General features: G+C 33.8%; 6 protein-coding genes across 7 annotated transcripts; 4 read left to right on the top strand and 2 right to left on the bottom strand.

Annotated features, from left to right (window-relative positions):
* Positions 1–11985: 11985 nt before the first annotated feature.
* On the top strand, positions 11986–16294 carry LOC109792074 (agamous-like MADS-box protein AGL18). Its single transcript, XM_020351462.3, has 8 exons — positions 11986–12471; positions 13647–13728; positions 13855–13916; positions 14117–14216; positions 14827–14868; positions 15255–15296; positions 15404–15546; positions 15862–16294. The coding sequence occupies exons 1-8, from the start codon at positions 12290–12292 to the stop codon at positions 15944–15946; spliced, it is 738 nt and encodes a 245-aa protein (XP_020207051.1). The 5' UTR covers positions 11986–12289; the 3' UTR covers positions 15947–16294.
* Positions 16295–31259: 14965 nt separating this feature from the next.
* MIZ1 (MIZU-KUSSEI-like protein (Protein of unknown function, DUF617)) lies at positions 31260–32799 on the top strand. Its single transcript, XM_020353796.3, has one exon. It carries the CDS (start codon positions 31585–31587, stop codon positions 32473–32475), a length of 891 nt encoding a protein of 296 aa, XP_020209385.2. The 5' UTR covers positions 31260–31584; the 3' UTR covers positions 32476–32799.
* A 3623-nt stretch (positions 32800–36422) lies between these two features.
* Positions 36423–42510, top strand: LOC145950141 (E3 ubiquitin-protein ligase KEG-like). 2 transcript variants are annotated; one of them, XR_014428240.1, is made up of 5 exons: positions 36423–38381; positions 38519–39165; positions 39272–40049; positions 40551–40686; positions 40832–42510. XR_014428240.1 is itself a non-coding variant. In XM_083061112.1 (5 exons), the coding sequence occupies exons 1-3, from the start codon at positions 39122–39124 to the stop codon at positions 39979–39981; spliced, it is 336 nt and encodes a 111-aa protein (XP_082917238.1). In that variant the 5' UTR covers positions 36432–39121; the 3' UTR covers positions 39982–40049; positions 40551–40686; positions 40832–42510. The 2 variants fall into 2 exon arrangements, 1 of the variants encoding a protein (XP_082917238.1); XM_083061112.1 differs by having other exon boundaries at positions 36432–39165; positions 39272–39505; positions 39924–40049.
* Positions 42511–61786: 19276 nt separating this feature from the next.
* On the bottom strand, positions 61787–81670 carry NTRC (NADPH-dependent thioredoxin reductase C). The gene is made up of 10 exons (XM_020349256.3): positions 81408–81670; positions 80150–80357; positions 79954–80059; positions 79258–79523; positions 77408–77687; positions 76927–77034; positions 75108–75194; positions 74861–74965; positions 62358–62488; positions 61787–62046 (listed from the first exon to the last, which is right to left on the bottom strand). Exons 1-10 carry the CDS (start codon positions 81619–81621, stop codon positions 61986–61988), a joined length of 1566 nt encoding a protein of 521 aa, XP_020204845.2. The 5' UTR covers positions 81622–81670; the 3' UTR covers positions 61787–61985.
* Positions 81671–98038: 16368 nt separating this feature from the next.
* Positions 98039–99649, top strand: LOC109794767 (HXXXD-type acyl-transferase family protein). The gene has a single exon (XM_020354210.3). The coding sequence runs from the start codon at positions 98108–98110 to the stop codon at positions 99473–99475; it is 1368 nt and encodes a 455-aa protein (XP_020209799.1). The 5' UTR covers positions 98039–98107; the 3' UTR covers positions 99476–99649.
* A 19627-nt stretch (positions 99650–119276) lies between these two features.
* LOC109817233 (ARM repeat superfamily protein) lies at positions 119277–138655 on the bottom strand. Its single transcript, XM_083060567.1, has 18 exons — positions 138060–138655; positions 136984–137530; positions 136046–136291; positions 133225–133316; positions 131284–131494; positions 129233–129414; positions 128909–129130; positions 128404–128576; positions 127372–127465; positions 127203–127259; positions 126948–127082; positions 122237–122308; positions 122000–122113; positions 121580–121741; positions 121368–121496; positions 121126–121227; positions 120275–120348; positions 119277–120186 (listed from the first exon to the last, which is right to left on the bottom strand). The coding sequence occupies exons 1-18, from the start codon at positions 138543–138545 to the stop codon at positions 119823–119825; spliced, it is 3462 nt and encodes a 1153-aa protein (XP_082916693.1). The 5' UTR covers positions 138546–138655; the 3' UTR covers positions 119277–119822.
* Positions 138656–144179: the final 5524 nt, after the last annotated feature.

The following is a 144179-nucleotide window of genomic DNA, read 5'->3' as shown; positions in this document are numbered from 1 at the left end:
TTTTTATGTTACTCCATGGTTCACTACTTGTTCATGAACCTCCTTTTGTGCTTTAGGATTTTTCTTGAGTCTTAGGTTCTTGTGTGCCATTTTTTTTGTTTTCTATTCTTGTTGTTGGAAAAATATATTATGAACATCAAGAACATGTCATGCATCTCTTTTTGATCCTTTTTACCTTTAAGTTTTGTCAAAATTGTGTTTCTCTCACCCACCTCAAAAAAAGACAAAAATCTATATGTATGATGCACCCATTTGATGTATGAGAAAAATGAAAATATTTGATGTATGTGCTTTTCCATGAGGTGGCTGAAAATTTACTGCACCATTTAGAAGTCATTCATACATGTTGATTAGTCCTTGGCATGCTCCAAATTTGTGTTGAAATCTATGTGTTATTTCCTTCCTACACATACATGATTGGCCACCTTTCCATGCACATCATTGCATGATTATTCTTTTGTCCTTTTATGCACATGTGTGAGTGATAAGTTTTGTGTGTGAGTGTTGGAATCTTTGCAAAAAACCTGCACCAAAAAGAAAATAGTACAAGACACACTCCACTCACAAAATGCTTCTATACCCACTCATGTGTTGCCACTTGTCTCTCTATTTTTGACTCCTTATATGTGTTAAATTTTTAATCACCCACAAGTGTAAAAACCAAGCAACATTTAAAAAGAAAATAGAAGAAAAATCTGGACAGAAAAATTAAAAAAAAAATGTGACCAAAAAAAGACTAAAAGAAAAGAAAGAAAAACAAAAAGGACTTGTTGCTAGACTTGTGGACATTGACCTAATTACCCTTGCACATTGGAGTTGGACTTGGACTGAACTTTTGGACCTTATTGGACCCTATTTGAGACACAAAACCGTGGCGGGACCTTTACCAAAAAGGACTTAAGTTTACAATTGCAAAACCTTTAAAGACTTATTCCATTCTAGTGCCATTCTAGGATTTTCTCTTTTGATTGCTAGCCTTTTTAATGTGTCTTAATTTTTGCTTGTCTTCCTTGAAATTCTTATGTTTGCCTCATTAATCTCTCTTTGAGTTTAGCTTTTTAATTGAGCTTTTTCAGTTTTTATTCCTTTGGTCTCCTTCTTGTTCTTGGTTGGTTTGTTGTCTTTGAGTGTAGGTGAAGTACTATCTCCAAGATACCCTTAGCAAAATTTCTTTGGGGGATGGAGTGGAGACTAAATCCGTGAGGTCCCGAGTGCTTTGGAGAAGGATATCATATCTCAAAGAGTGCAAACATCAAAGGAGAGGACTAACTTTGTTTGTTCCTTGTGAAGGGGAGCCAAATTGGAGGAGTTGAAGACCTTTAATTTCTTTTCTTTCTTACTTATTCATTTTGCTCAATTTTTGGCCTCTTGTAATTTGGGCCTTGTTTCTTTATTTTGGTTTGTAATTGGTCATTTTAAACCTCTTCATTTTGGTGGTAGTTTCGTGTAGTTGAAGGTGATTTGAAAACCTTCACCTAGGCATTCGACTAGTATATGCTTTAAGTGCTTTCTTTTTGCATGTTTTAAAGCTTTTAGTAGTATAATTGCTTAGGTCTTTATTTTGCCTCAATTTTCATTTAGAAGGCTTACAATTGCCTACTAAGGGTCCATGCACACACCCACCTTAGTCTTGTGAAAATTATTTTGTGAGAAAAGTGTGAAAAGGCTTAGTGATTTTTACTTGATAAGGCTTGGTTATTAAGTGATTCCTAGTAGTCCACCTCCCTTTGATAGTTCACTTTGTACACTTATGCTTTTTCTACCTATCTTGTACCTTGAAAACCATTTGTGAAAACCTTTTTATCACTCATTCTTTGTGAAAACCTTTTTCAAACCTTTTTGAAAACAACTTTGTGAAAACCTTTTTGATCAAAGATGAGTGATCATTCTAGTGTACATGGTCATAACTCATGTAGTTATAGGTCTAGTGTTAGGGATGAACTTAGGCAATTAAAGGAGTACCTAAGAAAAAAAGAAGAGGAAAATATAAAAAGAGAGGAAGAATTAAGAAAAAGAGAAAAATAATTTGAGAAAAATAATGAAGAAATAAAAAGGTTGCTTACTAGGCTAGTTGTGGGAGGAGAGGCTAGTGGTTCAAGACCAAGAGTCACTTCTCCTAAATCCTCAAAAGGTAAGGGGCATATGATACCCTCAAGTGTTCATGAGGAGGAAGGGCATCATACCCAACCTCCAAGTGATATCTTCTATAGTAGTCATCACAATGATGATTACTATCAAAGACCCCTAAGGCAACATAGACATAGGGAGTCCTCCAATAAGGAACCTAACATCAATCTTCCCCCATTTCATGGCAAGGATAATGTTGAAAATTATTTGGATTGGGAAATGAAAGTTGAACAACTTTTCTCTTGCCATGGAGTGAGTGAAGATATGAAGGTTTCTTTAGCAACCCTTAGCTTCCAAGGGCATGCTATGTATTGGTGGACCTCCTTAGAAAAATAAAGGAGAATAAACCATGAGCCCCCAATCCAATGTTGGAATGAGCTCCGTAGTGCCTTAAGAAGGAGGCATATTCCTCCATACTATGATCGAGAGCTTATGGACAAGCTTCAAAGGTTGAAACAAGGATCCTCTAGTGTGGAAGAATATAGGCAATCTATGGAGTTGCTAATGATGAGGGCTGGGATTAGGGAGGAAGAGAGGACCACAATCTCTAGATTTCAAAGTGGTCTAAACCTTGAGATAAGAGACAAAGTTGAACTTTTTCCATATAGAGATTTGAATGAACTTGTTCAACTTTGCTCAAGGGTGGAGCATCAACTTAAAAGAAAATATTTTCGAAAAGACTCTAGTCCCTCTTATCCCAAGAGTTTTAAGAAGGAGGGCTACTCGTCCCAACCTTCTCCCAAGGAAGAAAAAGAAAAAGAAAAAGAAAAATCATCTTTTAAGGCATCTTCCAAAGACACTAAAACAAGTGACATCAAGTGTTTCAAGTGTCTTGCCCGTGGGCACATTGCTTCACAATGTCCCACCAAGAAAACCATGCTTTTAAAGGGCCAAGATCACTATAGTAGCCTTGATGAAGCTACTTCCTCATCGTCAAGTGATGAAGAAGAAGTTTTAGAATCCGAGGAAGAAATCTTACCTTGTGAAAGAGACTTATTGTTGGTTAGAAGGCTCTTTAACAATCAATCTAGTGAAATTGACCGATCACAAAGAGAGAACTTGTTTCAAACAAAATGCAAGGTCTTAGAAATCACTTGTTCTCTCATTGTAGATAGTGGGTCTACTTCTAATTGTTGTAGTACTAGATTGGTTGATAAGCTAGCCTTAACTACAAAATCTCATCCTAAACCTTACAAAATGCAATGGATCAATGAGGAAAAAGGTGTTGTAGTTAACCAACAAGCAAGCATACCAATCTCTATTGGCAAGTATAAAGAAGACGTTTTATGTGACATAGTGCCATTAGAGGTTAGTCATGTCTTGCTTGGGAGGCCATGGCAATTTGACAAGAAAATAATCCATGATGGCCTCACCAATAAAATAAGTTTCCAACACTTGGGAAAGAAATTTGTGTGGTGTCCTCTATCACCTTCTCAAGTGAATGAGGACCAACTCAAATTAAAATCTAAGAAAGATGAGGAGAAAAGCAAAAACAAAAACAAAAAAGAAAAGAAAAGAAAAAAAGAATTTTTCCTTTGAAGAAAAAGGGCTAGGTTATAGAGAACCTTAACCCTTGTGCCATCCTCATTCTTTTTGGTGCCAAAGAAAGATGGCAATGGAGGATGAACACCTTTTTTTAAAAAAAGCCATCATTGAATAAAAGGAACCCAATCCCTAATATAGATGATTTAGTGAATGAATTACATAGGGTCAATAACTTTTTCAAAAATAGTGATGCCTTTTTGGCTCTCTCCTTCCCCTAGTACTTTCATTCAAAAAATTGTGTACTTAAGGAGTGCATAGCTAAGTTTTAAGTAGTTTATTTCCCTAATTGTGGTCTCACATCTCTTGAAGGTACCAATGGAATGATTGAACTTGAATATTTGTGGTCAAATCCTTCTCAAGAAGGAGGGGATGATGGAGGACCATCCATGGAGCTTCATGTGAGACCCATCACTAAGCCAATGGCTAAGAGAGTGGAAGAGGATAGGGAAGTCAAAACCTTAGAAGACATGCTTCTCAAGATTAAAATACACTAATCATTCTCCTAAGCTTTGATAGCCTAGAATTTATCTTTATGCCTATTTTGCCCTTGTCTTTGATTTTCCATTTTTACCCTTGCATTTTGGGGTATCTTAGACATAGGATCTATTTTACTTGTATTTCCAATTTTACCCTTGTATTTTGGGGTATTTTAGTCATAGGATTTATTTTCTTTTATATTTTCCATTTTACCCTTGTATTATGGGGTGCTTTAGATCATAGGTTTTTATTTTTGGGCTAAGGTATTTGATTAGGGTGGGAACAAAACCTAGACATATTTTTTGTGGCTCTTGGACCTATTTTTGGAGTTAGAAAGGCTTAAGCCCAAGTGGTGGGCAAAGGTTGCATGGTCTTATCATGCACCTAGATGTAGCCTAACTAATCCCAAAGATTTCATCCTTGGCCACCAAGTTGCATCTAGGGTTCATTTGCATTTCATTTGGTGTGCATTTGGCTTGTGAATTCCGTTCATGCACTCTCCAAATGCAACCCTAGATGCCTCCCACTCCTATAAATATCCTAGGCTATGCATCATGTAAATACTTTGGATATTGAATATAAAGAGAGCATTTTTGCCTTTATATCATCCTTAGTCTCCCTTGGCTAAATTCAGCCAACACCATACCTATCTCCACCTTGAGAGCAAACCCTAGAAGTGGCCTTCAACTACGTTGGAGTGAGCCAAACCCTAAAGTGCCCTCTCACACATTTCATCAAACACCTCCTCCACATCTTCCATTTTCGTCCATTCTCTCACAATCCCTCCTAAAATCACTCCCCACCTTGAAGAACATGATCCTTGGAGTAGGCGTCCTCCTCCTTGCTCACCATCTCATGTTCATGCAAGCTAGGATGCCATCAACCTAACAATAACATCCTACAGAGGTTTATCCTACACTACAAGAGACCATTGACTTTAGTTGATGTTACTAGAATTTATGCTAGCCAACAATTTAAACCTCCTTAACAATAACAAAAATATGATCCTTACTCTTAGAGATACAACTGTGGCTGGAAAGATCATCCCAATTTGAGATGGGGACCACAACAACAAACAAACATGCAACCACAACAATAGCAACAAAGACCTTTATTCCAACCTCCTACTCAGAATAAATCCAAACAATAACAACTTGTCAAACAACCTAAGTAGTAACAACAACCTTCATTATAGGATTTGATGAAGTAGATGGCCATAAATAACATGCAATTTCAAAAAAATGTCAATGCTTGCATCCAAGATTTATAGTCACAGGTTGGATAACTAGCCACCACCATCAACAACATGCAGACACAAGGATCCAACAACCTTCCTTCACAAATAGTCATTAATCCTAAGGGAAATGTGAGTGCCATAACTTTGAAGAGTGGCAAGGAATTAGATGTTGCAATAGAAAAAGAAAAAAAAAATACAACTATGGTAGAAGAAAATAAAATAGCAGAAAAAATACAATAGACGGAGAAAAATAGATTCCTTTGCCATTCCCAACTAGAGTACCTCCAAGGAGATATGAACTAGATCAAGAGTTACTGGATACATTTAGAAAAGTGGAGGTGAATATCCCTCTCCTGAATGAAATTAAATAGATTCCAAAGCATGCAAAGTTTCTTAATTAAGGAATTATGCACACACAAGAGGAAATTGTAAGGAGATGAGAAAGTGAAGCTAGGCAAAAATGGTTCAGCCATGATTAATAGTAAAACTTTAAATGTTTATGCCATTATGCCTTTTGATTTTGATTTATCATCTAAGCTTCCTGAAAAATGTAAAGATCCTAGAGCTTTTACTATTCCTTGCACCATAGAAGAATATATTTTTATTGATGTTATGTTAGACCTAGGCGTTTATACTAATGTTATGTCTATAGTTATTTTTAGACAATTGCAAATTGGAGAGTTGATGCCTAACATGTGTGGTCATTCAATTGGCTAATAGGAGTTTTATGCAACCACTTGGAGTGGTGGAAGATGTCTTAGTCAAAGTTGAAGATTTACTTTTCCCTGCAGATTCTTACATTTTTGATATGTAGACTGAGTCTAGGCACGCTGCCTTGATTTTAGGAAGATCATTCTTGAGGACAGCCAAGAAAAAAATAGATGTGCATGCAGGGACTCTCTCCATGGTGTTTGGAGATAACATTATGCAGTTTAACATTTTTTAGGCCATGAAAAATCTACCAGAAAATCATTCTATTTTCTGTTTGGATGTGATTGATGCACTTATTGATGATTGCACTAGTTTATGCTCTAATTTTGATGACTTTTTTGATTTTGGTGTTGTTAACATGCATTATGACAGTGATGATACATTTACATGTGCTATATGTGTAGAGATTGATGCTACTATTCCAGGTGTAGATATAGAGATTGATGTTGCTCCTGCAGATGTAGCCATAGTAGATGTTTCACCACCTGTTTAGGTTCCAGAGATTACACCACCATCACCTCACTTACGTTCCGTTGTGCAGCCACCTACCTTGGAGCTGGAACCATGCCTACCTATATGAAATTTGCTTATCTAGAGGACCAGCAGAGGCTTCCAATCATTATATCTCTGCTTCCAATCATTATATCCAATAGTCTTCTACTTGACTAGGAGGACAAACTATTGTAGGTTTTGAGAGACCATAAGAGAACCATTGGCTAGACTTTAGTTGACCTTCTAGGGATTAGTCCAGCAATTTGTATGCACCGAATTTTACATGTGGTGAAGAAGTAGGTCATGAAGCTACTTGTACTTGGCATCATATATCCTATCTCTAATATCCAATGGTGAGCCTTGTGCAAGTGGTTCCTAAAAAGATTGGGATCACTATAGTAAAGAATTAGCAGGATGAGTTGGTTCCAACTAGAGTGCAAAATAGTTGGCGAGTTTGCATAGATTATAGGAGATTAAATCGAGCAACTCGCAAGGACCACTTCCACTACCATTCATTGACCAGATGCTAGAAAGGTTGGCACGTAAATCTCACTACTACTTTCTAGATGGATTCTCAAGATATATGTAGATTCACATTGCACTAGAGAACCAACACAAAACCACATTCACCTATCCATTTGGCACGTTTATTTATTCTAGGATGTCATTTGATCTATGCAATGCTTCGACCACCTTTTAGGGGTGTATGATTAGTATTTTTTCAAACTTATTGGAGCATTGCATAGAGGTGTTTATGGATTATTTTACTGTTTATGGTCTATCATTTGATGCATGCTTAGAGAGTTTGTCTAGGGTGTTGGTAGGTACATCCAAACTAACCTTGTGCTGAATTTTGAAAAGTCATTTTATGGTAGTAGAAGGTAAAGTTTTAGGGCACTTAATTTCTAGTAGGGGGATAAAGCAAAAATAGATGTCCTTATTTCTCTACCTTACCCCACTTCTGTGCGGGATGTTCGTTCTTTTCTAAGACATGCAAGTTTCTATAGGAGGTTCATCTAGGGCTTTAGCAAGATAGCACTACCATTGTCCAAGCTTCTGCAAAAAAGGTGGAGTTTGTCTTTGACCAGCCATGCTAGGAGGCATTCCAAGAGTTGAAAAAGAGGCTGACCACTGCTCCCATCATTCAGTCACCAAATTGGGAGTTTCCTTTTAAGTTGATGTGCGATGCATCCAACTTTGCACTTAGAGCTATTTTAGCTCAGCGAGTTGGGAGACTTTTTCATGTCATAGCCTATGCCTCTTGCACACTAGACTTAGCTCAAGTTAATTATACCACCATGAAAAGAGCTTTTAGCAATTGTATTTGCATTAGATAAATTTTATTCTTATTTGCTTGGCTCTAGTATTTTTGGGTTCTATAACCATCCAACTTTGAAATTCTTGTTGAAGAAGCTAGATGCTAAACCCAGATTAATCAGGTGGATGCTATTTTTGCAGTAGTTTGACATTCATATTAGAGATAGGAATGACCATTTGAGAAAGATAGAGGGGAGGGTTGTTGATCCTCTCCCTATTAGAGATGATTTTCCTAATGAGCAGTTGATGCTTGTACATGATACTGCTGCTTGGTTTACTAACATTGTTAATTATTTGGTTACTTCTATTTTACCTCCAAATGCTTCTAGGTCCCAAATAGATAAATTGAAAAGTGATTCTAAATATTATGTTTGGGATGACCCTTATTTGTGGAGGTTTTGTAGTGATAAAGTTATTCCCAGGTGTATTCTGAATCATGAGATTCAGTTAGTGCTCCAGTTTTGTCATGCTTCAGTTGTAGGAAGGCAATATGGACCATATTGGACTACCAGGAAGGTGTTGGACAATAGGTTTTACTGGCCCACCATCTTCAAATATGCACACAATGTCTTCAACACCTGTGAGCAATGTGAGAGATTAGGATCTGCTATCATTAGGAGACATGAGATGCCCCGACAACCTATTCTATTCTGTGAGGTATTTTATGTTTGGGGTATTTATTTCATGGGTCCCTTTCATATCTCTTGTAATCTAGCTTCAATTACAGAAACTAAAGGAGTTTCACTTGGTGGCTTATGAGAACTCCAAATTTTACAAAGAAAAAGTAAAAAAATTTCATGATAATATGATTTTGGGAAAAGAGTTCAAAGTAGGCCAAAAAGTGCTTTTATTTAACTCTTGCCTAAAGCTCATAGCCGATAAGCTTAGATCTAGATGGGACGGTCCTTTTGTTATAACTAATGTGTTTTCCCATGTTGCAATAGAAATTTAGGATGTGACTACTGGAAAAATCTTTCAAGGTAAATGGACACCAACTCAAGGAGTTTCATGAGTTCGAAGGTGGAGGAGGTTGAGGAGGACATCTTTTTGGCCAAACTTACATTCCCGGATGTCCAATTTATTGGACCTTGAGGGAGTTCTAAACTCTTCTTTTCCCTTGTTATTGATTGGAATTGTCTTTAGTGATGCATGTTTTGTTTCATTGAGGAAAATTGTGATTTTAATGTGCAAGGAGTTGAGTTGAGTTGCATTAAAAAAAAAAAAAAAAATTTATTTTTGTATACTATTTTCTATTTTCAATATTCTATATATTCAGTATTTTGTTGGCTGTTTTTGTTTTCTGTACGTGTTTTCTATTGTTGTATTTGTTGTATTGTATTTGCTATTTTTTGTTTTCAGGATTCTTTGTATTCTATATTTTATTTTCTGTTCATGTTTTTCTATATTTGTATACTATATGTTTTCTGCTTACTGTATTATTGTTTCAGATTTCTATATTTCGTTTCAGATTTTTGTTTCTGTTTTTGTATTCTATTTTATTTTTTATTTCATATTTTTATTTGTGTTTCTGTATCTGTTTTTGTTTATTTTGTTTATGTATTTTTCTATATATTTTTCTACTGTATGAATTTTCTATTTTTTATTTCTGTTTAGCTTTGTATTTTATTGCTTTGTTCTGTTTTACTGTATCTTTTTGCTGTTTTAATATTTTTGTGCTCTATTTTTGAATTTTTTTTAAAAAAATTGTGAAAAGTTTTCTTGCTTTTCTTTAGATTTGTAGGTGTATGGATTTAGAAAGGGTGCACCAATTTTTTGTTGATTGGTTGAACATCATGAAGTAACTCATTTGTACATTTTGGGTTTTGAAAGTTGATTAGGAAAATTAGAGTTTGAAACATTGATGGTAGAACTATATACCTTGTGAGATTTTGAGTCTTAATTGTTGGATGAACATCTTTTCCATGCCATATTTTTTCTTGGGTGATTGCACTCATCATGCTAGTTACTCTAGGTTTTGCCTTGACTCTCTTTGATATTTCTTGTCTCATATGCGTTAATGATATGATTTAGACATTCTTTCTTATGAAGCTTCTAGCCAAATAACCCTACCTTACACATTTATGCAATTGTTCCCTCTTTAAGCCTATTTACCCTTCTTTGATATAGCTCATTATATGCCTTAAAGTGTAAAACCATGATTCACCCTAACCTTAAGGATTAAAGGAGCCTTGGAATTGTTTTGGCAATGGGTTCTAAATAAGTGTGGGGGTGTAACTTTAATGTGTTGTGTATTGGTTGGTTGCTCATATTTTGGCATAGCTTGTTCATTGATTACTCTTACCAGCGCTTCATCTATTGTATATACATTATTCAATCCTCTTTTAGTGTGTATATTTCATCCTTACTTACTTTAACTGTAATTCTAACAAAACGAAGGAAATAAAAATATAGAATTACAGAAATGTGTATGAACTATAAAGTATCAATCGATTAAAGTGTTATAATATTAAGAATAACTGGAAAGTTTAGTTAGGATTTTAACCCAAACTCTAAACCTTTTTTTTATTGTAAATGTTTAAATATTTTTTAAAAATATAAAAATAACAATTGATCAATTGGATGAAATTGGGTTGGATTTCCCACACCAAATCCATAATCTAATCCAAACTTATTAAATTTGCATTTTTTCAATTCAATTCGAATCAATGATTGAAACTTATATGAATTTTTCGATTGGATTAATTTTGACTTATCTTTATTTGGATCGATCCAAACCCATGTTCACTCCTATTAAAAATACTTTCATGCAAAAAAAAAAACTATATTCATATTCATATATATATATATATATATATTTTTTTTTTTTTTTTTTGCATGAAAAAAAATCAATAACTTTGTTATGAGTCCAATAAATAATCTGAAAACACTTTCATGCAAATCATAAATTAAATATATAAAATATAAACACAATGAAATATTAATGTTTACAATTTGTTTAATTTTTCTGGTATTTCACTTTTACTGATACAAATATTCAGAAATCTAATCGAAATATGTAGGTAAAAAAGTATCCGAAAATATATGAAATCCAACACAGCATGTATCGCATGCTAATACCAAATTTTTTTAAAATATCAGTGCTTCCTAATTAATCACTCACCTTTGACATTTTAAAAGCAAGAATAGTTGAATAATCTCTAGAAACATACCGAATTATTTATCTTTTCTACAACATAAAAACTAATCGTTCAAATAAAAAGATAGCATTCGCGTTTTGATATTCAATATTGGAAATAGACTCTATTTATTCACCAATTTTAAAATCTAAAAGAATACGATCGATGATCCACCAGTATCTTTTTTTAGGAAAAAGAACTCTGGAAATAGAAAATTTTCCTTAATTAACTAGGAAAAAAATAAAATAAAATAAAGTTGTGATGTCTTCCTATTTGAAATAGAATGGTAAGAGCATGAGTCATTGTCACATAATTTTCAAATATGATCACGTTTTCTATTTGGGAAGCCACTTTTTGAATTTAAAAAAGAAGCTAAAATTACTAAAACTACCAATCCAAGTAAATTCAAAAATGGTAAACGGGTATATAATTTATTTTACAAGCGTATAACCAGAGATTTATCCTTAAATACCTTAAAAATAGATAAAGAAAGTTTATTTTAATCCGCTTCTAGTGCACACTCCTTTCTTAAAAAAAATTTAGTACTTAATTAAACAAGTCATCAAAAATACTTTTTAAGCAATATATTTAACTACCTTTTTTGAAAACTTTCCGCAAATAGTGAACTATTTATATAAAACATCCATAAAATATACTAAACATTAGCGTATTTTGTTCATTTCAAAGACGAACATTATTAGAAAATAGAAATTTAAATCAAAACAATATCAAAGATAAAATCCGGGATCTCATCTTAGAATAGATTTTACCTAACCCCTAATTTGGTTGAGAAAATATACTATTGTTAAAAGAGAAATTTTGATGAGGAAAGAAACATGAGCATGGTTGGTTGAAATTGAAATTCCTAGTACCATCCAAACATAAAGTAACATTGTATGAGAAAAACGTTCCTAGAAGTGGCGATTACCTACTCCCCAAGCAAATAGTATCCCATAATAGGATCATTGCCACACATAGTAATCCATCTGTCACCTTTCCCTCAATACTCTAATTTTGGTCACTCTTTCCATACTTGGGGGTCTCTGCAGAATCTCAATCCATTCCAACAACAAAATAGTTGTGTTTTTTTTTTTTTTTTGTGTGCTGTGCCTATTGTATATAAATAAAGACCCTCTTCTGGGGTCCTTTTTTTCATGCCCATCTTTCCCCTCTTGTGGTGGGTTCAGTGTTTGGTGAATAAGTTGAAATAAAGGAAGGAGCTTTGTGAGAGGGAAGAGGAAAAGGCATGGGGAGGGGGAAGATTGAGATTAAGAAAATTGAGAATTTGAACAGCAGACAGGTTACCTTCTCCAAGAGAAGAAATGGGTTGCTCAAGAAGGCCAAAGAGTTGTCTGTTCTATGTGATGCAGAGGTTGCTGTCATCATATTCTCTAGCACTGGCAAGCTTTATGAGTTTTCAAACACAAGGTGCTTGCTTGATCCCTTTGAAGCCTTTTCTTTAAATTTGAAACCTGAGCATGACCCTTTGAGGATTTTGTTGGTTTGAGATGTGGGTTAGTCTTGTAGAAAAATAGTTCTTTTTTTATTTAGTTTTTTGGTGTGGTGATGCATTATAGTCCTGTTTCCCTGGACAGGAAATCTTGTGGACCAAGTAAACAGAATTACTGTTCTTTGTTTTTGGACCACTGTTTAAGTATTAATAAAGGGGAACAATGGTTTGTTTAAAAAGGGAAAATAATGTGGAGAGTTTTCGCATGCAAATCTTTGATTGGGATTTTTGTAGGGTTTGTGTTAAGAGTGTAATTCTGGTGAATTATCTTTTGTTGTAAAAAGAGCCCCCTGGATGCCAATGGTGAGATTATTAAGAAACTTATGAGAGGAAATTGACCCTTATACTAAGAGAGATTTTTTGTGTAGCCATAGAATTACACTCTACATGCATTTTTTGCGTATGAAATCAGTAAAAGAGTATGCATTTGGGTTGATGAGTTGAAGAATCTCATCATGTTCTATTCTAGATTCTTACTGCCAAAAAAAAAACCCTATACTAGTAACCATCACATTAGGGCTTATATTTTCTGATGCTTTCTTTTCTTGTCCTAAATTCTGGCTTAATGAGTTATTGACAATTAACCGTGTTTAGACTAATTTATTTTGAGAGCTTCCTAAGAGTATTTTTATAATTAGTAATTATTTTTTTTAAAATTTAGCTTAACGAAATAAGGCTAAAATAAAACCTATCTTTTTGTTTTATCTTTCAAAATTTTGTTCTCATTTTTTAAATGCAGAGATATGAACTTAAAGTGTTAGCGTTAGACACTTTGTATACACATTTTGGAGACGTTTTATTTATGTTGTGTTAAATCTCGCCATGTGTGAAAACCCTTCAAGACCGCTATCATGAGTGAAATTAGTCTATGATCTACTGGGTTGAAATATGGGTGACGGCAAAAGAAAATACAAAGATAGGATTGTGATAGAGGATTTGATTCCATTAGATTCAATGTTAATTTGCAAGTCAAAGCTCATTACGGTTATTTTAGTAACTATCAAATGCTTCTACTCTTATTGTAATTGCTAATTTGATTCATTTGAGGCTTTCACTTTCTTATGATCAAATGAATTTTATTTTATTTATGTAGCATGGAGCATATCCTTTCAAGGTACAGTAAAGGCGTGGAATCGGATTGTGCAGAGCAACCTCTTGGTGTGCCCCCAACACATGTATTTGAAACTGTCTCTCCAATATCTTAAAAGCATTACCTTTTTTTAATAACTCCAACCCTTTTAAATTCATTTTTTTTTTTCAGTATATAGTTTGAAGTGTTATTATTACGTACTTTTAATCAGGATATGGAGGGTGATACTAACCTTCTGAAGGACGAAATAACAAAGCTCCGTTCCGCGTACATGTAAGTTTTGCTGACACTTTACATCATGATCGGTAATGCTATTGTAAATAACAGAAGCAATTGTTACTGTACTAGGATGAATGGCCCCAGAAAATAACTACCTCAATGAATTTCACGTATTTTCTATTTATCTTGTGTTGTTATTTTTCATCAAAATCTGAGTCCAGATTTTGTACTGATAATATTTTCAAATCATGTAGAAGGATGATGGGTAAGGAGCTTGATGGATTGAGCCTTAAAGAACTGCAGCACCTAGAAAATCAACTAAGTGAAGGGATACAAGCTGTCAAAAACAAGAAGGTATCGAGAGAAAACTAATACTAACAGTGGTGTAATTGATTGTATTATTTTGAAATGCCATTTCCTTTCAAGATTTTTTATTCCTTTCCAGTTAATATGATCAGATTTAGACATTATTGTGGCGCATATTCAAGCATTTGGATTTTTGGTATTAAAAATATAACCTTTGTATCTGGAGAAAAATAAGAGCCCAAGATCATATTAATTTGAACAACTGCGTAGCAAGAGTTTGATCTTTTTAAGTGCAAATTGACCAGATTTACAAAAGCCAATTTTTGTCCCTGAAACAACATTGACTTCATTAACATTACTATATTCTCATTGTTCCTAGATTAATGGTGATCGTATGTGTAACTGTAAACTGTAGCTAGTTGTTTATCATGATTCTTTTTTCAGTTATATTTTTCCCCTGTTTTGATTATGTGTAGTATAATTATAAATTGTTTAGTATGTATTATATACTGGATTGATAATTAGATTGTAAATAGGTTAATTATTTTTTGTTTCTTTTCGTCTGTATCAGTTACAAAATTCACAACTTCTTCAGTTCAAGATTTGCTAATTATGAATATGCTGTCATTAACCTTATTCACTCACTACAATGTTTCAGGAACAAGTACTTGTGGAACAGCTTAGGAGGTCCAGGATACAGGTACATGGTTGCACTTGTAGTTTTCATCTCAATTTTCATTTGGCAATAAAATAGATGTAAGGAGTAATAGAGATACAAAATGCATAGATAGTTTTGGCCTTAAAGCTTTTTTGTAATATACCTTGTGTCATAAAATGTAATAATGGATAGATTTTAGAAGTGTGCATGGCCCAACTTGCTAAAGATTAGCTAGTGAAGAGACAATATTTATGGTATTTTTGTTCCCATATAATCATAGGAGATTAATTTACATTCTTCTTCAATCTTCTTTCTTCATGGTTGATGAGAAATAAAGGGTTATACTATAGTGGAAGAGAATTTCAAATACACCTTTCTTTTTTATAATTGATCATTTAATAAGTTTTTCAAATATATTCACCCTGCAGGAGCAAAAGGCAATGCTGGAGAATGAAGTTCTGCGCAAACAAGTAAGAATCAAACCTGACTCAAAAGTCAACTATAATTATGTCAAATTAACTTTTCACCATAAACAGTCTATCTTTTTGTTCATCTTTAATCTTTTAATTGTAAACAGCTTGAGGAGATGCAAAATAAAACAAAGACACAGTTCCTTGAATTCAGTTCTTTGGATAGGACATTTTCCAAGAATGGTTCAAAATCCCTTTTCAATTGTACTTCAGAGGAAAATGACCTTTCAGATACTTCCTTGCAGTTAGGGTATGTCATCATAACTCCATTTTTGCTTTGAAATCTATGTTTTAAACTGTTATGTGAATTTCATTTATATGGGGTCTAATACTTAGAAGCTGAAATATAGCTACTATGTATAGTATTAGTGCTTCTATTTTTTTGGCTATAAATTTTGTGTTGATATTTATTTTTAACATTTTAATTAAGTAGCTTAGAACCATGACCTAAGAAATGATTGTGATTTTTCACAAGGTGTAGAAGTTGAGATTACTTTGACCATGTGACAAAAGGGTTTCTGTTCAAAGTCATTTTAAATGCTCATGAATTTTCTTCTTGTTTTAGGTTGTCAACAGATTATGGTCGCCAGAGGAAAGCATTGAAGATAGAACCTTGCAATGATTCAGGGAGTCAAGTGGCTTCACAGTGACATCATTTTTGTACTGAAAACTTACCTTTCAAGAACCTGGGAAACATGGCCTGGTTTTTTAGTTTAGGTTATAGAAATAGTTTTAGCCTTTAGGCTAAATTAAATAAATTTATATTTAGTTCGTAATAAATTTTTGGCTTTCACCAGCGTTTGATTACGAAACTAGTTTAAGTTTACATACTAAATGACGCACCATGTTGAAATACTTTAGTCATTCAGTTCAACCAAACAGTTTTCAGTAAGGATACGCTTGGTTGACTGGATAAAATTATAAAAAAAAAACACTTAAATCTGTATATCTATATTTATTTATCTATATATATGCGTGCATGAGTGCAATTGTGATAATTGTTTTGGAAAATTTTAGGTCAATGATAAGTATACTTTTATTAATTTGTAAATTGTTGATAATATTTTTATTTTTATTTTATCTAACATGCAAAAAATTTGATCTAAGCAACAAGCATACTGCAAGAATATAAGAACAACTAGACAAGAGAATAATCTTTAGAGAAAACCTCCATGGAAGAACCAAAGTTCATGATACCAAATATGATGAAACTAACTTGGAGAAGATGGATGATTCTCTTCAACTAGCTCCATTATGTTCCCTTTCTTCTTCCATGGATTCCAAAGCTTCAAAGAGATTGAAAATAATGGATAAGGAGAAGAGATGAACCTACCACTTCAAGGTAGAGATTGGCAAGAAATGAAGAACTTTCCACAAGGAGGAATTTCTTAATAAAAGTTCATAAGGAGAGAATTTTTTCAAGAAAGAGAACTAAGACTTTTTAAAAAGAAAACTCAAAAGTTTATTTCTCACAATATTCAAAAGTGTATCGTATTCAAGAGACACTTATTTATAAGTTTGGTAGCTTGTGGTGCAAGTTAAGATAATTCAGGTTAGGTTAACTTGAACTCAAAACTACTAACATTAGTTATGATTCAAAATTAAAAATTTCCTTATGAATATGTCACTATCTTAGATTTAGAAGAGTTAATAAGAACTTGTCACATTGCAAGGTAAGGAAAGTGTGACTCATGTCTCCATCATAAATCTAGAAGAGCCTATAGGAGGTTGCCACATGGTATAGTGTGTAAAGTGTGATTAAACAAGGGCATGTGACATGTTGGCTACTTAGATAGCTTATGTGACATCCTTGTTCCCTCCATGTTGGACATCCAACACACTTGCATAAGCAAGTGGATGTCGACTTGGAGCCAAGAGACGATGTTCATGGGCCAATTAAGCCCAATAAGTTCAACTAGCCTTTACTAGTTACACCATTCCTAATATACGATTTACGTCCTTAAAATAAAAGTACAAGGACATAAATTTCTACACTACTTGACCATAAATGTAAGGTCAAAAATAAAGAAAAATATTTATAAAGAAAATTATACACAAAGAGAAAATGGACTAAGTAATTAATTTATCACTCAAAAGGAGTTTAGGTCTTCTACTTTCACCACGAGTCCATTCCTCTTCATCCTCCTTGACATTGTCTTTGTGATAGGTCTTTTGGTAGACAATATGTCATCAGGTAACAAGAAACAATGTTTTGCCAATGGAAGGAACATGAGAACAATAGTTTAGTTCCAAAAATAACCCAAATGAAAAGGTCTATATAGCTAATGTAGCAACCTTTGCTTCATTTCAAGCTTGAAGGTCCACTTTACCCTTTTGTCAACTTTCTACTCTTATGCAATTACTTCACATTATTATAAATGTGAGAATCATATTGGTATCCAATACCCATGATGTTGAAGTAGATGAATTGACTTTTATAACATAAATACCTAAAGTTGAAGTCTCACTTCCCTTCTTCTTTATCCACTTCTAGGTATATTTGAGCAATTTCTTCTTTCAAAGTTTGGTCCAACTATAATAGAAGCATGAAGCATCTTCTAATCACACCACTTCTAGGTATGGACACTCAATGTTTCCAACCACCTGAAGCATCCCTCCCAAGATATTCATTATATGGGTCTTTCTCACTAAATACAAGGAAGTCTATCCTAGATGGAATCAAATGAAAGCTTTATCTTCATTTCTTACACCACTAGAAGATGATTTTTCCCAAAAGCAACTAGCATTGTTCATTATTATCAATGTAGGCTCCCTTTTAAACATATGTATGCCAATTTGAATTAAATATGTTAGTCCTAGACTTGAGATGTCTAGTTTTAGACTTGAAGAATGTTGAAAATCTTATATTAACTAATAATATAATCAAATTAGAGTATATAAGAGAGTTGAAGTTGATTCATATTCTTAAACATATCAAAATATTGACGATGCATATGAACCACATATAAATGGTGGGTCCTTTTCTGATTTAGTTGCAATTTTATTTTATTCTTTTACTTTCTTTTGATAACAAACAATTATATTCATCTAACCTGCCCTTGTCAAATTGTGAGGGGGAACTATAGGTGATAGTAATGGTGTAATTAAAAAAAAAAGAAAGACGTATATAATATTTTTATACATTTTCAGAAGAAGAAGAAAAAAGTAAGATTTTCTAACTGGTGGTGCCGATTCTGCCCCATGGATGAAATGACAAACATTATTCCGTCATTCTTGTATTAAAATGGTTAGTTAACCAATCCAATGAACTTTGGCGGCAAAATCCTGGGTTTGAAGCCGTCCAAACTGATAATTAATTAAAATTGTATTTTTTATAGGCCAATGATGACGACTATGGATGAATGAGTAGCATAATTTATTTAGCTTAGACATATGATTAATTGAAGTGTTAATTTGTTTGTTTTTATTTTTTTTTATTTTTTATAATTAATCATGGTTTCCAAAAGGATGGGGACAAAGTGGCTTCTCAAACAGCATAATTCTCCATTGACCTCCCTTATCATGCTCGTCACCCTCGTGTCATGCAACTTTGCCATATATTCCCCACTTTCTAGGGTGGCAGCAGCACGCGCCTCCATATCATATACATTTTTCATTCGTCTTTATCAATACTCATGTCCTTTCGTTCCTCACTCCCCCACATTAATATACTATACCATCAACAATCCCATTTTATTTCTAAATTAACAATTTATGTTCTTTCATGTTATAATACGCGTGTTGTTTTCCATATCTTGGAGAGTTATAAGTCATAATAATGGTGTGAGTTTTTTTTTTTTTAAAAAAAAAAGATCGTATGACTTTTTTTTCCTCGACTCATTTTTTTTAGTCATTTAAGATATGTTTCCATCCATCTCTTCTAGGGAAAAAAAAAAAAGATATGTTAAATTCTTACGCTCAATTTATTAAATGGTATAGTTCATTTCATGCTTACATTTATTAAGTTTAAAATTAAGTCTTTCGTGTTGAAGTATCCAAACTTTGGTCAAACTCAAGCACTACCTCCACATGTTTAGCTTTATAAACTTGCATGACCTAACGATTTTGTAAATATAAAAGGTATAGCTTTATAATGCATAGCCTTTTTCTTTTATAACTACGAAACTATAATTTCTTTCTACATGATCGGTTCATTTTAAGAATAAAATATATATCTTTCCAACACAACTCTCTATGCTTAAATTGGAAATCATACTTTAATTCCTAGTTAATTAAAAAACACAAGTGTTGGATTAATTGTACAAATGATTTTGTTTTTTTTGTACATCACCCATTTTTTTAAGATATATTTTGTGAGAAAAACGTACAAATTTAATATCATTGCGTAAAGGAAAAATGATTATAAAATAGTGTACTACTACTTGTGTGTGCCATTAATTCTATAAGCTAGACTAACTAAAGAAGAATCTAGGATTTTGAGATCTGGGTAGTTGTTAGTTCACACGAATGTGCATGTAGGCACTCAAATGTTTATAGATAGCATAATACTAGCTTATTATTGGACTTGAAGATGTGCAATAAAGTTCATTAATTAATAGACAAAATCCCTTCTTAATCAAGGGTTATGGTTTGTTTGGGATATTTGCCACTGTTTGGGGTCCTTGGTTGGGCGTGTTTGCAGATATATAATAACATCAAATCAATGTGCATGTCTCACGAATGTGTCTCAGTTTTCCTAGTATTTATTTATTCACTTTTGGACTTCAGCAGCAGGTCCCCCTCACGCATGTTTCAACAATAATTATCATATCTCTTAATGATTTTAATCCAACGGTCAATATAAAATCGTAGAAACAAACTAAACTTGAATGACCTAGTGAATGCCGAATATTAAATGGGTATCAAAACCAGATAAATTTTAAGATTTTATCTCCGCATTCCCCGATTAATATTTTTTACTAGGTGAAATATTAAAATTGTTTACTCTCTGCATTTTACATTTTAAATTTTTATTATATACAATTAAAATTTATAATAAATTATGTATATAAATAAATGTTATAGTTGAATATAGGTTATATTTGAAATTCTTATAAATAGATATTTGAAAATATCAATTATATTTAAATTAAAAAATAATTTATATCGTGATTTAATATTATTTTTATTAATTATTGATAATTTATTTTAAAAATATTAAAATTTAATTTATAAATAAATATGATAAATAAATAATAAAAAAATTATGTTAAATTAGAAGTTAAAAGAATCTCTAAAATTTTCTTTGTTGAAGAATATCCCCTAAAAATGTTCTTACGTGAGAAAATCTTTCACATTTAATATATAGGAGTTAATTTGTCCCTATTCAATATCTTGTTACATGTTGATCTTAAGATTTGACAACTTTTATTTTTACTTTCCACAAAAGTTGCAATTGGAAATACAATTTATTAGAAAAAGTTATACCCCTTGGGTTCTTAATATAAGTAAAATAGAATAGAAACATTGCTACATCATTTAATTTTGTTAATCTCACCTAAAAAATACTTTATACTTCTAAATTATCCTTCCTTGAAATGTAATAAAGAATAAAAAAGAGATATTGAAAATACAATCCCAATTAAATGAATAAATATTTTGGGATGACAACATCAATTAAGACTAACAAACATAAATATTTTTTTTTTGCTTATATTCAGAATTGAAGGAGAGTACTTATTTATTAAAAAAAATTTGATAAACAACTTGGAAGGACCGAATGGAGTCCTCATCGAGCAATCTATGATACTTGAATTCAATACTAGCAACAATCAGGTCAAGTATGAGGCTCTGTTGATAAGGATGGATGATCTTACCTCATGAAATGGGCATTTAGAATTTGGTGGCACGTAGTGACTCACAATTTGTAATCGGTCAAGTGATCCACAATTTCCAAAACTAAGGATTAATTTCCAATTAGCTAAATATTTGGAAAAAGTTAAGTTGACTTCGGTATGCCAACTTTTCACATTCCCATGTGTCGAGAGATCATAATTATTGGACTAATTGATAAACTAATTTTTGTATATCTTTTTATGTATTGTTTTTGTTTATTTGACTTTTATTAGTATTATATTGTGATATATTAGTTTTGATTTGTTCTAGTAAGTCATTTCGATTTTAGTTGCAAATTTTAGTTAATTTTCATAATTTTTTTCTGTTTTGACATTGTTTCTTGTGTTGGCTATATCTAGAGCTCCTAACATCATATTTGGACGTTCATAGTGTCCTTGGAAAGATAAGAGAAAGTTCTACAACTTCTTTGTTGGTAGAAAAGGCCAATTCAAACGTTAAGTGACCCAAAATTGCGTTGCAAAGTTGCGGTCCTACACAATATTTTCCCTTTCTTTTTAGATTGCAATATTAGGATTTATTTAATGATGAAATTAGTTGATTTAGTGGGTTGGTCCTTTAATTACTCAGATTACTAGGCTCATTAGTGTAGTCTGTAAATAAGTGTAGCACATGTACACTTGAGATAATATTCCTCATTTTTCAAATTTTAGAATTACCTTCTCTATAAGTTTCTCTAAATTCTCTCTCTCACACACACCCTCTCTTTCTCTCTCTCTCTCTCTCAGATTTTCTCTCTTGCTTACACAAATTGGATTGTTACAACATGATTATAATGTGTGGCTAGTTCATTAATCGATTCTAGATTTCAAGAACCACAGTACAATTCAAATTTATGATCTTTTTATTGAACAAATTCTCTGTTTCTCTTCTCTATTCTAGGTTTTTCTTTCATTTTTCATGATTATGAATTTCATTTTGGATCTAGAATAGAGATTGAAGATTAAATTTAGATCTAAATTTATATTTAGATTTAGACTTAAAATAACCTAAATCGCCTAATTTAACTGCGCGTTCACTATTCTTGAATTTTATTAAAATTATGAGATTACAATTGTGTTTCATGTTTTGATGGAATTTATAGATCTAGATTTAGGTCTATGTTTTTTTTATTAAGTTCGTGCTGAATTAGGTTGATTGAGAATTCAGATTTATTGTTCAACTATGAAAGTTTTACTCTACGAATTGAAACCTTGAACTGATATTTCTCTGATTGAATTTTCGAATCTTAATTCTTTGTTTTGTTGATTAAATACTGTGTTAAAATATTAAAAATCCCCTTACTAATTACATGATAAAATACGAATTAAATGTTTTTGTGTCTTCATGAAGAATGACCTAGGTTGTTCTCTATATTGCAAATTTTTAGGGGAAATCTAGTTTGTTTTTTATAGTCTCGACAACACTATCACTATTTTATTATCAAAGTTGGCCAACATAAAGAAGCTCGAGTGCAACTAGTCGATGATGTAGGAAATGCTTAAAGTACCAAGCATAAGCTACAAAATACTGGATGTGCTATTCTTGCAAGAGGAATGACAATCTTGGATGGGACTTCTTATCTCTTGAGGAAGAACGAATTACCTCCAGGACCTGATGCTGCAAAGAAGATGATCAAGGAATTTGCAATGTATACTATAGTGGGAGGGAGGCTATATCAATGAGGTTTCAACATGTCAATACTACGTTGCTTAGTCCCAACACAATAGAGTCATTTTATGACCCAGGTTCATGAAGGAGTTTGTGGAATTCACATCAATGGATGATCTTTGGCTAAGGAAATTCTAAGATCTGGATATTTTTTGATAACCCTTAGATTCAAATATCTTGCCTTTGTAAAAAAATGTGATAGTTGTCAATGACATTTTTATGGAGGACCATCCATGGGAAGTTCACGCTTGAAAACCATTGGACATTTAACTAGGTCCATGATTAGGAGGCTTGAAGAGACTTCTACAAATGAGGTGTTTCTTAGACCTATTCTCTATATGAGTATTGAGTATGATTCCTATATATAGTTTCATAGTCTCTATTGTATATATCTTGTATAGTTTGAGTTCTTTTTCCTTGTACATAGTAGATACATGTATAGGCTTATTTTTGCCGTTATATTTGTAAGGTACCTTTATCTTTCTTTATAGGTCATACCCTTAGGATTTTAGGGTACATTGCTTGGAGACTTTTACTTCATTTGACCTTATATTAAAGGTCATAGATTTTTATATTTTTAGTTTTAGTAGTGGGGTAGCAAGTAGCAATTGTATAAGTGAAGCTAGCAATTGGGCCTTTAGTAGGCCTAGGCCAAATTTTACATATTAAGCTTGTTTTCCTTCATTTAATCCAAGGAATTGATTTAGCTAGGTCTCATCATCATTTGGTGAACCTAACTAAACCAATTCCTAAGTTTTTGGATTGGATTAAGTGAAGGAAATCAAACTTGGCCGCCCCTCCCTTCTCCTTGGTTGAATTGCTCTAGCTTCTCCAACACACCTTGCCACTTGGCTTGCTAAGGGGACAAGGTGACACTTGACACTCTATGATTGACTCTTCTAGATCTAAGTGTCTCATTCTTGTCTCCTAGGAGACAAGGTGACACTTGGCACTCTATGATTGACTTTTCTAGATCTAAGAGTTCCTACCTTGTCTCTATTTTTTCTAGCTTGCACTACAAGCTTCTCCACCACTATATATAGGTTCCATTACATGTAAAACTCACTTTTGGATGATATATTCATATTTTTGCCGAGAATTCCCTCTAGTTCTCTCTCTCAAAAGTCTAAATTCTCTCTTTGATTTGCTTTCAATTCTCTTATCCTTTTCCTAAGAGTGTGGTGAGAGTTGAAATGATTTATCTTCTACCTTGAAGTGGCACCATTTGAAGAGAGTTTTTCACCATTAAATGTGAGTCCAGAGGTTTCCTCCTCCGTTGAAGACCTTGAAGAAGCTTAAGGAGTGACAAGAAGGAAAAGATCTAGGAAGAAACTTAAAGGAGACGCTACAACAATCAAATTCCTCCTTGAGGTTTCCATCACATTCAACTTTGCACATGGCCCTAGTTGAAATATTGCACTTAATAGAAAAATCATGGCCTTTCAATAGCTGGGGTTTCGATTTGCTCAAACAATTTTTGAAGGTAGTTAGGCAATTGAAATTCCTCATTGATGTTATTGACTACTTCACAAAATGGATAGAGACAGAGTCCATCGTCGTGATCTCAACAGATAAGGTAAAGTTGTCCATTTGGAAGTCGCCTGTATGTCAATATGGAGTCCCTTGCATAATTTTTTTGCTAACAATGACACTCAATTTGCTAGCAACATAATGCAACATTTTTTGTTGAGACATTAGTATCCACTTAGTATTTTCATTAGTTGAACATCGACAATCAAATGGCCAAGTTGAGGCAATAAACAATTAAAGTTAGCCTATTTGGATTGAAGAAACGACTAGATGAAGTCAACACAAAATGGGCGGATTGATAGGATTGTGGAGTTACTATCAAAAGTAAACTAGATTTCCCCTAAAAATTTGCAATACAAGGAATAACCTAGGTCATTCTTCACGAAGACACAAGCACATTTAATTCGTATTTTATCACATAAAATTATTATGTGGATTTTTAATATATCGAACAATATTAAATCAACAAAATATAATTAAAAATTAAAAATTCAATCAAAGAAGTATCAACAGGTTTCAATCCATACAATAAAATTTTCATAGTTCAACAAGAAATCTGAATTCTTAATCAACCCAAATCAACAGGAGCTTAATAAAAAACATAGATCTAGATCTAGATATATGAATTCCATCAAAATATGAAACACATTCGCGATCTCACAATTTTAATAAAATTCAAGAACAGTGAACGACTAAATTAGGCAATTTAGGTTATTTTAGGTCTAAATCTAAATTTAAATTTAGATTTAATTTAATCTTCAATCTCTATTCTAGATCCAAAACGAAATTCATGATCATGAAAAATGAAAGATAAACCTAAAATAGAGAATAAGATAAGTAGAGAATTTGTTCAATAAAAAGATCAAGAAGTCAAATTTTACTGCAGTTCTTGAAACCTAGAATTGATTAATGAACTAGTCATGCATTATAATAATTTTGCAGCAATCCAATTCATGTAAGCAAGAGAGGAAATCTGAGAGAGAGAGAAAGTGAGAGTGAGAGAGAGAAAGCATTTTGAAAGACTTCTAAGAGAAGAAACCTAGTCTAAAAAATGAGGTATATGATGTCAAGTGTACATGTGTTTCACTTATTTATAGACTACACTAATGCGCCTAATCAGAGTAATTAAAGGTTTAGTCCTCTAAATCAACTAATTAGATCACTAAAAAAATCCTAACATTACATTCTAAAAATAAAAAGAATACTATACAAGGCTATAACTTTGCAATGCATTTTTGGGTCACTTAACATCCAAACTGGCCTTTGCTCCTAATAAAGAAGTTGTAAAAATCTCTCTTATCTTTCCAAGACCACCAAGAACGTCCAAATCTAATGTCAGGAGCTCTAGATATGGTCTGCACAAGAAACAATGTCAAAATAGGGAAAACAATTATGAAAATTAACTAAAATTTACAACTAAGACCAAAATGATTCACTAGAATAAATCAAAGTTAATATATCACAATATAATACTAATAAAATTCAAATAAACCCAAAAAACAATACATATAAAGATATACACAAATTGGTCTATCATGGATCATATTTGTCAAGTTTTATGGTCGTACCATACTACCCCACACTCTTCCACTCATTAAACTCTTTTTCATTTAGTATATGGAACAAATGTAGTGATTTTGATTGAGATAGCCAAATCTAACATCCAAGTGTCATCATTTTTTATAGAAACGTTGAAAGAAGGACATCAAGTAGATTGGATACTATGGAAGAGGTTCGGGAAATGGCTCACATCAAAGAGGTAATAGTAAAGGCCTGTGCCAAGAAAAAGTACAACTCAAAGGCCTTATTAATATTTTGTTTTGAATATAGCATTTTTTATTAACAACCTCTGCCCATAAGTGTTTTGGAAATGAATTTTCACAAAGAAAAGTTCAAGCCATTTCTTGTAATGTTCGGTTCTTTCTTTCAACTATCCCGTTTTACTGAGGTGTTCTCGATGAAGAGAAGTTTTGAAAGATACCAACCTTTTCATAAAACATTTAAAAACTAGAAATTTCAAATTCAATTACATGATCACTTCTAATGGTAGATATGGAAAAATTGTTTTCATTTTTAACTTTTTTACGGAATATCTCAAAGAATTTGCAAGACTCATGTTTGTGGGTTAGGAAGTATACCCATGTGTATCTAGAATAATCATCTACAATGACAAATCCATACTTTTTTACAACCCAAACTCAAGGTTCTAGTAGGTACTAACATATCCATATGTAATAGTTCCAAAGGTTGTGGAGGGGAAGAAAACTAAACATATCATACTTTCATCCCTTTGGGTGTTATGTCTTAAACACAAAGGATCAACTTGGAAAGTCTATCTCCAAAGTGGATAAAGGCATCTTCCTTGGATACTCAAACACCTCAAAGGCATATAAAGCTTTTAACTCTAGAACCTCTGTGGTTGAAGAATCTATGCATATGAAGTTTAATAATAGATTAATGATAGATAGGAAACTATTAGATCTAGAGGAAGATTTTGTAGACTTTTTGATTAATTTAGAGAAGACAAAGGATCCAGATGCAAGAAATTAAATGATAGTCATGCCTAGAGGGCAAACAAATCAGTTAGACAAACCTACTAGAACTCACAAAGATTAGAAGTTTGTCAACTATCATCCATGGGATAAGATTCTTAGAGATAGGACTAAAGGTGTCAAAACAAGGTTTGCTCTCAAAGATAATGCTTCCTATACTTTGGTGTCAAACATTTAACCAAAGAACATAGACAAAACTCTTAGTGATAATGATTGGATTCTAACTATAGAAGAAGAACTCCATCAGTTTGAAAGATATGATGTATGGACTCTAGTTCTAAAGAGAAATCATCAAAACATCATTATAACAAGATGGGTCTTCAAAAACAAGTTAGATGAGCAAGGTAAGGTGGTAAGAAATAAAGCTAGATTGGTAGTACAAGGCTACAATCAATAGGAAGGTATAAATATCATTAAAACCTTTATACCTGTTGCCAAACTTGATGCTATAAGAATTATGTTAGCTTTTGCAACTCACAAAAATATTAAACCATTTCAAATGGATATAAAGAGAACTTTTCTGAATGGAATAAATGAAGAGGAAGTTTATGTTAAACAACCTCTTAGTTTTGAAAGCCCAAATCTCAAAGAACATGTTTTAAAATTGAAAAAATGCTCTTTATTGTCTCAAACAAGCCCCAAGAGCTTGGTACAAAAGTCTAAGTAGCTTTCTTTTAAACAATGATTTTGTGAGAGGTAAAGTTAACACAACTCCTTTTAGAAAAAGTCTAGAAACTATTTCATTGTAGTATAAATTTATGTTGATGATATTATTTTTAGTGCTTAAACATATAAAGTCCAGAGGGTTGTGTACCCTACGATCACTATAGGACTGACCCTCCTTACAATCGTCCCATTATTGAGTTTTATGGGTCGACTTACGTAAGGATTCTTTGGTGACCATCTACATATATCGGAACACCCCCTAATAATATTCTTTAAGGGGACATTTGGTAAGAAAAGTTTTTCATATCCAAGAATCATGATTTCTAGAAATTACAAATTATGAGAATCATGATTCATGGAAATAGTTAAAATATGTTTGGTTACACATAAAGGTTCTTGGGAATAGTCATATAGGATTCCTAAGAATTAAATATTTTCATGTTTGATTATACTACTATATCCCTAGAAATATAAATATTTTTTTACAAAAATATATTTTATTAAAAATAAGCTTATTATATATATTTATATACTTTAATCTTATTACTAAAAATATGACATTAATCTATTTTTAAAAAATTGAAAACTTATAGTTAAAATTATTTAATACAAATTTAACAAAATTTAAATAAACAAAGAAAAATGGTACAAAATAATTAAAAGGATAAAAATATATATTTCATTTCATTCAAAAAAAATAAATTAAATTTTTTTAACAAATTCCATTAAACTACAGAATCAAAATTGATTTTAATAATATTATTAAAATTGACAAGGTCAAGAAATAATGAAATATAAGAAAAAGAGAGAGAGAGAGAGAGAGAGAGAGAGAGAGAGAGAGAAACAAAGATATTGGAGGGAGAGAGGGGGGGGGGGGAGTGAAAGTGATAGTGAGAAAGAGAGGGGGAGAAAGAGAAATAGAAGGGGAGAGAGAGAGGACAGGGAGAGAGGAAGAGAGGGGAGTGAGAGTGAAAGAGAGATAGAGAGAGAAAGAGAAATAAAAACAAAGAAAGGATATTGTGGTTTTTTTATATGCATTAAACTTTTTCCTTAACTCAGGAAAATTAGACTCCCACCCCTCTCATGGAAATGTTTTTGTAGGAAAGTGGGATAAAAATGGTTCTTAGGAAACTACATTCTTGGGAATCTCTTTTTTTCTTATTAAAAAAAAGCTACCAAATATAGGAAACTAAGATTCCCAATTTAAGATTCCTTAAAATGTAAAAACATTTTGCATATCAAACTTCCTCTAAGATTAATTAAATGCATTTTTGGTCTTTAAGTATTGCAATATTGTGATTTTAGTTTCCAAAATTTAATTGAGCAATTTTAAATCCTCAAGTATTGCAATTATGCAATTTCGGTCCTTAAATTTTTAATTGAGCAATTTTAGTCTCTCAAGTACTATAATTGTGCAAATTTAGTTTCTTTCATTAAAAATTTAATAAGTTTGGTTAATGTGACGTTAACAGGTGACATGATATATAAATATACTAGTAATATCACTAATATTAATATATCACTAATATTATAATATCAATAATATGTATAAATTTTATTTATTTAGTAATAATAATTGTATATCATTTGAATGTGTATGAAAATCATAATATTTAACTTAAGTATGTCAACAGTTGTGTATATATATATATATATATATATATATCATATAATTTTAAAATTCTTAGATTTTTATTGGGAGGAACTAAAGTTGTATAATTGTAATACTTGAAGGAATTAAAATTACTCAATTAAAAATTGTTAGACCAACATCATATAGAGGGATTAAAATTGTTTAATTAAATTTTTAAGACTAAAATCGCACAATCAAACTTGAGGAGCCAAAATCACATTTAGTCCTATTATTTAGAAAATGACTATTTTGTTGCATAGTTTTTAGTAAATAAAGTTAATCTTAAGGCTAATTTTGTCAAATCACTCTTCCCTTTTATCTATTTAATTGACTTTTCTTAGCCTGTGTAAAACAATCCTAGAACCACTCTTATTATGGAAGGGGAGAGTATCTTCTTACTATCAACCCTTTATATTAAATATAAACAACTTTCTTGCACAAGAGCATTTTTAGGAAGTTTTCTTTCATGAGAAAAGTTTTAGAATTTTTTTTAACTATTCTTATCTAATTCAGTTTTTTTATTTATCTTAATTATTTATAATTAAATTATAATATTTTTAAAATAAATTATCGATAAATAAAATAATCTTGTATTACAATATAAATTATTTATTATAATAAAAAATATGATGTATATATTTAAAAATATTTATTTATACAAACTTTTAATATAATTTATATACCCAAACTTAATATGTATTTGTATATATAATTTATTATAAAGTTTAGTTATATATAATAATTATTTAACCTATGTATTGCACATGTTGAAATATTAGTTTAATTAATTTATAAAACAAATATAGTTTATATATTCATATGTCCATAAATATTTAGAGATTAATTTTTTAAATTAATTATCAATAATTAAAAATAATGTTATGTCGTAATATAAATTATTTATTTTAAATTAAAATTATAATTTATGTTTAAAATATTTATTTATATAAATTTTAACTACAACTTATATGTTTAAAAATATCTATTTATATAAATTTTAAATATAATTTATATATTATTCATATGTAGCATTAATTTGTATATATATTTTAGTATAAAATTTTGTTATACATAAAAAAAATACATTTAGCTTGTGAAATATGCAAGCTAAAATATTAATATTATAAATTATATAAAATGATAAAAGGTGAATAAAAAAATGTGGTCATGAATTGAATATATACTTATATAAGGAAAAGAATGTGATCATCAATTTAATATACGTACTTAAAATGATAAAAGGTAAAAAGTTAAAGTGGAAATGTTAACGAAATAATTTTAATACATTTTTTATTATTAACTAATTTTTTTTAAAAAATGTAAAGTGACTTTTATTCTTTATTTAATATTTTTTTGTCTTATAATTTTTTTAATAAATTTTAATTAAATATTTGTTAAAAAATACTAAATTTGCTTATGAATAAAATCAAAAAAGAAATTAACTCACATTAATTAAGAGAGCTAGTTTTGTAGTGAAGTCCAATGGTTAAGATGTATTCGGACTCATTACTAGACAATGTCAAGATGTAGTCTATTAACGAACAATAATCTTAAGACATTTAATGACCAAATCCTAAACGTTAGTATTCTCTCCATTATAAAATACACTTGTATCGGATATTTTTAAGCTACGTAACATACATAACACTTAATCACTCCTATAACTTACCGACTTTGACATTAAAGTTCTTTTTATAAATACGAATCACTTAATATTTGGAAGTCAAGGATTGAAGATCGCTAGTTCATGACTTTTTGCACTCATTTTCTAGCATGAACAAGTTTAAATCATTTAATTTTTTAAAATTTTCATAAAAAAACTAATTACTTTTTCAAAATTATCTTTCCCTAAAATTTGATATTAAAAATAAAATCTGAATTAAATGAAGAATATTTTTTATGATGATTATATTAAATAGTAAAAATTAATTTATATAAAAAATAAAACATAAAAAAGAGATTCAGTAACCCACTCTTCTATTTGTATATCATCACTATTCCCAAAATAGTAAAAAAACAAGTTTTAAAGTATTGATGTGTGTTAAACTAGGCAAAGTGGACCCACACCTTGCGATGGAGATGGAGGGGGAGGGGGAGGGTGAGTGAGATGCAATGAAGTCAATGACTCTGGCCTCGGGTGAATGAAGCAGTAAACAAACAAAGATGATGGTTGTTGTTAGCATTGTAGGACCATTCCCAAAACAAAAGTCCAACAAATTATGATCATCATAACGCACAAGCTTCCACACCCTCCCTTTATATTCCTCCCCTCTCCCAACACCATAATCACCCTTGTCGGTTCTCTCTCTCTCTCTCTCTCATCTTCCAACCTTGAATCACAATCTCCCTCATTCACTCCAACCCCATCAAACCCACCTTCACTCTGTTTCGTTTCCAACACAGCATGAAACACCAACACCAACACCAACAACAACAACAAATCTTCCAAAGAAGCTCCAGCGCATGCACCGCCGCAACAAGAAACACCCGAAGAATCCTCCCTTCAAACCTAACCCACTCACGCTCCCTACTCGAATCCGAAGATGTCTCCGACAAACTCCTCATACGACGAGGATCCTCGCCTTCGGTCTCAAACGTGTGCCAAAACCAAACGAGGAATAATAAACTAACCCCACAGAACAGGTTATCTTCCCTCATACGCTCCTTCCTCAACATCTTCACGTTCCCAACGATGATCCCAACATGCAAGTGGCTCACCATCCCTTCCAACCTCTCCATCACCCCCTCCCTCGGCCGCAAGGTCACCGGCACCCTCTTCGGCCACCGCCGCGGCCACATCTCCTTCGCCGTCCAGCTCCACCCCCGCGCCGAGCCCCTCCTCCTCCTCGAACTCGCCATGTCCACCTCCTCCCTCGTCAAGGAGATGTCCTCTGGACTCGTGCGCATCGCGCTCGAGTGCCAGAAGTTGTCGTCGACCGCTGCTGACGTGAACAGCAGCGGTCGACATCATTCTAGGAGGCTCTTCCAAGAGCCTGCCTGGACCATGTACTGCAACGGGAGGAACTGCGGGTATGCCGTGTCCCGCACGTGCGGGGACCTCGACTGGCACGTGCTGAGCACGGTCCAGAGCGTGTCGGTCGGTGCTGGAGTGATCCCGCTTCTGGAGGACGGCGCCGGCGGGAGGAAAGACGGCGGCGGGTCGGAGGGCGAGTTGATGTACATGAGGGCGAGGTTTGAGCGAGTCGTTGGGAGCCGTGACTCGGAGGCGTTTTACATGTTGAACCCTGATGGTAACGGGGGACCAGAACTTAGTATTTTTCTATTGAGAATATGATATTGTTGAAAAAAGAAAGAAATCGTCATAAGACTTTGTCTTTGTGGTTTGAAATTAATAGTTTTTAGGAGAAGAAAAAAAAGATAGGAGATTCAAATCAAGATTGATGTATTGTTTAGAGATGATCACTTGTTTGCTTTTTTTTTTTTTTTTTTCAATAATTGTGTCCATATTATATATATAAGGATGAAAGGAGATATGTGATGTATTTTCAGATCAGATATTTGGATATACTTTTTCTGCTGATGGTTAAGGCAGTTTGCGTGGATTGTAAGTCTAAAGAAGCGGATGAAATAGAAAGGATTAACTTTGACTTTAGATTAATTTTTGTGCTGGTATAGTGTAACATCAAGAGTAAAGACTACCCCACTTTAGATTAGAAAAAATATTGTGCTGCGATAGCGTGTATAGGTAAAATTTAGTAGAAGAATTTTAGGATAACATTTAAATAAATTCAGAAAATACCTTAATACGAATTTTATTAATATTTTAATATATCCATATCTTTAAGTTTTTATTAGATCACAATGCTTAATTATACAGAAGTTTTGGGTAAATGTTGCGATGACAGGGATTTGAATTTCAACAGATTATGAATCTTAATATATGCTCTATATTGATAGTTGTGTTGGTGCCGTTACCGAGATATAGCTTTTCGGTTATGTTAGTTGTGACTTGTGAGAGGTAGTGATATTATATAGCTTCGGCTCCCCTGTACTTTGTAAATAAGTTAAGACATTTTTTTTTTCTTCATTCAGTTTTATTATTGATTTTTTTTCTTTGTTAGCGTCATGCTCTATCACTAAAGTGAAGGAGAAAAAATAAATAAATAAATTAGATGAAATTATGTGTGTAGGAGTGTATGTTTGTAATCGTGCAGGCAATGTTGTGCATTTAAATTAATAAGAGCAGAAGTTACAGACTTGCTGGCAATTATGCACACTTGTAATCTAATCAGCAAGATTCGTAAATATAAATATATAGTTCACTAATTTTTTTTTTAATAAAATATATAGTTCACTTGGTATGGGACGGTATACCTATATTCTTTAATTATATGACAGAGAAATTGGTTTCCGAATTTTTATATATGGATGAAATGATATTTATTGAGATTTTTTCTTTTTAAATTTGTTTGTCATTTTGAATTTTTTTTAAAAAAAAAAATAGATATGCTAAGACATCATAATATAAGGAAGAGATCTTAATTAGATTAACATCCCAATCATTTTTAACATATCAAAAGGTTATATAACACTAAACAAATATGAAAGATAAGTATAAAAAGTTATGCACTCCTGCCTTATGAGAACTTAAAGTGTGAAAGACCACACCTTTCTCTAGAATAAGAAGTAACAATACAAGAGAGAATATTGGTCCACCAAGAAGAACCGGGGTGTGTAATTAAGACCAAATCCGGCTAAGCTATCAACACAACTATTCTCCTTCCTATATTAATATATGTACAATTGTGCTTCTTTTGTTCATCCACGTTGTCCATCATTATAAAACAAAATTTTATGTAATTTGTTCTTAATATATAGTTAATATATGGAATATCTTCACATGATTATCTTTTAAAGATTTCATATTATCATACTTTGGTACATTATTTTTGTTTAATCAATAAGATATCATTTCATTCAAATAATCAAACCTTCATCATAAAGATAGGACTTAAGTATCTATTTAAGGGATACTAAGTATCTATTTAATACTCATGTATGATGTTAGGTCAAAAGATAATCTTCGATCTCTTAGACTATTAGTTTTAAGGATAACAAACTTAAACATTTTTCAAGACAAAAGTTTTTTGTATCATACTATAAGATGAATAACAATAAAACAATTGGTTATTATGACATTAAGTTTCTCAAATGGATCACTTTGTCTATAAGACAAAAGACTTTCATTTGTATTATTTGTGAAGTTTGATAACTAAATCATCTTATCTATGTTATTCCTTAACAAATCAAAAGGAATAAAAAGCTTATTCGATAATCACACTTCACAAAGGAACATAAACATGTTTTGCATTAGAAAAAAGACTAGCATATCCCTCGAAGTACGCGAAATCTCAGAGAAAGTTGTTTCTGACTAACACATGCATAGTTTCCCCCATTTGGTACCTAAAAAGTGATAAGTAACTTCCTTGATAAGATAATAAGTGACAATTTGGTGAAAGATATTTAATGTCACTTCTTTCCACAAGGAATAAAGATGAAGATAGATAAAACAAACTTGTGAGAGACGCTTAAGGATTTACAATAGTCATATTCACGAAGTACCTATATATAAAGAAACTTGAAAACTCGAAATGAATAAAAGATACTCACGAAGAGAGAATAATCACTATAAAAATATATTCATTCTTTTTGTAGAAAACTTTGTACTTAATTATGTTGTATCACGTCTTGATAGTAAGATGAAATAACATAGTGATTTTCCAACTTTAACTTTGTGTTATTGTTTTGAGCTTGAAAAGTATGGAATATAAAAGAATACTTGGTTATTGTAGCATGAAGAGGATTTATGTTCAAAGCATAGTCAAGTAGTTACTAAAAGAGGCAAGTCCAAAAACACCTAGGTTGAGCCAGAAGTGGCTTGTGAAAAAATAGTTGTATCTTTAATGAAACTCGACCAAGTTGATCAAGAACTGGACATAGTCTCACTAGTTGAGACGAACTAGTATAAAAATATTGTATGTTCTTTTTACATAACTCTTCGTCTACACTTAAAAGGTCTTGATACTATTTCACTGTTTCAAAAAGTGTTGAATTTTTTTATTGACACTATTTAACCCCCTCTTTTAGTTCTTTTTCCTCCATATACAATTATAAAATATTTTATACACGTGATACATGTTACATATACAAGGTTTTATACATAATTTTATCTCATAGACTTATCACATAATCATGCCATTCACATAGCACATCGTCTTCATGTTAATATCATGCATGGACATCATCATCATGTCAATCTCATGCATAAACATCATCATCATGTCAATCTCATATCACACATTATCATCTTCTATAATATTCTTGGCTCAATTAACAAACATCTCAAAAACACATAATAACTCATAGCATAATAGTTTATCACACAACATCTCAAACACCTAACTTTAGCCCTTAACATTTCTCATATCTCTTATGGACACAAATTCCCAACCATAAGGTCTTACAAACATAATTTCATACTCATAACCCATCAGATACTCATGTCATTCACATTACATATATATTACAGAACTCTTATACATACTTGGTTCAATAACTCCCAAGCATAAACATCTCAAGTCACATCACTCACGACCCTTTCATATCAAATCATCTATAATCATCGCCTATCATATATGAATTCCTCATGCCACATATAAACATTTCATATTATGCACATCACGTAGGAACATCCCATATCACATACAAACACAAAGCCCCATGCACAAGTTCTGACAACATAATTTTGTATCTTCATTATAACTCATTCACAAATATCCCCTCTTATTTTTTTCTCTTCCTTAACCATTGATATAACTTACTCAAAACATTTCTAAGATTAAAAACTTAAAGGGTAAAGTAACTTCACAAACTACATTTTCAAAACTTATTCTTCAATGACCTCAAGTGGTCTAAACATGATATATAGAGCTATACATATGCTATCAAGTTAATCTTAGTTTTTTTTGGAAAGCTAAGACAATTATCTATAACTTTTATGTTAATATCGAGAGTTAATTTTGTCATCTATTACTTTTAGAAATTACAAAACAACAACATTTCATCCTAAATTTGACAGCGTGACCTCCACTTACTAGTTTTACCATAACTTGAGTTCTAGACCTCCTTTTAGGTAATTCCAACAAAATTTGAAAGTTAACATCCAAGGCTACAACTCTTATGAAGAAATTAAAAGCTAATTGGGTCATTTAGAATGTTTGCATGGGCATGCAAGTGAGTGCACGAGTGTTCCATTTGCCGCCTTGGGGAGAAATTCACTATAGACAAGTGTGAAAATCACACAACTCAATTCTCTCAATTGAATCAATACAAGTAATATTAACACTCAAAATATTCATTCATAACTCAAAAATTCACTCATTCATACAAAATATTTCAATTATCCCTTGTTAACCCATTATATTCATTCCTTAGAGTTCCCCCAATAACCCATGGGCAATCCAAGATTCATAATGTTGGTCCCTGTTTACTAGAATCTAGAAAAGGGGGGTTGAATAAATTCTATCCTAAGATGACTCTATTTTTGAAATTTCTTGATTTTAACCTACCAATATATTCAATACTCAACCTTTAATCAATTTGATTTAACAAATTATAGTACAAGGTACAATACCAATATATCAAAATTTTAATGTTAATGCAGCGAATCAGTCACTTGTGATCAAGGTTGGTTTTATATTACCATCTTCTTAGTCAATTTCAATTACAAGAATAGTATTCAGAGTACATGTGTAATTGAAATAACATATCTCATAAATCTTTGAATTCTTTAATCAAATTTATAAAAAGATTGTTCAAGAGATATAGGATAAGAAGATAATGAACACAAAAATTTATACTGGTTCAGCCATCCACTTGGCTCACATCCAGTTTCCTCTAATTTAGCACCCCACTAAATCAAAGATCATTCATTATAATATTATTTACAAACACTATGCACACACAATATTACAAGAATGCTAACACACATCAATCTTGACACTACAAGATTGAAAATCAAACAAATTTTTGTACCCCACAAAAATTACTTGAGAAATTCCACTCAAGATTTTAATATCTCTTATTGAGACACCCTATCTTAAGAAATTCACCATAAAAATAAAATGAATAGGTTAAAAGTTCATAAAGATATCACCTATTTTGTGTAGTTATTGATCTTTAACAATTGCATTCACTTCTTGAATTTCTTCTTTCAAGAACACATGTTCAATCTTTGCACTTCTAATATTTTAGAAAAAATTTCTTTGATCAACCTTTGATTCTTGTTTTTGAAAGTATTCTTTTCTCTGATGTTATTTTTCAAAAATGTTCTCTTTTAATTTCATAAAAGATAGTTATTAAAAATGCAAGACATAATTTATTTATAAAAAGTGATAACAGAAGTAATATGTTACCTGATATGGTAATCTGTTACCAACTCTTTAAAACTGAACTAAGAACATAAAAGAGTCAGGGTAATCGATTACGAGACATGTTAATCGATTATCCCAAGGTTTTTAGAAGCCAAAAATGTATTTTATTCTGTGGTAATCGATTACTGATCGTGGTAATCGATTAACACAATGAAATTCTTGATTCTTCAACCTTTTCTCAAACAAGAGGTTTTATTTTAATCTATTACCAGCTCTGGTAATCGATTAACATAGAGGATGTTTGAATATCCCACTACAAGAAATGATATTTTTAACTGAGGTTATTTAACTGGGGTTACTATAACTCCTGGAAATGTTAACACTTACGGGGGTTTTAATAACCCTAGTTAAATTATAGGGGTTTGATTTCAAACCCCGGGAAAGTGCCAAGTGTTTTTTAGAAACCCCGGGTAATATTATTTTAATTAATTAAAATATTATTTTTATAATTTCCCTCCAATTGTTTCGTTTCCCTCTTTCTAATAAAGTCAAGTTTTTATTTTTCTTTTTCCTTTTGAGAAGCACAAAATAAAAAAACAATTAAATAAAAAACAAATCTGAAAACACGAACTTATATTGTGAAACGTGAAAATAAATTGAAACATTTTAGAGTGGGAAGCATTTTAAACACAAAAACAAACCCTAACGTCTTGAACCTCTCCTTATTGAGGCGCTGCTTGGTTTCATTGAGAGAAGTCATCTTCTTGTCCTTTCAAAAGTAATGCCCATTGTCTGGATTTGATCTTCGGTGAGTTTTCGTTTTTCTATTTTGCAAAGTTTTTTTTTCATGTTTTGTTGAATACTGTTTTGCAATAATTTGACACTTATAGAGTCACGATCTTCTCCCTTTCCTAACCCTATTTCCTTCAATCGTGACGCACAAAGGAAATTTCCTCCACCGCCCTCACATTGGCGCCGCCCAGCATCAGGTCTTGCAACGCTGCCGCAGCCTGGAGAAGATCATGCCCGAGAAGCAGACCCGCGTCGGTCAGGGCACCCGTTTCAAGGCCTTTGTTGTTGTCGGCGACAACAACAGCCATGTCGGCCTTGGCGTCAAGTGTAGCAAGGAGGTCACCACCGCCATTCGCGGCGCTGTCATCCTCGCTAAGCTCTTCATCATCCCCGTCAAGAGAGCCCCACACCGTTCCCAACACCGTTGCGCGTCATCGCCGTTGCGCGTCGCCGGCGCTGCGTGTTGCCGTCGCTATGCACCGCGGCGCAGTTCTTCTGGGCACCAACGCCGATTCATAAAACATAAGAGGAATGGAAGCTCCTTCTCTCTCCTGATCAGTTTCAGATCCTTTGCCAGAAAATGATTGCGTTTAAGGTCTCAATCTCATTATTTCATCATTTTTCATATGCAGCTTGCAAGGCTAGAGGCGCCGACTTTACGGTTCATTTCAAGGTGTTGCTTTTAAGGTGTTGCTTGCAATCTCAGTCTGGAAGAAACGCATCTTGGCGTGCTTGCAATCTCAGTCTGAAGATCTGATGGAAGCACTCATGAATAAGGGAGTTCATTTGTCTCCTACAACGTGAGTGGAAGACTTTATTTTTTGCAAATTTTTAGTTTATGATATTTACTGTTTACCCATATGTGACTAATATGTTTAAAATATTTGTTTACTGACGACGATATAGATTTGAAGTGGGAGACTGGGTGAAGTTTAGAAGATCTATCACAACTTCAACACATGGATGGCAAGGTGCTAAACCAAAGAGTGTTGGTTTTGTGCAAAGTGTTCCAGATAGAGACAATCTCATTGTTTCATTTTGTTCTGGAGAGGTTCATGTTCTGGCAAATGAAGTTATAAAAGTCATTCCATTAGACAGGGGACAACATGTTCAACTGAAAGAAGATGTAGAAGAGCCTAGGTAACAATTTTTCTTTTGTATGTAATGGATTTATGTTATGTCTAATGTTGGGGAGTTTCTTTGATCTTTGCTAATAGCAATTCTTTTGGTTTATCACATCTTCTTTTGACAAGAACATTGGTTAAACTAAAAACTCCTCCAAATAATACTCTCTCTCTCTCACACACATAAGCATATCAGGTGAGAACTTGTATTTATTGTGAAAAATTTATTCTCTGCACCTTAATTGTATGCAGTACATTTAACTGTCAAACATGATGCATATAGCATGGTTATAAGTATTTGAATTTATATTTTGATTGAAAGTACTCAATATGCATGTTGAATATAGTTTTGCTTCAAGGGTAATAAAAGCAAATATTTATTATTGAAATGTCAGTAACATTTTATAAATATAATAATGTTTGCTGTCATTCAGGTTGATACCTCCGGTTGGTTGCAGAGGACAAAACAGGATAAAGGAGCAGCATCCTTGAGCATTATGCAATCAAGGAAGAGTCTACTCTGGGCTCATATAATTGCTTTGGTACTAGATGCGGAAGAGGTATAAGAGTTTTGGACAAGGCCAAACAACTATGATATAATTCAGGCAATTTTTTTAGCTCGTTAAATTGCAATTTCATGAAGTCTACTGTTCCAATTTCGTTCACATTTTTCTATTTATAAACACAAATTTAAACCTATTAAAATATAATTGCTCTAGTAATTCATTTGTTGGTTGGAAATGTTGAATTTGGTGCTTAGTTTTTGCTGTTTTGGTTTGAAATAATTTTCATTGATGATTCCTTAGAGTATGTGTAATGTGTTTGTTCTAATGTGAGAAACATGTGTCCCATTTCATCCCCTTCTGTTTTGTGTACCCCTCAATTAGGATGGACTTAGTGCATGAATGACTGTGAAGTATGTGTATGTGTGCAGAATATCCTCTTTTATAAGCATGACCAATCCGAAATATTTTTTCTCCTATCTCCCGTTCTAAATGCTAATTAGTAATTACATTTTGAATTGATTAGATTTTTTTGTTGAAAAAATCTGTATTGACCAGATTTTAAATGCAAGACGAAGTATGAAACATGCTGAAGTAGTTATAGCTAGCCAACAGGTGTTTTCAGACCAGCTGCAATAGATTTGGCTGCAACAAATGTTTTTAACCAGCAGATACAGATTTTTTTTACCAGCAGGTGCAGGTTTTGGATTTTAATGTTCCATGTTAAGATTATATGATTAAATTTTAATTTTAATCTAAGGAATATACAACGTTTTATGCTTCAATATCTAATATTGTATATTTTGTGTTCCTAATTATGATTTATGTTTATATTGTAGGTTTCTCATCAAGGAAGTGTGCCAACATATGAAACAAATTCTCAACGTGAAATGGGGTGTGGGTGATAGCTTAAAAGCACATTAATTAATTTGTAGTTGATTTGTGCTTCATTTTTTGAAGATAAAAACTGTGTGCTAGTTTATTTTGAGTAATTTGTAGTCTATTTCTTCTTTTAGGAGTGACTTCATGAGAATACTCCTTTATTACTATTATGCTACATTATGTTAATTTTAAGCTTCAGTACCTTATGCTAGAAATATAAATTTAGTTTATATTTATAACTTGTAAATTCATTTCTTGATTTTATTTACAAGCTTAATTAATAAAAATAAGATCTTCTAAAAACTAGTATTATATATATACATATATATATATGTATGTATATATACACAACAAATAAAAATAATAATTTATGAAAATAATAGTGGTTTAAAAACTTATTGATGTACACAATTAAGAAATAGATGTTAAAATAAAAATAACAATGATGAGGTTAAATAACCCCTTCTAAAAATATTTTATAGTAATTAATCCTCAACAATTAAGGAGTTAAAAATTGTAGACAAGTGCAGCACCATATTAGTTTTTTAAATTTTTTTTAGTATTATTAATCTTTATTATTTCAAAGAAACTTCATCTAATTGTCAAAAGTTTGGAATTAACCGGGGTTCTAGAACCCCAGGCAATCATTTGGGGTTTTTAAAACTTCTGGTAATGAACTGGGGTTTTAAAATCTTTGGTAATTAATTGGGGTTTTAAAACCTCTGGTAATTAACTGGGGCTTTAAAACCGTTGGTAATTTACTGGGGTTTTAAAACCCCCGGAAAAATGTGCATTTACCCAAGGTTCGTTAAAACCGCTGGTAACACGTTACCGACGGACAATTTGGCTGCGGAAAATGCAACCGCGGGTAACGTCATTAACGGGGGTTTTAACCTCAGGTAAATTTAAAATTAACCCCTACTAAATCCAATTTTTTTTGTAGTGTCCTTTTCAAGTAATAGACTTGGTAATCTATTACCCTGAATGATAATTGATTAACAATGTTATCTTGAAAACTCTTGTTTGAATCAAGACACATTTCTATGTTAAAACACTTGGTAGTAAATTACCTTTTATGATAATCTATTACTTTATGTTTATACATGAAAATGCTAAGTAGACAAATTTTTGGTTTCTTAAAAGTTTGATACATTCTTGAATTAAGCATTCATCATCATCATCAATTATAATCAAACACACACACATGCCTATATCTATTACAATCAATACATTATCCTTTTTCATAGGCTTAAACAACATTTATATAATTCATCATCAAAATTAAAACATTCTTCAAGAGTCTTCAAGATGTCCCATCTTCTCAACACATAAGATTAGTTAATTTCATGCAATTTAACACACATACTTATTAACAATAACAACTCGAGCACTAAAGAAATCATATGGGAAGCAAAAACATAATTTAAGTCACAATTTGGGATTTCTCCTTCACACGACACTTTCAACTAAAAAGAAATTAAGGTCAATCTCACTACCCATGATATATCCCACACCTAGAGTGAGACTACTCACTCTACCTTGTGGTTTTGCTTTGTGGGCCTACACCATCAATTTCAACAACCTTCTCCTTAATCAATTGAGAAACCTTGATCTCCTCAACCACATTCGTAGTTACTTCCTCAACTAACCCAGTGATAAGGACCTTCTCCACCACCTCAGATGCCAAATATTTTTTTTCATTCATAAGAAGTTGCCTCTCAACAGTCCAAGTGCCCTATAACCCAACTAAAGTTGAGCCTTTTTAGACAAAACTTATTTTTCTCGATCTATATATTATACTAATTAACTTGTCTAATGTAATTATTCCTCCTCAATTTTTAATTCCATTTTTCCTCTTATTAATCAAGTCCCAAAAGCAACCTCTGTTAATAGAGGACCAACACGTCCATGTTATGCAACAACATGGTTGTGCTAGGTAGAGCAAGGGTAAGCATAGTCATGCTTTGTTTGTCACAACTATATTGATCTTGTTTTTCAAGCATGGTTTTGTTACTTTTAGCATGCTTGTGTTTCTGATCTCATATTCTCACTCAACTTCTATATATGATCATGCTGCCTACAACATGCTCGTGTTTGTAAACTCACCTTTCTACTTTGAAAAAGGAGCACAATAGTGGCTAACTAGATTAGCACGACCATGGTGCTCAACACAACCATGCTCACAATGAGCAAGGTCATGGAAACCACCAACACATACAATCATGCTCCAAAGACCATGCTCATGCTTTGAATCCTACGTCCCCAATAAGTGTCAAGGCAACTCTAAGATACACATCTCTCAAGTTTGAATCCATGCTAATTAATGTATGGATTTTTCACTACTCACAAGACATTGGAAGAGGCAATGTTGATATATTATTGAATTGATTTAATGTCGCTGAGAAATTTTAAAAGAGTAATTCATTTTCTTAATGAACTTAAAACATTTTTAGGTGAAATATTTTGTTTAGATAAAAAGTTAATAAATTGAAAGTATAACAATTTTTTAAATCACTTTAATTACTTCAAATTGTTGAATTTTAATTTTTTCCGAAAAAAATGAAAGATTTGAAAGTTTTCATACTTACTATTTTTCTCAACTCACCTTTATTTCTCTTATTTATATTTTCATTATTTTTTTTTTCTCCCTCTATTTTCATATACACCTTTTCTCTCAACCAACCTTTATTTCTTTTTTCTATGTTTTTTCTCCCTCTCCTCTCTCTCATATTTCTCCATTCTCTATTCTTTCCATTCTCTGTTTCTTCTCACCTTTGTAACTCTTTCTCCCATCCCTCCTAATCTTCTATCCATCTTTCTTATCTTTTTCTTTCTCATACATCTTTCTCCAACACACTGTTGATGTAAAATGAATATTAATAATTTTTAATGATCAAATATTTAAATGATTTATTTTTTAAAATATTTAAAAATTGATTAATGATTATTTTTATAAAATACTATTAAAATTTCTATAACAATTAAATACATATATGTTTTTAAAATTAAATTTTATATAATAATAATAATAATAATAATAATAATAAATTGGCTTATCAAAACTAAGAAAGAAAAACTTAAGCTATTTATCCAAACAAAATATTCAATATTTTTTTAACGAATTATAATTGTAAATTTTAATAGTTTAAACTCAATTAACTCCTAAAATTAACAAAATAAGTAAAATAAAAAACCACTTTGCGTATAAAGTAATAATAATAAAAACATTAAGGACAGGTAGATTTAAAGGGGAAACTTTTTTTAAAGAATAAAATATTATTGAGGAAAATAATGTAAGATGGGTGGTATTTGAAGAATTAATTTTTTTAGTCATATTTAAATAAAAATCCAGTAACAATATGATAATAACTAAAATAATATAATAAAAAATTATACATAGTGATAAAAAATAATCTTATAAAATAAGAGGTATTCGTGCATCGTATCAGATCTAATAATTATCTATCACTTGTTAATGTTTGTTTTTCGGGAATGGATCCCCTGACTTTGTGGAGGGAAAGTTAGGGTAACTTAATATATTTCAACCGTTAGATGTGTAATAAATGATCAGATTGTGACACGTGTACATTTAAGTTAAAATATATATTGTACATGTGTCACAATCTGATTTATTTTTATATATTTAACGGTTGAGATGTATTAAGTTACCATAACTTTATTTCTCCAAAGTCAGAGAATCCGGATCCTTGTTTTTCTTGCATTGTGTCCAGGTCCCACGTGGGAGACTATGGTTGCAACTACAAACAGTGATAGGACAAAAAATGCTTGTAAAACACAAATGAATCACGGCAAAAGATTTTTCATTCATATATAAATTTTTTAATTAAAAGTAAAATACAAAAATTTCAATCAATTTAAAATTATATTAAATGTCTAAATTTGTCTAATTCGAAAGAGAAATCTTACTTAAACCACTCCTCCTTACTATTATTTTTTGAAAATAGGATACATTATTTTAATTTCTTAAGTTCAGCTTCCCGATATGCATGTGCAATAATAGTTTTAAAAAGTTTATAATCAATACCCTTCCTCCTATAATAATAGGTTTAGTAATAGAAAAAAAAAGTCTCATGTAAATTTCTCAATTTAATATGAATTACTTTTTTCATTTATATTTATAATAATATTATGTAAAACATGATTTTTATGTTACACTGTTTCTTAGAAAATTAATCATGAGATTAATTTTATAAAATTTTTATTATCTTTTATGTAATTATTAATTTTTTTGTTTTAAATAAAATAATTTAAAACAACATTTATTATGGGACAGATAATACTATTTTACAATGTTGTACAAGTGAGAAGTAAATATTAGGAGTGTAATAATCTCAAATATGAATTGTAGACCCACTTCCTTAATAATAACTAGTGCTACATGTCATATAAATAGTAGAAAAAATAATGTATTAAAGATTATTGACCAAAATGAATGCAATTTATAATATTTTTCAGCAATCTATAACAATTTATGTACAATTTTCTCTATCGCTCTCTTTAAGCTTTCTTTAAACCTTTCAGTCGTGTACCAAATTTGTTTTACAACATTTTCTTATGAGTAGTGTAGTGTAGAAGCTTCAATATTACGACTATCAGGAAATTTTTTGGAGTGGATTTAAAATCTAATTGCCGAGCGAAATTTCTTTGGAGTCAATCGACTACTGAGTATCGTTTGTTAATCGACACAACGACTCATAAAATTTTTACACCAACATAATTATAACACTATATTTTAATTCTTTAATAATATTTTTTATTTATATTTATTAAAATATTATTATATATTAAATAAATAAGTTATTTTATAATATTTTTTAAAAAAATATTATTATAAATAGATTAACATTTTTTATTTTAATTTTTTTTTTCCAATTTTCAAAATCAGTCTCATATCAAGTAAAAAATTGTTACATGGGTTTTTTGCAATTTTTTTTTTGAAAAATGTTACTATAAATAAGTAATATTTTTTAATTTTAATATTATTCTTTTTAATTAATTTTAAAATTAAAGTTTTACATCAAGTAAATGAATGATTCTATAAATATATATACTTAAGATTTTTATTTATTTTTGCACCAGTGTTATAAGACTTTATTTTAGACTAATTTGATTTGATTGTGAGGTAAGTAAAATTTAGTCAAAGATTATTTCTGCTAATGATCGAACTAAGGCACTATCCAAATAATTTGACCTTGAGTTCAACATATTAATATACTTAAAATAACTGAATTTATATATTTGATATATAATTAGTTGTGACTAATTAAGAATGTTTTCAAATCTTGATAAAAGTTCTTTGTATCATAGGAAATGAGACTCCAATTAATATCTCTAGTGAGATTTCCTTCCGTGTTGCTAGTAGGGATGGCAAAATGGGTCAGCCCGCCCCGTTTTGGCCCGCCAAAAACGGGCCGGGCCGGGCCAGCCCGCCAACGTAAAACGGGCTAGAGATGCTGGCCCGCCCCGCCTAAGGATGGGCTGGCGGGTTGGCGGGCCAGTCCGCATACAAAAATAGAAATAAAAAAAAATGGAAAAAAATATATATTTTATGTTCAAATAAAAAAAATTGCTACAAATAAATAAATATAACGATATGAAATTAAAAATGCATACACATTGTACATAATATATGTTCAATAAAAACAAATTACAAACTCAGAACAAAATCAAATAGAAATTAGTCCATTTACACTAAAATCAAAACCAAATTATAAACTTACACAACTAAATTTTTTGATAGTTCACAAAACAAGTTTAAATACAATTAATTAAATTTAAATTTTTATTTTAAGAATATTAGAAGCTCTCTTAGAAGAAGATGTTACTTTTTTTTTTATCATCTTCATCCTCATCTTCTACATCAAAATAAAATAAATATAAAAATAATTATATTTAAAAAAATATATATGCGGGCTGGCGGGTTGTGACGGGTCGGCCCGCTATTTGGCCCGACGGGTTGGCGGGCTTGGCAGGGTGAGCTTGGCAGGGTGAGCTTGGCAGGTTGACGGGTTAAAATGATGGGCTCGGCCCGCCAATTTTTGGCGGACCAACGGGTCGGCCCGCAGGCCACAGCCCACTTTGCCATCCCTAGTTGCTAGACCATCACTGGCATCATCTAATTCTTATTCACTGATTTTAATTGGCTGATTGTATAAATGTGACAAATTCCTAATTTCGAGCAATTTAGATCCATAATTAACAGAGTTTCCCTTTCTTGAATATTAGTCAAATTAAATTGATATAGAATTAGAAATAAATTATTAAGATGGATCATTATATTTTAAAATATATTATTTCTCTAGTCCTTTTTATAAAATTTAATTTCTTTTTTTATTAAGATTAAAGAATTTAGTTAACATTTTATTTTATTTATCTTAAATTTATATTTTTAAGAATTATCCTTAACATTAATGATATCCTTACTTTATCAAATGGTTTTATTAATTAAAAGAAATGACTTTAATCAAAAGCATTTTTTTTGTAAAAATAATAATTAATGAAAAAGATATTTTAAATTATTTATTTTCATGATAAGAGATTAACCAATACTTTTAATTTGAGTGTTTATAAAACAAATGGAAGGAGAATTATCATATTGAAGCTTTCTATGTCAAGTCATTATTAAAATGGCTAAATCAAGTGATGATTTTTGGTGTCACATGTAACACCGCGTCATATGCTATATGCATATTATATGTTGTATGATAAGTTATGTTATTTTTTATTGTTCTATGTTGTTTGAGTTGTCATGTTGTGTTATATATTATTTTTAAAACCGTAAGAATTAAGAAATTCTAATGAGTTAAGGTGTTAGAGTTGTTTATATTGAGGTTAAAATTGACCAAGAATAGAAGAAAATATATGAGGTTTTAGCAAAATATGAATTTCATAAGTTCATTTCCCTACAAAGTCTAAAGAGAAGTTAAAGAGAGGTACTCTAGAGTTGACGAAGTTCAATCTTCAATTCGATTTTGCTAGAAGGTTTCTTTTCTTCCCATGATCATTAGTTTAAGTTGTAGATGTTGTGATTTGAGCTACAAAGCTTTAAGTCTATGGTTCTCTCCCTTCCTCTTACATTTCTCTATTTTTGGAGCGATTGAGATGAAGGAAACTTGTAATTTTGTTTAATCTTGTGTTCTTGATGTTAATTCTTGAGTTGTCTTGCCCGTTGGTGGCAATTTGTGTTGAATGCTGAAGTTATTGTTTTTGTTGTTAGGGTTTCAAGTTGGGAAAAAAGGTTATGGTGATTTGTGCATTGATCTTATGGTAAATGCATGTAGTGATTTTGGTAGTTTTTGAGATGTATGAAGAATAGAAATCTTGCTTTAAAAGTTGCATATGATGATGGTGGTGTGTGATGTTTGAATTTGAGGGAAGAAGGCATATTGCATGGAGGAACTTTGCCCTCTCGCCCAACAAGATAAACAACATGCTCGATGTGCATATATAGATGAAGAACAACTACCCATAATCATTTTCTTGCTAAGCGATAGGAACATCACTTAGTGAGAAAATGAATCTGTGGGTGGCTTTGTCGGGGAGCTCACTAGGCAAGACATGTATCACCTTGTTACATTAGACACAAACCCTTATTAGCTATTTACTTATTTTTTGTTATCAAAATGAGGGTAAATTTTTCCCACTTATTAAAATATATTATTACCATAAAATATAAAGAACCATGATATTCTTAATATAAATATGAGTTCTTATTACAAACAGATACAATAAAAATATTTATTAACTATTCCCACCCATACATTATAAAACCTAACAATAGGAGTACACAAATTTTATCTTACCCCAAACACAAGTATATGTGAAATAGTCTTTAGGCGTTATATCTTCTTGACAGTCTTCACAATCCTCTCGATATTTGTATTGTTGAATTAATTTGGTCACTGTGCTTGGCTGATATCTTCATATATATGCACAAAGAAAGAAACAAAGGAGTGAAGATTTAATAACCCCGACTTATATGTATACCAAGGGTAAGAATACTTACCCTAAGATACACAATAATCTATGGGAGAAACTAGAATTAACTCTATTAAATATGAAGGTAAGAGCATTTACATTTAGACACAAAAGACTTTAGGTGGGAACTAGAATTTGTTCTAGTTGTACTTACTTGACATTGACATAGTATAGATCCATACTACCATGTTTCATAAGTGATTGGGAGTACATACGTCCCAACCCATAAATGGTATGATTCCATCCCTTGGATGAATCTCAATATATAAACGAGATACTTTTTTTCTTGTCCAAATTTGGGATATACTCTTACACCAATCTTGAAATGTTGGGGTAGCTTTTGAGTTGGTTTGGTGGAGACTCCGGTACAAGGTGTTGTCGTGACCCTTAACTTTCTCTAGCTCCCAACACCTTATCTCCAAGGTATTCCTACTAATGTGAGACCCCTTGCCTCTAATCCTTCAACTTTACCTAGTCGTAACTTCTAGTGCAGGGCTCTATGTTGTCACATGTCTTTCACATCACCGTACTCCTAATGATAAAATCATAGACATCTTTTTCTAAAGAATTCCTTGGTCTCAATAACTTTCAACACCAATTTGTAACAATGTACCGTCACTTTGAGGGATTTCTCACATGACACATTAAGGTCAATATATATTAGTATAAATAAAAAATTATAAATTCAATTATTATAGTAAAAATTAAGGTTAGGTAAATTAGGAAAAAGTAATATTGAAACAATAATTCTCTCTAAATTTTTATTGAGTTTGAAAGAATATATAGCAATATATTTATTTATAAAGGAAAAGATAAATATATAAAATAACAATTTAAAATTATATATTTGAGGAAGAGAAGGAGTGGTTTGTGGGTTTTTGGGTGTGAGGAAAGGGGAGGGGTGATTGGGTATTTATAGGTTTTTTAGTTAGGATAAGATTAACTTAGATGATGACTTAAATGATTTTTTAATTAAAATCAATGGGAACAAGATAAGAATGGAGGAAAAAAGAAGTGGGTAGTAAGCAAAAGGTAAAAAAAATCATTTTTCTCTCTTCTTCTTAATCTTTTTGTATAGAGGCTTTTCTTGTACTAACACTCATCAAAACTTGTTTTTATTCATGGTTTCTAGTTTATATATCAATCCACTTTAATTTTTATTAAAATTTGTGGGATGGTTATTTAGAAATAAAAAAAAATTGTTTTATTTATTTTATAATAATTTTTGAATTTTTACTAATTATTTTAATATTTTAGAGTTAAAAATTCATATTAATTTCATTTAACTCAATAATACTGAAATTTTATGAAATTTATATTTTTGTTTATTTCATGTAAAAATAAACTGACATTGCTACTTTTACAAGGTTTGAAGGCTAAATTAATACTGATTAGTCTTAGTAGATAAGTAAGGGTATTTTTGTCATTTTCCAAAAGTTTCTGAAAAATTTAGGAAAAATTCAAAAATATGACATTTTTAATATATATGAAATTATTATAAAAAGAACCTTTTATTGTTTCATAAACATTTTTCTCATGTCAACCCTTATCATATAGTGAAATATAGAGGCAAAATTATCTTTTTTATTGATAATTTTTTGAGCCTCGAATCAAAATAATTATTAAAATTACAATTAAGTAGGACTCAAAATTTAGAATACAATGGTATGCAAAAAAAAATTGATATTTCTTTTAGATTTTCCCAGTATAAAATCTGGAAATAAAATAAAAATAAGTATTCTAAAAATTGGGATGTTACAAACACATGATGCATAGTTTTATTCTCTTAACAAGTTTGGTTTCCTATGAAACGACCCACAATGGGTCAATCTCACCCAATAACGAGCTCTAGAGGATTTTGGTTACCCGATGAGTCAATGTAATGGAATCTACCAACGGTTGGACTTGAAAGAATTTTGGTTAACTTATCAATTTTTTTGAATTGTGGCATTATTCTTGCATTTCTTACCTCAATCCATATTTTTATTTTTAATTTTTTTTTACTTTTTTATAGTAATTGTCCAAAAAATTTCATGTTTTAAGATGTTGTTTTACCCTACGAGATTTATATCATTTGGTATATTCAAAGTTAATTAAAGCACTAAATTTTTGTCTCATGGTTATTGACCTTAATCAACGTGATTTTCAAGTCCAAATTTTGTGCGTACATTAGCATTGATTCAATGTCTTTTGGTGGCAAGTTTGTGAGTGTCTTCCTTTATTTTATTTTTTTTGTCTTAAGTAATTTTTTAGCCTTTTATTTTATAATTTTCATGTCAAATCTAATTTGATATTATATTTGATTTTTATATTTGGTAATATTTTAATTGTGTTATTATTGTTGAGTATTTGTTCAATTATGCAAAAGAAAAAAATTAGAGAAGAATATTCATAATGTTCTTGAATTGTTCTTGATATTTTGATGTAAAGTTATTTTTAGATCCAAATAAAATTTGTTTGGAGGATTGACCGTGTTTTTGAAAAATTAAAAAATAGTTAAAAAAGGATTTTAAAAATATTTTGATAAAAGAAAGGAAATAAGATTTGTCCTCTATAGACTTTTTCTACAACATTATTTAATATCTCATCTTCATGGACTTTGACTCATTTTTCCATCTTGGTTATCTAGTTTTGGAATTTTCGTGGTGTGTCTATGTTTGAATTGCTCTTTGTCTAGTCTCTTCTAGTCTTATCTTATGATGTCTATCTTGCCTTTATTTGGCATTCTAATTTGTGTTTCCTTTTTTTTTATATTTCTTTTAGCTTTTTATTACTTCTCTTTTAAAAATTCCTTGATTTTGTCTGAGTTTTTCTTTTTTCTTGGCCTCTTGAGTTGAGATAAGATGTGTTACATCTTTCACTTTGAATATAAAGTTTGAATTTGAGATTGAGAGTGCTTCTTAAGAGCTAAAGAGGAGTTTGAGTGGAAAAACACAAGAATGGACATTAGAGAAAAAGTCTAAAAAATGTGAAACACGAGTGAATTTAGAGTATAAACACTTAGAGAGCAGTGAGGTCCAATTGATTTCTTGATGACATCATGCCCAGGGGTCAAGTCCTAAAAGAACCAAAAGGAGTGGGCTAGACTTGAAGGAAGAAGGTTCAATCTCTTATAAAGCTTTATGTTGTCTTAGTAGCTTTCTTTCTCTTTGTTGTGTATATTTTATTTGTAAAATAATTCCTTTATTTTCGACCTTGTATTTTGGGTCATTAAAATTTTATAAATGTAACCTTTTTTCCAAATTACATATATTAATCTGAACTAATTATTTAGGTTACTAATATTTATATTAATATGGATAATAAGCAGAAAATATACTAAAATAAATGAATAAATTTATCTAAATAAAGTTCTATTATATAAAAGCCACTAAATATTACAAACCACTTTTTTTTTTATACAAATACAATAATTGAAAACAAAAAAATTAACCTTCCTTTTATGCTTTGGAATTATGGATCTGAATCTCTAATCGCACTTCCAATTTTTCTACATCATGAGATCCCTAGTATCTAGATTTAAAAATATTTATAGGATTAGAAATTTAATTTCATCTACATCGTACACAAACAAATCATACAACCATATAAAAAGTTCATACATTTACTAATACACACATAATAACTTAATAAGATTTTTTTTATTAAAAATAGTCAAAATAATGCAATATGTTTATGAGATGCAGATTTTGACTCAATATATACTTTTTAAAGTCATTTTGATTCAATACTGCATAGGGACTTTTCCTTTTAAGTTATGTTTAATGATTCAACAATGCTCCACTAAGCAAAAAAAAAAATCGATAATAGTCTAAGTGGAGGGAAAGAATTTTAAAAATTGATTTATCTTTATATATTTATAATTTTAAATTTAAAATTATAAATATGAATATTTTAAACATTATACTAAAAATATTTTAAATTTATCCTCCTCCTATATTCTAATTCCCTCCCATATTGAAGGGAAGATAAAATTATATGAGAGGAGACCAACTAAATCCCTTCAATATTACAGTGGAGATAAAATTAGATGAGAGGGGTTTTAATCCCCTGCTTCATTCATTTTCTCTATCCTCCTAAAAATTAAAACACACATAGAAATTTATAAAAATTCTTTCCATTTTCTCTCTCCTATTCTCTTCCGATTAAATACTAGCATCACCCTTTGAATGCTTAGTGATCATATATGATTAGAACGTGAAATATGATAAATAATAGGTAAAACACCTAATTTGATCCCTTATAATAATTAATAATTTCAATTTTGTCTCTCTATAATTTTTTGTTTTAATTTGGTTCCCAATAATTTAAAAGATGTCAATGTGGGACTTTCCGTCCAAATTTTACAAACAGTGTTAAATATAGATGACGTGAATGCCACGTAGATACACACGTGGCAAGGTTCCATACTCCTTCTTTAATGCAGCTGGAACGGGCCGGTTCCAGAACGGCCTGTTCTGATCCCACTCATTATGTGTTAATTTTGTATCTGATACGGGCCGTTCCATGTGAAAATGTAACACACAATGAGTGCATTAGAACGCGTCGTTCTAGTTTTGGAACGGGCCGTTCTGATTTCAGAACGGACTGTTCCAGGACGCCAACCAGGATTTATGTTTAAATTTAAATTTAAGTGTTACATTAAAGGAGCATTGACTGATGTTTAAATTTAAGTGTTACATTTCAACAAAATGCATCAATGTGGTTCAAAGATTGAGAACAAAAATTTATAACATAACATAAATTCAAATATTAAAATATGCACCAGAGTTGATCTTCTTATCCCTATTTTTTCATCATTGCTACCACGATGAATTACATTTACCAGCCTCTCATTGTGTATGACTTGTTACAATCCCCAAAACATGTATGGATTAAATGATCTTGGGTTGTTTTTCCCCTATGGTTTGAAATCCAAAGATACCATTGAATTTCTCCAAATTGAGATGATACTCTATATTAAAAAGTCTAAAGAAAATCAATCCTGGTTCACAATTTGCCTTGGTCAAAATTTCAATAGGGAGAGAACTAAGAAATCAAGAACAATCCTTAGATGTGGAACGGCCCGTTCAGAAATCAGAACGACCCGTTCCAGATCATTAAAAAAAGGGGTGAGGAGGCATGCCACCTATGCATCTACGTGGCATTCACATCATCATCACATTTAACACCGTTTGTGAAATTTGGACGGAAAGTCCCAAATTGACATTTTTTAAATTATTGGAGACTAAATTGAAACAAAAAATTATAGAGGGACGAAATTGAAATTATTAATTATTATAAGGGACCAAATTAGGTGTTTTGCCTAAATAATAATATAAAAAATCTGAAATGAATTTATTAAAGGAAAAATATTAATAAAAAAGGCATCTTAATTAATTATAATTGCTTTATGTGCTGTTCATCACCCAACAAAAAAGTAATGCAACTTAATTAATTAACGAGCGAGCCACTTCTTCTCGTGATTTTGCATTTTGTAAATATCTCCTAAATCATCGTCAATCGTGACATCAAAACAAAATTGGCAAAAATAATAGAATGAAAAGGCACACTCTTAAATAGTTAAATTCCTTTAGCATTTTTTTTTAATAGGATTGGCCATTCTAGCAAGCAACAAAAGAAAATTTCAGAGCAAAATTTCCTAGTAGACAATTTGATCATTACTCTCACTAATTCGCTGAAAAAGCACCAATGCAAATCGTTCAAAGTGCGAGGAGCACGTTGTGATGCTGTAAGATAAAATTTTCCAGCATATGTGGAAGAGTGTCACCATAGTGGCACACAATGAAAATGTATCAGATATCGATAAGATTTCAATTTATATATGTCGCTACTATATATGGAATTACGACCCAAAACTTCTAAGCTTAGTCAACGAAGAATAATTCTAAAAATGTTTCAGTAATATATATTTTTTTAACAATTTTCTTAGTTACTAAATTTCCCTTCCTTCAGTATTTTTATTTTTAAATACTAAATTTTCATTTATTTATTTGTAATACTTAAATTATTGAGAAAATTATTTAAAAGATTCTTATAGGAAGATTAGTTTTTTATTTAATTTCTTCACAGATTTATTTTACACCTTTTTGTGTTTTGCATATGGTTAGTCTAAAATTTATTGATGTATATTTGTTGCACATTCAGTTTTCAATTTACAAAACTGAGTAAGAATCGCTAATAGGGAAATAAAATTACCAAGATGGAATGGAGTATATAAATAATATATACGATCTCTAACTCAATTAGAATTATAGGACTTTAAACGGTCTAATTCAGTTGGTTGAGTAACGTGTGAGTATGGTAATTCTCTTGTAACTAAGTTCGGTTCTCACTGATATAAAAGGAATCTAGAATTTTAATATCTTTTAAAGAAAAAACAAGTTTAAAAACTTGTTCCTTAGCTTAGCTAGCTTGTGATGACGAACTGATGGGAAGCAGCACCTAATATATACTTACGGTTTGGAATATATATACTAGAATTTGATTGAAAAGGAATTCGAAATTCATGAGTTTCAAAATTCAAGAATTATATATATATATATATATATACGAGGAGATATTTATTTATTCTAGGAGTAAATTTAAGTATTGACTTACTTTGTTTAATAATTTATGTTCTATATCAAATTTTAATAATCAAATGATTAAATTTAAAGTTATTAATATATAGATTAAGTGTGCAAATTTTTAAAAGATTTTGAAATTATTTGATATTTTGTTTCATTAATTTAAATTAATAAATAATTAAAAAAATATTTTATATGTTAATTTGAATTAATAAAATGAAATATCAAATAATTTTTAATTTTTTTGTACATCAAATTTTAACGGTCTAATTGTTGAATTTAAATTTTTTAATATATAAATTAAATTATAAATTTTTATCTTATTCATGAAGTATACTGATCCTCCTATCTCAATATATATAAATTATGATTAAACTGTTTTAACTTTTTTTTTTTCTTTCTATTCTCTTTTCAGTATTTATGTTTGATCATAAGTGAGAAAATAGAAGGGTTGTCTTGTCGGAAATATTTGATTAGATTTGTGAAGCATAAATAACAAAATTTCAAACGTGCTTTGAGTGTGGTATCAGTGGGCAAGAACTACTTGCAATGTTGATTTGAGGTAGCATGATCATCACATGGGAAAGACAATACTGGTCAACTTTCGGTGATGATTCAGACAACATATTTTAGCTGTGTCGAATATGCTAAAGATCACAGCTAAGCAACGTGTACAAAAACCAAAATTCGATTGTTATTCGTCACTGATGAGGCAAATAGCAGAAAGGAAATATAAATATTGCACACATGCAAATCTGTTTTTCTCTTCAACCATCTTTCGAGCATTGATTCAACAAGCATATATGTGAGTTTTTATTTATTTATTGTGTTTTTTTTTTTACAATTAATAATAAGGGATGCATGGTGTAAATGTAGTATAGTTAACAGATGTGACTGTAACTAACATGGTGTAATGTAGACGACAAGTAGTCATGCCGCTCCTTAAATGTGTGGTCAAAACTTTGATCTCTAAGTTGTATGAAAAAAATCTATTAATGCGAGATGTGACTCCCTTAAATAGATATTTGTATAAAGAGTGTATTAGGCAAGCTATTTGAATAATTTAATTTAGGAGCATAATATTATAATTTCTATTTTAAATTAATTGAAGTAATTTATAATTTATAAATTTTTAATTCTTTAACTTTTTTTTTAATTTAGAAACCCTTTTTACTATCATACTATTCTTTCACTTTCGTTATTAAATAAATAAACATCTTATTCTATATTAGTTAGCAAGTTTGAAATTTTAACTTATTTTCTCCTTAAAAAGAATTTATGCCAAAAACTTATTTTATAAGTCAGTTCTTTTAGATTAAGTTAGTCTCAAATTTATATTTTAAAATGGGATTAATGTTGGCCATACTTTATGTTTGTAATATTCACAAATATTAAAGTAACTATTTCTGCAAACTTTATACTTATAATATTCAGTTCATTGTGTAAGATGTTAAAGATTCTAAATTAACTAGTAATTTGATCAAATTATTGTAAATAAGTAAAAAAATAACTTCCATGTCATAAACTAGATTTTATGTAAGCTTAAACACAAAATTTTGAAGACTAAACACTTATTCTAGACCCTAATTTGTAAAGCGCATATTGGTTCTTGAAACTAAGAAATTGTCCAAAAAAAATTCCTATAATGTCAAATAATTCCTATAATGTCAAATAATTCCATAAATTTAGTTACTTACACTTTCATTTTTATCTCTAAATATAAATCAATATTATCACTTTACTTAGTCAAACATTCTTTTTTGGGATTTTGGACTAATATGATTGTTCCATTTCTAGAGACCTATTTCACAATTTCTTAATTTCATGGACTAATATGATAGTGCTATTCAAAGCTAGGGTTCCTTTGTTAATTCATCTATTTGAGAGAACATCATGAAGATCAGAGTAGAAAGAAAGAGTGAGCTAGAGAGAAATTGGGCAAAAGAAAGTGACACATAAAGGTGATGTCATTGTTGTCGATGCAATGAATGAAAGTAGGAATAAGGAAGAAGAGAGAAGAAGAAAAAAAAGACAGACTGAGAATAAAAAGGAAATAGAGCAACATGAGAAAATAAATGAAGTTTTCAGTGTTGTGGTGGAGTTTTGTAGGATGAGGTTGTGTGATGTGGCATTGTGGTCAGGTGTGGTGAGTAAGCTCTAGAAGTGTTGGTGATGACATCACACCTAACATCCATGTTTTAATTAATCAAAAGGAGTCGACTAGACTTAAAGAGGAAGGCCTAAGCTCTTAATTGAGTCACTGATTCCTTATATTAATTTGTTTTCTCTTCTTTATGTATATTTTGTCTTGTAAATATTTTCCTTATTTAGACCTTGGTTTTAGTCATGTAGTATATGAATTTTTGTCCTTATATTGTATTTTATTTTAAGGGTGTAAATAGTTTAGAAGGAGTGTAACTAGAAAATGTCCATTAGGTGGTGTTAGGCTTCGATGGGCCAAATTTTCAACCATTGATCCATGTGGCTTGGACATCCACTTCCTTGTGCAAGTGGGTTGGATGTCTGAGACATGTGAGGACAACATGTCTCCTAGTCCATCCAAGTGACCAACATGTCATATATGATTCATCTGATCATATTGCATGTTTCATCTGATTATTATTACATCTAATATGCAAATGTACACTAACATGTTGTCTAAGTGTGTCAGGGGTCTTCATGAAATGACAAGACATCTTGGTATTCTAAAACTCATTACATGGAATAATAGGAAATCCAAAGACTTGTCACCTCAGCATAAATTTTTCTCTCATAAGTCCTATCACCATGCCAACCTGTTATCCTTCGTACTCAACCCATGACTTGCAATATCAATCTCATGCTCAGTTTTTAATTTTTTTTCTTGTGCTTATTAGACCAAATCATCTCCTTTCTCCTTCTCACCAAACTTATTCTATAAACTCTCTCAATATATTCAAAGAAACAATTATCATTTTCTTTGAATATTTACTCTTCTCCATGTATTTCCAACCGCTTCATTTGACTAGGTTGATAGGGAATTTTAGCCTTCATCTACATCATTCCTTTAGTCATAAATGTTATATCGTCTATCTGGTAAACCTAAGAAAATATGACAAATTACATGCCATAAAAAAATCTCATATTTCAATGAACTTGCATCAATGGTAATCTCTAAATCAGTGGAAAAGATAGATGAGGCAACTCGTGAAGCAATATTGTGAGTTCAAAATTGTCACAACGATCATCTTCTTTGGAACTACTATAAAAAGATCAAGTCTTCAAACAACATATATAGAAAAAGATATACATATCAAGAAAATTGTATAGAGAAGCATACTGAAATACACAGAACATAAAACTACAAAGAAACACTTATTGTAAATTATGTATATATTTCTTTATAGATTATTTGTGCTTTCATTATTGATTACACCACATCTAGAAGAGACAAAACAATCTTGTAATCATCTATTACATTTGTTGTAAGGGTTGAGCCTAAAAAGGCTTGTTTGAAAGAATATTTAGTATTGAGTCTGGAGAGACTTATTTGAAAGAATACTTAGTGTTGAGTATAAAGAGGCTTTTCTGAAAGAATACTTGATGTTGAGCATGAAGAGGTTTTCTGAAAGAATACTTAGTGTTGAGCTTAGAGAGGTTTGTTGTTCAAAGAATACTTGAGTAGTTGCTTGAAGAGGCAAGTCAAAAACTACTTAGGACTGAGCTAGAATTGGCCTGGTAAAATAATACTTATAACTTTGTTAAAAGTTAGTGAAACTCAATTTAGTTGGATTGGGAACTAGAGATAGTCTTGGTGATTAAGACGAACCAGCATAAAAACCCCAGTGTTTTATCTAACTTTTCTTCAACGCTTCGTTTGATTAATTATTTTCTTTTCAATGCACAAACGCGTGAGTTTTTGATACACATTATTCAAGCCCCTCTCCCCTTCTGTGTATGTCTTTTCTTAACAAAAGTATAAGGGAAAGGAAAAAAAGAAAAGAAAAAAAACAAAACAAAAAGAGTCAAAAGTTGAAAATGCGTATGTAAGCCAATTAAAATTATCGGCACAAAACAACAAATAACTTATCAAAGTCTTCATCTCAAGCAAAATAGAATCTTATCAACACTTGTTGGCCAATTACTGCAAACAACAAACGTTTATAAACGTTTATCTTCAACAGAATTCTTATCTCTTAACAATACACTTCTTATTTATGAATTAGTTTTGAGTTTCATGACTGAAATTTGTAACCTTTGTAGTTATAAATACCCTTAGTTGTTAAGAAAAACATCGATCAATTGACTCCAAATCAAAGTCTCTCTATCTCTCTTATATTTCAAAATGCCCTTTTTGTAATCTTCCTTTGTAATTCCCCTTTTGTACTCTGGGATTTTTTTAAGTGAATAAATGTCTCTTTTCTTCTTCTCTTATTAATATCTTTTATTTTGCAATCCTCGTGTATACTCTAGGTTATATATACATAAAAAAAAATTAATTAAAATAATTTTTCAAAAGTTTATAATCAATTGTCAAAATGTGAAAACATATTATCAACATATTATAATTGATTATCATAATTAATTATCTTTTTTACTTCGATATATATATATATATATATATATATATATATATATATATATATATATATATATATATATATAATCAATTAATTATATTTATTGATAATCCATTCTAAATTGCATGTTTGTGCTTTAATTAGGGGGGTGTAAGCAGGTATGGGTAACCTACAAACCCAAACTAACCCAAATGAATCGAATGAGTTCGGATAAGATTTTTTCAATATTTAAATCAGACCCAATCCAACTCAACCAAAATCCAACATTGTATGGGTCAAATAACAAATTTTGTGTTTTTAACCCGTTATCCGACTCAACCTGGTCATATATAATAATAATAATAATAATAATAATAATATTATTATTATTATTATTATTATTATTTTAATGATCATTTATTTAGGATAATAGTTACTATCACTTTTATTTAGTAACAATTTTTGTGTTTTAAGTTAATAACATTATAACAGTATAATATATTTATTTTAAATTTTTATTTTATATTAATTAATGTTGACTTTTTTAGTTGATAATAATATAACAAATTAATAAATTTATTTTATAATTATTTGTATCGTTGTTTGTTTTTATAGGTTAATAACATTGTATTTACAATAATGTATTAAATGATTTACATATATTTTAAAATATTTAAATTTTTATAAATAAATAAATAAATTTAACTATGTTAATCCAATTAACCCAACACAACTCATTTATGATTGGATTGAGTTGAGTTGGATTTAAAAAAAAAAATTGCATAAACCCAATCCAACTCTTTAAATTTTGATTAATTCAGGTAAGGGATTCATGCAAACTGACCCAACCCAAAGCTTTAATGTTGAATTTTCTCTCACCGTATCTTATCATGTAGGACGATCATCTTCATCTGAAGATTCACAAATTGCGTATTGGATTGACAAGTAACACCACGACTTACAATGGTCAGCACCTGAAAGTTGCACCCAGGATGCGTTGGACCAATAATTAGAGTAATTGAAAGACTAAAAGGACTCCTAATCCACACCAAAATAGAGTAAACATTACCAATTACTCATGCACCTATAGCTATATTAGCGAATTACGCATGCTTAATATTAGAGACAACAAGAACAAAAGTTAAGTGGAAGAGTTTCTGTACCCTTCAAGATCGGAATCCGAGCATTATTTGTCATCTGGCAAGCCTCCTCTCACAACCCACCACCATCCTTGAGTACGAGATGTGAAAAGACCCACGAGATCAACAAACCTAGATCGGAGTTACCTCGAGTCCAAGATTTTGATATGCAACACCTAAGTTTAAGGTTGAATCAAGTATGTCACTATTTGGAGTGTTTTACACTTAGATGACCACTAGACCATTCTAGAATGCTTTCCATATACCACAGCAGTTCCAAAAATCATTTATGTAGAATCCTAAATCAATTTTTTTTTCAGAAAAGAAAACACTGATCAAAACATGAGATATGAAGACAAAATTCATTAACTTCACCAATAAGAATCTATATATTGAATTTGAATGTATTTTGCCGACCAGATATCAGGAAATAAAATTAAGAGTAAATATTCTTTTAGTATTTGAGGTTTTGAAAAAATGTAATAATAATCCCAAAAATTAAAAAATATCAAATAAATTTCTAAAATGGATGATGATTTCAATTAATTATTGCTACCTATACCTCCATTTTACATTAATTTTGACAGACACTTATCAATCCGATAAATAATAAAAATAACAGTCATTTCAGCTTAGCAACGAGATGTTTGTAGTTGAGACATGCTGAATTCAAGTATGAAAAATATAATAATATTGAACAATCAAAATAATGATAGTGATTTGTAGCTCTACATGTACAATCTATGAAGTTGCTGATTAGTTCAAGGAATAGTTGTCAAAATTGACAGCGCTATTCAGCGGGCTAAAATGGAAAACAAAATTGAATCACAGAATTCGGGCATCACCCTCGAATAATTTAAAATACTTCTATTTGTTTGCTTCAATGAATTCTCTGTATTCTCTCTTCATTTTGACACCTGAGACAGTCCTGCAAAATTAGTGCACAACCCATTAGTGGTAAAAAAAATAAATAAATAAATAAATAATAACAAGAAATATCCATAAAACAAGTCCACCACAATGGCCTCTCAATCTCCCTTAAGAATAAAGATAGCAATTAGCAGCTTTAGTCACCGTTTATTTCTACTCTTATCAAATTATGTAAGGATACCATGGCAGCAATAACAGTTAATGTTTATATCTTGGGGATACCATGATATCAAACCATGACCGAAATCAATCATATATATAGTATAGATGATAAATTATAGAATAAGGGGAAAGATAAATATTACTAACTTGAGCATCTCTTTGTTTTTAAAATACTGCACACATGGAGTACCCATTATTCCAGCTGCTTCTGCTATTTCTGGATCTTCCTCTATATCAATTTCCACAAAATGTACATTCTGATCAAATTCATCAATCACCTATAATGGGAGTTGTGAGATGGTTAGAAAATGTCTTAGTATTATTTATTAATGCTCAATTTAAGATTGAAAATAAATTAGGTGGCATCAAACATGAAATAGAAAGTAGTTTTATTTTGTTCCCATGCCACAGATCAGATCAGTATTTATGTATCTTCTTAAATATTACTATTGATAGTATATCCGTATCACTACAAGCAATATAATCCGGCTACTCTCAGGTTGAGCACAAAATAAGTTGATTTTTAATAAGGCATTCTGGCATGCAAATACATGCTAATATGTTAGGACCCTTTCTTTGGCAGAAGTAAACACCCAAGAAAACAGAACAGAGAGAGAGAAATAATGTATTTCTTGGATAAACTGGAATCAGAAACCGAACAATTCTACAAAAATGTACCCGGAGGAGCACTCTCCTTTCACACTGGAAAACCAGTCGACTAAAACATACAGATTAAAATTCCCCCCACTTCTTCATTTAGAGGTTATTTATAGTAAAAACTAACTACAGCTAATCCCTTACAACTTTGGGATATATATATGTAACAGACTTCTAACCAACTAATTCACCCATTTATTCTTCCTCCTATAATAGACTTGAAGGGTCCATTTTGGAAGTTCATTCTCAAGCCTAACAATACCTTCCCCCTTAGAAACAACCTTGTCCTCAAGGTTCAACTCAGGAAATTGGCTGCTGATTGTAGAGGAATCCTTCCCAAGTAGCTCCTCTGATAGCCCGTCCTGCCACTGAAGCAAGATCTGTTGACTCTATGTACCATATTTAGTGATCACGCAACTGCCCAAAATTTGCTCAGGCTGACACCCTGTTGTTCCCTGAAGATCTGCTGGAAGCTCAGATTCTACTGTATGATTTCCCACTGCTTTTTTAAGCTGAGACACATAGAAAACTGAGTGGATTCTGGCTTGCTCAAGTAGCTGCAACTGAAAAGCTACTGCATCTATCTGCTTCAGGACCAAATATGGACCATAATATTGTGCCGAGAGTTTGGGTTGGAGCTTTCAGGTATTGAAACCTGCCTGTGAGGTCAAAATTTTAAGTAAACCCAATCCCTGATTGTACACTAGCTGGTTTTCTCCTAGCATTTGCATAGTGAGTCATCTAATCTTGAGCTCTCCCCAAATGATACTTTAGTTGCTTTAATGCTTCATCCCTGTCTTTTAGATCTAGGGCAACTACTTCTACCAAAACTTCTCCAGGTATAAATCTGGCCAAAGATGGAGGCGATCTTCCATACACAATCTTGAAGGGTGTGCTATGAGCAGCACTTTGGAAGCTGGTATTATACCAGTATTCTGCCCATGCCTTAGGTTGTTCAGAACTAAAACATCGAAGATAAGTGATGGAGTGAGGAGGTGAAGTGAATGATGATCTTCCCTTTCCTTACTCCAATGTCACGATCTTCTTCCTTGAAGCTTGATTCTGGATTTGAATTTCCAGATTTGAGGACAAGACCAGTGATCCTCAGCTAGAGAAGGAAGCACTCAAGCAAGGAACACAAATGATTGCTCACGGATTAGTATTAGAAACTCTTGGATTCCTATTGCTAAGCAAGTGAACTCTCGGTGACTTTTGGGAGAGAATTGCTGAAGCAAATCTCAGAATTCTCATAAATGCAAAAGTGTCTACAAGAGTGAAGGATCACACTTTAAATAGGCTCAAATGCTAGCTGCATTGGCACCAATCACAAGCCATCCAATTGGTGCCTAGAATTTGAATTTCAAATGAAATTTGAATTCAAATTCTCGGCTTCCATGTGCATGTCCGTGATCTTAGGAGCCTTTATGCATCTAAATGTCATTTAGTAAGCATTTGGGATTGACTTGGGCGTGCACATGTTCAGCCACCCTTGGCTTAAAACATGTGACCCAAATTCAATTCAAATGACTTCTAAATGAAACCTAAATTTAACCTCACTTGCCTATTTTAGTATTCTTTCAAAATTCCTACTTTAAGGGCCTAAATACAATGGCCAATCAAATACAAATAATAGAAAATAATAAAAGAAGCAAAATGAGCCCAATATTGGGTACCAAAATACCCAAGGCCCATGAAGCCCAAAAAAAAGGCCCACTAAGCCTATGGCCTAAACCCTAATCTAAGTGCTCCAAAAATACAAGACCAATTTATGCAAATCCTACTCTACAACAATAAGTACAATAAAGGTGGTTCACTATAGAGCCCATGTGAAGAGTACTCTGGGCCTACCAAACCCATTGGACCCACCAAGCTCAAAGCAGTCAAATCTTCATATAATCTTCTGGCCATAACTCTAATGGTTGGACCCTTAGTCTATGCTCTTCCGTCATCCCCTCCCTCTTTTATTTTTATTTGGTGATATCCGCTTTTAAGACCAAACTTAGTCTTAAAAACAATCTTCTACTCATCACCTTCTTTTATTCTTATTTGGTGATATCCGCTCTTAAGATCTATTTTGGAAAATATGGTAGCACCATGTAACTCATCAACCATATCAGCAAGTCTTGGGATGAGTATTTGCCTCATATTGAATTTGCCTACAATAGAGTAGTCCATAAGACTACCAATATTTCTCCTTTTGAAGCTATGTATGGTTTCAATCCTCTTACACCTATAGATTTGATACCCCTTCCTGATGTAAATCATTTTATTCACAAAGAAGGGACTTCAAGAGCGGGTTTGTTAAAAAGCTACATGAGAAGATTAAAATGAAAATACATCAACATAATGAGAGATAAGCTAAAGCTAATAACAAAGAGAAAAAGGATATGATCTTCGAAGAAGGAGACGGGGTTTGGGTTCATTTATGCAAAGAACGATTTTCCCAAAAGAGCAAGTCTAAAATCAGTCCCTGAGGAGATGGACCTTTTTAAGTCCTTCAGCGTATCAATGATAACACTTATAGGCTTGATCTTCCCTCTGATTATGGTGTTATCTCTACTTTTAATGTTAATGATTTAAAATCTTTTGTAGGAACTAATGATGATGAGGACGAGTATTGGAGTACGAATCCTCTTCAAGAGGGAAGGGATGATGAAAGAACATGGACTAAGGGTCCAACCATTAGAGCTATGGCCAGAAAATTACATGAAGATTTGACTACTTCAGAGCTTGGTGAGCCCAATGTGCTTGGTGGGCCCAGGGTACTCTTCACATGGGCTCTACAATGAACCACCTTTATTGTACTTATTGTTTTAGAGTAGGATTTGCATAAATTGGTCTTGTATTTTTGGACCACTTAGATTAGGGTTTAGGCCATAGGCTTAGTAGGCCTTTTTTTGGGCTTCATGGGCCTTGAGTATTTTGGTACCCAATATTGGGCTCACTTTGCTTCTTTTATTATTTTCTATTGTTTGTATTTGATTGGCCATTGTATTTAGGTCCTTAGAGTAGGAATTTTGAAGGAATACTAAAATAGGCAAGTGAGGCTATATCTAGGTTTCATTTAGAAGCCATTTGAGTTGAATTTGGGTCACATGTTTTAAGCCAAGGCTGACCATGTGCATGCCCAAATCAACCCCAAATGCTTACTAAATGACATTTAGATGCATGAAGGCTCCTAAGATTACGGACATGCACATGGAGGCCGAGAATTTGAATTCAAATTCTACGCACCAATTAGATGGCTTGTGATTGGCGCCAATGCAACTAGCACCTGAGCCTATTTAAATTGTGATCCTTCACTCTCGTAGACACTTTTGCATTTATGAAAATTCTGAGATTTGCAATTCTGAGATTTGCTTCAGCCATTCTCTCCCAAAAGTCATCGAGAGTTCACTTGCTTAGCATTAGGAATCCAAGAGTTTCTAATACTAATCCGTGAGCAATCAGTTGTGTTCCTTGCTTAAGTGCTTCCTTCTCTAGCTTAGGATCACTAGTCTTGTCCTCAAATCTAGAAATTCAAATCCAGAATCAAGCTTCAGGAAGAAGATCGTGACATCAGAGCAAGGAAAGGGAAGATCATCATCCACTTCACCTCCTCACTCCATCAATAAGTCTCTAAGGTTCTGTTTAGCACCTCAATTTGTCCATCGGACTTGGGATGATAAGTAGTACTCATATTTAGTTTGGTGCCTTGGAATCTGAACATCTCCCAAAAGTGACTAACGAATGTAGGATCCCGATCACTAACAATTGAAGTTGGAAATCCATGGAGTCTCACAACCTCCTGGATAAAAACTTTTGCTAAAGATCGAGCAGAATATGGATGTCTATGTAATATGAAGTGCCCACACTCAATCTGTGGATAACCACCAATATTGCATCAAACCCTTTTGATTTGGTCAATCCCACAATAAAACCCATGCTGATGGCTTTCCAAATAGCATTTGGAATAGGCAATGATCCAAAACAAAGATTGAGCCATCCTACAGTAAATTTTGTACACCCTTGAATGTCTTCGTGTGGGTGAAGAATGAAATTCTTGTAGAGGTATTGGAATCCAGTTTGACGAAGCTTCCAACACCAACCTTCCTTTATAATATAGTCTTTCATGTTCCAAAGTATATTGAAGATGAGGGTTAGGATCTTTCAAATCCTCAATTATTTTTGGCCTTGAAGTTTCATGATTTTTGGTTGGGTCCACCCTCCAACTGAGCACACAAATAGCACCATCTATTGGCATGACACTTCCTTCTCTTCATTTTCTTCTTCCTGACAAACCTCCCCTTGTTCACTTTCCACTATCTCTCTTGCCTCATCAATATGTTCATTTTCAACTTGAATTAAAGCCTTCAAATTCTTCTCCGGATGGCGATGGCCAAGCCCAAGAGTTAATCCGCACTGGAAACATTTGCCTTCTTCCTTTCAAATATTCAAGATACGAAAAATTCCTTGTACCTCCATTTCTTGGCCACGAACTCAATTTCTCCTAGTTTTACTACTGAAGACATGCCTATGGCCTTAACTTCCTCCTTGTGCATTATGAACCATCTCATTAGATGCTTGAGAACTATTAGCACCTCCCCCTAGGCCCACACGCGAAACAATTCCACCTCTTACTTGGTACTAAAAACCTAGGTTATTGCGATTTAAAGGGCCACCATATGTACACACTTCTTTCATCGCCTCTTCTACATCACATGCCACCTCTATGGCACAAGACAAATCCTTGAGGTCATAAGGACAAACTTGACCCCTATTGTCTTCACACAGTCCTACCAAGAAATAACCAACAATTGATCTTCTGATGTAGACATTGCTTCAGCCACCGAGAGTTCAAATTATTGCACATAATTTTCCACATTCGAAGCTTTCTTTAGTGTTGCCGGCCTTTCATACACCACACCACGACCATTTCCACCAAACCTCCTAACAATGTTGTAGAAAACTTCTCCCAAGAAGGATTCTTGGATTTTTGTCACCAAAATTAGAACCAGTGAACAACATTCCCTTCCAAGCTTGTGAATGCCAAATGCGTAGGACTGACGTTGTACCTCAAAGAACTTCTCTACCCTAGGTATCCATCCCAATGGGGTCACACCCGCAAAAGTGGGTAATTCCACTTTTTTCATCCAAGAATGATACAGCAAAGCATCTCCCCCTTCTGAAGATTCTCCTTCACCCTTCTCCTCCCTAGAGACATTCACCTTGTTGAAAAAACTATCATCCCCTCCTAGGAAATAGTCTCTTTCTTCTTGTTCGACATACACTCTAGAGTCAACTCCCTGATTTGTTTCATATTAGGCATATCGTCTTTAATGTAATTAATATCACGTTTCAACATCCCCAATCTAATCCCTTGCTTACTAGTCAACTTCTCTAAAGCTCCCACTTGATTCTCCATCATGTTCTTGAAAGATCTGGCAGGTCGGGCCAATCTATTAGGATCCTTTCTTTGGCAGAAGTAAACCAAGAAAACAAAAGCGAAAGAAAGAAATAATGTAATTCTTGGATAAACTGGAATCAGAAATAGAACAATTGCACAAAAATGTATCCAAAGGAGCACTCTCCTTTCACACTGGAAAACCCAGTCAACTAAAACATACAACTTAAAATCCCCCCTACCTCTTCATTTGGAGGATTATTTACGGTAAAAACTAACACCTAGAGTTAACCCCTTATAACTTTGTGACATATATTTGTAACTATTATCAGAAGTGGAAGAAATCATTCTTCTTCTTATTATTCAAATGATTGGTCTAGTACATAAATAGGTAAAACAGGGAAATAAAAAAGGAAACAAATAATAGGCAATTCCTATAATTAAATAGTAATCCCTATAAATCAGTAACAACAATAAAGAATAAATCATAGATCCTAATCCCTGAAATTCTGCAACATAATAATATCCCATAAATTTTGGGATTTCTATCCAACACTCCCCCTCAAGCTGGTGAATAGATGCTAGTCATTCCTAGCTTGCTAACATTAGACTCAAAATCTGACTTCAACAAAGCCTTTGTCAGCAGATCTGCTTCTTGTAATTTGGTTGGAACATAATGTAGAGAAAATGTACCATTTTCCATTTCTGACTTGATGAAGTTTCTGTCAATTCTTACATGTTTCATCCTGTCATGTTGCACTGGGTTATGTACTATGTTTATGGCTGACTTGCTATCACTGTACAGTTTCACAGGCTCTTGAAGGGGAATAAATAAATCATGTAATAATCTATTTATCCAAATCAGTTCACAAACTCCTTGAGCAATTGCTCTATATTCAGCCTCTGCACTGCTTCTTGCAACAACCGATTGTTTTTTACTTCTCCATGTCACTAGGTTTCCCCATACTTTTGTACAGTATCCTGTGGTAGATTTTGAATCTTCAATTGAACCTGCCCAATCAGCATCTGCAAAACACTCTACACTTCTGTGTTCATTTTTTCTGAACAGTAATCCCTTCCCAGGAGTACTTTTGAGATAACGAAGAATCTGATTTACAGCATCCAAATGCCTCTTCCTAGGAGAATGCATAAATTGACTTACCACACTAACACCGTAGGCAATATCTAGTCTAGTGAGAGATAGGTAGATTAGTTTTCCTACAAGGCGTTGATATCTCTCCTTTTCAACTAGAGGATCATCTTCAATAATCTTGTGCTTCCAATTTCGATCTAGGGGAGTTGTTGCAGGTCTACACCCCAGTTTCCCTGTTTCTCGAAGCAAATCAAGAGTGTACTTCCTTTGTGAGATGAAAATACCTTTCTTGCTTCTAGCTATTTCCATCCCAAGAAAGTATTGAAGCTGCCCAAGATCTTTAATCTTGAATTCTGCTTGCAAACAACTTTTGAGATTGTCAATTTCTTGATTGTCATCACCTGTGATTACCATGTCATCTACATAGACAATAAGAATAGCCCTCCTTTCATCTTTGGATTTTTTTACAAGAAGGGTGTGGTCTGCTTGGCTTTGAACATAGCCAAGTTGTTTCATAGTAGTGCTGAATCTTGTGAACCAGGCCCTTGAGGACTGTTTCAGTCCATACAGGGACTTATTTAACCTGCACACAACATCATTATTTTCTCCTTCAAATCCAGGGGGCAATTTCATATAAACTTCCTCCTCCAACTTCCCATTCAAGAAAGCATTCTTCACATCTAATTGGTGTAGTTTCCAATCCAGATTTGCTGCAAGAGAAATGAGAATTCTAATAGAATTAAGTTTTGCAACTGGTGCAAATGTTTCTTCATAATCTATACCATGGGTTTGGGTATAGCCTTGGGCCACTAGCCTCGCCTTATACCTGTCTATCTTCCCATCTGCACCCATTTTTGTGGTAAATATCCATCTGCAGCCCACAACTTTCTTCTCCTTGGGCAGCTTGACAATATCCCAGGTCTTATTTTCTTCTAGTGCAACCATTTCCTCTAAGACAGCAACTCTCCATTTTTCGTCTTTAAGAGCATCAAAGACAGTGTTTGGGATCTGAACTCTATCCAATTCTGTAACAAAAGCTCTATATCTCGGAGATAGGTTAGAATATGTGAGGAAATTTGATATAGAATGCTTTGTACAAGATCTAACTCCTTTTCGTAATGCAATAGGCAAGTCAAATTCATCCATAGTATCATTTTCAACATTAAGATTTTCAACTGCACAATTACCTTCAGTGTTACAGTCTATTGCTTCCACATGATTTGGCTCCAAGTCTGAAGATTGACCTTGCAAAGGAACATTATGTCTCCTAGTGTAGAATTTTGGAAAAAATTTGAACTCATTTTGAGTCCTCTTTTCTAATTCTCCCCCTTGACTGGTTATTGGTGTAGATTCTGTTTCAGATTCTTTTTGTATAGGTTCAGGTAAAGGAAGAGAAATTGGAAGAGAGATGGAAGGATCCCAATGATGAGGTTCAATCATATTCTCCCCCTGAAACGAATCATTGTGAAAGAAAGGTTGATTTTCAAGAAAAGTGATATCACATGATATGTAGAACCTTTTGGATTTTGGGCAGTAACATTTGTACCCTTTTTGTGTGGGAGAATAGCCAAGGAATATACATTTATGAGATTTTGGATCCATTTTTCCTCTTGTAGGACTTGAGTTATGAACAAAGACTGTACACCCGAATATTTTTGGTTGAATAGACTCCAACATTCTGATTAAAGGAAAAAAACTTTTTAGACAGTTAAGAGGGGTTAAAAATTAGAGAGGTTTGGATGGAAGATGATTGATAAGATAGGTAGCAGTTAACACAGCTTCTCCCCAAAAATGGTTGGGAACATTTGTGGTGAACATAAGAGAACGAGCAACCTCCAAAATGTGCCGATTTTTTCTTTCAGCAACCCCGTTTTGTTGCGGGGTATGATTGCAAGAACTTTGATGGAATATGCCATGTTCCTATAGGTAACCATTAAGATCATTAGAGAAGTATTCCCTCCCATTATCAGTACGAAGGATGTGAATTGAGGAGCCAAAAATATTGGTGACAAGTTTATGAAACTGTTTAAAGGTTGTGCTGGCTTCAGATTTTTCTTTCAAGAGGTACACCCAACACACACGAGTATGGTCATCTATAAAGGTGATAAACCATCTAGCTCCATTTATGTTAGGAATTCGAGAAGGACCCCATATGTCACTATGAATGAGGTGGAAGGGTTGTGATGGTTGATAGGGATGAGAGGGATAATTAGTTCGAGATTGTTTTGCAAGAATGCAATGTTCACACCTAAAAGAAGAAATATTTTTATTGATGAATAAATCTGGATACAAGTGTTTCAAATAATTGAAATTAGGGTGACCAAGACGGTTGTGCCATAGAAAAACATTTGAATTTGACACGGTTGATAGGGAGATGGTTTGAGGAGAATCCGACTTTGATGGTGAATTAGATACAAAGTACAGACCATTATGTTCCTTAGCACTGCCAATCATCATCCCCGAAGACAAATCCTGAAAAATACAGTGAGAAGGGTAAAAAATTATTGCACAATTTAGATCTTTAGTCAATTTACTGGCAGATATGAGACTGTATTTTAATTCAGGAACATAAAGGACAGATTTTAGTTTTAGTCCTGACAGGTTTAAGTCACCAGTACCAGCTACCATTGATGAATTACCGTCAGCTACTGTAATAGTAACACCTTTATCAGCTTTCTTGTATGACGTAAAGTCAGCCAATGACCCTGTCATATGGTCAGTAGCTCCGGAATCTAGGATCCATTCTCCTGTATTTTCCTGTCTAGACAAGAAAGAAAACTGACCATTACCTTTGTGAGCAATGTTTGCTGTAGAGTTTACTGGTGCAGAAGCTTCAGGTTTGAGTTGAGAGAGTAGGTTCTTTAGCATATCCATTTGCTCATCAGAAAAAATAGCAGAATATTGCTTCTTTAAATCTGCAGAAGATTCAGCAACATTAACAGAGGCAGCAGCTTTGCGCTGACTTCTAGGTTTCCAATCTGCAGGTTTTCCATGAATGAGCCAGCATGTCTCCTTGGTGTGGTAAGGTTTTTGGCAATGATCACACCATGTCTTGGCCTCTTTAGGACGGATAGTCTTTAGATCATTTTTCCGAGACACAAGAGCTGAGTTTAGATGAGGATCCTCAATTGTAGGATTGTTTTGCAACATCACTTTCCTCCTACTTTCTTCTCTTCTAACCATGGCAAAGGCTTCCTTGAGAGTTGGTAGTGGTTTGAGGCCAAGGATCCGTCCCCTAACTTCATCTAATTCTTTTGTAAGTCCCTGAAGAAAATCAAATACCCTTTCTTTTTCCAGCATTTGGTCATACAACAATTTATCCTCAGAACATTTCCATGAAACAGTATAGAACAAGTCCATTTCATGCCATAACTCTACCAACATATTAAAATACTCGGTTACAGATTTGTTACCTTGTTGAGTATTACGCAAAGCTGACCTTATTTCAAAGCATTGGGCTGAGTTTTGGAGGTCTGAGTACATCTCCTGAACAGTGGTCCATATTTCATGGGCAGTTTTGCAGAAAAGGTCAGTTCTGCCAATTTTAAGTTCCATTGAGTTTATCAACCAAGCCATGAAAATGGAGTTCTCTGCATCCCAGTTACTGTAGGAAGGATCAGTCATTGGTGGAGCTGCAAAAGTCCCTGTAAGATAGCCCATTTTTCCTTTCCCTTTGATGACAAGAAGGACCGACTGGTACCATTCTCGAAAGTTTAACCCATTTAATTTGTGTTGGGTTATTTGAATTGAGGGGTTTAGGTCAATAGGTTGGAAGGATGAAGCCATATGGGCGGGGTTGTTTAGGTTTCTATTGGAAGGCGAAATATTTTCTGGTGTGGATGGTTGTGTGGGTGGCGCATCAGCCATGAAACTTTATTGAATTTTCATCTACGATGAAGAAGAATTGGCTCTTGATACCATATTATCAGAAGTGGAAGAAATCATTCTTCTTCTTATTATTCAAATGATTGGTCTAGTACATAAATAGGTAAAACAGGGAAATAAAAAAGGAAACAAATAATAGGCAATTCCTATAATTAAATAGTAATCCCTATAAATCAGTAACAACAATAAAGAATAAATCATAGATCCTAATCCCTGAAATTCTGCAACATAATAATATCCCATAAATTTTGGGATTTCTATCCAACAGTAACATACTTCTAACTAACTAATTCACCCTTTTATTCTTCCTACTATAATAGACTTGTAGGGTCCGTTTTGAAAGTTCCTTCTCAAGTCTAACATAATATGCAATATTTTATTTCAAAAGTACAGATAACACCTTTTTCACAAGCCAATAGACTAATAATAGCCTTAATTGGTTGATTGGTCCATTGACATAATGTTGACTGAATATCATTAGTATTGCTAAGGTGCAATTAGAAAGCTGACAGGGAATAAACCGTGCACCAAAAACATTATACTGGTGTAGTCCAAGAAGAGATTTTGAAAGACCTATCCTGCACATAACACGACCAATTAAGTTACTGTATTTCATTGCACTCGCCTACAAGGAAAATTACTTAGGTCGTCTCTTATTCTGCACTAAAATTCTCTATTCAACTCAAAAAGTTGGAGATGTAAACTGTGGTACGGCATGTCTTTAAGGGTGTTTTTGTGGTGCATATCCAACAAACTCAGTCATAAGTATTTACCAAAATGGTTACCACTAAATCATCCCTGGAATGGATTTAGGGGACATGCCCAATTTTTTATGCGTATGTATATTATTTATATTAAACAAGGGGGCCAAGCCGCAGTCATTATTACAGGCTCATGTGATGGCTTGTGACTACATCATATTTAAATGAGTAAATAGGCTACCTACGGAATGGGCTGGCCCAATAACGTCTTACAACTTACAAGTAACTAACCTAAGAGTATATTATGCAGTATTATTTAATTTAAGTGGCCAAGTAACTTTTCCCCCCTCATTAGTTGATTCCATTATCCGTTCCTAAAGCATTTCTTCTGAAGATTCACCATCATGGAAAGGCATGCCCGGTCTTGTGTGATATTAACATAAAGGTTATAAAGTGATCTGCTTAGCATCACTTTGGCAATCGGCTAATATGCTAATATCTATATTCGAGTGGTTCTTTTTCCTTTGACACTGAAAGAGACTGAATGACTTCACTCAGATCATGTGCATTTTACCTCTTTCGGTTTGGTTTGAGATCCTTGACATCTTTTGAGCTATCTTATTTACTATTTAGTGTTCTCAGTTGTCCTTTTTTCTTTCTCTTCTATTACAATGTATCCTATATATAGATAAATACACACAAAATTGTGTCCGTGTGCATATTGCATACTTGTCAATGCATCATGCGGCACAGTTCACTTTTCTTTCTTATATGAATAATGTTCTGTGCTGTACTGTACCACCATATAACAAAAGAAAAAATTGTGTATTTATTCGTAGCTAGTGCTTATCTATCATGTTACAGGCAGAAAATACACGAGTATTACATTAAGGACCATGATGCAACTTCAAAACCCCTCTTTTTCGCATACCTTACTAAGAATTGGCTTCAGTGTCCTACACGGACCACATGTTGGTGATGTGTATAGTACACATATAAGCCTTGGACTTTCATGGTACAATTTTCGAAGAGCATACTGTAAAGAAGATATCACACAGACAAAAAAAATGTATTATAATACAGACCAAAGAATTAAATATAGAAGGAACTAATTAGTCATAACAAATACTAAGATTTAAAATCACATTAGCATAAGCATCTGTTAAGGAAGCACATACCTGTCCCTTATGCTTTGTAAGTGAAATGTCAAAGCCCTCTTGAACATCCCTGTCTGTTAATTCCTTCTTAACCTCTTCAGTTTTTGGCTGTTACAAGTAATTAAATTGGAAAGCTGAGACTAACACTGGATTATGTTGCGTAGATAAACTGATTTAGTGTAAAAGCAATTTCCTTATCATTAGCAATTACGAATTAATATATTAGTATTTACTAGCACCAACTTTATGACAGCTAAACAGTATAACTTAAAAACTAATGGCTAAAAACGAAATGTTTGCATATCACTAGTTATGTATAATAGTTGGGTATCATTTCTTCATATTTGCTCTAAGATATGTCCTTCCTATGAAAAGATCCTGGAGAGTAATAGATAATAAGTTACTCAGTAAAGCCTATTCATAAAACTAAGAGTAGGTGATAATGGCTTCCTTAAACCATGTCCATCAACAATAACCAAAGCCATTTATTTCCCACAGGTAAAACAATCAACATTTCCTCCTAGACCATATGCAGGTAAAATAATTAACAGTAAATTATTCTTGGTGTTTGACCAAATTTTTTTCTAGATTTTCTTTTCCTTAAAAAGAGAAGCTGGGACAAACACATTTAGTGAAAAAATCAAAAACAAATTATGGAGATTATTTTTTATAAAAGAAAAATTAAAAAGTAGCTCTTTTTTTGAAAAAGAAAACACTAACCGAAGTAGCTCTTAAAAAATAAGTTACATACCTTTAGCTTCTCCCCAGAACTAAATGATGTGGGAGAAAGAAATAAAGCTTTTACTTTTAAAGACACTTTGAAACTACAACTACCAAACAGTTTCTACTTTTATTATTGAAGTTCTTATTTTGAGCTTCAACTTTAAAGTAGGTTTTAAGCAATAAAAAACTAAGCCAACCATAGCCTAAGTTAGCTTTTTAATATAAAAGGCAGTGCCTCTGCATAAATAGAATGGCTGATGCACTCTCAAATTTCCATGTTTCTCTGCACAAATCTTCTATTGAAAAACAGAGCCTACTTGGAACCTCAGAATGTCATTAAAATAGGAGTTAATTGCATGTTCAAAAGATAAGAGAAGCCTGCAAGATTGCTCAGACAATAACACCATTTAGTTGAGCTATAAAGTCAAATGAGAACTACATATCAACATTTCCCACAAAATGTTAACAGACCTTCAACATGAGGGGTCTCTGTTAGGAAGAAAAAGAGGGAGTGTGTGGAATTGAACCCTTATGCTGCTACTAATATAAATAACAGCTGTTATTAATAGAAATAACAGAATAGCTGTAGCAACTGTTTAGGGCCCATTTGTTTCAAAATGGGTAGAATAGATTTTGATAAAATTAATTCTGTACCATTGAACATAACTAGGAAGTATGCCCAAATTAATCTCAACCACAGATTTTACATCGGAACATGTGTCACATTAAGAGAATTTGATTATGTTTGAATAAAAGAAGGCCCTCGGTTGATTACTGTATAGAGAGAGTAGTTATAAGGCAGTTAGGGGGAGAGTTGCTTGTTTTGGAAGGGAGAGAGTCCAAAAAAAATGCACTAGTTTGTTTTTTATATAAAAGATCAGAATTAGAAACAATTAGATAGACTATCTTTATTAAGTTTTGTAAATTTATCCATTATAGCACATAAGTTTTACAAACAAATCTGGCAACTTCTATGGAATGCATATGGATTAAGACATTGAATAATACAGATACAGTGACGTGGCAATGTGATATGCACGTACACTCATTCTAGAATGTTATATACCAAAAGAAAAATAAGTGAAAATAAAATAGGATTTCTATTGAAGTCAAATACCTGATGGAACTCTACAAGAAGACCATTGTTCACAAGATATCTCTCAACTGATAAAGCTGCAATGCATCCAGATCCAGCAGCAGTTATGGCTTGCCTCCATTCATGATCCTATGAAAATATAAGAATAACTTTTACAAAGATACTTACCACAGTTACTACATTTTTTCATACAAAAGTAGCATTCAATCACAAGATAAAATGATAATGCAGACAAATAAATTCCCAACTAGTATAGTTCATAATCAAACATATGCTTAGTGCATGTGTGTGTGTATTAACGCAATCATAATTAGAGCCTTAGCTGTACAAACTAGGTGGGGTTGGCTATCCAGTTAAAATGATGCTATTGTGCTATGCAATGACTGTTAAAATGGTATATAATATATTAATTAGAAGTTGTACATTGTTGTAGACAATGTAGTATTGATTCTAATATGCTAGAACAATGAACAACATAAGCACAAGGCACACAATAGGATACCTGCACATCTCCAGCAGCAAATACACCTTCAACTGAAGTTTTTGCAGTACCCTCCTGAACATGTACATAGCCAGATTGGTCAAGTTCAACTTGGCCTATCAACAGTTGGGTATTTGGTGAGTGCCCTATGCCATAAAACAACCCTTTTGCCTCAAGCTTAGATTCCTCCCCACTATCAATCTTTCGTATTAAAATGCCTGACATCTGTCCTTTGGTGTTGCTTACGAGGTCCACTGCCTCTGTATTGAAGTGCACAGTGACATTGGGATTGTCAAACACTCTGAAACATTCGTGATAATCAACCTGTTAAACAAACATTCAGGGAGTTGAAAACTCACATACAAAATGTTTATTAGTGGTAATTCACCATCATAAAGAAAAAGTCCCCCTTAACACAGACAAACAAGGAAGACTATAAAAGGAGATACAAGATACAAACTCCATTTTTCTCTTTCTCTCTACATAAACATATTAAATTTTGTCCAGGTTGATTGAGAATTGTATCAATGCCTACTGCTGTTTATTTTAAAGAAACTTGTAGAGTTCTACAGTCTCAAGAATGCCAAAAATAAGGTTTTATTAAATTGTTTCTTTAAGACAAGCATTCACTTTTGGAAAAACAAAAAAAAATATTTTTATTTGAATATTTCCACCAGGTAATATATTTGGGTTCAGCATGGAAAAGTTGACTATGTCAAGCACATAGTTTTCACCATGTGTAAAACAAAAATAAACACACTTTTTTTACCAAATAAATCATGCTAGAATTCAGATCTATAACCCACTAATCCCCATTGCAGGATTTCATAAACCACCATGGAAACATAATTTTGACAAGAAATCTGACATGTTTCTACTATTTGGCAAGTAATGTAAAACTTCATGTCCAAAACAAATTGCTTCTGTTTCCAAGATACTATAACATAATACAGTTATTTTACAAGTCCACAGGAACCGCAGTCATGATGACAAATGTTACCAAACAAGAATACTGTGCTTATTATCCCATGCTGCATTCTGCAGGAATGTGTTTGTGATCATGTAATACATCTTTGCTTATATGTGTGTATCTAACTATTTAAGTGATATGGAGAGAGTGAGGGAGTGTGGTTTCCCATACATAAGTGATAAAAATAATTAAATCAAATATTCTAAGTCCTTAGGATAAATATAGTTTTCAGAGAAACTGAACCAAGGCACAGGCCCATAAAAGGATTACAAGTTAATTATAGTTAAGGAAACTTGAACTTGTTCACCAAAATGCCCACAAACTATTGCTGACATCCAATACAAATCATTGAAACAAACAGAGAATGCCTACAAATTCACTTAAAGATTAAAGAAATAACGTTCATCATGTACATGATAAGGAAAAAGGGACACTATGAATATATTTATTAAACAGTGAAGCAAAATAAAAGGAAAAAAAATTATAATTTGCATAACCTCAATTAAATTAAGCATAAGGTGACAAATAAAGTACATATTGTACCTAAAAATAGGAAAATAAAGGTTCAGCAATAGAGAACCAGACACAGATGATAAGATTAAAAGACACATCTAACAATGTTTGTTTAAAACTCTATCTTTCCACAGAAGTAATAACTATGTGTGTTTATTTGTGCACACATGCACGCACATGGTGTGCATAAGAAAGGGTTGAGAAACTTAAAGTTGTACATTATGAAGTGTATACAAGTAGGTAATTATATAAGAAACTTCATATATTGTACATGATAGGATCAGATTCTATTCACATGCAAGATCACAGCAAATTTTAACATACATTGCACAATTAGCGGTTCCTTAAAAGCCTGAGTAAAGAGTTCGGAAATTTTAATCAGACACACCTATCTTGCATAGCTTTGGAAGCCCTCAGTTGCTCTCGACGTACAAGCAAATGCACATGACGAGCATATTTTGTTAGGTATAATGCTTCTTCTGTAGCTGTATCCCCCCCTCCAACAACAGCGAGAACTTGACCCTTAAAGAGAGGTGATGCTCCATCACAAATTGCACAAGCACTAATCCCTCGGCTCCAAAATTCATCTTCTCGGGGTAGCTTAAGTCGTTTTGCAGTAGCTCCAGTAGCAAAAATGACAGTATGGCACTTAACCTGAATTATAATACAATCAAGAAAACCTGATGTTACTAAAACTACTTTTCTTCCAAACAAACACAACCTAAAAGATATTAAAATTAAAATATATACACACATATATATATATAGATGTAATAACTTAGAATACATGTAAATCAATATCACAAGTAATGGTAATAGTTTCAACACATTTTGTAAATTCAATGACTTTCAGATCAGGACCTGCATTATGAATGAAAAATACTTCATGTATCAATTCCCAAATAAAAGTTACTACAAAATATGTACAAGAATTTGCATTAATTTAAATCCATACAAGAAGAACATCACACAGTGGATTCAAAGAACCAATTAAAATAAAAGATATAACCTTGATGCTTTAGGGATATCAATATCTACACATTCATGAAATTATAAATCAGCTTGCTGCTAGTGAATATATCACCTTACGTTCACTACTTTGAACAGTAAAAGGACTATTTTTCACATCAATAGCTTCAACATCTTCCTGATGCAATTCGGCTCCCCAACGTTCAGCTTGCCGTCGCATCCTACATAAGTTGAAAAATGAGTTAAGGATGAGTATAATAAATTACAAAGTACAATGGGCCATCACAAGTTTTTGCTTCATTTTGTAAAACCTGTCCATCAGATCAGGTCCACTTATGCCATCTGGAAATCCTGGAAAATTCTCCACTTCAGTAGTAGTCATCAACTGTCCCCCAGGGACACCGCCAACTTGGTACCCCTCAAACACCACAGGTTTCAGATTGGCACGAGCTGCATATATTGCTGCTGTATATCCAGCAGGGCCTGAACCTATAATCACCACATTCTCAACCCCTTTTCCTGTGAGAAGAAAAAAGATGCCACTTTCAACTTCACTTATCTATCAATAATTAAAAAAATAATAATAATAGAAACAAGAATTACATTGTCACACAATAAAAAAAAACTCAGAACTGAAAAGTCAATAATTACATCCTCAGTTACAAAAAAAAGGCATCAGTATTATGATCAGAGTAAACATAAAACCTCGATACAGTGTCACAAAAACAACACCTGCCAGAAAGGTCAGCACTGGCTTTGGACCGAGAAAACTGGATTAACCAAAGAGGTTAATTTCTAGGCAGTGTCATTGAAAAAAAAATTAAACAATTAATTAAAAATCATCGTTTATATGACCTTTAAGGTAATTATTATGAAAGCCAACAAACTTTCCATATAAATGATGATCTATGATTGAATGACAATGAAAAAAATCATTTTGAATGTGATGTGCATACAATATTTCCTCTTAACCAAATAACCAAAAGGGATTAATAATAATAATACTTCCTTTATACACGGGCCTAAATGACTGAGATAGTAATCAATTCCCACGAAGACAAGCCACGACACCGTTGACACGCATTCAAAAACCACATAATTCAACCTTTCCACTATAAAATTCCAAAACAACCTTCCAAACTCCAAGTGCTTGATGCTTCCATCTCATATACATGTTCACAACAATGAAGTACAAATTATCAAACCCTGCAACTACCACCCACCATTTTTCCCATCACCCAATCCTCACCACACTTTTCCCTTCCCCAAATTCCAATTCCACATCAAATGTCACATCTTAAATCCCAACCGCACAATCCACCACTCAACAATGCAGGTTTATCCCCAACACCACCACCACCATTAACACTCACTCTCATCCCTCACCCGCTCCAACACAAGCCACGATTCGAAACACAACAAAACCTCGTTCTCTCCGAAACCTCACGGCAAAGCTCAATTCAAAAGGTAAAATAACAAAACAAAACAAAATAAACTAAATCGCATTGAATTCGCCGCCACGAGGCTACAGCGGCATTGAGTGAAAAGAGGGGTTGCGGCGAGCGAGACCTGGCGAGGCGACGGAGAAGGAGGAGGAGGAGGCGGCGACGCGGAGGGCGAGGGGGGAAGGGCGAGCGCGTAGGGGCCGCCGCGAGTTGAGGCGGTGCGGCGGCGGGGAGAATGCGGCGGAGGAAGGGGCGGCGACGGAGGTGACTCGGTGAGTGGGAAGGGGACCGAGTCCGAGTCCTATCTTGGTAGAAGCCATTGGGCTCTTTGAGACCATACAAATTGCAGAAGCGAAAGTGAGCGACTTAAAACAGTTGGAGCGGCTACTCTTTATGTTTCTGGTTACTGGGACGTGCAAACACGCGCTCCAACCAAATCTCTTCCTGCACTGTAAGTTTGGCTCGTTCTGTTAAATCGTGCAGAATTTTTGTTCCTTCACACGAGTTTTCTTTTTTCCTTTTTTTTTTTTCTCCATATATTCGAAATGTGGTTGTTAAGGCCATTTTTTTTACATTTTTTTTTTCTAAACTCAATAACATGTGTAGTAAGAAATTTCGGTAAGTAACACATTCTTTGGCGTACAATTTTTAACTAATTTTTTTATTAGTTAAAATTATTTAAAACAAAATCATCAATAAAAAAATAAAATCTATATAATTTTATAATTTTCAACGAATGTAGTTAATAAAAATATATTTTTTTACACCGATATAATACAAAGATATATTAAAAAGTGTATTACATAATGTAAGGGTAACATTATTTAACGTCAAAATTTTGTTGTAGTAAATTATTCATTAAATATGAATGAACATATTAATTATATTATTGATGAATATAAATGAATAATTATGTGTTTTATATTGTTAAATTTGACTTTTTAAAATTTATATTTTTGTCTCGAAGTATTGTAGTATTATCTCTTATTTTAATTATAAACAATAAATTTAATTTTTTAATATTAATTATAAGTAAATATCATTAATTTTTAAAGTTATTTAGAGTTAAAAAAAATTATATCATTCATTTATTATTAAATTTATGTCATATACATTCATTTATAATTAGCATTAAATATAACAATCACTTAAAGTAAAGAGTATATTTAAAATATGGAAAAAAAATTGAATTGAATTTATTAAAGGTTACTTTGGTTGAAAAGAATTCTTGGTGATTGAGTCTGGAGAGACTTGTTAAAACAATATTTGGATAATTATTTGAAGAGACAAATTAAAGATTACTAAGGTTTGAGTCAAAAGTGGCTTGTTTAAAGAATACTTGTATCTTTTAAAAGATAGTTAAACTCAATTTGGTTGGATTAAGAACTGGATGTAGTCTCTGTATTTGAGACGAACCAGTATAAAAAAATCTACGCTCGTTCGTTTGTTGCATTCCAATACTTCGTCTGTCAAAGCATTTACTATTTCACTGCATTTTAAAAAGTACGAGTTTTTGATATATATTATTCAACTCTCTTCTAGTGTGTATCTTTTCTCCAATAGTTTTGTTAATACTCCTCATATAGGCTTTGGCAACATAATAGTTATGACTTTTCATTCCAAGTATCTTTCCTCATCTATATTAATGTAACGTGATATGTTAGATGCATACCCATTTAGAAATTTTAATTATTTTATCCATTCACCCTCTTTCTTTCTTTGGTTATCATTCAAGACATATGTCGCCTTTGGCTTTTTAAACACCTCATTCTCAAATATCAACTCTAAACATGGGCGTTTACATATCTCCTTCAAATATGCTCTTGCATTTGCATTGTCTTACGTTTTTGCCTTTATGTCCATGACAATGTTGAGGATATTGTCAAACACATTTTTTTCAACATGCATGACATCCAAACTATGTCACATTAGTGATGGAACCCTTTAACCATTAATGGATGAGAAATACCAATGGAAGGCCTTCATTTATCCAAGGATCATGATTCTTCAAGTCTTCTAGTACTTGGATAAAGGTATTGGTCAAAAACAGTTATGGATTCAAGGTGTTTGATTAAAGGTTTTAGAGATACTCTAGGGTTTTTCTCACTTCATAGTGGATGAAGGCCACTTTTAGGCTTGATCACTCATGGTAGAGAGAAAAAAAAATGGTCGAATAGACCAAGTGACTAAGGCAAGACATCAAGGCACAAAGGCTCTCTTAATATCAATATACTCCAAAGCGAATACATGAAGCATGACCTTAGGTATTTATATATTAGAATATAACTTGTACTTTGGATGGCTATGTGTTGTTTTTCCAAAGTCAAGTAAAGACGTAGAGATTTCATTCGAGTCTTCTCTTTGTCCCTTCGTATAGGTGCTTCCATATTGCTTCCTTCAGATATATGGGTTTGCCCGTATCCTTGTTCCTTAGAGTAGTTGAGTGTCGGGTTGCGTGCTCCATTAGGGAACAAGGATGGAAAAATGTACCATCAAAACCTTTGATTTTCGTATGGATGTTCTATACTACTTCTGCATGTCATGTTCTCCAGGCTTGACTGGTATTAGGGCTTCCAGCCGGTCCAAGTTGTGATGTGAGTACCATCTCTCCAAACTTTTCCCTTATGGCTCTATCGTGTACCTGTGGGAGAGATGAGTATTCTATAAGCTCAGCCTCTCTAGGTTGGACTGCTATCAGGGTTTTAGTCGACCCATGTTGTGATGTGAGTATTGTCTTTCCAGACTTTTCCTTATGGCTTTGTCATATACCAGTGGAGGAGATAAGTATTCTCTAAGCTCAGCCTCTCTAGACTGGACTGATATCAGGGCTTCAGCCGACCCATGTCGTGATGTGATTACTATCTCTCCAGACTTTTCCTTATGGCTTTGTGTTATACCAATGGGAGAGATGAGTATTCTCTAAGTTTAGCCTCTTCAAGTTGGACTGCTATCAAGACTTCAGCCGATCCATGTCATGATGTGAGTACCATCTCTCCAGACTTTTCCTTATAGCTTTGTCGTATACGAGTGGGGGAGATGAGTATTCTCTAAGCTTAACTTCTCCGAGCGAGATTGATATTAAGGCTTTAGCTTACCCAAGTTGATGAAACTCTTATTTGACAAGCTTCTTGACCAGATTCACAAAATTCTTCAAGCCTTTGCCTAGAGAAGCTTCAAGGTCGGAACTAGCTTAGAAGAACCAATGTTGCTTCAAGCAATACTAAGACATCCGGAAAGAATTCCAAAGCTCCGAAGAGGAAGGCTCAAGGAATTGAGAAAGAGAGAGATCTCCTAGAGAGACTTTCGGTGGTGATTCAATTTGAAGAAAATGAATCTCATCTATTGCCAAAAGTGTCACAATTACACGGCCAAAAGGTTTATATAGGCTTAAGAAGTGTGCTAGGGAAGCTAGGCTTAACCTAAGGTTTAATTAAACCATGGTATGGTCAATTAAACCTTAGGCGCCAAAATTTGAATGTTTGAATTCAAATTTTGGAGCCAACCGGTCACCTCCCATGTGCTACTCAATTTGGATGTAATTTAGCATGCATCTAAGAGTAAATTTTGGTGCTTGTGCTTCACATATATGGTGTGACCGAAATGCACTCTAAATATAATGCTAATTACATTTAAATTGAGATGCACATGAAACTCCCTTTAACCTAAATTACAAATTACATATAAATGAAATTCCTACTCTACTTGACCAAAATACAAGATCCACAAAACAAAATACAAGCCCAATAGGCCCAAACCTACACTACATGGGCTTTAGAGTATAGCCCAACTGAAACGAATTATGGGCTTACTTTTAGCACTAGCCCACTCTTCATGCATCCTCTTGGCCATGGCCCTAGTAGTTGGGCCTTTGGCCCATGGGCCTCCACCACAAGTCATGATGTAAGTACCGTCTCTCCAGACTTTTCCCTTATAGCTTTGTCGTGTACCAATTCAGGAAATGAGTATTATTCTATCGATCTCTCCAGGCCATCTACCACGATGATGTAGTTTGAGGAATCTAGTGATGCCCTCATTTGTTTGCTTGATTTATAAAAGAGGTTGTCCTAGGATGACAGGCAGAAGGCGCTTGATATGCCCTTGTCTTGGGCTGTCTTTGCTAATTGAGTTTGAAGGTTAGTAGGGACTTTATTTTGTTCCTACTGTGTGAGTATTATAATGCTTCTCCAAGCATTTTCACTAGCAAATGGATGACAGGGATTCTAGTCTTGTTCCCGTCATGTGAGTATTATGATGCATTTCCAAGCATCTCCATTGGGGGGATGAAATGTGTGACAGGGATTTTGGTATTGTTCTTATCGTGAGAGTATTGTGATGCCTCTCTATACATCTATATTGGGAATGTATGGCAAGAGTTGATGGAGGACCATCCTTGAAGATTCATGTGGGCCCCATCACTAGGTCCATGGTTAGGAGAGTGGAAGAGGATGAGGGAGTTCACCCACCAAAGGACACCCTCCTCATGATCATAGAGTATTAATATTCTCCTAAGCTTCATTAGTATAGGATTATTTTATTTTCCAATTTTACCTTTGTATTTTGGGGTATTTTAGTCACAGGTTATTTTCTTTTGTATTTCCCATTTTACCCTTGTATTATGGGGTGATTTAGATCATAGGTTTTTATTTTTGGGCTAAGGTATTTAATTAGGAGGCTAGATGTATTTTTGGTGATTTTTGAACCTATTTTTGGACTTAGAAAGGCTTAGGCCCAAGTGGAGGGCAAAGGTTGCATGGTCTTATCATGCACCTAGATGTAGCCTAACTAAACCCAAAAATTCCATCCTTGGCCACCAAGTTGCATCTAGGGTTAATTTGGATTTCATTTGGTGTGCATTTGGCATTGTGAATTTCGGCCATGCACTCTCCAAATGCAACCCTAGATGCCTCTCACTCCTATAAATACCCAAGGCACCACACCTTGTAAATACTTTGGAATATATGAATTTGAGTGACCATTTTTGCCTCAAATCCTCTCCTTAGTCACTAGGGCTACACGACCTCCCTCTCCTATCTCCTCCTTAGAGTGAGTTTAGGGTTCCCTTAAGTGGCCTTCACCTCCACTTGGTGAAGAGAGCCAACTAGAACATCCAAAACGTCATCCTCCCTTCATTTCTCCCATTCGCCCAAAACTTTCATCATCACGCCCACCTTCCTTATTTCCCACCCTTGAAGAAACGTCCACCATTAAGTCCACCATCTTGGCCTTGGCAAGGAACTCCTCCTCACCTTGAACGACACTAGTCATCCCCTTAGTGGAAGGAGTCCATCAAGAGTTCTGTATTTTTCCTACCATACAAGTATTATGATGCTTCTTCAGATGTCTTCTGGGGATTTTTCTGACTGATGATTGGTTGGCAAGAATCTAGTGTTGTTCCTAGGAGGTGAGTATTATGATGTCTCTCCAAGTGTATGCTGTTAGAGTCTTTTAGTTTGTTGATTGTTGATTGTTTAGTTTTCTTGGTTGATGATTATTGATCGCTAAAGTGGATTCAATGTGGATGTGTTGTCGAAATGTTGCCTTAAGTAGTACTCATTGTGGTGACATTGTGAGCAAGGGGATGTTGATGTGGGTGACTTAAATGGTCTGTTGTAGTTGTCTAGGTGTTAAGAAGTGTTTATAGGGTGTGAAATGTTTGTGGTTTGAAAATGTCACAGTTGACTTGTAGATGGTTCCAATCTTATTGGGTCGTTTGACTTGATTGTTGGGTGTGATGGCTTGCTGCAGGAAGACTTTACCCTTTGCTTGTGGATGAATCCCCCATACTAAGGAGTTTTCTAAGTCTTGCTTTTGTTACTCTCTTTTTTAGCTTCAACTTGTTGTAAAAGCTTTGCCTTTATCTTGTATTTGTTATTTTTTACTTGTTTTGACTTTTTCTTGTTTGTTGTATAGATAATAGAAGCATGTTTTGCTAAAGAATGTTTAAATTTTCATTTGTTTATTTTTCAGACAATTCCCTTTTAATGTAGAAAGAGTTTTTCTAAAGCGTGTGACATGTGTTTATACATATGTAATTTACATTCTTAGATATCTATATATATTCATTCATCATCTCTGGAAGGTGACTTTCAATTTCTCCCTCGTAAGTTAGGTTGAGCCCCTTTTTTCTTGGATGCCCTAGTGCATTTCTCTTCTTTTCTGCTTGTTAGGAACTCACGCGGGATTATTTGTTTATTTATTTCTTTTCCTATATCTGGACTTGTCTTATTTTTGTTTAATCATTAACAAAACACGTCATTTTAGTAGGGTCAAGAGGAATGAATAGAAAGGATATATTTATTAAAATCAAAAGCTTTTAAAGAAGTGGATCACAAAAAGGGGGATTTAGAAAGAATGGATGGTTGAGGTAGACTGGTGCTTACAAACATATTCCTCGGAAAACAAAAGTAATCATCCTTCTAATTACCTTGGATTGCGTACTTCAAACATTGGGTGGATTCCTTGGAGGACTCATGGGGTATCCAGGTCACCTTTCAGTTTTTGATCTGGGTGTTCATCTCTTGCCTTTTTCGTATTACCCATAATTATTGCTTAGGACGTATATCCTAGCAAGATTTTTTTTTTAACTAAGATGCTCTTGATGGGTTTTTATCTTGACTATTTTGGCAAGTGTTCATACATAGTACTTTCTCACCGCGTCGGAGTTTAATGGATAAGCTAATTCTTCTCCATCCATGTTGGTGAGGATTAATGCTCTGCCAGAGAAAGTTTGCTTTACTACGTATAGCCCCTTATAATTCGGCATCCATTTCCCTATCTTGTCCTTTTAAGCTGGTAAGAGCTTTTTGAGCACGAGATCCCCCTCTTGGAAGTGTCGAGGATGAACCTTCTTATCAAAAACCTTCTTGATCCTCCTTTGATCAGTCTGCCCGTGACAAATAACATCTACTCCTTTTTCTTTTATGAGGTTCAGCTGATCAAATCTACTCTGTACCTATTTGGCCTCAGGGAGTTTTGCCACGATGAGTAGTCTTAAAGAAGGAATTTCGACTTCTACAGGTAGGACTGCCTCCATACCATATACCAAAGAGAAAGGTGTAACACCAATCAATGTACGAATGGATGTTCTATACCCATGAAAGGCAAAGGGTAACATCTCGTGCCAATCTTTGTAGGTGACGACCATCTTTTGAACAATCTTTTTAATGTTCTTATTAGCTGCTCAAATGTCCCAATCATTTTAGGTCTATAAAGGGAGGAATTGTGATGTTGGATTTTGAAGGAGTTGCAAAGTTTGATCATTATCTTGTTGTTGAGATTGGACCCATTAGTTGTTATGATCTTGTTAAAAATTCCATATCAGCATTTTATATTCTTCTTGATGAAGTTGACCACCACCTTGTAGGTTACATGTGCATATGACATTACTTCGACCTATTTGGTGAAATAATCGATGGCTACAAGGATGAACCTATGTCCATTCAAAGCTTTGGGTTCAATGAGCCCAATGACATCCATGCCCCATATAGAGAATGGCCATGGTGATGTCATGACATTTAATTCATTGGGTGGAACTTGGATGTTATCCACGTATATTTGGCATTTTCTGACATCTTCTTGCATCCAGGATACAATCCTTCTCCATGGTTGACTAGAAATATTCTACCTTCATGATTTTCATGGCCATGGTGTTTCCTGTCATATGGGTACCAAAGGTTCCTTCATGGATTTCTTTCATCAAAGATTGAACCTCCTTGTGATTGACACATCTTAACAATACTGAATCGAAGCTTTTCTTGTAAAGGACTTCCCCATGTGATGAGAATCTGATAGCTCTATGCCTGATCATCTTCTTATCATTGTCGGATGCTCCGATTGGGTATTTTCCTCCCTCGATATACTAATGAATGTCAAAATACCATGGGTGGCCATTGTCTTTTTCATCTATCACGTAGCAATGGGCTTTTACTTCATGATGTTGAATTCTAATGACTGGAATCTCGCTTTCTTCTTTTATGGTGAATATGGAGGATAGTGTGGCTAAGGCATCCACCAATTGATTTCCTTCTCTTAGGATGTGTTCGAAGTTGATTGATTCAAATTGGGGTATTAGGATTTGAATGTATTCCTAGTAAGGAACTAATTTGGTATCTTTGGTTTCCTATTCATCACTTAACTAGTGTATTACTAAAGTCGAGTCATCATAGAGTTTTCATTTCATGATGTCGTTATTGAGAGCAGCATACAAACCTAATATGTATACCTCGTATTCAGCCATGTTGTTGGGGCACTCGAAGTCTAGTCTTGCTGTCACCAGGATGTGCTTACCTCGAGTGACATTAGTATGGCACTTATCCCATGTCCCATCAAGATTCTTCCTTAGTTTCATATTGCTAACCTAGCACACATCCCATGGAACCCTCCAATACTGTAAGGTATAGGATTAAAGGTTTCCCCTCGACAAGAGGCATCAATATTGGTGGGTTTGCTAGACATTGTTTGATCCTTTTGAAAGCAAGTTGGCATTCTTCATTCCAATTCGTCGACTGGTTCTTTTGGAGTATTTTGAAGATGGGAGCACAAGTATCGGTCAATTGAGATATGAAACGGGGTATGTAATTTACCCTTCCTAGGAAATCTTTGACTTCCTTTTCTGTCTTTGGGGATGACATCTCTATGATGACTTTGGCCTTATCCAAATCCATCTCTATCCCTCTTCGTTGATGATGAATCCGAGGAGTTTTCCAAATCGAACTCCAAATGTGCATTTGGTAGGGTTTAGCTTCAATTGGTACTTTCAGAGTCGATTAAACATTTTTCTTAGGTGAACAAGATGATCATGTTCGCTTTTTGACTTAGCGATCATGTCATTTACGTAGACCTCAACTTCTTTATGGATCATGTCGTGGAACATGATCACCATGGCTCTTTGGTAAGTTGCCCAGACATTTTTTAACCCGAACGACATTACCTTATAATAGAACATGCCCCATGGTGTGATGAAAGAAGTTTTTTCGCGATCTTTGATGACCATTCTGATCTGATCATACCCTGAATACCCATCCATAAATGAGAAGATGGTGTTTGTGGCGTATTATCCACGAGCATGTCAATGTGTGGTAATGGGAAGTCGTCCTTAGAATTAGCTCCATTTAGATCTCGATAGTCTATGCAGACCCGTACTTTCCTATTTTTCTTTAATACCGACACTATGTTCAAGAGCCATTTGGGATAATGGGAGACGATCAGGAGTCTTGCTTCTAACTATTTTTGCACTTCCTCTTTTATCTTAAGGGACCATTCAGGCTTGACCCTTCGAAATTTCTGCTTTACAGGACAAACCTCCTCCTTTATAGACATCTTATGTTCAACAATTTCGGGGTCTAATCTCGACATATCGTGATAAGACCAATAAAAAACTTTGACGTATTCCTTGAGGAGTTTTACTAGTTGGCTTTTGGTTTCCTTTTCGATCTTCATACCGATGATGGCTTCTTTCTTATCCTCCACTTGTCCCAAGTTAGCTTTCTTAGTGTCCTCTTGATGAAGTTGGATTATTCGGGCCTCTTGGTATAGTAACCTCTACATATCTAAGGAGAGATCCTCCTCAAATTCAAGCGACGCATCATGGATGTTTTGGATTTTACTTAATTTCATTATCGTTAGTCATGTTTGTTTCTTTTAGATTTTGTATTGGGTTTTAGAATTTGAATGCATGAGAAAAGCGAGAAAAGAATGGAAACAGAGGAACTCTGCATAAACAAATGTGTCTATTATTGATTAAAAAAAATACAAGCCCTTTTATTATGAAAACCCAAGACTTTGGATGGGAGTCGTAGGTCAAAATAAATAATACTAAATAAATAAATAAAACCCTTACGAAGCCCCTGCTCTAGTAGCCTTTCAACACCCCATTTCAAGGAAAATTATCATCATGCTTAGGCAATGGTTGCTTGTCGATGTTAGGTATGTTGGTGTCAAATTTTAACCACCCAACATCTATGAGGCCCTACACGCGGTATTTTAGGGCCTTGCAGTTTTCCACCAAGTGTCTCGGAGAGCCAGAATGGTAGTTACACTTTTCTTTAGGCATGTACCAATGATAGACCATGGGCCAAGGGCCCAATTACCAGAGCTGTGGCTAGAAGAATACAGGAAGAGTTGGACCTTGTGAAGACTAGTGGGCTTGTCAAGCCCAAGGTATTCTTCACTTGGAATACTCTATCATGAAGAGAAGGCTTAGTTCTACTTGTGTATATTGTACAGTTTATACATAGTCTCTTGTATATGTTATTTTTACCTTTGTATTTGTGAGGCACTTTACTTGCTTTTTCTAATGTTTGTATATTGATTTTAAGGTAGGTTACTTGGAGAGTTTAACTCCATTTAACCTCCCTAGTTGATACATTCATTTTGTATTTTTTCAGTAGGGAAAAAGGGGTGGCATTTAGCAAAGCTAGGGAGTGTGCTTAGAAATTGGGCCTGAGTTGGGCCTAGGCAAAATTTTGCATATTGGACTCATTTTGCTCCTAATTTTTCATAGATTTGATTTAGCTAGGTCTCATCATCATATGACGAACCTAACTAAACCAAATCAAGGATTTTCAAATTAATTCATGGAGCCATTTGGGACCAAGGCCGCCTAACTCAAGTGTTTCTTCTTTGGCCGAAATTTCAAGCTACACTTCTTGGTTTTTGAAGCTTGCTTTGCAAGCTTCTAAACCTTAGTAGGGTAAGCTTACCTTACCATGGTTCTTAAGTTAACCATGGTCAAGGTTAGCTTCTCCTACAAGCTTGCTAAACCGTGGGAAGTCAAGCTTACCTTACCATGGTTCCTAGTGAACCATGGTTAAGGTTAGCTTCTCCTAGAAGCTACCTCTACCCTATATATTTGTAATTACCTCTCTTGTACTCACTTTTGACATTTTGAGAAATAAAACTTCAGTTTTCTCTCACTCAAGAGTCCCTCAAAACCGTGGAGAATTCCTCTCTAAGGTTTCTAGCAAAGTTCTTCAACTTTGCCTTGGTTCCTCAAGCTTCCTTCACAAGCTTTAGGAAGTGGCCGAACCTCTTCAAGAACTTCTCCTCCATTGAAGCTTCTTCAAAGGAAATTTCAGAGTTCTCAAGGAGTTAACCTCAAGAAGCATCACGGTCCTTGCATGGAGACTTAAAGAATCAACATTCTTCTCCAAGTAGCTCCATCAACCAAAGCGGGTAAGGAGGGTCCATCTTCTTTGATGGAGGGAGTCGAACCAACATCAAAGCCTCCAAGAGCTGGGTTAGTAGCTCCGTATAGGTGGTGGGAATTTTTTCTACCACCTTGTCCCTTTTGGGCTTTGCTTGTGGTGCAACTCGAATCTTTGGAGAGAAAGTGATAACATTGACCCCTTCTTCCTTCTTCTTTCCATAGATCTTGGGGTCATGACTCGTCGGGACCTTCCTTATCTTTCCACTCTTTAGACCTTGCTCAACCCTTTCACCTATAGTGACTATGTTGACAAAAGGGTTGATGTGTTCCCTATCATCTTGTCATAATAGGGCTCACTCAAGGAGTTGATAAACATTATGATTGTCTTCTTGTCAAACAGTGGGGCTTCTACTTGTGTAGCCGATTCCCTCCACCTCTAGGCATAAGCTTTGAAAGGCTTGTCACTCTTTTTGCTTAGACTCTGTAGATCTAACCTATCAGGAATCAGGTCAATGTTATATTTATATCGCTGGAGGAAAGCATCGGTGAGCTACTTCTGTGTTTGGATTTTTCTTCTATCCAACTACATATACTAGTTGAGAGCGGCGTCAAATAGGCTCTCTTGAAGGCAATGTATCAGGAGCTTCTCGTTGTCTATGCGGGCGGCCATTTTTGACAGTACATCCTTAGATGCCCTTTCGGACAACTAGTACTAGTGTACTTCTGGAATTCAGGGATCTTGAATTTGGCGGAGAACTCAATGTATTATGCCAAGTACATTTCCACAACTTCTTGAACGTCAAAGTTGTGGCGCTCCACAGCTGTCAGCCTTTCTTCCAAGGCATCTAGGTGATCCTTGGAAGCATCCCCAACATTACTAGCACTATTGTCGAAGTGTTGCAGCTTGTTCATAGCTTAGAACATCTTAGCCATTTGTTCCTTGAGCTACATAAGTTCTTCATTAAGCACACAGTTTCTCTCCTCTAAGGCTTTCATAGCTCTTATCCTTTAAGTCCTTGTAAGTACAAAGTGTTGAAAATCCACCTTCAAGGGACAACAATAATTTCTCATTAGACTATTAAATGAGAACAATCGAAGGAGATCCCTTAACAAAGACTTGGTGACTCATCTTTGGGAAAATGAGCTGTCGGTGTTCCTTTTCGTAATATTTTATGATGTGACAAAGGTCACATTGACTTTTTCTTTGTTAGAGGTCTTATTGATGATCCTAATAATACGCACGACATGCATTTCTTATATACTCGTTCAAAAAAAAATTATCTTAGGGGAATTTTTTAAATATAAACAAATAGTTTTGAGCTATCTAGGACTCTAGAAGGTAATTTTTTGGTCCAATCCTGGTCCTAGAGCACTGTGTACGATGCTCGTATTTATTAGCTTCAGATCTGACCGGAATGGGCCATTCCAATCATTGGAACGGGGTGTTCTAGACTAGTTTGTTATGAGTAATTTTCGAAACTGGAACAACCTGTTCCAAAATTGGAATGGCCCATTCTGGATTTAAAATTAACTCGTAACAACCTGGGTTAAAACGATCTATTGCACATTGGGAATGGCCCATTTTGACCTAGGGTTTTTAGGCTTTTTTAGTATTTTGGAACGACCTGTTCTAGATTGGGAACGATCTGTTCCGAGCTCCTAATTCATTCTTTTGGTTTTGGGGCCTTTTGACATCTTGTTGGTCCATTTTATCGTATTTGGGGCTTCGAAATATTCTTTGTCTTGTATTTAAAGGTTCATTTCTTTGTTTGCATGTCCGAACGAAATTAGGTATCTACATGCAGCTTGAGTTGTGTCCATTCCCTTGGCCAAAGGGTTTCTTATATAGTCATTTAGAAGGCAAAAGCATAGAAGAGTTGTCCGATGTGGGACTTAATCCTTTGGATTTCTTAGAAGTGGGACTAAATCTACAAAAAAAAATTCTTTTTTAGGCACCATGCGGGACCTCTAAAGAACTCGTTAATTGTTGGATTGCACTGGTTCTTTGATGGTACCCTCTCAATATATTGATCTTTAACTTCAACAGTCGGATTGTTAAAATTAGGTCTATAGCGAGAGATACTGTCAGAACAAAAACATTGTTTGATATAAGACTCCTCTTTTTTTAGCTGTTGTGCGGGGCCTCTAGAGAATTTGTTAACCGTTAGATTATACTAAATTTCTTATAGAATATTCTCAATATATTGATCATTAAATTCAATGGTCTGATTGTTGAAAATAGTTTTGTAACGAGAGATACAATTAGAACAAAAACGCTATCCAATGTGAAGCTCTTCTCCTTTTTTCGGAAAGGGGAACAACCATTCCAAGGTTGGGAATGGCCTTTTCATGCCCCCAAATTAGGGTTTTGAGTCTTCTGGTGTTGTTTTGATCCATTTAGGTGCTTTATTGGGCCCACGAGGACTAATCGTGTCATCTTAATGACCCTTTGTCTTTAATAGTGGCAATCCGGATGAAATCTGGTGTCTATATGCTTGACTGACAACTTAAGATTTGTATTTCATAGTGATGGATTATTGCACATGCGCGCGTGCGCACACACACATACACACACACACACATATATAATATTGTATTTAGGTGATTTGAATATATAAATCCTAGGTATTTTAGTTTTTCTTTTGCTACTGGTAGTTGATTCCATTAAGTTAGAGACCATGGAGAATCATCACACAAACCAATAACCAAGAAATCTCATACTAAACGATAACCAACAACCCTTTTAAAATACACAAAAATAACAAAAAAACACTAGCCAAAGTGATAATGTTGTCGAATCACTATAAAAAATTAATAGATTTTCCCCCAAAGATTTATAATATAGGAAACAACCTAGGTCATTCTTCTCGAAGATACAAGTCAATTAGATCCAAAATCATGACATCATTAGAAAGGGGATTTTTATCAACATCAAATAGAATTTAGAATATTACAAACACAAACAAAAAATTCAATCAAAAATTATATCGATTCAAGATTTTAATTCTTACGATAAAATTTTCACGATTCAAATTATAACCCAAATTCAATCAACATAAATCAACATGAACATAATCTAAATATAGATCTAAATTTAAATCTATTGAATTTCATAAAAATATGAAACGCAATCGTGATCTCAATTTTATTGTGAAATTCAAGAACGATGAACAATCGGTTTAGGTAATTTAAGTTATTTTAAATCTAGATCTAGATCCAAAATTAATCTTCAAATCTGATTCGGATCCATTAAAAAAAATTCATAATCTTGAAGAATGGAAAATGGATCTAGAAAAAAGAAGAAGACGAGGAGAATTCTTACGATAAAAATAAATTGGGAACTTGAATTTTATCATAAATCATGAAACCTCAAATCGAATGAATAGATTAGACACACATCTTGATCAAAATGTTGCAGTTCCTTTGTGTAGAAAAATGTAAAGAAAAAATTTCAAGGGAGAAAGAAGACAGAGAAGAGAGAATTTAGGGAAACTTGTAGAGTAAACAACTCTAAAATCTAAAAAATGAACGTAAAGTGTATATAACAAGTCTTACAATACTTATTAATAGAGGAATATAATGGACCTAATCTAAGTAATTAAAGACCCAACCCACTATATCAACTAATTACATCATTAAATAAATCTTAACATTACAATCTAAAAAGAAAAGGAAAATATTGTACAGGGCTTAAACATTGCAAGACAATTGTGGGTCACTTAATGTTCAAATTGGTCTTTGTGTCCAATAGAGAAGGTGTAGAACTCTCTCTTATCTTTCCGAGAACACCAAAGAACGCCCAAATCCGATGTCAAGAGCTCTAGATATGGCCTATACAAAAAATAATGTCAAACCAGGAAAAAAATATTATGAAAATTAACTAGAATTTATAACTAAGACTAAAATAACTCACTAGAACAAATTAAAGCTAATATATCATAATATGATACTAATATAAGTCGAATAAATAAAAAATAATACATAAAATGATATACAAAAATTAATCTATCACAAAGCACTTGGAACTTTAATACTTAAAGCCAATTCATCATTGCTTCTCCTCTCTCTTGCATTGCCATCTCAAGCTTAGTGCAACAAAGCGACCGTTGATAGTGGTAAAATGGAAAAGTCATGTCTTGAGAGAAATTGGAATGGTTGGCGAAAAGTGCTCCTTAGCATAACAAGAAGCAAATGCTAGTCTCTATGGCTTTTTTTTTTATTATTTTTTTTTTATTAAGTATTCATGATATTGGTATTAAGTTTCTGTTGTTGAAAAAAATGATTAATTTTTGTCAAGAACCGTAAATATATATAAAATAGGTAATTTTTTCTCAACATAAATTATTTCATACTTAAAATCAGGAGTGAAATTCTAAACAATTATGTTAAAAGCTATAAGTTGCTACCATTTTTAACCCAGTGTCTCATCATGCTTCGAACTTTTGAAGTGACAAGCACTAATTGGTGGTGCATGTGCGCTATGGAGATTGTTCGTAATCAGGGTCCCCAAACACATGGGAAACTAACGGTGTCTAAGACGAGGAAAGTGGACACAAAAGCTCTGCTTTCCTTATTTGACGGTAATTTCGTAGCCTTTCACAAGACCCCTGACATGTGTGACAAGAAACCATTATTTTTCCCACTATGGGGATGCATTGTATTTCTTTCTTCAATAGTCAATTAAATTAATTGACTGCATTTCTCCATACACTTTTAGAGTCGGTCTAGTAACGCGAGATTGAAATAATATTGTTGTCTTTGTAATATCTATGAATTAAAATATTGTTTACACATTACAAACATACAAGTGTTGGATTTTTAATTTTAGCTAAAGAAGATTTCAGTCCTATCTCTAAACATCAAGTCAATATTTTAGTTAAGCAATGTATTTTCTTGTTACAATTAAATCAGATTTATTGGAGGTTGAAGTCTGATGTCCCGCAATAAAAAGAAAAATGAAGACTGTCACAAGATTTATAAAAGAATGCTTGCAAATGTAGTATTTCCACTATAAAAATTGCTAATAATGCATTATGTAATACACTATTATTAGATAAAGTTTATTAAAAATCACAAATTTATTCTTAAGGTTTTGCTATTCTTTTTATTAATTTGTTATCAATAGAAAACATTACAATAAAAACAAAGCTTAAATATACGACTTTGTATATATTATTCTCACATCCACAAATAGTTCAATCCTAATGATTCAGTTCTGCGTCTTAATTTTTTAATGCTTGTTCTGTCTCTTATTTAATATTTCTTTCTCCTGATTTAATAAATTTTAGTCGACGATAGAGTGTATGTTAGAAATAGTGTGCTAGCACTTCCTCTTTCTATAATTATGTTACCTGCCAAACTTGACCATAGATTGAGTTTTCTTGTATATTATGACTGAACCATAAGATGATATTGGTGTAAATAAAGCACCAACTTACCAACAAAGTAGTGGCCTCATGAGATTAGCTATGGTAATGGTATCATGATGAGCTTATCACTACGATTCATAATGTGTGATTAGAAAATATCTGTAAAGTTACATCTAAAGCATATGGCATCAATGTCCACCAACATGCACCAGAAATGCTATATAAGTAGTATATGCCATGTTCAATTAATTCAGAAAACCTTAGTCCCAAGACAGAAAATATCAAAGAGAAACACTGCTCCTTTGAAAAATGTCAGACATTCTCAAAAAAATTGCAGCCACAGAGAAACAGAAATTTGAAGTCAAGTTCGGTAGGAAGAGTGTTGTAAAAGCACTCAATCCTTCACCAGAGCCATTTTCAATCACTCTCTCAAATCTTGACCTGCTTTCAGGTCGTTTTCCTGTTACATACTTGTATTTCTACCACAAACCAGAATTAGCCAACTTCAAGGCATTTGTTGAAACTCTTAAAACCTCTCTAGCACAAATACTTGATCACTATTATCCCTTTGCTGGCCAAATTGTTCAGAATCCCAAAACTAGTGAGCCTGAGATCATTTGTGACAACAACGGTGCACTAGTTATTGAAGCTCACACACATGTCCCATTAAAGGATTTAGATTTCTATAATCTCAATGAAACTCTTCAAGAAAAGGTAGTCTCAGTTGAACCAGACTTTCCCTTGCAAATTCAGGTGACAGAATACACTTGTGGGGGAATTTCCATAGCATTTACTTTTGATCATGCATTAGGTGATGCTAGTTCCTTTGGTAAGTTTATTGCTTCATGGTGTGAAATAGCTCAAAATAAACCACTTTCATGCACACCAGACCATACCAGACATCTTTGTGCACGTTCTTCTCCCAAATATCACCCATCCTTTGATCAAACTTTTATGAGGTGCACCATAAAAGAGATACAGAACATGCCAATGAACCATATCTCTCTTAAACGCCTTTATCATATCGAAGCATCAAGTATCAACATGCTGCAGAAACTTGCTTCAGTGAATGGTTTCAAGAGAACAAAGATTGAGGCTTTCTCTGCATATGTATGGAAGATAATGACTGGTGCCATTGATCAAAGGCATGAAAAGTGCAAGATGGGTTGGTTGGTTGATGGAAGAGAAAGAATGGTAATAGGTAATAAGAATTGTATGTCAAATTACATTGGCAATGTCTTGTCTTTGGCTTTTGGGGAGGCAAGTATTCAAGAATTGAAGGAACGATCTATATCAGAGATTGCCAACACAGTGCATGAGGCAATTTCAAAGGTCAACAATGAGGGTCATTTTTTGGACTTGATTGATTGGATAGAGTGCCATAGGCCTGGTTTGATGCTAGCAAAGGCAGTGTTGGGTCAAGAAGGACCAGTCATAGTGGTGTCCTCAGGACAAAGGTTCCCTGTGACAGAAGTTGACTTTGGATTTGGGACTCCCTTGTTAGGGACAGTGTACACTTCCATTCAAAGGGTGGGAGTTGGTTACATGAACCAAAGGCTAAGTGCCAAGGCTGATGGTTCATGGACTGTGTCTGCCATCTTGTGGCCAGAACTTGAAGCTGCATTGCAGGATGACCCAATTTTCCAGCCCATGTCTGCATCTCATCTTCAGCTTTAGTGCTATACATTGCTTTTGATCTTCTGTATGGTTCGATATCAGTGTCGTTTATTGCAAGTTTTTTTTTATAAGTATTCCAATAAATGTTGTCTAATTCTTAGTTTGTTATTAATGTTTGTGTAGTTAAGCATAACAACATGAGTCTTTTTGGATATAAACTCAAGCGTTTTTTTAGGGTTTTTCTACTAAAAAAATACTCTATATTTTTTTTTATAGAAAAACTCTAAAAAATGTTTCTATATTATATTTAAACAGACTCTATATCAATTATTAAGAGTCTATTTAGATACAAGTCATAAACGTTTTTGAAAGTTTCTCTACTAAAAATAATGCATATTTTATAATAGAGAAACTCTTATAAATATTTCTAAACTTATATCTAAATACATTCTAACACTTTAAAAATAACAAGCATTCTGAATATCAAATGCAATTTATATGTCAAGAGATTAATTGGGGACAAAGAGGAACAACACTTCTAAACGAGCATAAGTGACAATCACTATCAAGAAGATCAATCTAGTAATTTCAATTACCATTAATTTACCTTTTAGCATTGTATTTTTTTAAATAATACAATTTGTTTATAATACACTTATAACATTACTTTAAATGCTATTTTTACATTTGAATTAATTAATTTTGACAAGCAGTAATTTTGTTTCAAAAGATAAAAGTGATATGTTAAAAATAATTTATACACAAATAAGTGAATTATATATATTTTTAAGAAAATAACATTGAAAACAATAAAAAAATTATTGCTCATAATATATTAAAATTAAAAAAGTTATAGAAGTAAATTATATATAATTTTCGTATTTATACAAAATAATAAATACATAATCAAATTATGCACCTAAAAATAATATTGTAATTTTTTTATTGATTTGATCATATCAACACTAGACTAACTAGAGTTAATAGGAAGAGCTAAAAATAACATTAAAAAATATCAAAGATCTGAAAGTATAAGTGTTCAAACTATTAAACTAAACTAAATTATGATAAAACTAAAAAAAATTTCTTCAGCTTTTTAACCTAAATAATTAAAAATATATATTTTGTAAAATGATTTTTTTAAAAAATAGATTATTGAAATAAGTTATTTTGGATACGTAGAATTAAGAAAACGTCATTGGGAGTGACGAGTTTCAGAAACCGTCACCACCAATGGCGCCACCCCCAGAAGCAGAAAATGTCAGGGGTGTTGATGCCTCTTTCACATGTCCAATCACCATTAGAGAAAGAAGAAGAAAACGTTAGTATGGCTGACACCTTCTGGGAAACGCAGAAAACGTCAGCCTGGTTGACACCTTCTAGTGTTGGCCAATCAACGCGATGGTGTGGCGTTAGAGCGTCTGATGTCTTGCATGCTTCCATCTCGTCCAATAGTGCTTCGAGAAGGAGCAGAATCTCTCATCTCTTCCCTTTTAAGCTGAGGGTGAGGATGATGGAAAATGTCACTAGATGAGGGCCTAGGGATGGCAAAAATACCCGCACCCGCGGGTATCTGTGGATAAAGCCTGCTACGGATAATAAATGGATAGGCTAATTGGGTACCCGTGGATAATGGGGACGGATAATTTTTTACCCGTTTATAAATGGGCCGGGGGCGGGTATGATGATATCCATACCCGCGGGTACCCGTTTAATATTATTTTTTAAATATCCTAATTATCCTTGTACCACATAACCCTAAAACTACACTCTCTCATCTTATTTTCTTACAAAAGTGAGGTTGATGAAGTTACCGACATGTGTTAAGCATGTTATAGAATTATGTTGGATGTAATTTGATTAATTTTCTAGTTTTGATTGGACCAATAAGATTTATGTATTTTAAGTTATTTACTTTCATTTGCAATTATGAGATTGAATTATTGTAGCTTTGTGATGAGACTTTAACTTATTTGTGAGATTGATGTATTTTAAGTTATTGATTATCTTGAATTTTTATTATTATTTCAACAAAATTAACGTTAAATAAAAGTTCAAAATTAACATTGAATTTTTATTTTTAATATTTCAATGACATTAAAATATAAACTTAAAATTATTTGTAATATAATTTTTTTAATTACTTAAAATTTTATAAATATCCATGGATATCTGTGGATATCCGCGGGTATTCAAGAAATTTATGGATACCCGCGCGGATATGGGGTGGGTATGGGGCTAATTTTCATTCAGCGGGGCGAGGGCGGGTTTACTATTACCCACCCCCATGGGGCCCCATTGCCATCCCTAGATGAGGCAGAAAGAGAAGAGTGAAGTAAAAGAGAGAGAGAGAGAAAGAAAGAGAAGAGGGGGGAAAGGAGGAGAAGAGGTAAGTTTAAATATTTAAATTTTTTTAATGTTTTAAAGAATTATACTATTTTTTTCATGTATAATTTTAGTTTTAAAAATATATTTGTGGGATATTTGTTGATGATTAAAATTTAGTATATGTGAAAATAATATTTTTTTAATTATAATAAAGTATTAAAATTATTGTTTCTATGGTTTTAATTATATAATTTGAATGTAGTAGTATAAGATTATTTTGGTTAGGGTTTAATTTTTTTTATGTTTAAATGTAATTTTAAATAATAATAATAATAATATTTTGTTGTTTGCATTTATATTTTTAGGTTATAGATTTGTTTATGTGAAATATTTGTTGATATTGCTAATGATTTAAATTTCTAGGAGTTTAGATTTCTTTTAGTATTTAGAAATAGAACAGTGAATAAGTGTGGTTTATGGTTTTAATTTTGATTTTGATGTTGAAGGATACAAGAGTGATTAGTTACAATTTTTTTTTAATTAATTATTTTTTGTGTTATAAAATAAAATTTATAATAAGATTAATTATTTTGTTAATTAAAATGAAGTTTAAAAATGTAAGTTTTTTTAAAAATGTTGTAAAAGAATTATATACTTTTATTTTCATGTATATTTTGTTTTTTATAATTTATAAATTTTTATATGTGAAAATTGATTGATGATTAAAATTTAGTATATGTGAAAATAATTTTTTTGTTAATTAAAATGAAGTATTAAAATTGTTGTTTCTATGGTTTTAATTATATAATTTTGATGTAGTAGAGAAAGATTTTTTTGGTTAGGGTTTAAAATTTTTATGTTTAATTGAATTTTTTTAATAATAATAATAATAATAATTAATTTTTTGCATTTATATTTTTAGGTTATAAATTTGTTTATGTGAAATATTTATTGATATTGTTGATGATTTAAATTTGTAGGAGTATAGATTTTTTTAAGCATTTAGAAATAGAAGAGTGAATAATTATGGTTTAGGGTTTTAATTTTGATTTTGATGTTGAGGGATAGAAGAGTGATTAGTTATAGTTTTTTTTTTTGGAAATAATTTTGTTTTGTGTTATAAAATTTAATTTATATGAAATTATTTTTTTATGATTTTAATGATATAATTTTGATGTAGTAGTATAAGATTATTTTGTTTAGGGTTTAATTGATTATTTCAATTTTATGCGTCCATTTCTTAATTTTGTATAATTTCATAATGCCTCGTCAAAGATTTAATCCAAGACCCATTGATGATTTATTGTTGAGTATGCAATCAATTCACATCTCTGAGCACATATGGAACGGTGGGACTGATAGAGTTCTTCGTATTAGAAGAGCTATCAAAAGCGACCATCGACATGGGTCAATTGCTAACGAAGTTAGACCTTGCATGAGCAAGGATGTTGGGCGTGGCAGAAATGTCATATTTTCCTATTGACCACCAATTAATTTCAGCATTAGTTAAGCGATGGAGACCCGAAACACACACTTTCCAATGACATTTGGAGAGTGTACAATTACATTGAAAGATGTATCAATTTTGCTTGGTCTTAAGGTACTTAGAGACCCAATTCCTGGTTGTTTGATATATAGATGAGTTCCACTTGTTGAAGATTTGTTCAGAATTACACCACCACCAAATGCAATTAAAGGTGGAAGGATGAAGATAAGTTGGATTGATCAATACTTTTTTGATGTTTTTCATACATGTGCACATCTGCAACAAATGGAGCAACATGCCCAAGCTTATATTTTGCGGTTGTTTGGGAGTATGTTTTTCTCTGACAAGTCTTCAACATTAGTACAAATGCGATATTTGGTCATGTTAATAGATTTAGACCAATGTGGACAACTAAGTTGGGGATCAGCCTTGCTTGCTCATTTATATAGAGAATTGTGTGTTGTCACTAATTATGACCATAAAGAAATTAGTGGGGCATACATTTTACTGTAGTTGTGGGCATGGTATCAAATGCTAAATTTTGCACCCCTAACGACACTACTAAATATTGTTAGCGTTCTTTTAAGTACAAGATAATATTTAAAATTAAATTATCTTATTAAATATTAGATTTAACATTAAATAGGTATTTTTAATTAATTTTTTATTTTTTCATATTTTTAGGTGGAATAATTCCTTGTAGGTGACACAAAGAACTCTTATTCAAATCTGATGCTTTAGATAAAATGAAGGATAAAGATGTACGTTGAGACTTTTTGTTGTTTACAATTTTAAAGTTGATATCTAGAAATTAGTATTCATTTATGACTTTTTGTATTTTTTGTGTGCAGTTTGTTTGGCAGTCATACCTTCAATATTTTCATTTTCTGCCATTATATTGTGTAGAAAACATAAATATTTGGAGGCGATAGTCCCATTGATAGACTTTTATATAATTGAGTATCATCATCCTGATCGTGTGATGCGTCATTTTGGCATGGTACAACACATTCCTCGTCCTCCACGTCAACCAAATAATTTGCACGATCTAACTTTATGTGGCAAAGATGATATTGATTGGCAAGTTTAGCACGCTATCTTTGTACACGAGTGGAAAACAAGATTAGACCGTGTTTGTACACAAGAATCTTGTACTACTACATGTTTAAATAGTAACTCAAAGTACATGATGTGGTATAAAAGGCACACCAGACGTTGCGCATTATTGCAAAATAAGGTTATATGGTAAGTCATATATAACAATAAATGTTTTATAATTAATTGTTTTGGTTGCATATATTTGTGTTTTATATTAAGTTGAACATGTAAAATTAACAAATTTTTAAATTACAAGAGGACACAATTGAAGAAATGTATCATAAGGCCAAAATAGAACTTAGAAGCAGTTTTTCAATGAAAGAATTGACTGATAATCTTGCTAACTACTTAGAGGTATACGGTGAATTGCACCGACTTTAATATCCCTCTATAGGTGCTCCACCACCATCACAAGACAAGCCCTAACCAGTTGTAGAAAATATTGAGGCAGGTTGACAAGAGGGTCATGGCCATGGACATCGACGTAGACGTGTAGATCACGAGTCTGTAGAGGTATTTGTGGCATCACATGACCCCGCTACGGGTACATATTACGCTTATCCAATGACACCATCCAAGGTTATAATCAGTATGTATATACTTTAAGTGATACTAGTGTTGAAAGTCCTAGTTTTATTGCTTATGTTTCAACTCTGTTTGATACATATTTACCACCTACATCTGGTACATATGTTCCTTCTCCACCAAGATACACTCCAGATGCTTATATGGGGAACATGATGACTCCATCAGCACCTTATTATCCATTTAGATATGGCGAAGATCAATGCAGGGTACTTCTTTTGGCGGTACTTCTTTTGGCGGTACTTCTTTTGGACAGCCTGGTTTAGGGTATGACCTAAACCAAGCCTTTGGAGGTGAGTAATCAATGAAGGCTACAAAAAAAGTAGAAGAAAAGGATCCTGTAAGAAGGAACAATATCGAGGTGTTAGGCATCATGGCCATCAATGTATTTTATCACCTCATGATTTGACGGATCCACGATGGAGGCCTAGGAGATGATTCATTTGTATTTGTTTCATTTTTGTTATTTTTAGTACTTTGAATTGTGTAATGAACTATAATTTATAATTCATGTTATTCATTGTTGCCATTTGAATCCTTCAACTATTTGTCGTGTTCTCTTTATTTGTGTTTAGGGTTAATTTGTTAAATTTTTTAAGTTTATTAAATTAAAGTTTTATTTGAGTTTATTAAATTGAATGTTTAAGATTTAGTATTAAGTTATTGTTATCAAAGTTATTGAATTGAGTAGAATATTTATTCGAACATACAAACATTATCAAAGTTAAGAATTTCATTAATAAAATATATAAAACTTACATACTGAATATTACATGACCTAAACTCCATATACACATTAATGATTCAGGTCATCAATGATATTTGATGCTAGTTAAGGATAGTTTGTTCTATTATGACCTTCGACCCTACAATGTCCACAACGTTGTCTTCATTATGACTGTCCAATCCATTTAATTTCTTATACGGGTTAACTTTGGATGGCCCTTAACACGCAACATACTTTGGTCAGGGACAATGCGAGGTGCATTGGTAGGACGAATGTTATCATCACTACCAAGTGAGTACCATTGGTCAAAATATGTCTCTTTAATATATGCATTTGAATAAGCAGCATTAACATAGTTCAAGGGATCTGGGCGAACATAAGCATATGTGGTAATGGCATGTGAACATGGATATTTGTAAGCTTGAAAAGCACCACACTCATAGTCATATCTTCGAACGAAATAAGATGTTGCCTCCTCTTACTTGTTCTGCATAGCATCCATTAACTTTCGACAAAATCGTTGACCAACCACAAGCTCTGTGTTTGCTTAACCTAACCTTTGGACAAAATACTCAACTAATCTGGTGCATATGTACACTTTACAAGAGTTATTATTGGTAGGTTACGGGCACCCTTTAAGATCTTGTTGACGGCCTCAGACAAGTTTGTAGTCATGTGACCATATCTACGACCTTCATCATCATGGGCGAGACTCCATTTTTCTAGCGAAATCTCATCAATCTACTGATGAAATTCTGGGCTTATCTCACGAAATTATTCAAGCCTCCTAAGAAAGTTATGTTTGCAAATTGTGTGGCCTGGCCAAATTTTACGAGAAATAAAAACCTTAGGTAATAGGATAACATATTATATACTATAAAAAAAATATAAGAAGGAAATAATGTTATACCCTTGTGAATTAACTCTTCTTTGAGTTTGACATTTTTAAAATGGTGGTTGAAATTGCTTGCAATGTGACGAATATAACATACATAATACTCATAAGGTGGTTTCCAATCATTATTTTGATTTGCCATGGTTGATTTGATGCTTTGGTGTCAATCTGATAATAAACAAATTTCTTGTTTTGTAATTACATATTTGACAAGAACCATGACCAATCACTTAATGTTTCACCTTCAACTATAGCAAAAACAATTGGTAAAACACGTGCATTGTCATCTTGTGTTGTAACGATTAGCAAACAGCTGTGATATTTCCCATATAAAAATGTTTCATCAATTTGTATGAAGGGTTTTGTGTAGTTGAATGCATCACAAATAGGTTTGAATGTCCAAAATACATGACGAAACTTGTGAAAACATGCGTCAATGACAGTAACAGTATTGGACACATAATTTGTTGTCTCAAGTCTATAAGTAGACATAGGACAGCATTCAAGCATCCTATCCAACCACCTTGGCAAAAGGTAGTATGGATCTTTTCAGTCACCAATAACTCTTGAAATAGTTTTTTGTTTTGCTTTCCACGCCTTTCTGGATGAAACCTTATAATTAAATTGTTTACTTATTCATTCTTGAATTAACGAAATTGACACGGAAGCATCTTTCCTCAAGGCAGGTGGAGAAGGTATTCTCCTTAGAGACTTCGGTCTAGAGGATTTGATCTTATGTGAAGATGAAATTCTCATTCAATATACCAAAGTAAGTGAACGTACACAGACAAGTTAGATTTATAGGCTAAGAAGGAGTGCTAAGGAAGCTAAGCTAACCTAAAGTTTAAATTAAATCATGGTATGGTTAATTTAAACCTTAAGCGTCAAATTTCAAATTTGGTGCCAAACTTCCCTAAGAATTCGGAACTCCATGTGCTAACATGTGCTAGTTGCATTTGGATATGATTTAGTTCACATTTAGGAGTGAATTTCGGACACACCATGTGATTGACGCACATGGGTCCAAATTCACCCTAAATGCAAGGCTAAATCACATAAAATGTAAATGCACATGTAATTAATTAACCTATGCATCTAAAGTCCGGATATACATGGACTAAAGAAATCCTAAATTACATGGCCCAAAATACAAGGCCCAAAAGTATTTACAAGCCCTTTTGGCCAAAACCCTAATCTACATGGACTTTTAATGCACAACCCAACTGAAGAGCACCATGGACTTTTCTTTAGAATTGGCTCATTCTTCCTCAAACTTCTTAACCATAGCCCTAGTAACTGTGGCCCATGGGCCTCCATAAGTATGTATAGATAAAGTTACCTAATATGCAAGAGCAAATGATTTCGGAGTCCAATTTGTCGTGATCTTGAGACAACATTGCATTAATGCATGTATATCAACCATCCCATTTCTTTATGACCCACTTGTTATTGAACTTAGTGTACATAATAGCCCTTAGTTTCTAAGGACAACCTTCATTACTATTAGGGCATCTTACAGACAAAACCTTCAATCTAGACTCAACAACTACAGTTCTGGTGAGCATTCATAGAGTAGTGTTTAACAGTCATTTGGACATCACCTTTCGTATGAAAACATAGCCCAAAATATAACCCATCCCCAACATGCCAAGAATTGAGAACATCTAACCCACCATACCACATCTCTTGATTTGAATGAGACCAATCAGTGTAACTATAATATGAAGTATTGCTCCAAAATAGAGGTTATGATGGACCTACACGATGACAAGAGGTACAATATCAATAATAAATATTACAAAATTAAAATGGTGGTAGAAAAAAATTGTAATTACCTGTTTCGTTCATTTTATGAGGCTCAACTTCAAATGATGATTGCACGTTTATCATACGATTATCATTGTTATCAATGTTATCTTCATCTGATAAGCTATCATCTGCAATTTCATCATCTTGTTCAACATTGATATCATCATCATCACTTAAGTTTATTGCAAAATCAACATTTGAATCAGGATGATTTGTTGGTGAAAAAATTATTTGCTCAAACTGATACTGACTACTCATTACATTTGAATGTGTTAAAATTGGTGGTTGATACGCTTCTTCTATTGTAGTTAAATCTTGTAAGGAAAAAGAAGATGTGCCAACAATATCAACATCAATACATAATTCTACCATAGTCATATGATGTTGTTGTTCAAAACTATCAAGCATGCATGCAACATCTTCATCGTCTATAATTTCTCCAGCTAGATAAAAAAAATGAGACTAAGAGAATGTAAATATCTACAAGTGATGCTAGAAAAAATTTAGTTATGATGCAATTTCAACTTCACATGAAGTTTTTTCTTTAAAGAATCAAAATTCAATCCACGATTTACACGAATTTTTTTTGTCACATGTAAAAATGCAAACTTGATCATTGTTAATTCTACTACAATTATAATAAAGTAAGCAAATGAAAGACAATTTGAAAATAAAAGTAGACTTTACTAATGATGCACAAAAACAAAAACAAAAATGTTAAGAGATGGGATGGAGATATGAAGAAGAATGCAAAGTTGGGATACAGATGTGAAGATTGTAGACCTTAGACGCCTATAAATAATGAATGGTACTATGCAATAGGAGTTCATGGGAGCCACCAAGATGGGACTAAATATTCACAAACTGCAACCTCAGCATCACAAGACTGCACCGGATGGAACTCAAGCTTCATGGGCAAAGATGCTTGCAAAACGTCAGCTAAGGTGACGTTTTCTACCACATGCAAAACGTCAACCCTGGTGACGTTTTAAGTGGATTGGCTCCATGAACTCATGCACAAAAAGTCATATAGGGTGACGTGTTTAGACCATACAAAAAAAGTCAAATGGGATGACATTTTTAGGTTTCCATCTCTCCATGTACAAAACGTCATATAGGGTGGCGTTTTCTTCACTTTTACAATTCTACGTGGTCAAAATAATTTATTTTGATAAATTATATTTTAATTAATTAATTTCAATAAATTTTTATTTATTATGGCCAAAAGGCCAAATAATTCATCCAAACTAAACCAAAAAATAGTTCAACTGAACTAGATTGAACTACTTACTAAACTATGTCTTGAATTGAATTAAACTTTTTTTTTTTACTTTTAACCCAAACATGTTCTTATACTTTGAACGGGATCAAATGATTTTACCAAAATGCAATACAAGAATTGTACAGGGGTACCGTTGGGTAACGTAAGTATACGAGGTACCCCTAGATAACATGAGTACCTTTCGGCCAAGACATAGACCAAGGGGTGGACACCCTTCGACCGAAACAAAAGTCGAGGCAGGAGCATAAACAGATATGCCAACATGAGCTCTTTTCAGCAAAGACAAAAGCCAACACATGAGTACCCTTCGGCCAGTAAATAAGTCGAACACCCCTCCCAACGGATCTGGGACTAGCTACAAACTAATGTTGCCCCGAGTCGAATACCCCCATCTTAGCCAATAGAAGGTATCGGCCACCATCGTAACATATTAATCACACAAAGTTACTTTAAGTACTTAATCAACTATTAGACAGTAACAATAAGGGATCACACGTGATTCTCGCATAAACACTCAATTACCCGGATACTAATCATATGAAGGGCCCAAAGACCCCATAGGCCCATTAACATGTGTATAAATAGGGGTAGGTAGGGACAGGTAAACTATTCATTGATTTGACTGCTTAACTATTTATTTCTCTAGTGCGAATACTTACTTGAGTTGGAGTCCAACTAATTGCAGATACTCCTTCCTGAGGAACTGAAGGCCTAATCTGGAGAAGGAAGAGATCAGGTTGAGAAAGTCCTCCCAGTAACCCATGAAGAAGGAGAGAGTATTATGTATCCTAATAGGAACAAGAATAATATAAGTATGATCACTATGCATGCAACACCATAACATTCTCCTTCGATTCAGAAAAGCAAATAATTTCTCATAAGGTGAATCATAATAATTTCACATAGAATCATAATAAAAATAAGCATGAATTTATAAGAAATGAAAAAATAAAAATAAGGAAAATAAAAAGGGACAATGTTTTGCAAAAGGTTGAGAAATTTGCAATTAGCATAAATTGTAAAGAAAAGGTGAAAAGGTGAATGACATTTATTCCACTAGAATTTTGATTAAAAGAGTAAATAAAGGACTGGTAGCTTACAGAAAGTGTTTGATTTTATGATAGTACACCTAATTATCAATGTAACAAATCATATGTATAAATTGAATTAGAAAATTTTTGGTTCAAATAACTATGCACTAAACTATTTATTATATTAGTTTAGTTTTATAACAAAATATTTAGTTTCCGTTCAAAACAATTTAGGTTTTTGTAGTTTAGTTCAATTTAGTTAACTAATAGTTTAGTTTTTTTAAAGTTATTTTGATCATTCCTATCTAAAACCAAATACGGATTGTTCCTGTGTTAGGATACACACTTCAATTATCCTTGTTGTAGCGGGTCGGGTCCTGGGTCTCGGTCTTCTCATTTCTTTCCGGGTAGTCCGAAGTGTGGGGGGGTGTGCCTGCAAAGACACTCCAACGCTCAAGTAAGTGCTCGGCGTAATAAATGCGGTAGTTGAAAGTTAGTTACATACCTCGAAGGGGATCTATTTATAGTGTTTCTTATTGGGCCGTGATTAGGGACTGGGCCCCGGAGAATTAGGGGGCTAAACCGACACATTACGTAAATTAATCTCTTCGTAATCCTCCTAGTGTAAATCCGTGCCTGGGCCGAGTAAACCGACACGTTTCGTTCCGTGAGTGGTCGGTGGGATTGGGGTGATCGGTTCAGGCGGCCGCGGACGCGCGTATTCGACCTATCCAGCTATGTTCTCGGGTGTTCGGACGGGTCGGCCACCATACGGTATACAACCCCCGCAGCGTCGAGGATACGAGAGACGAAGACGGTTGAAATGTGGTTTTCGGCATGGGAGAACAGGTATTGGTCGAGTTCTGTCGTTAAAGCCTACACCGACTCCTCGACAGGGTGCACCAATTCCTCAACTGGGTGAGGCGTATGCCTAGACCTCTGATGGATGGAACACAGGCTGAGATTTCGGATGGATAGAGCGTAGGTTAACCTTAAACGGGTAGATTCCATGCTGGAATCTTGGCTGGGCCAAGCCTAGACCGAGGCCTCTGATTGAAGGAGGCTTATGGCGAGGTATCAAGTGAACGAGGTCTACGCCGAAACCTTGGACGGATGAGGTTTACGCCGAGACCTTGTTTGAATGAGGCCTACGCCGAGACCTTATTTGAATGAGGCCTACGCCGAGACCTTGCTTGAATGAGGCCTACGCCGAGACCTTAGGTGAACGAGGTCTACGCCGAGACCTCGGATGAATAAGGCGTGCGCCGAGACCTTGTTTGAATGAGGCCTACGCCAAGACCTTATTTGAATGAGGCCTACGCCGAGACCTTGCTTGAATGAGGCCTACGCCGAGACCTTGTTTGAACGAGGCCTACGCCGAGACCTTAGGTGAACGAGGTCTACGCCGAGACCTCGGATGAATGAGGCCTGCTTCGAGACCTTGTTTGAATGAGGCCTACGTTGAGACCTTAGGTGAACGAGGTCTACACCGAGACCTCGGATGAATGAGGCCTACGCCGAGACCTTAAGTGGTTGGAACTCATGCCGAGACGTTAGTGGGTGTGACCTGCCACGTTGGCCCTAGCAGTTACAAGTCCAACAGTTACTAAATCTGGACCGTTGGATGATGCAGATCGAACGGTCGCGATCCGGGATCGTCTTTTCACCTCCCCACTTACCTCGCCTATAAATAGGGGGATGGGCGTGTGAGAATTTACTTGTTGTAAATTTTCCGAGCTCTCTCAAAATCATATTCATCCGAACACACCGAGCAAGGTAAATTTTGTATTCTTTATTTTTGGTAATAAATGGACAAGGGTTACTCTTCGGCTAGGAGTTGGACGTCGTCAGAGGTGTCGGGCACTGCGTCGTACAGAGAGGGGTCGGATTCGAGTGAGATCTCAAGGTTGCCTCCACTGCAGTGTGAAGTGGTGTTCCCTTCCGATCACCCTGAACAAGAGGATAGTGGGGATGATGTGGTCGAGGTATCGCCCCCGATGACCTTGGTTGTGGCTTTGGCACGGGCCACCGAGGTTGATGTTAGAGGTTTAGGCCGGGTCGGTCAGCCGAGCCCACATGCCGAAACCCTTCACGCTGAATCTAGTGGGGACGAGTTAGAAGTGGTCGATGATAACCGGGGTAAAGGCGTGGCCGGTCCGAGTGTTCGGGCTAAGGCGAAGATTGACTACAACACAGTGGAGGTGCCCGGCTATGAGTGGGTGGACGGAGAGGTCGGAATATATTTTTTGAAGTTATCCGACCAAGGGTTGTTGGACACTTTCGTCTCTTTGGAGAAGTGTTTTGGGAGTGGGGAGGACGAGTTTCCGCTACTTGCCGAAGCGTGCGAAGACAATGGTCCGAACACTGATTTCGTGTTCTTGGAGTCGAGGCCCGATGAGGACGATTATTTCTATGCCTACATGTGCTGGTTCGAGGATCTCGGCATACAGTTGCCTTTTGATGATTTTCAGATGGGAGTCCTCCGAGCCCTAAATGTGGCGCCGACCCAACTGCACCCTAACGCTTGGGCGGCCATGCAAGCATTTCGGAATTTGTGCCTTTGTCTCGGCCTCACGCCCCGACCACTCGCCTTCCTCTTCTATTATACCTGCCGTCCGAGCAAACCAGTGAAGTGGGTTTCCTTGGCTCGTGTGCCGAAGTGCGGGTTCTTTCGGTCCTTCACTTCCTCTTATAAGGGGTTTAAGAGTGGATTCTTCAAGGTCCGTTGGGGGTCAGAAATGAGGCATTGCTTTTACGACCGAGAAGACTCCCCCCTGTTCCCTTTTTATTGGACGAGGCGCTCGACGCGTTTCGAAACGATCCCTGCATCGAAGCTCCCTGCCGAGGACTTGGAGATTGTGGAACTGCTTGATAAACTGCCGAAAGGTTTGCCTGTCCGAGGCCTCTTGGACATTTTTGAAACGTCTGACTTTGAGATGGCCTTGCTAGGTATGTGTGTTAGGCTCCGGTTGTTTAATCAGTTTTAAATTGATGTTAAAATTTGTTTTGTTGTAGGTCTAATGGCCGAAGGCAAGTTAGATGTGACCGCTATGCTCGCCAAGAGGGCGAAGGATGCAAAGGCCAGTGGGCAGGTGCCACCGCCAAGGTCGGCCTTCAAGGTGCCGCGAGATAAGCCTTCTCATGTGATTATCCCAATTGCCGACGCCAAAAAAAAAGGAAGCACTTCCCGGGTTCGGGTCGCCGAGCACAACATAGAGCCAGAGCGTCCGAGCTCTTCCAGCAAGCGCCCGAAGCAACTATCCTTAGAGAAATCGGGTTGTGGCGCTTTTGCTATTCTCGCTGTGGTGGCAGGTTCAAACTTCCTTGCTCTGAATGTGCAGACCGAGAACCTGGTCGGTCTGGACCTTACTACCGGCGGTGGGCTGCAATATTTGGAGGGCATGTCTGCCGAGGCCGCGTATAAGCTTTTCTGTGAGCTTGATACTCGGACCTCCCTGGTTGCCAAGCATGTCATGATGAGGCATGCCGTCTCGGAGGAAAGGCTCCATGCCCGACTCAAAGAGGCCGAGACCACGGTGAAAGAGGCGTTGGCTGCGAACGCCAAGCTGACCGAGGCAAATGATGAATTGAAGAAGGTTGCCACGCCCACCGAAGGGAGGCCGATGACTTGAAGTTGGCCGTTCAAAAATTAAAGACCGATGCCACCGCATCCGCGAATGAGATCGCTCGGCTGAAGGAGGCTGCTGCCAAGTTTGAGGCCGAAGCCACCGAGCAAATCCTCTCCCAACACGATGCCGGCTTCCAGCACGCAATCCGACAAGCTTACCACTTCTGTGAGGTCCCGGCTGATTTTCAGTTTGATGTTAGCCGGGACTTCTTAGGTGGTAAGTTTATAAGTTATGCTGAGTTCCCTCAAGGGGCCCAGCCCGATGCCGAGGCCCCTCGTCAAGGCATTTTCACCCAACCTCCCGTGCAGTCGACCGAAGAGGAGGATCCGGTTATTGACGTGGTCGGCGATGGGAATCCAGCAAGCTCGGAAGCCGTATAGGGATCGGCCTCGGTAGTTAGGTTAGGATTTTTTTGCTTCTTTTGTAATCGGGCCGTCAGCGCCTTTTGTAATTTGGGCCTTGGTGCCGGTGAACAATTAGGATTTTTTGTGTAAGTAGCCGTATTGATTGGCAATACTTTAATGGAATTTTACTTTTGCTTTCATTTTTGCCGTTTATGTAAAAATACACCGACTTACATGCTTGGCCGACGGGGCAAATTAGATTTTAATCGTGGTGTGTGATTACGAGAGTGCTCGGTTTAAATTTTTGCTATTAGATACATGAAGTGCACAGCGTGCGAGAGTGTTCGGCCTGAGCATGTTCGATCTCAGGGTATGTCGCGGTTTGATACGCGGTGTTGGAGCGCGAGTATTTGGCCTGAGCGTGTTCGACCTAAGCGCATTAGGCCTCGGAGTCGAGTCATGGTTTGATATTCAAGGCACGTTGGATCGCACAAGGATGATCGGCCTCGAACTTGGACCATACGATTTGAATAGGGTGCGTGCACGTTTGAATGGTCGGCCGACGATTGCTCGGTGACGTTTTACAGTGCAGTGCTCAGCCGAGGAGGGTACTCGGGAAGAGGCCTGTGTCGCAAGTGCACTTTGAGCAATCGGTCAAGGATTTCTCAGTGACGTCACGTTCGTGCGTAGTACTTGGCCTAGGTGCATCCTTAGCCGAGGAGGGTACTCGGGAGGAGGTCTGTGTCGCGAGTGCACTTTGAGCGATCGGTCGAGGATTGCTCGGTGACGTCGCGTTCGTACGTAGTACTCGGCCTAGGTGCATCCTTAGTCGAGGAGGGTACTCGAGAGGGAAACCTGTTGCGCGAGAGTCTACTTTGAATGGTCGGCCAAGTGTTGCTCGGCGGCGTGGCGTTCGTGCGTAGTACTCGGCCTAGGTACATCCTTAGCCGAGGAGAGTACTCGGGAGGGAAACCTGTTGGGCGCGAGTGCACCTTTGAGTGGTCGGCCGAGGATTGCTCAGCATTGGCGTATTATGCGAGTGGGCCTACATGAGCGCGACCTAGGCATACAATAAAATAGAGAACGGTATGATAAAATTTGAAGTTTTTATTAATGAAGTGCCTCGTTAAAAACCTTGCCGACCCAAAACCCTCCTTAGGAAAAAAGAGTCGATCAAGGAAAAGAGTGCACTAATACATCAGCTGTAATACACTTTTAAATGTGAGGAGTTCCAAGTTCTCGGAATTGGTTCTCGTGATAGGTACTCCAGCTTGTATGCCCCGTTGTTTAGGCTGTGTCGTACTCGGAAGGGTCTGTCCCAATTTGGGGCAAGTTTTCCTTGCCTCGGATCTTTTCTCGCCTCGCCTGTGGCTCTCTCTCCAAACAAGATCACCTTCTCGGAATTCCCAAGGCTTCACCTTGCTGTCGAATCTTCTCTTGTAGCGTTGCCTGGTGGCCTCGACCACGACTTGTGCTCGGTCTCGGATGTTTTCTACGACGTCCAGGTTTACTCGGAGCTCGGTTTCATTATTTGATTCGTCAAAATGGGTTCGACGGAATGAAGGTTCCCCGATTTCCACTAGAATCATCGCGTCGGACCCGTAGATTAATCGGAAGGGGGTCTTTTGTGTGGTTGACTGGGGAGTGCATCGGTAGGCCCAAAGCACCTCGGGTAACTGCTCGGCCCATGCTCCTTTTGCTTCTCCTAGCCGTTTCTTCAACTCTGTCAGGATGACTTTGTTGGCAGATTCGGCTTGGCCGTTCGTTTGAGGGTGTTCGACCGAAGTGACCTTGTGTTGTATTCCTAGGCCGTCTAGGAACTCGTTGAGTTTTCGGTCGGTAAAATGAAGACCATTGTCGGTTACCAGGGTGTGTGGGATGCCGAACCGGGTGATTATATTCCTCCATAAAAATTTTTGGACTTGATGAGCCGAAATGCATGTCAAGGGCTCAGCTTCAATCCATTTAGTGAAAAGGTCTACGGCAACGATGAGGAACTTGCATTGCCCCTTGGCAACCGGGAAAGGTCCGAGTATGTCGGCCTCCCATGTAGCGAACGACATGCTGGGGGAATGCAGTGTAGCTGCTCGGCCGGCTGGTGAATCAAGTTGCCGTGTTTCTGACATGGTTGGCATTTTTTCACAAAGGCTCCACAATCAGTGATCATGGTCGGCCAATAGTACCCGACGCACAAAAGTTTGGAGACGGTCGTCCTCGCTCCTGAGTGCATTCCGCAAATGCCCTCGTGTACTTCTCTCATTACGTAATAGGCCTCGGCGAGGTTTAGGCACTTGAGTAGCGGGGTAGAGAAGCCACGTTTGTACAACTGACCGGCGATGACGACATATCTGCTAGCTTGAGTTCTCAACCGTTTAGCCTCGGTCGGATCGACGGGTATGACATCACTGGTGATGAATGCCTTGATTTCATCTCGCCAGTCGAGAGGGTCATTAAGGCCGGAGTGACCGGCATCAACGCTTGCTACCACTTCCGCTTCGACACTGGGGTGGTCGATTTCTTGCTGAATGATGGTTCTTAAAGAACTCGTGAGGATGAAGAACAATCTGCGGAAATGGAAGAAGGAAGTATCCAAGCTCATGAACTCAAAGGATTGCACACTTCAAAGGGAAGGAAAACTAGGTTTTCCTAGGGATTTTGAAGGCATTCTCTTAGGTTTTCTCTCTTGGAATTTTCGGTGACTCTTGAGGGAATTAGCTGAAGTAATTGTTCAGAAATTCTCATATAATCAAAAGTGTATTACAAGGTGAGAAAAGTTACATTTATAGGAGAAAATTAGGGTAACTTGGCGGCACCTTTAGTGAACCAAAGTGGCGCCAAGTTTGAATTTCAAATTTGAATTTGAAATTCAAACTTTGGCCACCTCACATGATCACACGGATGCTACTCTCATCTAAGTGTCATTTAAGAGTGATTTGGATTGAATTTGAAGCTCACATGGCCGGATCCACCCCATGCCATCCATGTGACTCAAATTCAATTCAAATTACTTCTAAATGATGCTTAAATGTAGCCTACTTCTCCTATTAATGTATTCTTCATATATTCCTAATCTAATGACCGAAATACATTGGTCTAATAAATACAATGAATAGGAAAAATTACAAGAAGAAGAATGAGCCCAATATTGGGTATCAAAAGCCCAAAGCCCAAGAAGCCCAAAATTAAGCCCAATACACCTAAACCCTAATCTATGGTCAAAATACAAGACCAACAACAAAGTAAATTCCTATACTAAGAAAATACAATTAAACATGGTGTTCAATCAATCAAAGCCCAAGTAAGAAGCACCCTAGGCCCACCAAGCCCATTGGGCCCACTAAGCTCTGAAGCAGTCAAATCTTCAAGTAACCTCCTGGCCATTGCTCTAGTGGTTGGGCCTTTAGCCCATGCTCTTCCATCAACGCTGGTGTCGGCTTTGTTGCCTATCAGAGAGGTGACTGGTGTTCGGGTTATATGATCAGTTGGGGCATGGTATGCCGACTCCTCTTGGAGAGTGGGAGTCGACGGCACGAAGGTCTGGTTAAGACTTCGGAGCTCCGCGTTTTGTCGGCGTAGTTCGGCCAACTCCTTGGCATCGGCTTGTCTCTGTCATCGGATAGCAGCCATTTCCTCGCGCAATGCGCGCATGTCATCGTGAAGATCGGGTTGGGTTCGGTCGGTGGTTGGCTAAACCTCTTGTATTACAGGCTCTGGGTGTTTGAGGCATTCCGTACGGGTATTGTTCTTGTCCGGTCATGACAGGGTTGTTCTCGGGGTTAGGGATCGATTGAGTCGATGTTGATGGTCCTTTGCGTGTCACTACCATGTCTTGGTCTCAGTTGTAAAGTTCAAAGGGGTTGAAAAAGTCGTTTCGGCCCCATAGTGAGTGCCAAATGTTCCTGTGTTAGGATATACACTTCAATTATCCTTGTTGTTGCGGGTCGAGACCTAGGTCTCGGTCTTCTCGTTTCTTTCCGGGTAGTCCGAAGTGTGGGGGAGTGTGCCTGCAAAGACACTCTAACGCTCAAGTAAGTGTTCGGCGTAATAAATGCGATAGTTGAAAGTTAGTTACGTACCTCGAAGGGGATCTATTTATAGTGTTTCTTATTGGGCCGTGATTAGGGACTGGGTCCCGGAGAATTAGGGGGCTAAACCGGCACATTACGTAAATTAATCTCTTCGTAATCCTCCTAGTGTAAATCCCTGTTTGGGCCGAGTAAACCGACACGTTCCGTTCCGTGAGTGGTCAGTGGGATCGGGGTGATCGGTTCAGGCAACCGCGGACGCGCGTATTCGACCTATCTGGCTATGTTCTCAGGTGTTCGGACGGATCGGTCATCATACGGTATAGGGATATTTGCAAGGCAAAGTTAAGCTTACAAATAATGTACATGCCTGTTAAATGGATTATTACATACATCCAAGTATATGATAGGTGAGGGATGGATTGGTGCATTTATGAGTTGATAACCTCGTGTGACTACTTTCGATCCACATTAAAATAGAAGCTACAAGTTTTTTCATCTGCCTGACGTGAAGAATGTTAAAAAGATAAATCTTCAAGGTGCAAACAAACACCGAGTAAAACATCCTGGAAAGAACCAAGCTAATCAAAAGCCAGAACAGGAAACATACTGGACAGCAACCTCAACACAAGTACTTTGAATAGAATTCAGCTAAAAGGTGGTATTAATTCGGAGAGTACAGCATACACCAAGACCCTTGCACTATGTTTGATTGACTATTTTGCAAATATAAAAATACTCAAAAATTTACTGTCATTTGTTAAGACATGCAAATATCGATTGACTATTGAGAATCAGAAGCAAGGGGAAAATCCTGCCGTGCACAAAAGATGGCAAAACATAGGCATTTACAAAATCAACCATGGCCAGCCATCCATTACAATAGCTTTCCCCACCATGATATTAACTTTCTCCTGCCAAATTATGCATGTAGGAACTACCCTTCCTTTTTCTCAGCCACTAGATTTGAGCATCAAGCCTGAAGAAAGCACCACGTTCCTCTCCGTAATTGTTGCTCAGCAGGAAAGACAATTAAAAAATCTTGCTTATCTCCACGCATATATATGCAGTTACAGATATAAAATGGCATTATCAACACCTACACACACGGTCAGGGAGATATGACATCTTAGAAGTGTTTCACCAGCTTGAGTTTTCAGCCCATCTATCAAGTTCTTTTGAATTTCCTTTTTGGCTGGTGCGACTTGGAAGGTCGTTTAGGTACACGAGAAGCTGATTTATCCTTCTCTGCACTTGTCGGCTTTACCTTTCTCTTCCCATCACCTTCAGTGAAACTTCTATTCCAACTTCTTTGGCCTTTCTTACTTCCTTCTGAACTTTCTACATTTGAATTTTTATTATTAGAATGCCTAACTCTCTTGGGTAATCTTAATCCATCATTACTAGTAGACTTGAGTGGTTCCCTTTGCCTAGGCATGTCCGTCTCAAATTTCTTGTCCCACTTTCTCTTTTTGTTGTTAATCCATTTTTTCTCTTGGGTATCTGAACTTTCAGGCTTCCTCCACTTTGGCCTATAAAGTGAGAGAGAATAGAGGAATCTAAATCAGCTTCAAAGAAACCAAAACTCAACTCAATTTTTTTTCACAAACTAGAACATACCTCTTGGAAGATGAATCTTCTGGCAAATTTTCAGTTTCATTAGTGACTGCTGCACTTGACTTGCCATGTCGATTCTGCAAGTCAATAATAATAGACACCATAATAGAAACTTTAATCAAACTTGCAAAATGAGTCAAAAGTATACCAAGTACCAACTACAAATATTACAAATTTCAGATGAGCTTGAAAGTAATACAAAATCCAAAAACACAAAATAGAATTTCTCACCAATAACAATTCATTTATTACAGTTTCACGATGATTATTCTTTTAGTTACTACTGAGTTTACCTGAACCTGATTGCAAGGTCGTATTTAAAAATCTTATGGAATCACCGCAACAAAGCAAGTCGCAGATGATAAAAATAAAAATAAAACTTACATAAATATGGAAACATTAATCATGCTTTTAGCTTTCATATTTAGCAGGGATTCAATTTCCTTGATTTTATCGACTGTACATATCTTAACTTAACAACTTCTCCAACCAACTTTTCTAATTTTAAATATATACATAAGTCACTCTAACAAGAGTTAATCTATCCCAGGTAATAATGGGAAGAAATTAGAACCAAATGGATAGCAGGTATACCTTTGACTAACTACATTCAAGAGCTGAAATTTGTTTGCTTTATATTATGGTACTGAAGAACAAATGTGGCTTATAGCATTTTTAATGTTTTACTGACATTAAAAGAACAAGCATAATCATTCAAAGCTCAATCTTTATATGAACTTTTAAGCCCCTATGTCGCTGACTTTCATGGATTTGCATACAATGCTGTACATATGGCTAGGCTGAGACCAAACTATCTACCATCGTATTCTTTTAATCAATACTAAAAAGAATACCTCAAGTACTGTCTTGAGAAAACCCTTATATTTCTCTGGGGTAACTAGTTTGACAGCAGCAGAACCACATTTCCGTAATAATATTTCAAATATAACTGTGACCTGCAGAAAACCAACAACACATTATTCCTATGGTTCTATCAAGTATACAGATGATTGTGTTTATGTTGTGCAGGTGCATCTAATTAAGCACACACAAGCATGTTTAGGACTAAGAGCTAAACATTAGATATTGTACATGCCTTTGATCTAAAATGGTGTCTCGAAACAGATGACCAGGGGAGGATTTCAGTAATAACATCGGAGAGAATATTATGCAGCTCTCTTGCGTGTAAGCTAGATACCAGCACTTTAACAAAGCCCAAGACAGCCTGTAATAGATGTAAGATTACACTCAACAATGACAGAGAATGCTCGAATCCAAAATATGATCTTGAAAAAGTAGAACACTCACTTTTATGATTTCCACATCTTTGGTTTGCAACAAAGATAAAAGAGAAGGGACAAGATCAGAAACGGAGAGAAGAAGATCTGTATCCTTGTATACAAATACAGACAGTGCAGAAACTGCTCCACTTTTTATATGGGGAGATGAACCACAAAGATATCCCATTATCTGTATATTGAGTGTATAAGATTCCACAAAATGCATATAGCAACTCTAATTATTACAAAATATAATATAATATAATGTTTTTCGTGAACAAAATAAATTCATCCACACATGAAAAGTGCATGATAATTGTGGGAAGTTCAATACTTAGAGTGATGTCCCACGAGCATATATTTAGTAGCAACCTAACTAAATAGGTCAAAACTTCTCAAATTAGTGATTCCCTAATAAAATTAAAAATAAAAGCATGCATGGACTTACCATGCTAACTAGCTTGTGATACGGTTCAATAGAACCAACCAAAGATGAGTCTCTCAAGCTAGAACTTATATTTAAGAGTAAATCATATGCTTCTTTCCTGGCTTCATCCGTTCCCTAAACAGTACCATCGAACATAAATCAGTACGGTTAACATATCTCCTCAATGATTCAATACATGGCATACAAATATAAGACAATGAATTCAAGATGTGGATGGCATGTACTAGATATACATACATCTTTTAATGTGAGAATTATTTCATTGAGAATAAGAAAGGCCTTTGAGTTATCCTCTTCTTCTAAACTAACCTGCAGTACACATGTTAAAAAAAATAAAGACCATTTAATAGAGTACAAAATTACAGCTACACATAAATGGTATGCACCACTCCTACCCTCTTTCTATGATCAATAAACAAGAAATAGAAAGATCATGAAATAACTTGGCTATGAATAGCCTTACAAGAAAAACCCAGCAAGAAAATATCGTTAATATGCAAGAAATTGTGCACAATCTTAGCCAAATATTAAAACTTAAAAGAAAAATACATGCAGATATCAAACAAAATTGCCATGTACATTTGTTAAACAAGTTTCGTATAATTTAAACAATCAAAGGTAAACAAAAAGTTACAAAATTTCTTAAGTAACATAATCATATAAACTGCTAAGTAAGTTGAGAAATTGCAAAACAACCTAAATTCCTAAAACCTACAACATACAGGTGGCCATGGAGAAAAGCACAGCAGTGATGCTTCAATACTGCGAGTTGGTAAGTGTTGAGAATCATAATGTAATAATTAGTAATTATTACATATACTTTATAGGCACATAACATCTTATTTAGGGGAAACAAAATATCCCCCATTCATGTGTATTAAATGAAATAAGCTTATATAAACATATCTCTGCCGTTTAAACACACAGTTTCAGCATCTTGTATGTCTCTGCTTTCTCTCTCTAAACATGGTATCTAGAGCCTAATAGAGTGGTTTCAAGAACTGTTCTTACCAAGTGTCCCCAAAGATGATCATTTTTGGCAGACTGTGTACATCTCCAAAGATGATAATTTTTGGGTGACCTTTCTTGCAGATCAACATCCAGATCATCATCTTCCAATCAACACGATGGTGTCAACAATGTGTCTAGATCACACTACTACCTGTGACTGAATTCTTGGGTCACCCATGGTTCCTACGAGGAAATCTGCATCATCAACCCTTCTCCAAATTCAGCTAAATGTAACTACGGAGACCCCATGCTCATTCAACTGTTGATAGTTCTGCTCTTGCATATCAGAGTAGTAATTCCGATCGCTCTCAGGCTGGGACATCTCACTCAAAGAACCATCCATAATGCTTAAAACGGCATCATCTTAGGCATACCAGCCAATGTGGCCCAACATTTGTGGTGGAAACCTCTCAACTAACAAAACAATCCAGATTCACCCCGGCTACTTATTGCATACTTTTAGATACATATCTGAAAGTATCCAAAAAAGCTTGTCTTAAGCTTTTTTGTAAAGTCATGTTTTTTCTCATGTTGTGGAAGAAATTGGAGTACATACTCCTTTATTCATTCTTTGAAGAAAAATAAGCTGGATTCAAAAGAGGTAAAAGATTTGGTTTACGTGCATTTCAACCTTCAACTTTTTGTTATGAAAGATGAAGGGTATAGAAAAGGAGACTAGGTTGTGGGACATTAGTAGAGATATACATCATCCACTTGATGATGGTGTTGAACTTCTTAACTTGGCAGAGTTGTCTCTTGGTGAACCAAACTTTGAAACCATTTTTTCCTAGATGATGGTAATAGGGGAGAAGTGAGTGATATAGTTAGCATGACAATAATTTAGTAATGATGCTTTTAAGTCATAGGCTATTGTATAGAACAAATATTTGTTTTAAGTTCTACCAAAGATGCTTTAATTAATATAGTTAACATGATATGGGCAAAAACTGTTTGTTTTTATGAATTCAAATATCCTTCTTGTAAATTATGATCATCATAGTTAAAAATTTGAGAAATAATTAAAGTCTCTTTCCTTAACAATATTCTATACCTTTATAATTTTTTCTATAAAATTTTATTTATGTATCCAAAATGTATATCTTAAATTTCAAAAAAATTGTCATATCCCCATATCTGTGTCGTATTGTACCCATGTCATATCAAGTATTTGGGCTTCATAGACAACAATATTTGTCTTATTTTTAGCAATTTATGGCATATAAGGGTTTTCTGAGCCAAACAACTAGCACACACACCCCCTCAATAAAACAGGTGTCAAGCACAAAAATTGTCATCTCATTGAAACCACTAGGACTCTCCTACTCCATAGCAATGTTTCATCACGTTTTTGGACAATTTTTTTATGGCCTACTATCTCATCCATCGCATGCCTTCCTCTATCCTAAATGACATTGTTCCCTAGTTTGTTGTCTTCCCTCATACACTTCCTCCCTGTGTCTTCAACTCCACACACTTTGTTCACAGTGTCTCTCCTAGACTTGACAAAATCTCCAATTGAGCCATAAACATATCTTCCTCGGTTACATTAGGTCACTTGAAGGTTATTTTCGTTTCCCTCCTACTCTTAACATTTTTTATTTCAGTTGATGACTCATTTTTTAAGTATGTCCCTTGCATTGAGTTTGTCCCTCTTTCCAAAGTATGGCCCCATGACACAACTGGTGCCCCTTCTCTGGAACCTCTTCACTCTATATCTTTGGATAACTCATTTCAACACCAGAATGTCCCTCCCAAGGCTACCACAATTAAACAATCTCTTTAAACATATCAACGACGCCAACGTAATAATGTTGCATATGCACTTGCACCTAATGATGTCGCAAGAGAAGTCATGCCAGACTCTTCCCCGATGCCAATTCTTTTACCAGATTTGAGCTTGCCTCCTAACATTGACCTACCCATTGTTATAAGAAAAGGTACTCGATCTACTCATAATCCCTCTCCTCACTACATTGCATGAGTTGCCCTTCTCCTTTGCATCATACTTGCCTTACTTCTTTTTCCTTTGTAGACAACTCCCTAGCTGAAGCATTATCTCATTCCTAATGAAGGCAAGTAATGATTCCACCTAACAAATCTCCTATTGGGTGTCACTGCTTATCCTCAAAATTGGTCCTGGTAGCAAAATACATCGCTTCAAAGCTTAACTAAAGGCAAAAGGGTATACATGGGTGTTTGGACAGGACCACACTAACACTTTCTTCTCAATGGCCAAAACGGATTCTACTCAACTTTTATTTCCCATGGATGCCATTAACCATTGGTTTGACTTTTAGCTTTATATCAAAAATGTTTTTCTGCATGGCGATCTTGAAAGGCCTCGTCTATGAAGATAAAAAAAATTGCTTAGATAGTTGGTTACACATATGTTGACTAGGCTGGTTCACTGAGTGATAGGTGTGTATTGTGTGTTGTGTGTTGGTTGGAGGAAATCTAATAATAATATCATGGAAGAGTAAAAGAAAAAATGTCATAGGAAGAACTAATGCAAAGGCAAAATACAAGACCGTAATATGAGGTCATATGACTGAAACAATTAGTTAGAGGACTAAGTTTTAAAGAGTCTACACAAATGACACTTATGTGCGATAATCAATCTTGCTCGCATATTGCATCTAATCTTCATGAGAAGACCATAAATACTGAGGTCAATTGTCAACAGGGAGAAGATTGAGTTTGGAGAAATTACGACTTCCTTCATCAACTCTAGTGGTCAGTTGCCAAATGTTCTTACTAAATCCTTGAGGGATTCACGAATTAGTTATACATGTAACAAACTAGGTGCATATGATTTATATGCCCCATCTAGAGGGGGAGGGTTGAGAATCATAATGTAATACTGATTGGTAACTATAGAAATACTAGTGACACTCTTGTTAATACTTTCTCTACTATTGGTTGAAAATCACAAATTTAGATGTGTCCTACTACTAAATCAGAAGAGAAACTCATTAAATGAGATATAAGACCCACAAAAGTGGTGATATTCATTAAGTTTCAGCTGATAATCGTGTTACAAAAATTGTATCAAAGAGAGTGCCACTAGCATTCCTCTTAGTAATTCTTATATATAGTTTATAGGCACATATCATCTTATTTAGGGGAAACAGAGTATGCCCTCTTCATATGTATTCAATGAATCAAGCTCATATAAACATATCTTTGTGATATCATTTAAGGATCTGTTTAGATACACTTCTCCATAAGCACTTCTAGGACAACAATATAGGATTAAAAAAATGAAATAAATTTCTCCAAAAGCTAAAATAAGCTTATGCATAAACTATTTTGTAGAAACACTCTCCTATTAGCTTGTCCAAAATATTATTTTTGACTTATACATAATTTAGTTTTAACTTTCAAAAAAACTTATCTTGATTTTCCTTCCTATTTTTCTCTCCTAGAAGTACTTTCAAAGAAGTTTATCCAAACAGACCCTAAAAACATTGTTTCAGCATCTTGTATGTCTCTGTTTTCTCTCTCTTAACAGGGATGATAACATTAATGTTACCAGTTTATTTATTTAAAAAGTTTATGGCACTCATAATAATTAGTTTAATGGCAATTAAAATTGCTATTAATAGAAAAAAATAAATAAATAAAAGTATATCAATACAATAGTTTGACACCAAGTTTAATCTTGAATGTGAAGCTTTAATTGAACTGGACCCAGATGAGTCAAAGCTATTAGACAGGCTAGCTATCCAGTTTTGGTTGGTTTTCAGATGCAGCAATAGTTAAAAATGATGCATAGACTTAGCAGTAGGAGATGGGTGCTGAAATGAATTTCTACAACGTGGTTGCCAAAAGAAATTATTGAAACATGTTACATATTATAAGATCCAAGACATGGAGATCAAAATAAATTATATATAAGGACGAAACATTATCATAATTCATTACTAAGAATACTGACCTTCACTGCATGTACCATCAGCATGTGGAAGCAAGCATAGCGACTCCTGAGAGGTGCAATAGCAGTTGGAGGTTTTAAACCATGCAATAAATCAATTAGCTCAACGTATCGAGCAGAAGAAAAGCATGGTTGCTCCTGCATCATTCAGCAACAATACTGAGATAGATAGATAAATAGATAGATAACAAAAATTTGCTCAAAGTGTTGTATGCTACAAGAGAGAAAATGAGACAAAAAAGAGACATAAATGCAGACCTGCAAAATTTTGCTCAAAGTGTTGTATGCTTCGTGATGAACACTCTCGTTAGTTGCCTACAAAAACCAAGCATCCATGATATTCTTTTTACAAAATTATATAGGTTAGTCAAATGAATAAAAGAGAAGCATACAAACAAAAATGTATTGCTCGACCTTCGAGAAATACCTGAAATGAATGTATAGTTAAATTATAAATTATCTCAATGAGATTATCCTTGGCTCCTTGAACAAGACAAGATGCTATTTCCAATATCAGACACCTGAAGAACAAAGTGACTTTGACTTGTCATCAATTATATAATAACACAAGAAAATGAAAGACAGTAGCTAGTTTTCAGTGCCTATGGTTATTAGGTTCTCCAATTCAAATTGGGAAAGGTATTATTGCTCAGAATGATGTCAAAGCTCAGCCATGTCTAAATCAATCAATACATAAGAAGGTTGGCTTTTGAACAAGATTAACAAATGAACAAGTCTCAATTAATTCTATCCAGCTATATAAACACAAATGTTATTAATGTCATGAAACAAAGCACTAAGATTTAAACAGTTGGGTGTAGGCACATGAATGATTTTATCAAATCTCTTAACTTGCCTCCTCGTGTCATAGTCCTTTAAGTGTGAAAGATGGCCAATGCAGCAACCTATTTTTATCAAAACTTTTAAGTTTTATTTATAAGACTGCAGAAGTTGAGGATCAAACTGTTGACCACTTAACCAAGTTGGCTTTAATACCATATCAAGAACCAACTCTTAAAATTTTTTGTTAGGTAAGCACATGAACAGTTTCACTTCATCTTCGAGCAATAAACAGCCAAAACCATACAAAAATAGTCTTTAGATTACTAGCTCCAACCAATCACTCAATTATTTTTCTATGCGTGCTAGTAAATGGCATATTTCCATGGTTAAACTTGGTGAAACTGTCTATGCATAATCTTCTATCTCAAACCAGGTACTGCAGTGTAGCTTTAAAAGGAAATAATAAACTTGTGTGATCAGAAAATCAACAAGATGCTGGCTACATTCTTTTAGTGAAGTTATTCTGCAAAAACCTTGGATGAAAAGCCAGCAAGAAATAAAAGGGCTTATTTCTGCTAAGAAACAAAAAGGAAATGCTAGACCAATATAACATGGGATTTGCTAGCTGCCATATCACCACTGACACAATTATTCTGGTATAAATTAATCACCACACCTCTGAGAATATCCCTTCAAGTCACTTTGATCACCATCTACCACTTCAGTGGAGCTTGTCAATATTTCAGCTACACCTTCACAATCTACAACTTGAAACCTCTTAAGCAAAGACACAAAAACCTCTTTGGTTATAGAAGAATCAGTGACAGAAGCCAGGCACCCAATTGCTTCCTGAAAAAGGAAGAGGAAAAAAATATTTCAAATTACTTAAACACTGTCACTAGATTAACATAATGTAAATAATGACCAAGATCAGAGCATTTGAGAACTGCATGTAACAATCACATTAAGTACAAGGAAAGCTCGATGCAACATTACAAGCCACAGCATAATGTTTGGCCTAAAAATCCTCTAAGAATATTTTTAGTGGCCCATGTAGGAAAATTTTCAAATGTTTTAGCAGAGAAAAAATAATTCATACATTGTCTATAACAAAATAGAACATAAGAGAAAGGTATCATTATATATAGACAAATGAGTAACATAAGTGATAGATGCGGAACCTTTAAAAAAGAGCGCTTTTCAGGAGGTGCACTGATAAATAAATCTGACAAAACATGAAGCATCTGATTCGAACAAGACACAAGAGCTTTTATGTTTTTGGCAGCAGCTTTCTTTGAATAAGTAGGCTTCATGCTGAACTCTGCCAAAAAATCATATTCAGCATTGCAATCTTCCACACTCTTTTTAGGGTTAAGTGCAGCTTTGTTCTCATTCACAAGAATCTACACAAAATTCATGAACATTTAGAAGGATAATTAATTAAAAAAATAAACATATAACCACCAAAAGTACAAGTGTCTCCACCCAGTTCATGGAATCATGACCTGTAATGTTATGGAAACATTCTGATGCATGGAAGGATCCTTTTTAAGAAAAGTAATAAGGACATCAGAGAGACGAGTAAAATTTTGGTGAGTATCAGTTGCATGACGACAAAAGCTAGGAAGCAATCCCCACAGTTCATGAGCGCAAGCCAGCAAATCCTGACTAATCCCTGACTTTTTGACTGAAAGATGGAAAATTTTGATCAACAACTTGAACAAAATAGTGATTGTGTCAGAATAAAAATTACATGGACAACAGAAAAAAAATTTAAAATTTTACCCAAAGGTCCTAAACTTTACATGAAAGCCTGTTTTCCACTTTTTTAAGGTTAGATCAGTTCGAGTAATATCATGATGCATGACAAAATGAATCAATCACAATTATCTGTTGGGCTGCTGCTCTACAATTGCAAAGACTAAAGAGTACTTCTCACATTATTGGGCAAGAGAACCATTCACAATATTGTAGCATGAGTACTATTCATGCTATTGTAACATAGTTGTTTATGTTTTCATTATTGTTTCACTATCTTTTGCTACCTTAATGGCTTGGTTAATTTATTTTATGAGCTTGATTACATTTATTTTAAGGGACTGAATTTTTTTAAGCAATTAAATTAGGGTTTCCATCCTACACACGAGGAGTTCAAATTTTGTTAATAATAGAAAGATTTTGTCTATTTACCAGGTTGTTGACCAGAAGACCAGCAACTATCGGCTGTGTACCAGATCCCCACCATTTATTTACTTTCCCAATTTTTCATGTCTTGAGGGTTATAGACTTGGTCAGACCTTTAATCAAACAGCATAGCATACGCATGTACAAATAGTAGATCATAATATATGTTATGCACTGGGTTGAATTTGATCTCTCCTCATATATATATATATATATATATATGGATGGGGATCAAGTTACTTCATTCAATAACTTAAGATATATGTTAAATTTTAACGATCGAATCAATAAATTTAAAGTTCTTATTGTATAGATCTAATCTACAATATTTTGCAAAGTTTGAAAACTATTTGATATTTCATTTCTATAAATTCAACTTAATGTCAACCCCAGAAAAGGTTAAGATAGCCTCAAAAACAAGGGAAAGAAACAATGGGAACACTATATATAGAAAAAAAAATCAAAATTATGTCAAAATCAATTTCACAAAAATCAAGACACCTAAGTGGAAAATAAATATTGAAAATACCAGTTGTCCTTGAACTAGAAACAACCAATGGATGAATATTGGAAGATTTATAAAAACCATGAAATTGCAAGAGGGAACTAATGCTTTATTGCTTTTGACATGAGAGCGTAGTATGATCTCTACCAAAATGTATTAAAACTTAAATGGTGACATCACCATAACCATAATGATGAGAATTTACTTCATTCACAGATTAAATACTTGTAGATTTCCTGGTCTTAACTAAAAAGGGGAAAATAAATACTTTCAGTTGATGCAACTTCCCAACCATATACATCCCAAAACTAAAATCCAGCATATCTGTTTTATTATCAGCCCAGGAGCATATCCATGATCCATTCCACATCATTTCCATGATCATAAGCTTCTAGAGCAGCAAGTAAATAAAAAATGTGGGAAAACTTGAAAGTATTGAAGCCAAAGATGGTTACTGTACAAAAGCAAATTTAATTGTCCTATGGATATATATCTTCTGTTCACATGATGCAATGCATAAACATGTACTGAGACACATTGTTTTCAGTTATATAAAGCCCAATTTTTATAAATCTTAAGCTTGGTGAGACAGCACCCAGTAGCAAATCATACAAGCCTCATCCATCTCTAAGCCAAAAGAAAAGGAAAAAGGGATACAAAACCATGCTCAAAGCAATACAAGTGGCAAAGGTAGAAAAAGAATAGTCAGAAGAAAATCACTCAAGTTTCCTCCACTTCTAAGCCACAAGAAAAGGAAAAGGGGAAAATGAAAAACATGCTCAAACTCAAAGTAATGCAAGTTGCAAACAAAGATGAGGATTGTATGATTTTGTAGATAGTAAGTAGATACACATGTAGTAAATATACCTTTTCGACTAGCCTTCTTAAAAGACTTGGCAAGAGGCATGATATGCTCCATGTAGTATGCAAGCGATGCACCAGTAACATAGCGCTTTAAGATAGATGCTAACCAAATATTTGAATAAGTAAAGCTGTTTTCATTAAGAGATATTGGTACAAGTGTAAGGAATCTCTCTATCCCCATAGCATAAACAGCAGACCCAATGCATTTCTGAAGCTGCATAAATTTGAAAAACAGATAAACCAGCAATCAGTAGAGTAGCTTGGGTTTAAATTATACCACAACAAAAAAAAAAGTGATAGTAGAGTACTAGTAGTAAGTAGTAATCAATGTTTTATAGTGTAGCAGACTGAAGCTGATTATTCAATCAGTGAAGAGAGAGGACACAAGCATGGCGGTTCAACTAGGGTTGAGCAGTGGATTAACTGGCATTCAGAATATGCCTACAATGTTATTAAAATATAGTATGTAGAAGATAAATAAACAAGATAAGCATAAAAAATTAAATCAAGTATATAGGAAACAATTCATATATTATGAAATTTATTTGCATGAACAATTCATTTTTATTAGGCTTAATTTAACTTTCCGTCCCAAGAGTATCACCAATGTGCATTTTTGGTTCCCTCATTTTTAATTAGGCTAATGCTAATGCTAATTTAGTCCCATAACTTTTTCCCATGTAAAAATTGGGTTCCTCCATCAGTGTGCTGACAATTTTGACGTAGTAGCCTGTTAGAGATGAGTCAGATGACATGAGATTAACATGCTAACATGACATGGTCACCTGAATCAGATGCTAACATGCCATCGACATGTTGATGTAGCACAAACCATGATACATTAGGGATGAAAAGTGAAATTAAACTAAGAATCAATAACATTACTCTGCCAAACAAAATCCCAGTATTACAGACTTATTGAATTTTTTTACCTTTTGATAGTAGTTTTGTAACCAAACATCCAAATCTGATTAATATTATTTAATTAGTAAAGCTAATTTAATTATTACTATAGTTAGATTTCTTTTATTGGGAAATTGTACCATCTTTTTTGCAACACAATTATTGTGAATAAATGTGTTGATCTTTTTATAATGTCATCAGTGATACTTTAAGGGCAAAATGTGGAATTAAGATTATTGTGAATAAATGTGTACACATTAGTGCTGTATCAGCACGCTAGTGCCACGACATCTCTAGTCAGCCACATCAGCAAAATTTGTTAAGAAAATGTCATGAAACTGACGAAGGGACCCAATTGTCACAAGGGAAAATTTTCTGGAACCCAATTAGTGCAATTGCAAATGGAGAGACCAAAATTGTACAATCATGATACTTTAAGGACAAAATGTGGAATTAAGATTTTTTATAATCTTTAAATTAAATGTGTAAAAAACAAAGGTAGCACTTACATGATAAACAAATTTATTGCATATTATTAATATATGCAACAACACTAGAGTATCTTAATTAAAAGTAGCATTTTTAATCTAAGCAATAAATTAATAAGTCAGCAATATAAGACATTGCCTATTTCAACAAGGAAAAAAGTATTTAAAAATTTAATATAACAAAAAAGACATCATGAAACTGAAAACTAAAAAGTTTATCCTCAATTCCTCATTAAGTGTTCCAGTATAAGAGGCTCCTCAGTACTGATATATCCTGCTTTTGACAAGCATCCCAAGTACCTTACCAACAATTTAGCCGGCCAGAGATCATAATTGCAAAATATTTACTTAAGTTATCTATAGCCAATTGTTAATGACTTAAATGTTCCTTGTCAATAAAGAAAATATTTAACACATTGACTTCAGAAATCGAACTCTTCACAGAAATTTAACAAAATGAATCAAAAGATGAGATGGTTAAGATGGGGAAACCAATCTAACAAAAATTTAGATCAAAGTGGAAACAGCCAAAGAATCTTTCATGGGTACTTACATGATCATTATAAACCTTGCCCCCAGAAATTTGAGTCATCAAGTCAGCAAGTTTAAGCACGATATTCCTCATAAACACAAATGAGAATTCTCCTATAACAATAAAGGATTACAAGAGAATAAGATATAGACAAAACATAGTTTTATAACTATCATTTTAAAACAAGAAATTTTCTTGTTGATAAAGAAGGAAGTGCAATAACAGAGAATAAGATATTAACTCCTCTCAAAGTAGCAAAGAACAAAAGACAAAAAGGATGTAAAAACAATCAAGCACTTCAATCCCTCAGATCAATTAATCAAATTTGAAGAGTCAACACCATATTTTATTTTTATTTTTGACAAAATATAACAGTAATAAGATAGAAAAGAGGAAAAGTATATTGAAGGTGGATATGCTATCTATCTAGAAAAAGGAAATAAATAATAATATTGAGCCAAGTTTGATAATGCAACAAAGTTGTGAAATCTCTCTGCATGTCAACTCTTTTAAAACATGTTCTGAACACCAAAGATTCAGACCACAGACACAACCCTATATATATATCATAACATCTAAAAGCAAAAAGAATGCAACTGACGGCATATCTTTTTGTTCAAACTAAATACAGTAGAGAACAGCAAAAAACTGCACAATGCCAATAATATTTAAGGTGTGTTGGATTATGTTTGTGTGTTTCAGTTTTTAAAAGTTATTCTATACACTAACTTTCAAAATCTGATTTTTACAGAGTAGAAGTGAGAAAAGAAGATGTAAAAGTGCAAGGAAGAACATGAGTAATAAAAGTAAAAATAAGAAAACCAAAACTTAAAGATGTTCTGTTTATTTTATTAAAAAAAAAAAAACTAAATTGAGAGATTAGTTTGGAAAACAGTTTTTAAAAACTACTCTTATCAAACAAGTTTTCTTGTGTTTTTGTTTTTAAAAAAAGAAAACACTTTTCAAAAACAGGAATCAAACACACCCTTAGTCTCCTAATTCCTTCCAAACCTTGAACAAATCATGAAACTTCCCAGCAAATGGCTCTGACATATTGACTGATTCTACCTTCTACAGGTCAGTTGTTGGAGCAGCTCAATATGCTACAATAACCAGAGCTGAAATAAGCTTTGCTGTTAACAAAGTCAGCCAATTTATGGCTAACCCTTTTGAGAGTCAATGGAATGCAGTGAAAAGGGTTTTAAGGTACCTCAAAGGTACACTATATCATGGTCTACATCTCAAGGCTGCTGAAATTCATCAAACATTTCAGCTTCATGCATTCTGTAATACTGACTGGGCTGCTGACCCTGATGACAGAAGGTCAAACTCTGTACAGGAAATTTTCTTGGACCTAATCTAATCTTGTGGTGTCTAGGAAACAACCTGTGGTTGTCTGATAAAGCACTGAGGCTGAATACAGGAGCCTGGCTCACCCAACTACTTAAGTACTATGGATTGAAACACTTCTTCATGAACTGGGTGTTCCTTTCTCAACTCCCTATCATCTATTGTGACAATCAAAGCACGGTCTCTTTAGCTCACAACCCTGTTCTACAGTACTAAGCATATGGAAATCAATCTACTTTTTGTAAGGGAGAAGGTTCTTGCCAAGCAACTTAGTTTTCAGCACATTCCAGCTCAAGATCAATGGACTAATGCTCTAACCAAACCTCTTGTCATCTGCTAGATTTTTTATTTTTGAGAGACAACTAAAAGTTGTTAGAGCTTTCATCTACTGCTCACCCAACTTAGGTTTGTGAGGGGGGTATGTGAGTGAATTGTAAAGAAAGTAGTTACAAAACTGACTCTCGGGTTGGTTAGTTTCTTATAGCCTTATGATTAGTTTGTTAACACTGTCATGAAGACAGTTTGTACTATAAATAAGTGGCTTGCTCCACTATCACATAATGAGAAAATACACATCCCACATCGACTAAAAATAAGGCAAACAAATAGTATCTAAGTGGAGAACAACCGTTACCTTACAACCCGATTTTGTAGAGTTGAGTTAAGCTCAAAACACACTTTCAAAGGTTTGAAAACAGTTTTCAAAAACTACTCTTATCAAACAAGTTTTCTTGTGTTTTTGTTTTCAAAAGAAGAAAATAGTTTCAAAAACAGGAAACAAACACATCCTTAGTCTCTTAATTCCTTCCAAACCTTGAACACATCATGAAACTTCTCCCCAGCAAAAAGAGTAGACACACTTGACCATGCAAAAATATGTGAAGCCTTTTCCAGTCTGACATTGCACATAATAAGTATAACAAACAAAGAAGGGAAACAGATGTTAAGGTCTGTAAATCTGCAAAATTGCATTTGCTTATGGTGTTTCATTTCATAACAACATCCTGCTTACCCTAGGGTTTCCTAAATCCTAATATATAGTTACATAATTTCCAATTTTTTGTTACTCTATTCTACACCACAGTCATCTTTCCCCTTCACTATGCAACCCAAATTTTAAGTTTACTGATTAAAATAAGAAACCACTACCAAAACACAACACCACTTTTAAGTCCAGACACAAGAACCAGGTATATAAGATATAGCACCTCATTTCTTTATAAACATTAATGGTGGCAATAGATAACCAAAACACTATAAATCAAACAGTAACATTCTAAAGAAGACAATATAACAAAATTCATGTGGACAATAATTCCTGGTTAAAAAAATTATAAAATTTAACATCTTGCAATGCCATACTAACTTGCTTAACAAAATTATGTCATTGTCTCCAACAATCCACAACTAAGACCAATTAGATAGATTAAAAGAAATTTTTAAAAAATCATAATAATATAAGCTAAACTAATATAATGATAGAGTTCCATACCAAGCTCAAGAAATAAAACAGATATGACTGACAAAATGTGCTCGTTTGGAATTCCATCAGTAGCAGAAAGGGCATTCTCAAAAACTGCACATGTTGATTTTATTGCATTAGCTTCCACACATTCCCAACTACTATCATGAAATGTTTGACTCATTTTCAAGCTCAAGGGACCAACATGATGCTTGAGCAGATTACTTAAAATACCACAAGCCTGTGCAGCAGTGTTTCCCTCGAAAGTTAGAAGACCTAAGTTCAACATTGGCAACTTGAATCAGAACAAAATAACATAGGAAAGGGAAAATACAAGGGGGCAAAAGCAGTATCTGTAAAATTAATTAAGTATTTACAACACAAATCCCTCTATTCCCCCACCCCACCCCCCCAAAATAATAATAATAATAATAATAATAATAATAATAATAATAATAATTAATAAAATTACTAACTAAATAACAGATAACCTTCAAATGCTGCATGTTAGTCATCAAAAGACAAATTAAGGTGGTGTTAAATAAAAGATGGCCTCCAAAACAATGTTCCCACAGTGACATAATTAATCTGCCATTTTATCATTAACCAGTACAAAGTTCTTTAGAAATCAAGAGTAGATTCAAACTAAAGTAAACTTATATTTTGAAGACACAACTTGCTAGAAAAATCCCTGCAGACGGCAGCAGAAAATTATTGCTATGTGGCTATATGGAAAGCATTTTACAGGGGAATTATTGATAGATTCTGATATCTAATTCATTAATGATGTAGTGATATGATCAATTGTAGCTTAATACAGCATTTTTTTTAATCAAAAAATCAGAAGATAGTGCTAAGTACAACCGTATGAAGTGAAATAATTAGAACAAAACCACTAGAATGAATTTAGCACCATTAAATGAATTCTAATATTGATGAACATAGAGAAACCAAGGAACCATACATACCCATCGCAGATCTACAAACTGGAGAGAGATTTTTTATCCACAAGCTTGATTGTCCATTATAAAGTGAGTCCATTGCAACTCTTAATGTTGTTGCTGCAAGAATCACGGTATCCAAGGGGTTCTTATCTCCCAAAGATACAAATGACACAAGAGAAACTACAATGTCCTCTGTCTCTAGCACTATATTTTGGATTCTCAAAGCTTCAAAAATAGCTTCCATAGTTTTAAGAACATGCCTTTTAAGTTCCAAAAACTGACAACCAAATAATTTATGCACATCTGAAAGAACTTTTGGAATAACTTTCGCAGAAAGATATGGAGCAATCAAATTAATTAAATTCAGTACATGCAGAACCTCCAGGTTTTCATGTTTCAAAACATTGACTTCTTTACATTCATTATCAGTCTTCAAAGAATTTAATTTCATTGCTAAAGCACAGCAACTTTTCAGCTCTGACAAAACCAACTTGCTAGCTTCCTTGGAAGCTATGGACGACTTGAGAGACTTGAAAACCTTCTCTACAGATTCTTGAGCACATCTGCGTACCTAAAAGAAACAAATAAACCACAACACAGTTAAAAAAAAAAAATCCATAACATCGGAGTGATTAAATGATTAATAGACATGGACCAATGTCCGGAAATCAAAGGTGATAACCAGATGCTGATTGCATTGCAAGGTAAAACCATCACCAAATCTATGCAAAATTGGATATAAACACTGTTTAAAAATTAAAATTGCAGCACCAAAATTGCAGGAAGATGCAGCTGAGTTCTCTTGAAAGTGATTTCAGAGGTCTCCAAGACCACCATATGACCACCATATCGGGACCGCAATGGTAGTTACAACGGCAATTCAAAACATCGGATATAAATGAATAAAAAATAACAATAATAAACCATAGATTGTTATCACAAAATTGGGAAAGATACAATGGCAGGGTCAATGTCTACAAAATTAAAGGCCATAACCAAATGCATAATACTGCTTCCATGGCAAGGCAAAACTATTATTAAACACGTGCATAATTAGATATAAATTAAGCATTAAAAAACATAGCTCCATAGACAGAAACCTTTGGGCGCTTGCAAATGGAGAACTTGAGCAAAGTTTCAAAGCCCAATTTGATTCCATCCCAATCCTCCAAGTCACAAAACCCAATCAAAAGCCCCAAGCACTTCACCATGGCCCTCACGCTTGCCACGCCCAACTCCTCTCCATCCTTCGCCAACGCCGCAACGAGGATCTCCGCCGCCTTTCGCGACTTCGGCACCGCGATGCCACCAGGCGGGACGAGGGGGAGGACGATGGCCATGAAGGACACGAGGGCGGAGAGCGCCACGGGGTCCAGCGCCTCGGCGTCGTCGAGGGCGGAGATGGAGGCGGCGAAGTACGCGGGCGGCGTGAGGGGGAGGGACTCGGCGGCGAGGTTGGAGCGCAGGGCGGCGGCGGTGGCGAGGAGGTGGCGGTGCTGCGGCGCGCCGGAGTTGGCGTAACGGTCCATGAGCTGCTGGCAGAGGTCGGAACCATCCTTGCATTGCTCCGTGTGTTCTTCTTCCATGGAGTTTGAACGGTTCGGAGAATTTTGTTCGGCCGGTGGGAGTGGGGAAGGGAACAAGGGCGCAGTGGTGAAGGGTTTAAACGTTTCAAGGGTTTTTGTTTTTCATTTTCAAAACAAGAAAAAAACAAATCATATGTACACTTCCTTTTTTTAATAAATAATAAATAATATTTTCATTATCTTTTATTATTTAAATAATCTTTTCATTTAACTTTTTAAAATAATTTTTTTGATTTATACATGATTTTAATGTGAATTTCATAAACTAAATATTTATTGTATAATAAAATAAAATTTATTATATATCTTCTATTACTTGTTTATACTAGCTGCAAGTCTATCATCATAAAATAAAATTTTAGGAGTATTTGGTATATGAAATATTTTTATATTTACAAGAATCTTTAAAACAAAAATGTTAGTTTTCATGAATATAATTTTGCGAGAGTTTTAAATATATAAAAAATACTTCGGTATCTTTTTTTAAAGTAAAAGATTTTTCTCTCTCCTTCTCTTTCTCTCTCACACTCTCGTTCATGTCTTTTTCTCTCTTCCCTTCCCTCTTTTTGTCACTCTCCCTCTCTCTCCTATTTCTCTTCTTCTCTCTTTCTCACTCTTTATCTCGGTCACTCTCACTTTCTCTCTCTTCCTCTTTCCTCTCTCATTCTCTTCTCTCTCTCTCCCATATCTCTATTTCTCCCTTTTTCTTGTATCTCATTATTTTTTTTATATTGTTAATTTTAATAATATTATTAAAATCTATTTTGTTTTTATATTTAATGATACTTGTTAATATTTTTTATTTTTTATTTTTTATTTGAATGAAATAAAATAATACATTTTTACTCTTCTTAATTATAATAATATATTTAAGGCAAAAACCCTATTTTGGTCCCTTATATTAATTATTTGTTTCAATTTAGTCCCACTTTTATTTTTTATTTCAATTTGGTCCCAAACTAATTAATTGATTTCAATTTAGTCCCAAATTAATTAATTGGTTTCAATGTGGGACTTCCGTCCAAATTATTTAAACGGAGTTAACTTTTGGTCACGTGGATGTCACGTAGATGCATACGTGTGGATGCCACGTGAATGACAATTTTTTTGAAAACACCTGGACCCAGAACGGCCCATTCTAAAATCGGAACGGGTCGTTCTGGTTGCACTTTTGGTGCGTCAATTTTGCATCCAGAACGGCCCGTTCCAGATGCAAAATTAACACACCAAAAGTGCAACCAGAACGGACCGTTCCGGTTTCAGAACGGGTCATTCCGGTTTCATCCTTTTTTATATATAAAATATTAATAATTTTATAAAATATATATTATTAATTATATTTTAATTATGTTGTTATATCTAATAAAATAAATATATTAATATTTTTTTATATTTTATTTTATTATGTTTATTTTATTAATTTTTATCATTTTATTCCTCTAATTTTAAATAAGTTGCAAAAATTTATAAAGTGATACTTAAATATTTCTTCAAACAGAAAGAGAAAAAGAAAAAATTCTCACTCTATTTATAAGAGAATTGTATTTTATAAAAATAAGTAATTTTAAAATTTTTACCATAAAAAAATATTTTTCAAAATTATTATATTTTTTAATAAAATTAATAAAGAATATTGGTTTAATTGCATTTTTTATCCCTCAAGTATTACAATTGTGCAATTTTGATCCCCAAGATTTTAATTGGGTAATTTTAGTCCTTAAAGAATTGCAATTGCGCGATTTTCGTCCTTCAATTTTTAATTGAATAATTTTAGTCCCTCGAATATCATAATAATACGATTTTAGTTTTTCTCATTAAAAATTAATAATTTTAATATATATATATATATAATGTTTTAAAATTAAACAATTATTTATCTATTCAAATCAACGTATATTATAATTTTCGATATTATATCAATAATATTATTAATATATTTATAGATAAACTAATAATTTGATAAATATAACTTGTTACATATTAATATACTTTTACAAAAATATAAGTATATTAATTAGAAATATATATCTGATCTTATATATTTATATTTTTGTAAAAGTATATTAATATATATTAAGTTATATTTATCAAATTATTAGTTTATTTATAAATATAGTAAAAATATTATTAATATTAATTTATCAGTAATATTAAAATACTAATAATATATAAATTTTATTTATTTAGTAATAATAAATATATATCATTTGATATATTAAAAAAAATTATAATATACGTTAATTTAAATAAGCAAACAATTATATAGTTTTAAAACATTATATATATATATATATTAAAATTTTAAAATTATTAAATTTTTAATGAGAAAGACTAAAATTGCACAATTATGATATTTGAGAGATTAAAATTGTTCAATTAAAAATTGTGAGACTAAAATTACACAACTGTAATCTTTGAAGGACTGAAATTACTCAATTAAAACCTTAGGGATTAAAATTGCATAATTATAATACTTGAGCGATCAAAAACACAATTAAGTCAAGAATATTATATTCTCAGTTTTGGAATGGGTCGTTCTGAATCCAGAACGGCCCGTTCTGAAACCAGAATAGCCCGTTCTGCTGCACTGGTGGTGTGTTAATTTTTTGCATCTGGACGGCCCGTTTCAGTTGCAAAATTAACACACCAAAAGTGCAACCAGAACGGGCCGTTCTGGTTTCAGAACGGGCCGTTCTGGGTCCAGGTGTTTTCAAAAAAATTGCCATCCATATGACATCCACGTATGCATCTATGTGGCATCCATGTGACCAAAAGTTAACTCCGTTTAAATAATTTGGACGGAAGTCCTACATTGAAACCAATAAATTAATTTGGGACTAAATTGAAACAAACAATTAATATAAGGGACCAAAATAGGGTTTTAGCCTATATTTAAATTTTGTATTTAAATTATTTGATAAATTTTTAAATTTTTAAAATAGTTTTAATATAATATTTGTAATAAAATGTAAGTAAATAAACATATAATGAAATTATTTTAAGAAAGAATATTTTGTATAAAATATTTATAATTGTAATAAAAATAAAAATCTTTAATTCTCAAAAATCAGACTTTTTGACCTATATAAATAAATAAAAAATACTCAAAATAAATTATTTTAAAAACTAATTATCAAAATAAATAATTTTGGCCACATTTTTAAAAGTGATATGCATATAACGAATGAGGGTTGATGTGTTTTCTTCTTTGCATGTGAATAAATAGAAGGCACATAGGGAATTATGGTTGTTTTGTTTACATTATGCACAATCTGTTGTGCGCATTCTTCATAAACTCAATTTTCTGACTCATGTCACCTCTTTTTAATGGGCCTCCCCGTAAAGAAAGTAGTTTACATGTCGCTTGTTATTTTTTTTTTATAAGCAAAAAAACATAATATTAAAAAAAAGGAGTACAAAAGACACTCCAACCTATATACAAAGTTAAGGTAATTGCTGAATACATATTCATGACTCATTTAACTAATTTATATTATACTAATTGTCCTTCATTAACCCTGCTGTCAACCATTTCCATGACTTATATTTAATAGTATTTATAATCTCTCAAACATTTACTAAACCATTATTAAAGGTAATGTTATCTCTATGTAATCAAATACTCCATATCACAGCTACCCAAATAGTTACTACATACCTCCACTTCTTTTTCCCACCCACAAAATCACACATATCCAATAAAAGATCTTTTAAATACTTTGGCATACACGAAGAGAAGTCTAACCAATACAAAATCGAATATCGATCATATACTGCTCGAAATAGAATAATGTAAGAATAAGTATTTTACCTCTTCGTCTTCATAATTATACAAGCACAAGATTCATTTAAGAACATCATACCATGTTTTACAAGTCTCTTACGTACCGACAAAACTTGTAATAATAATTGTCAAGAGAAGATACTGAACTTTTTGACAACTAGTGCCTTCACATACGACACAATGCATGTCGTTTGCTATTTTTTATGTCCTTTTCTCTTTTATTATATTTCCTTCTTTTCCTTTTGTTCCCGTTCTACCTTTTTGGAAGTTTCCTATCACCATCCCGTCACCCTTCCATCTAAAATGCATCTATTGCATGTGTAAGACTCACAATACTATACTGAAAATAAAATTTTTAAAAAGGTAATTATCTATATAAATAATTTTTGCCACAATAATGATAAATAACAATACGGAGGGGATGTGTTGTGCATATTTTGTTTGTTAAGAGTGGGCTCCTATAAAAATTGTATACAAAAGGGAGTGTTGCGTATGTTTCATTTGTTAGTATATGCAAAGGGGAGAGCTTATTTCATTTTCTAAGAGTCAGTTTAGTTGCAAAGGGGGAGGACTGCGGTTTTAATTGTTAATATATGCGGAAGGGAGGTTGTTCACATTCATTAAAGAATCATGCTATCTTTCATTATGTCGTGCATCATACTTTACCCAAAAAAGAATTAGAAGAAAAAGTACTATAATTATGAAGATTTCGTTATTATATAAAAAAATATTTAATTATATTATCGATTCTTATAATTTTATTAACTTATAGTTTAATTTCTATTGTTTTAAATATTTTATTTTAGTTATATATATATATATATATATATATATATATATATATATATATTATGTTAATTTTTATTACTATAAATAAACTTGAGGAAATTCTCACATGAGTAAATTTACAAAGACACTAAAAAGCTTGAATGGATAGGTGTAAGGTTAAGAATCCTAAAAATACTAGCAAAAAAAAGTTAAAAGGTAGAGTAATACTGATGTCTTAAAAAAGACAATTATACATATAGAAAAAATGTTTTAACTTAGAAAGAGGCCTTTGTGCAAAAATTTAATCAAGATTAAGGGAGACATTGGTTTTGCAACACTTTGCAAAAATTGGAAAAGAATCTTCCTTGGTAAAAAAAAAGGTAGAAAATTTTACAAGACTTACGAAGTTTTCTAAAATTCTAGGGTCACTAGACCTAAAGTTATAAATAGCTACTTCTTATGAACCCATTCAAACTTGAGTACTATTTTTTATTTTCTATCTTAATGAGGGTTTAAGCCTTCGTTCTTGGCTAAAGGCCCAACCTCTTTTTGGTTTAAGTCTTCAATTGGGGACGAAGGGTCATCGGTAACTCGTTGAAATGAATCACCATCAGAAGAAGAGGACAAATTGGAATAGGTAGAAGACAAGTAATTAGTAAATGAAGATGACCTCATGCTACATTTGAAAAGAGGAGAGTAGAAGAGTCTTTAGATAAGGATGAAAAGAAAAGATTGAGAAGAAAGTTCGATCAAGGAGAATGCTTAGAAGAGTCTTCGGTTTCAAAGTAAAAAAAAATATGGTAAAAATGAATCTATATTTGTAGTGGGGCAAAAGAAAGGGTTGAAGATTGTATCCCTTCAATTATTCTTGATCCAACTAAAACAAACATAAGAATTTTCATATACCAAAAAATGAAACTCTTCGTTTGATGAGAAAAACGCATGATGAAGCATAACAACTTTTTAATAATAAAGACAACAGTGTCAAAGGAAATAAATGTGAGACTGTTTAAAAGTAAAGGAAGAAACGAACCGACTTTTAAGTTTTATTTATTTATTTGTTAATTGATTAACTAAAAATC

The sequence above is a fragment of the Cajanus cajan genome, chromosome 7 (genome assembly GCF_000230855.2).
Source record: "Cajanus cajan strain Asha chromosome 7, NIPB_CcT2T_4, whole genome shotgun sequence".
In the NCBI taxonomy this organism is placed as follows: Eukaryota; Viridiplantae; Streptophyta; class Magnoliopsida; order Fabales; family Fabaceae; genus Cajanus; species Cajanus cajan.
The sequence above is the reverse complement of the archived record's forward strand: the minus strand, read 5'-3'. Positions and strand labels throughout refer to the sequence as shown.

Bases quoted from the DNA above. Each gene is read 5' to 3' on its own strand.
- LOC109792074 (XM_020351462.3), top strand. From the start codon at position 12,290: ATGGGGAGGGGGAAGATTGAGATTAAGAAAATTGAGAATTTGAACAGC. The intron at 12,472-13,646 runs GTGCTTGCTTGA...TTATTTATGTAG, and splicing joins TATGAGTTTTCAAACACAAG to CATGGAGCATATCCTTTCAA. The intron at 13,917-14,116 runs GTAAGTTTTGCT...CAAATCATGTAG, and splicing joins AAGCTCCGTTCCGCGTACAT to AAGGATGATGGGTAAGGAGC.
- MIZ1 (XM_020353796.3), top strand. From the start codon at position 31,585: ATGAAACACCAACACCAACACCAACAACAACAACAAATCTTCCAAAGA.
- LOC145950141 (XM_083061112.1), top strand. From the start codon at position 39,122: ATGGAAGCACTCATGAATAAGGGAGTTCATTTGTCTCCTACAAC. The intron at 39,166-39,271 runs GTGAGTGGAAGA...ACGACGATATAG, and splicing joins GTTCATTTGTCTCCTACAAC to ATTTGAAGTGGGAGACTGGG. The intron at 39,506-39,923 runs GTAACAATTTTT...GCTGTCATTCAG, and splicing joins GAAGATGTAGAAGAGCCTAG to GTTGATACCTCCGGTTGGTT.
- NTRC (XM_020349256.3), bottom strand. From the start codon at position 81,621: ATGGTCTCAAAGAGCCCAATGGCTTCTACCAAGATAGGACTCGGACTC. The intron at 80,060-80,149 runs GTTTTACAAAAT...CAACTTATGTAG, and splicing joins GGACCTGATCTGATGGACAG to GATGCGACGGCAAGCTGAAC. The intron at 77,688-79,257 runs GTGTGTCTGATT...CGAATGTTTCAG, and splicing joins TCCAAAGCTATGCAAGATAG to AGTGTTTGACAATCCCAATG.
- LOC109794767 (XM_020354210.3), top strand. From the start codon at position 98,108: ATGTCAGACATTCTCAAAAAAATTGCAGCCACAGAGAAACAGAAATTT.
- LOC109817233 (XM_083060567.1), bottom strand. From the start codon at position 138,545: ATGGAAGAAGAACACACGGAGCAATGCAAGGATGGTTCCGACCTCTGC. The intron at 129,131-129,232 runs GTCATGATTCCA...AATTTTGTGTAG, and splicing joins ATGTTTCCATAACATTACAG to ATTCTTGTGAATGAGAACAA. The intron at 121,228-121,367 runs GCATGTACAATA...GGTTTTCTGCAG, and splicing joins GACACCATTTTAGATCAAAG to GTCACAGTTATATTTGAAAT.